Raw genomic sequence first — 141,365 nt, 5'->3', positions numbered from 1 at the left:
CTCCCTCCAGGATGTTGTCCTCCCCACCACTCTGATCATGGAGTTAAAAATGCAAACGCTTTTCATCTTTCCCTTAAGATGTGCCCTCCTGCTGCTGCCCACCTCCTCTTAACGCCTCCCTGCACATCACCATTTTCACCTCTCCCCCCGCTCTGCACTGTGCTCGGGGCTGTACCAGTGTAAATATGACAAACTGCTGTGCTGCAGCCAGCCAAGCCTACAGGGGAAGGCAGAAGCGCAGAGGCTGCAGCACCACTTAGGCCTGTACACTGGGAAATCAAGTCGGCCTAACTACGTCGCTCACAGGTGTGAAAAATCCGCACTGGGAAACCTCGGAATTTCAGAAGCCCCAGGAGGAGGTGGGGGGCGGGGCGGCGAGGGGAGGGGGGGCGTGATTGGGGAAGGAAGCAGGGGAAAGAGCCAGGGTGGCGGGGGTCGGGGGAAGGAGACGCACGCGAGCAGAGAGTAGGGAATGGGTGGGTGTGAGTTAGCTTGCGGAGGGAGGCTGACCTTTCTGTGGGGGGCAGTGAAGCGGGGAGAGGAACATGAGAGGAGAGCGGAGGCTGCACAAAGGGGGTCAGAAAGAGCTCTCCCCAGCAGAGGGGTGGCTGAGGACTGTGTGTGGAGGGATGGCGTCTTGTTTTGGCAGAAGGCTCTGGAACACCAAGGCCAGGTTTAGACTACAGACCTATATCCATATAACAACATCGCTGAGCAACTAGTTATACCGACCTCACCCGCCGTGCAGACAGGACTCCCTGGGTCGCAGGCAGGTGTCTGCGGAGTGAGGTAGGGCAGCCTGCATGGAGGTATGTGTGTGAATGGAGTCGTGAGGGCAAGGGCCTGCCCTCGTGAGTGGGCTCTGAGGACGTGTGTGGGGCTCGGTTTGGTCTGATTGATTGGAGGTGCAGGGGGGTTAGAGGAGAACGGCAGCTGAGCCAGAGAGTGATCTTTGTGTGGGAGGCCAGAGGGTGCGTGTGAGAGAGGTCTGGGGGACGGGAGGGAGCGTAAAGTGCCTGTGGGTGAGGAAGGACGAGGTGAAGGGTTTGGTCGGGGCTGCAGGAGAACGTGAGACGGACAATCTCTCACGGGAAGGGGGGGAAAGAGGGGGGAAGGAGGGAGGGAGCACAATGTAGGAAAGAAGAGGAAGGTAGATGGGATGGAGAAGAGAAGGAAAGAGAGTGAACAATTAGGACATAACGTCGAAAAATACTACTAAGGGGATAATAGACTGAAAATACAGAGCAAAACGTCTGCAGTGAGGAGATGATGGTGTGAAGGAAATGGAAAAGGGGAAAGAACAAATGCGAAGGAGACCAAGGATACTGTGTAAAGGTTTTGTTGTTAAGAAATGTGATAAAATGTGCTGTGCAGGAGGGGACAAAAAATTTGCCTTGGGCCAGCCCTAGCTCCCAACTAGCCCCTCTCCCATCATTGTGACTTCTTTATGTTCGACAAAATTCTCCCACCTGGTCCCCATCCATTTTGTTTTCCTGTTGTTGCACCTACGAGAAGTTGTACAGATGTGTCAGTTAATCGAGGCTTTTCGTGATTCCCTCTATTTATTGTTTCAACCAATTTGTCTGTACTGAAGGAAGGTTCACTGGTCTGCATTTCCCCAGCCCAGTCCGAGAGGCTTTTTAAACCACCGTGACAATATTTGCTCCTCCAGTACAGTATTTGATCATTTCAGAGACAGCACGATTTTGTTAGCAGCTCAGCCACTTCATTCTTAAAGTCCTTGGAATCTCTTGGAGATAAGCCAGCTGGTCTTGGTGGCACTTAAATGGATCCATTTATTCCAGAACCTTTTCTTTTGTTAATTCTATCTCTGACTATGCCTTGTGATCACTACCTGAAAATATATAGCAGGGGTAGATATCTCCCCAAAGGTTCGCTGTTGTAGTGAGGACTGATACAAAGAAACCATTTAGCTTCTTGTTAATGTCCTTATCTTCCTTGATCGTTCCCTTTCTTCCCTGGTAGTTCTGGGGACCAACCAATTCTCCCAGAAATCCTGCTTCTGATATACTGAAATAATGTGTTTGTTTTCATGTCTTTGGATATAAATTCTTTACATTTCCTCTCGCCTCTCCTAATTTCCATGTTATAGTTTACCTCTTTACCTTCCTTTCTACTGGCATCACTTGGGCTGGATTCCATTGTATTTTTTACAGATACCTCTTTGGCCTGGACAACCAGGATGCTACTTAAGCAACCCTACCCTATCCTCACTTCTGACTCTAGCGCCTTTTGACTGTTCATTTTTAAAATCCCCCTTGGAAAGTGCAAGTTTTTGGTTTGATTCTTTCCCTTCAGCAGTTGAACTTATTTATATGGTGGTGACACTTAGTGTCTGAACTTCTTGAATTAAGTCCTATGTGGTATTAGGACTAAGCTGAGTGCAGACTCTCTTTTTATGTGTTGGAGAAATAATTGTTTCAAGAAGAAATTGTGTAAAAGAGTTGAGAAAAGGTTTCTTCTTATATATCCCTGAAGTTGATCGGGGGTGGAAGTGAAAGGGGCCAAGATTTTCCAAAGCGACTAGTGCTTGTGGGCGACACAATGTGTAGGTGCCCGTTTTGACAAGAGGCCTGATTTTCAGAAAGTGCTGAGTAGCCACCCTCTGAAAATCACGCCCTTTTAAGGTATCTCAAGTTGAACACCCAAAAGCTGAGCTGCCCAAAATTGCTAGTCATTTACCGAAATCTTGGCTTGAGCATTTGTGGCCAGAGAGAGAAAACTTAGCAAGGAGCTGTTGGAGACACAAGGTGCACTTAACAGTAGCAGTGGGTTTCTGTGAACATACTGAGCTCTTTAACAAGGGCTTTCCCTCTCCCCATGAGATTTTGCTTTCCCCCTCAGCACATAATGCTCCATGATGATTGTGTGGACTTATCCCCTCCTCATTACTGTAGTTCTGTCCAATAGTAAATACTACTGACTGTACTCCAGGAGGTCACATCCGAAAGACAAAAGCATCTATAAGTAGAAAAATACTGGAAACTTGTCAATGGGAGGTACAGGGTGTGAGGAAGCTCTGGCCCTCCCAAACTGCATCACTTACTTTGGACATCAGGATAGCGAAGCATGAACAGCAGTGCCCAGCACAGGGTTACAGTGGTTGTTTCAGTGGCAGCACCAAACAGGTCAAAAACAGTAAAGATCAGGTTGTCCTCACTGAAAGTGCTCTCTGGGTCCATTTTAGCCTGAAGGAAATAACAATAGGCTTGTCATACAACTTGGGTTTGTTGTTTTTTATTTAATTCACCCTACTAGCTAGGAGCACACATTTGGGTGTATAACGCATTTTCCAGACGTAGGAGTCTGAGGCCCTGTTGTCCCACACCTGGTGTGATCATTGACACCCGTGCAGAGTGGAGGAGGATGCCTGATCAGAATGATAGCATTTTACACTCCCTTTGAACTGGTGCACATGTTTATACAAGGTATAGTGCAGTCAGGAGACAGGCCCACAATCCTGAAAATCTTCTTAGTAGGGATTAGAATTCAAAATATGAATGAGTTTCAAGATTCTTCCTTGACTGAGAAGAGCTAAATAAACAAGCAATTCATGCATTGATCAAAGGTAGAGTCATTAAGGTTTCATGAAGTATGGGAATGAAATTTGAAATATTTTTGCATTACTTTCAAGGCTCATAATACTAGATTTCATAGAAGCACCAAAAAGCAATGGGAAGTCCAAAGGAAAATATAATAAGGATATTTTAATAGCTTAAAATCATTGACTTACTTCTTGTGGGCAAGAAGAAAACAGTGGATCTTTAGAAGGGATTTGGATGAAGAGAAGGCAATGGCTTAGTAGACCAGAATTTGGAGGGTGCTTCAGTGGTATGAGGTAGCATGAAAGAAGACACAGAGAAAACTGTGGGAGAATTAAATGAGTAAGGCATTGAAAGACCACAGGTTATGGGGGTGATGCATTAAGAGACTATGTCCAAGATATAATGTGGGTTGTGTAAGACTTTCAAGACAAGGACAAGAGATTTAAATCAGATGTGATAAACAAGAAGGAACCAGTGGAGCAGAGAAAGAAGCAGCAAGATTTGAAATTGGATGTGTGCAGGGGGAGGAGAGGAAGGATTCATAGAGAAACCTAATTTTATGATCCTGGATGAGCAGGAAGATGGGAGAGGGGTTTTGGAAAAAAGTAAGAATCTCATTTTTAGCTATGTTAAACTTACACTGTGGACAAATCACCTCGGAAGAAATGTCAGAGGGACTGAAGTACAGGACTCCTTAGCGAGAGATGGGTCAGGAGAGCTGAGCTTGGTTTGCTAGTTATGAGCCTCAAGATGAAAGTTGCAAATGTGTAAGCAGATACGGTTCCTCAGAGTTACAGTGTAGAGGGAGCGGGCAAGGGCAGAGGCTTTAGGACTTCCACAGACAGTGGACGAGCAGAGGAGGATCCACCACAGAGAATGCTGAAGGAACAGTTGGGGAGAAACTATTGGGGAGACGGTTCGCCAGATACAACAAGAAACTGCCAGGCATGAGCTCCAAATCAAAAAAGCAATGGAAGAACAGCAGAAACTGTATCATCCTGAAAGCCAGCTCCTCTCAACAGCAAAGATGGGGATAGAATCTATCCAGTTTGTAAAAATGTTGGTATGTTGTTTGACTCTAAGCAGTTGTCTGTGTGAAACCAAATATACCCCAGCACTGACACCTTTTATGTAAATGCTTTTACTGTGAGCTCAGGTGAAGGTAACCCCATAACTTGTGCAGAGAATGTAAAAAATCAATGGTAAAAGCTATTTAGGGCAAATTACAACTTTTAACATCACTCTAGTTAAAGGTTTCAGAGTAGCAGCCGTGTTAGTCTGTATTTGCAAACAAAAAAGGAGGACTTGTGGCACCTTAGAGACTAACAAATTTATTTGAGCATAAGCTTTCGTCTTTGTCAAAGAGGAAGATTATTTACCAGATAAATGTGTGAATATTGTAATCCTCTATGAGTTTACTGTAAGTTTGCCTTTAGCCAGAATCCACTGTGAATAGAATGGTAATAAACATGAAGTTATAGCTGGTGTAAGGAAGTTATTGCCTAAGGATCTTTTGATTGGGGTTTATATTAAAGCTTTGTTCAGTCAAGTTAACCAGTCACAGGAAAGAAATAATCCTGACTTTGTGTCTATTAGAGACAATGATTTGCCTATGGAGGGTTTCTCCAAATGTTTGTCTGGGGAAGATAGCTGTTTGTCTGTGCAGAAAAGCAGGGTATATGTGGAAGAAATTTCTGAGTATTTGTCTAGTATCTCAGAAGTGAATCTAAAATTAGCTAAAGCACAGAGAGAACTCATTGGTCAGGAAAAACTTTCTCTGGAGCAGATTAAACTTGGTGGTCAGGTTAAAGTCCTAATTGAGGAAGAAAAAGGTAGATTTTTTAGGGGTGATGGATTGTTGGCAAGGAAAGCTTGTGAAAGTAAGCCTGAAAAAGGGAGAAGTGATTTGCTTAAAGTATCTCAGTATAATGTGGAGAACAGCAGTTTATCTGTTGGGAGTGGCAACCTGCCTGTTAAGGAAGGTGTCCCACTTTTCAGGTGTGTATCTGAAATCAGCCATGGGTGCTGGGACAAAGGAAAGGGTATTTCCAATGGTTTGTCAGTTTTAAATAGCAGCAGCATGCCTGCTGAGGGAAAGTTTCTTTCCTGTTCTTTGTCTGTGGAGCAGACAGAAAATGCTTCTCAGTTTATGCTACTTGAGAATTTGTCAGTTGTCCCAGAGTTGGTTCTGGATACAACTAAAGCCCAGGACGGAAATGTTGCTAAGTTTGTGTCTGCTGGGGAGAATGGCATTGTAAGTAGTTTGCATCAGGTGATTCTGGTGCTTCTATTTTGCCTGTTGCTAGTGTGTTGCTGGGTAAAGGTGTGACAACTCGGTTTAACCAGGTTGATATCATAGCCAGGGCACAAGGAAAGCATGAAGGTGATTTGATTGTGTTACCCACTAGCAGTGTGGAAACTTATAACAAGAAGAAAATGATTCCTAAGCTTGTGTGTGGCAAAAGGAAGGGGAGTGCCTCTAACCTTTTATCTAGTAAGTCTATCAAATTGCCTAAAAGGGGGTTATGTGAAAATCCTCCTAATGTGCCAGAGATGATTCTGGGTGTAAGTGAAACTCGGAAGGAGTTTGTTGTGGCTCCACAGAGCAATGCTTTTGTAGAGCAAGAAAAAAATGGATTGTTGCTTAGAAAGATTCCTGAAGAGAAAAATCTTCCTGGTAGTCTTTGCAAGCAGTTTGCTGCAAATGAGGGGTGTGGTGAAAGTGATTGGGCAACAAAATCGCAAATGAAATTTAATGTGGATAAATGTAAAGTAATGCACGTTGGAAAAAATAACCCCAACTATATATACAATATGATGGGGGCTAATTTAGCTACAACTAATCAGGAGAAAGATCTTAGAGTCATCATGGATAGTTCTCTGAAGACGTCCAGGCAGTGTGCAGCGGCAGTCAAAAAAGCAAACGGGATGTTAGGAATCATTAAAAAAGGGATAGAGACTAAGACGTAGAATATCTTATTGCCTTGTATAAATCCATGGTACTCCCACATCTTGAATACTGCGTACAGATGTGTTCCCCTCATCTCAAAAAAGATATACTGGCATTAGAAAAAGTTCAGAAAAGGGCAACTAAAATGATTAGGGGTTTGGAACGGGTCCCATATGAGGAGAGATTAAAGAGGCTAGGACTTTTTAGCCTGGAAAAGAGAAGACTAAGGGGGGATATGACAGAGGGATATAAAATCATGAGTGGTGTGGAGAAAGTGAATAAGGAAAAGTTATTTACTTTTTCCCATAATATAAGAACTAGGGGCCACCAAATGAAATTAATGGGTAGCAGGTTTAAAACAAATAAAAGGAAGTTCTTCTTCACTCAGCGCACAGTCAACCTGTGGAACTCCTTGCCTGAGGAGGTTGTGAAGGCTAGGACTATAACAGGGTTTAAAAGAGAACTGGATAAATTCATGGAGGTTAAGTCCATTAATGGCTATTAGCCAGGATGGGCAAGGAATGGAGTCCCTAGCCTCTGTTTGTCAGAGAGTGGAGATGGATGGCACTTGATCATTACCTGTTAGGTTCACTCTCTCTGAGGCACCTGGCATTGGCCACTGTCGGTAGACAGGATACTGGGCTGGATGGACCTTTGGTCTGACCCAGTATGGCCTTTCTTATGTTCTTATTTAATTGAGGTAGTTTCAGTTCCTAACTGCCAGAGTCTTTCAGATGTGTATGGATCCACTGCCCCACTTCAGAAAGACCCAGTGTGGATAGCTTTGAGAAGGTTTTAGATAAAATAAAAATTGTTTGGAAGTTTGAACAGCCCTATAAGCTTAACCAGCTTGTTGGGGAGCCAATGTTGCGACAGGGAGGGCTCCATGTTGATTCTTTAAGTAAGTATTTCAGGTTCAGAGAAAAAACTGGGTAGCTGATTCTGTAGAGCAGGACAGCTGTGCAGCTGCTCTCTCGAGAATACAGGGGATGGCAGGCAAACTTTGATCTCTAGACACTTTGAATATGTCTTGTTGTCTGTTAGTGGATTTGACCTCTGATTCCATGTTGAAGCAGAGGTTGGTAATGAAAAGACAAAAGGACCTTGAGTCTAACATGCTAGTGAAAATGGATGGTATTTCTTTAAGACAGAGTCCAGCCTTGGAATTGGTAATGGTTAGTCATAAATATAAAGGGAAGGGTAACCACCTTTCTGTATACAGTGCTATAAAATCCCTCTTGGCCAGAGGCAACATCCTGTTACCTGTAAAGGGTTAAGAAGCTCAGCTAACCTGGCTGGCACCTGACCCAAAGGACCAATAAGGGAACAAGATACTTTCAAATCTTGCGGGGGACGGCTTTTGTTTGTGCTCTTTATTTACGTGTTTGTTCTCTCTTGGGACTGAGAGAGGCCAGACAGAAATCCATCTTCTCCAACCCATCCTAATCCAAGTCTCCAATATTGCAACCAGTATAGGTAAGCCAGGCAAGGCGGATTAGTTTATCTTTTGTTTTATGTGAATTTTCCCTGTGTTAAGAGGGAGGTTTATTCCTGTTTTCTGTAACTTTAAGGTTTTGCCCAGAGGGGGATCCTCTGTGTTTTGAATCTGAATACCCTGTAAAGTATTTTCCATCCTGATGTTACAGAGGTGATTCTTTTACCTTTTCTTTAATTAAAATTCTTCTTTTAAGAACCTGATTGATTTTTCATTGTTCTTAAGATCCAAGGGTTTGGGTCTGTGTTCACCTGTACAAATTGGTGAGGATTATTATCAAGCCTTTCCCAGGAAAGGGGGTGTAGGGCTTGAGGAGATATTTTGAGGGAAGACGTCTCCAAGTGGTCTCTTTCCTTGTTCTTTGTTTAAAACGCTTGGTGGTGGCAGCATACTGTTCAAGGACAAGGCAAAGTTTGTACCTTGGGGAAGTTTTTAACCTAAGCTGGTAAGAATAAGCTTAGGGGGTCTTTCCATGTGGGTCCCCACATCTGTACCCTAGAGTTCAGAGTGGGGAAGGAACCCTGACAGTTAAGAATCTAAAAACTAGTAAACAAGCTAGTGTCTGTGTTGATGCAAATTACTTAACTGAATGGAGGGAGAAAGACTTGCCCATAGCTGTCAGCAGGGAAGACACACCTAGCCAGCCAATGAATTCTGTTAAGCAAGAGAGCTCAGGATTTAACCCTACCGGAAAGGGATGAAGGGGAAAAGTTTGTCATGCTAATGGAAGCCACAGGTTAACCCTAAAATGCCAAAACCCCAATGATATTGAGCCAAGGTCGTGGCATAACAAAAATGATTGTAAATGTACACTTGTAATGAATTTAATGTTAATATTAATGCTAATGTTAACTGTTGTGACTAATGTGTTGCCAATACCAACAACTGTAAAAATGTACAATGTGCCTAATCTTTTGGAAAAACCCTTGAACATGTTAAGAGTGAGACATAAGAACACACTTTATGTGAAAAGGCCTTGTGATACTGATATTTCAAAGCTAGTGCCTGTAACCAGTCTTGGAACTTTTCTCAGGAGAAGACATTACAGATCTAATGTACTGTATAAAAAGAGAAACTGCGGGACACTACCATATTGCTTTCGTGGCTAAATGCCAAGATTCCTACACTTTGGAGAACATTAATATCTACATTGACTTGATGTTATTTGGATTCCAAACATTTTCCAGAGCTTGTATGAATAAATTAGCTATTTTCTTTAGCTTATGGCAAAATCACATGAAACATACAAAAATTATGCTGCAAAAGCAGATCCAATCCACTATTGGTCTAACCAAGTTTTACCTTGATTGGGTTTGTAAAGGGATTCAACAATATTGTGAAACATGATTTTGATAAACCATTTCTGTTATACACTGATACTTCTAATATTGAATTAGAAGCTGTAGTAATACAGAACCAAAAATGGGAAATCCCTGTGATACATCCAGTAATGTCTGGGAAATCACTTCCTGCATCAGTTTTGCATTGGGATTGTGACATTATCTGATTAAAATATGACCATATAGAACAACCACTGTTATATATTTGCAACTAATCTTATACAAAGGTTATCAAGTGAGGTGTCTATGAAAAGGTTATGATTTGCTGGTTATGATTATGCTATCTGTATGCATATATTATTTTTGTATTTGAAGTTATAAGTGTTGGCTCTATACCTGGATTTGAAATATTTGCTCTTGGGGTATCGCCCACAAGGTAGCTAGCCAGCACATCTTGGAGGGACTATTCAAATGGAGTGGCCCATCGAAAGAACATTTAACTGACAATGGACCATGAGAGACGTCCATCTACACTTAATGGAATTTCCTGCTGTGACTAGACGAAATGCATGGACATGTGTCTTGCCCATGTGACTCCAAACGCCATCTTGCTGCTGTAATTCTCCACAGTAAGAACTATGGAATTCCCTCCACATGGCAGAAGAGATAAAAGGGCTTGGAAACTTCTCCATTTTGCCTCTATCCTGCTCCAGCCTCTTTCCTAGCCAAACCTCTGGAATATGGACTATACTAATGGGAGAATTCTAACCAATGAACTGAGGACCTTCCAATAATTTGGAAGCAGCCAAAGACTTGACTTAAGATAGCAGTTTATTCCATCACTGCTACAAGCCTGAAGAAGAACTTTGCAATTATTGTATGTATTTGATTCCTTTAACCAATTTTAACTCTCACCTTTCTTTCTTTCTTTTTATAAATAAACCTTTAGATTTTACATACTAAAGGATTTGCATCAGCATGATTTCTGGGTGAAATCTGAGTTATATATTAACCTGGGTGTGTGACTGGTCATTTGGGCTTAGAAGAAACTTTTATTTAATAAGACTGGTTGTAAAGAACCACTCACCTTTAAATCCAGTGTTTTGGTGGTGACATAAGAACTGGAATGCCCAAGGGAACTGCTTTTATGACTTCTTGTTAGCTAGGGTGGTGAAACAGGAGTTTACTTTTGTTGCTGGTTTCGTATATCTCACGGAAGAACAACCACCAGTTTTGGGTTGTGTTTGCCCTATTTCTCAGCAGTTTGGCATTCTCAATTGTGGCCCACTGAGGCACAGTTACAGACAGAAATGTGCATTCAGTGGTACTGAAAGCAGCGGAGAAGTCAAAGAAAATAAGAATTAGTTTATAAGCCATGAGACCTGGCCAAGAGAAGGCTACTGGCAACTCTTCTATATCAGTACATGTCCTATAATTAGTGATGTGGGATTTTTGTCTCTTTCCATAGTGTCATTGATGTTTACTTGGCAACAGAGCCACCTTTGGACTTGGTCATATCACTGGGCATCACAGCTTCACTCTCACCTTCCCGCCACATCTCTCTCTGCAGTTGGGTAAGGAATGCATGCTGACAGGAAAAACCCCCAAGGATGGATGAGATTTTAAAATTTCACTAGTATTGGTAGGGCTGCTTTGCCACACATGTGTAAGTGGGGGAATAGTACATTGGCTGACTGAAGTCCATTAGGTAGGTTTACCCCAGATGTAGGCTCTACAAGAGCTCGATATCTATTGGTATTTTCTGATACACAGCAGTGTTCGTCAAGGATCTTCCCTCTCTAAGGAGGAATAACAATCTTCTGTTTTCTGCCCACTTTAACATTTCCAATCTGCCCCGCAGGGCCCAATGTATGATTTTGTCTCTGTGCTCGAGCCAGTACTCTACTCAACACAGCATTCTTCTTAGAGTGTCCATGATGGTTCATCCTCCTAGTTCCTTCTACTGGCAATGGTAGCTCCTTCAGCTCACTAATGATGTTCATCCTTAGAATCCCTGGGACTCCTTCTCCCACATGGCTCCCTTCAGAGTCTTTGTCTTTCAGGATGAAGATGCATTTCCCTGGCAGTGTCTGGCCCATGTAGTCTATGTCTGCTTCCAGGCATCCCACCACTGGGATTGCCAGTCCATTCACTGCTGTTAGACATACAAACTGTGTGCTGTGCATGGTCAGCTCCTTGTCTTTCAAATATTTTTGAAAATGCGACTCAGTAATGGTGGTGACTTCTGAGCCAGTATCTAACAAACATCTGGTCTTCACCCCTGCTATACATACTTCAGCAGCTTGACAGTCTCCAAATGCTCACTTACAGAAGTCACTAGATATGCTGGCGTTGCCCACATTCCTTTCAACACTGTATGCAGAGTGATTTTCCACCAAGGAGAGGCCTAGGAATCCTTCTGCCACTGCTTGGCCTTCTACTGTAGATGGACCACTCGCTCCTGGTGCCCCATTGGTTTTCAGTGCCTGGGACTCTGTTCTCTTTCTTAGTGGACATTCCTGGCTAGTATGCCCTGGCCTTTCACAAGTGTAACAGATGTACCTTCCCAGCTCATCCTTTAGTGGGGCTCTTCGGGATCCCGGTGCCCTTGGATACTTTGACATACTAATGGGATTTTTTTCTTTCATTAACTCAGTCATCACTTTTATCATCTCCTCCTGTTGGACCGACAGTTTTTGGACAGCCTCACTTAAACTTTCCAGTGTTAACTGTGTTTGGGGCAGGGCCTTTTCCCCAGCAGCTGCATTCACTAGGCCCCCACTTTGTGTACGGGGATTAGGCTTGGCTGTCTCTGTCACAGGAACTTCCTCTTCTTCTGACCACATAATGGCAGCCTGCATGAGTTCATGGGACTTCTCACTGGGCTCTTTCTTAAACCTCCTTTTCATTTTGCAGCAGAGGGAATCATCCTGGAGCCCCAGCACTAACTGCTCTTTCAGAACCATATCTGGGTCTGGAACTCGTTGAGGGTCTCGCTGCTCCACTTTGCTCATACTCTCCTGGAGGTCATATGCATATGCCTGGATAGTTTCACCGGGCTCCTGCTTTCACTCAAAGAACTCCTTTAGTCGGGTTCCAATAGGTATCTTGTCTCCATACACTTCTAGGAGAAGTTCAAATACCTTTTCCACATCTTTTTTGTCTGACACTGCCATGAACTTTACTGTGGCCTTGGCCTGGCCCTTGAGGTACTCCTCTACGAAGTCTACTTGATCTTCATCAGGTACTCTTAGCACACGCTGAGCTGCCTTCACAGACTTGACCCAATCCTCTACCGTAATGTCTCCTGATCTTGTCGGGAAGCCACCAAACTCTGTGACCTTCTGCTTCCGTGGGACATAAATAGTAGGGGGTTTCTTAGCTTCTGCTGCCTGTTGGTCTATTACCGCCTAAGCCAGTGATAAGCCTTCTCTCTGCTCTGTTCTAGCTTGTTGTAATGCCTCAGCTTGGTCTGACAATCTGCGCTGAAGTTCAGCAAACTGGGCCCGTAGTTCTTCAATTCCAGACATGATAGGGTTCTTGACCAGGCCTGGACAGTGCTACCAGAACTCAATCAGTAAACCAGTGGGGTGGACCCTGTGGATAGAATCCTGTTCATGACGCCAATTTTCTAAGCGGGGGAATAGTCCCGCTATTGTGGGGAACTTTCCTGGCTTCTGCACTACCCCGGTGAAGTGGGCTAGCGAAAGGATCTGAGTCCTCACTCCCACTTCCTTTACCCAGTATCCTCCCTGCCCTTGAGGACTCCCCTTCCACTCTCCTGTCTGGCAGAGTCCTCATAACCCCAGCAAGGCTTGGCCCAGGATTCCCAGGGGGCTCAACCCCCATCGCTGCTGTGGTCACCTAGGACAGGAGCTAGGGTGTCTCCACTCCGGGGTACTCTCTCTGCACTGGGCACTTCTCTGACCCACTGATCATTACATACAATTGGAAGCAAATGCAAGTTATTTAATCAACAATTAATTTTAAAAAGAATAAGGGAAAATGGGAAAGGTTAAAGGAAACACATCACCCCGCTCTGTGGCAGGGAACATCACAAACAGTGTCTCTGGAATGTCCGGGCAGTTCACAGTCTGTCCTTGTAAGTCCCAGGCCTCCTTTTCAGGCCCTGGCTGTGCTGCAGGGATGCTGTGGGTTGGACACTCGCTCTGGTGGTGGCCACATGCTCTCAGGCTCTAGGTGGCAGGGCCCTTCTTCCCAGCGTTGCCCCCGCCCTGTCAGGGTTACCAATCCCCCTCCAAGTCTGGCCTGCAGAGCCTCCTAGCTGAGGCGTCTCCCTGTGCTGGGCCCACTGCCCAGGGTCCCCCCTCGCTCTCCCTAGCTGCTCATGACACCCGGTTCCGGACTGCTCCAGCCCCAGCTCCAGCTCCACTCTGTCTTAGCTCCAGCTCCACTCTTCCTCCAGCTCCCTGGGCTTCTTCTCTGGCCCCTCTGGCTCTGGTTGCTACAGCTCTTCTCCCAGGACAGGTCTGCTCTTCAGGCTGCTTCTGTGACTGGGCTCCCAGCACTGACCTGCTTCGTGGGCTGCTTTTCTGGCCCCTCTGGCTCTGGTTGCTGCAGCTCTCCTCCCAGGGCAAGTCTGCTCTCTCTGGGCTGTGCTTCTGGCTTTGGGGCTGCAGCTCTGCTCCCAGGACAGGGTCTGCTCTCTCTGGCCTGCTTTTCTGGTCCCTCTGGATCTGGCACAGCTCTGCTCCACAGCTCAGCTTGGGCCCCTGCTTTCTCCTTAGCTCGGCCCCACTCTGTCTGACCAAGGCAATTCCAGCTCACACGGAGGACAGGGCCCACCCTGGCCTCCTGACTCCCTGATTAGCCTGCCCACTCTGTCATTCAGGCTGACCTGGAGCATTGGCCTCTCCCCATTGCTCCTAGGTACTGGCAGTTTCAGGGTCCTGATTCCTCATCAACCCTTCCCCCTTTTAGTACTGGGAGCCAGCAACTAAAACGCCCCCACTGAATGTTAGTAAGGGGGCAACAGTCCCCTTACACATGGGCCAGTAAATAATGTGAAAGGGATCGCACAGAATAGAGCAAATTATACTCTTAACGTCTGCGGGGCCAGGACTGTGTCTACTAGTGTATCCATACAGCACTCAGCACAGTGGGGCCTTGATCCTGCCTTGGAGCTTAGGGGGCTACCTCACTGTGAATAATGACCTCGAACTGCATTTTGATTGGCATTTTCTCACACATGCCATATACCACTCCACTGGGAGTGAAGTGCTATTGGAACCGAGATAAATCAGAGGCAGGGAAGATAAGGTGAATTGTTAAATAACTAAGCACCGCATTTGTGAGCTGAGGTTACACTTAAACCAAGGCCTCCTTAGACATCCTGAACTTTTCTTTTCCATGTGCCCTTGAGTGTAAGGGGGTAGGTGTACGAGGATCTCGAGATCTAATTCCACTCACCTAGTGCTTTTGCATGTGTGTGCCTACATGTTGCCTCTACTTGCACTGGAGAGCAACAGCTTTGTGCTCTTTGCTGCATGCACTCGTGTTGGGGACACTGGGGCGTGGCCACTAGGTAACTCAAGGGAATGGAAGACCACGAGTGTCGAGGAAGCCCTCTCGCACTAGGCCCAAGTGTCCTTGGCCCCCCCGCCTGAAGGCACTCGCAGCAGTTATGCTAAAAATCTGCAACAATATGTTGCAAAGTCAAACTGCCTGAAACTAAACAAGGCCAAACAAAGCAAATATAAAGAAACAAAGCTGAATAAAGCAGCTTTATATATGGTTTAACAAATGGTACAAAAAAAAAAAACTAGCTGGTAACTGAATTGGCTGGCTATATAAATACTTAGGGCAGCTTGCTATTAAATAAATATGCTAAAAAAAAATGTATAAAAGCCTGCGTAACTTCCTGCTGTGGGTGCAGGATTTGAGATTCTATTCTCCCTGTACCTTCTTTGCAGCTGCAAATAAACTTTTCTGCTTCTCCACCCCGTTGTGATTATTGGGTGACGCACATCGGGCAACGAACCTTGCTGTTGTTCGCCTCTGGCACTGGGTGCCAGCAACAGCTTTTGGCGTCCCTGGGTGGGTGACGAGGTTGCTATTTAGCCTTGCCTGGACCCCTCCTGGAGGTCAAGAATTGCAGCAAGAACCGACGCCCAGCGCACACCGGTGTGTTCATCGGGGGCCTCGGAGGAGATGTGATTTGATCGACCCTGGAGGGCACAAAGGTGCAACGCACTCATATAGTGGAGAAGCAGCTGTGGGCGACGGTGAGGAACCCGTCCCTTGGACATAGGGGAGGAGCAGCTGCAGGTGACGGTGAGGAACCGGTCCCTTGGATAAGGTAGGAACCTTTTGAAATCCGGATTGTATGCTCTGTTGGAAGCTGGGGACGCCCAGAGTTACCCTGTAGGTATGGGACAGGGACATAGCTCGGGGGTTAGGGCACGGTGTATGCCCCTAGAATGCATTCTAGCAAACTGGAAGGTATTTGGTGCGGATCCGATGACTAAGAGTCAATTAAAACAATTCTGTACAGTTAACTGCCTCAATATCAACTAGAGGACCAGGAGTGGCGGCCACCAGGTGGGTCAATTAATTACAACACGATCCTCCAGTTACTCCTGTTCTGTCAAAAAACAAGGAAATAAAATGAACATATGTATGCGCATTTGTTTTTGGCTTTATGTACTCAACCAGATATTTTACAGCACTATAATCTGACTCCGAAAGGTTCAGTAACAGCTAATGTTAGTCCCCAGGCCCCCACCCCCACTGTAATGGCAGAGCTGGTGTTCCCTTCGGCCCCTACACTCACACCTTGTAAGTCCCCAATGGTTGGCTTATACCCCTTAATCACCAAAACTAAAGTCGCCCGGTCTGGATCGGACAGGCGTCCGGCCACGACTATGCAAGTTTATGCTCATGTGCCCTTTAGTGGATTTGGCTGCTTTCAAAGCACAGGAAGGAGAGTTTTCCACCAACCCAAGCAGGTTTATTTCAGTTTTTGAGGGATGTCTTAGCAGCCACAAGCCGGACTGGGATGATTGTAACATCCTCCTGCGACCCCTATTGTCTGAGGTAGAAAGACAACAGGTTGTGCCCAAGGCAAGGGAGGAGGCGCAGAAACGGTACGACCGGGATCTTATTAATGTCCCTGACCCGGATGCACAAGTCCCCTGAGCAGACCCCAGGTAGGATCCAAATAATCCTGGAGATATGACCCACCTTACCTCCTATAAGAAGTTGCTTTTGCATGGACTCCGTCACTCGGCTGTCTGACTTAATAATTGGGCAAAGCCATATAAAGTAATGCAGGATTTAAAAGAAAGCCCAGGGGCCTTTCTACAGCGTATTCGGGACACGATTCAACAGAACACTAATGCAGACCCCGATGATCAGGCAACTGAATCAATTATTAAGGGAATTTTTATACGCAAAGCAGCCCCTAATATTAAAAAAAAGTTACAAAAAAAAAAGAATTTAATGGGCATGACCATGGCACAAATCTTAGAAACTGCGGACCGAGCTTATAGTCTGAGAGAGACAGAGAAGGAGAGAAAGCAAGTGAGACTGATGGTAACAGTGGTACAGGCCGGCACTAAGGGAAGTGGCCGGGGAGGAAGGGGCCGTGGACGCGAACGTCCGGGCTCGCAGGAGAGACAACTGGGTTGCAACCAGTGTGCCTTGTGTTGACAAGAGGGACACTGGAAAAATGAGTGCCCAAAGAGGAAAGAAAAGGGGGGTGCCTCTATGATGGCGATGGCGGAGCAGGAATAGGGGTGTCAGGGGAGACGGACCACCCTACCCCCAGAACCCCGAGTAAAGATGCGGGTGGGAAGCTCAGAAATAGATTTTTTAGTGGACTCTAGAGCGGCATGAACTGCCGTAAATCGACCCCTTCAGTTGCCAGTAGCAGATTCCCTTACCGTGGTGGGAGCCACAGGCAGAGACACCAAGTGCCCAGTGTATGCCCCAGTGGAATGCGCTTTGGGAAACAGGACTATATCTCACAAGTTGGTATACCTCCCTAAGTGACCAACACCTCTGCTGGGACAGGATCTGCTTTGTCGCCTCGGTGCCACCCTGCATTTTACTGAGAATAAAATAACCCTTACCTTACCCCCGATAATGCATGGATCATGACCCTTGCAGTTGAGCCCTCAGCTATGCAAGCCCCAGAATAGAGCCCGTGGGAAGACCAGGTGTACCCCCTCGTGTGGGCATCAGGGATCCCAGAAAAGGCCACCCACCAGACCCCCATTACTATTCAGCTCATACCAGGGAAAGGCCCAGTGCAAGTAAAACAGTATCCAATCAAGAGGGAAGCCAAAGAAGGTTTACAAAAAACTATAAATCAATTCCTAATGTATGGTATTCTCTGGGAATGTCAGTCAGCCTAGAACACTCCCATTCTACCCATACGGAAGCCTGATGGCACGTATCGGCTGGTACAGGACCTAAGCGCAGTCAATGAACGGGTTAAGACTCTGCACCCTCTTGTCCCTAACCCGTATACCTTATTGGCTTCTATAGGGGGACAGTATACCCATTTTTCAGTCCTCGATCTGAAAGATGCTTTCTTTACCATCCCAGTTGCCACCCCATCACAGGAGATCTTCTCCTTCGAGTGGGAGGACCAAAATAGGGTTAAAAAGCAACTTTGCTGGACAGCGTTAGCCCAGGAATTTAAAAACTCCTCCACCCTCTTTGGTCATGCTCTGGCCAGGGACCTAGAGGAGTGGGATAATAAAAAGGCCCTCCTTCTGCAGTATGTAAATGATTTGTTAATTGCCACTGTGGGCCAAACCCCCTGCCTTAAAGCCACCGTGAGCCTCCTGAATTTTATTGGACTCCGGGGATATCGGGTAGCACGAAGTAAGGCTCAAATCGCCCTCCCAGAGGTACGGTACCTCGGGTTCCACATACGGCAAGGGGAGCGTCAGCTTTCAAACGAAAGGAAGGAAGCTATCTGTCAAGTTCCTACCCCAAGTAATCGTAAGCGGCTCATGGCATTTCTGGGTATGGCAGCCTTTTGCAGAATATGGATCCCAGAGTTTGGACTATGGGCTAAACCCCTGTACGACTGTGTAAAAGGAGCAAATCATGACCCCTTCTATTGGACCTCAGAGGCTGACAGGGCATTTAAAATCTTAAAAAAAAAGTTAATGGAAGCCCCGGCTCTGGGCCTGCCGGATCTCTCTAAGCCGTTTCAGTTGTATGTACATAAACAAAAGGGGGTGGCCTGAGAAGTGCTCACACAGCTGTTAGGAGCATGGAGACGTCCCGTGGCTTATTCTTCTAAGCAACTGGATCAGGTTGCAAAGGGTTGGCCGGCATGTTTACGGGCGGTCGCAGCTACTGCCCTAGTGCTTGAGGAAGCCGAAAAGCTAACATTGGGAGGGGTTATGCAAATCTATACTCTCCATATGGTCCGAGCCTTATTGAATGCAAAGGGTGGGCTCTGGCTCACCCAGGCTCGGATTGCTCGGTACCAGGCTAAGCTGTTAGAGAACTCTGAAGTCACCTTACAGCCTTGCCCCTCCCTTAACCCAACCACCCTCTTGCCAGAAACAGAGGAACAAAAACATGACTGTTTAGAAATCATAGATGTCCAGTACTCCAGCCGTCCGGATTTAAAGGATGTACGCCTCCCAAATGCAGATTATGAGTGGTACACTGATAGTAGCAGTACTATAATAGATGGGCAAAGGAGGGCGGGTTATGCTGTTGTGATCCTCCATGACACTGTGGAAGCTGAAGGTTTGCCTGCTGGGACCTCTGCCCAGCTGGCCGAACTAATAGCCCTGACCCATGAACTTAAACTGTCAAAAAGAAAGCGGGTCAACATTTTTACTAATTCAAAGTATGCTTTTGGGGTGCTACATGCTCATGCTGGCCTATGGAAGCAAAGGGGAATGCTGACAGCCCAAGGCTCCCCAGTCAAGTACGGGCCCCAAATCCTCCGGCTCCTAGAAGCTATACAACTTCCCTCGGAAGTGGCGGTGATACACTGTAAAGCCCATCAAAGGGAAGATCAAGATGTGGCCAGAGGTAACGCGCGGGCAGATAGAGAGGCTAAGCACACTGCAACCCTGCCATCCCCTCAGACTGAGAACGCCCATATGCATGCCCTTATCCCATCAGTAGGGGAGCTTCCAACCCCTCAGTACTCTGGGGAGGAGAGACAGCTAACTGACAAACTCGGTCTCCGGGAAAAGGAGGGATGGCTCCATTCCCCGGAAGGGAAGGTCCTCCTACCAAAGGGCCTGATTCGGCCGGTGCTGCAAAAACTACATCAAACCATTCATGCTGGCAGGAAAGCACTTATCCAACTAACGGGAAAATACTTTATCACTTCCGGACTCCGACCCCTGGCTGCCCAGGTACAAGCAGACTGCTTAGTCTGCCAAAAGAATAGCCCCCGACCAGGACATCCTGTGCCACCAGCTGCCCTGGAACCCACTCTGGGCCCCCGACAAATGTGGCAAATAGACTTTACTGAGTTTCCCCGGACCCAAGCGTTCAAATATCTCCTTGTCATAGTGGATCGGTTCAGCGGATGGCCAGAAGCCTTCCCATGCCGTAACTGCACTGCCAGAACAGTGGCCCTCAAGTTTGTTAAGGAAATCATTCCTCGCTTTGGACTCCCCTGGTGGATGGAATCTGACAACGGGACACACTTCACGTCAAAAATCATCCAAAGCATCTCAAATGCCTTACAGATCCCCTGGAAACTCTGTACGCCCTGGAGACCGCAAGCCAGTGGTGTAGTGGAGCGTACCAATCAGACCCTTAAACGACATCTCTCAAAAGTGTGCCAAAAAGCCTCACTGTGATGGCCTGATGCTTTGCCCCTCGTCCTACTCCATATCCGCGTTCTCCCAAAGGGTAGATTAGGGCTTAGTCCCTTTGAAATTATGTTTGGAAGGGCATGGCCTATAAATGGCACCCCGGTTCTGTCAGGGGAATGGGAGTTGGGTGATGGTTTTTTGTCTCAGTATATGTGTTCCCTGTCTGCTGTTCTCTTGTCTCTTCACAGGTATACCAAAAATTCCCAGCCTCTCCCCTTGGACTCTCCCGTCCACTCCTTACAGCCAAGTGACTCCGTGCTTGTTCGTACCTGGAAAGACGAGCCTCTCCAGAAAAAGTGGAAAGGACCCTATACCGTCCTGCTGATCTCCCATACAGCGGCAAAGGTCGAGGGACACAAGAACTGGATCCATCACTCTCGTCTGAAGGCAGTACCCGCCCCCTCGTCAGCAGAACAGTGGACCGTCCAACCTGCTGACTCCTCATCTAGTGACAATCTCGGGCTAAAGCTACTGTTTAAAAGACACAAATAGCGGGCACCTTAACGCTAAAGTGGGCCCACCCAGGTACTGAAGACCCTGTGTTAAAAAAACTCTGGTAATAATTAATTGGGTAATATTGTTATTCTCTGTATTGTTATTTCCAAACTGTGCATATCGGGAGCATAACTCCTTTGTTTCGCTTGCGCACCATGTTGCTACTTTAACAAACCAGACTGACTACTGGGTATGTGCTCCAACTCCACTGTCCCCCCAAATGGGAATGCCCCTTGACATGCTGCCCCTGACCCTAGCAGAATTAGCCGCCACCAAAGAGCAGGAAAGAACGGACTCGCCGTTCTGAAACAAGACCTCTTTACAGCAAGCCACCTATCAGGACCAGGAGTATTCAGTTGCAGTACTCACTGAGGGCGTGTTATGTTTTACCCGAAACCAATTTAATCACTATGGGCGTCCTGTGGGAAAGAGCTCCTGTGTTATTACACAATGGGCTAATAAGTATTAAATAAAGACCAAAAAAAAAAGGTCAGCAGTGTGGGTGTAATGGTTCCTCCCCTTTTAAAAAAACTCTTACAAATAATCTTACCACAAAAAAAGGGTTTAGAAATATAACTTGCCGTCCAGTTAATATCTCCAATGTAGCAAGCCAATGGTGGGTTTGTAGTAGTCCCTATGGCAAGTGTAATTTAAACGGCACAATTAGAAACACCCCCACTTGTACCCAATCAAAAAAATGGGATGCCCCCTTAGGGGCATATAAACTGTTTAAAAAAGCAGACAAAGCAGCCTTAAATATCCCAGGAATCCCCTTAAAAAACAGTCCTTACTGGGCCCTATAGGGTCACTGTTTTGTATGTGGCCAAAAGGCTTACAAGGTGCTGCCAGCCAACGGAACAGATAGCAGTTATAGAGCTCATGAAGTTCCTCATCTGTCAATAACTGCCACACTGCCCAAAGGCAAGATTAGAAATGCCCAAAATACCTCTGTTAAGTCACAAAAAAAGACCCTGCAGCGACTGACTACAGCATTAAAGGGCAATATAAAAAATCCCCTCACAACCCAGAAGCTTGTAGGGTGCTCTGTACTGGGAATAGCGCCACTGTTTACCGGGCATGCATAGGCCGCTATACTGTAAGGCTGCAAATGGTACTTAAAAAAATTGCCTTAAAGTTAAAAAACTTGGTTAGTAATTTAGAGTCAGCAATAAAAACATTAAATAAAAAGGTACAGCAGCTCAGGACCTTTTCCCTCCAAAACAGGCTGGCTTTGGACTATCTCTTGGCATCCCAAGAAGGGGTTTGTGCCCTCGTCAGGCCCCAATGTTATGTATATATAAATAATAGCAATTATAAAATCTATAAAAAGGTGGTACAGCCTAAGGCCCATGCCCGAACCAGAGCACAGGTTGCCTATACTGCCCCGAGAGCAATTGGTTGCAAACCTTGTTTTCAGGCTGGGGTTTGTCGTCTTGGCTTGGTGGTTTATTTAGCCTGTTATTAAAATTTCTTTTTCCTGTATTGCTTGTATTACTGGTATTATGCTGTGCAGTCTCATGTGTCACGGCCCTTTTGCAAAAATTAATAAGTCATTCTCTTCAGGGCTATCACAAAGTGCTTATGCAAAATCCTATTGTAAAAAAATAAGTAGCCCAAGTGAAAAAACTCAGAGCCAAGGCTGTTGAGTGTTCTCAAAGGAGGGAGTTGTTGGGGACACTGGGGCATGGCCACTAGGTAACTCGAGAGAATGGAAGACCACGAGTGTCGATGAAGCCCCCTCGCACTAGGCCCAAGTGTCCTTGCCACCCCGCCTGGAGGCACTCGCAGCAGTTATGGGTACTAGGCCCAAGTGTCCTTGGCCCCCCCGCCTGAAGGCACTCGCAGCAGTTATGCTAAAAATCTGCAACAATATGTTGCAAAGTCAAACTGCCTGAAACTAAACAAGGCCAAACAAAGCAAATATAAAAAAACAATGCTGAATAAAGCAGCTTTATATATGGTTTAACAAATAATACAAAAAACAAAAAAACTAGCTGGTAACTAAATTGGCTGGCTATATAAATACTTAGGGCAGCTTGCTATTAAATAAATATGCTAAAAATATATATATATAAAAGCTTGTGTAACTTCCTGCTCTGGGTGCAGGATTTGAGATTCTATTCTCCCGGTACCTTCTTTGCAGCTGCAAATAAACTTTTCTGCTTCTCCACCCCGTTGTGATTATTGGGTGATGCACACCGGGCAACGAACCTTGCTATTGTTCGCCTCTGGCACTGGGTGCCGGCAACACTCGGGTGAAAGGACCTGCAGGGTCCAGGTCTCAGCATAACTGACGGGTTGTTCCATCACAACCACACATATCCAAACAGCAAAATATGGATCCATGTCTGTCTCCTCCTACCTTTTCTATCTCCTCCAGAAAAGCATCAATGAAGTCTCTGGTAAAGCCTGGTTCCCGGGTCTCCTTGTGCTTCTTCACAATCTCTCTTAGGATGTCAAAGCTATCAGCATAGGGTTGGAAGATGTTATGATGAGGCCCAGGAATATACAACAACCAAGGCATCATGTTCAGAATCTAGGACGGAAGAGACAGGAGAGGAAAAGCATTAGATAAGGAAGGCAGTTCTCAGATACTTGGTGGGGGAAGAAATGGAACTGGGATGGAATGTTCCCAACAGGCCAGCTCCCCGACTTCACACTGGGTAAATGTTTTGGAGCTCCCTACCTTGCTCCCTCCACCATGCAATACAATACCAACATTGTCTGCATGTAAGTTAACCATCTGACTAACTGCCCCTGGGACTAAACACCCTCCTCAGTTCAGACTCATTCTGTTACGGGCTATTCTTAGCCTCCCATCCGCATGACAGTGGCAACAGGAGAACAGTGAAAGAATGGAGGGGCAGGGGAAAGATTACTGTTGAGACTTTTCTTATTGTTTCAAGGCTCTAGGGAGATTTTAAATGTTACAAATACTGGCCCTGATGCTGCAGTCCTTACTCAGGATAAATGTCACTGACCCTTATGGGCTGGGCTCATATACCCTTTTTTTTTCCTGATCTATCTATTGAGTGTGATGGCCAAGGGCCTGTAAGGTGGAGTTCCCTTGAAGGGCTGGTTTTCTGGAGGAGAGGAAAGTCTCTCACTTGCCATTCCCTGATCTTGGTTGTACTAATGGGATAGTTAATTCTTTTGTAAGAATGTGTGTGTGATATAGAAGATAGTAGTAAGATCCAGTCTGAAAGTCAGCTTCTTGCAAAAATCACATAGAGCAAAGTCACTTGTGTTCCCAGTTGGGAGAAGGTGGGAGGTTCTGGATGCCTTCCTTCCCTAAAGATATTCACAGAGTTCTCTTACTGTATTGAAAAGCATTGAAGTCGGGGGTTGGTTTTGTTGTTGTTGTTTTAAGTTTTAGATGTTCTGTTCAGAAAAACCCTTATAAATTAGGAAACTTCTCTAAACTATCCCAGGCCATCAGTTCATCCAAATTGGGCTGGAAATCTCCCGATAACAAGCCCTCCTTAGAATTTCCTGTACACGTTTCTTGTTGACCAAGAAATACTAAGGCTATGTCTACACTACGCAGCTTTGAGCGTCGCGCTAGAGGCGTGCAGTGTAGCTGCTGTTTGTCAGCGGGAGAGAGCTCTCCTGTCGACAGAAAACTTCCACCCCCAAAGAGTGGCATTAGTGTTGTTGGCAGGAGAGCACTCCTGCTGACAAAGCGCTGTTCACACTAGCGCTTGTCGTCGACAAAACTTTTGTCTTTTGGGGGATGTTTTGTTAACACCTCTGAATGACAAAAGTTTTGTCTTTCACGTGCCAGTGTAGACAAAGCCGAAGAGACCAACCTATCTCCAGGCATTTCAGCAGTCCCACTTCCTGCCCCGGCTGCCTCTAGAAAATGCAGAGGAACACAAGGGAAATAGCCATGTGCAAACCCTAGCCAGAAAGCATTTGACGGGTTTCAGGAGATTTCTGTTTTATCCAAACTGGTTCATAATCCCTGCATCAAAAGCACTACAGCACCTTTGTCTAAAACACCGTATGGAGTGTGAGCTCTTCATCCCCCTCGGACCCACCCAGGCAACCAAGAGGTTTCATCTTTACTGACAATCAGATTTTTGTGGGCTACCTGGGACATGATTCCAGCTCCTATATTGAAAGCCTTCTCTATCAGATGTAGCATCCTCAGGAATTTCTCATTGTTGTACTCAAAGCGGTTGCCAAAAGTGAGGGAGCACATCACGTTGCCGACGGCACTGTTTATGAGGAAGCGTGGATTGAAAGAATGGCCTGAAAAAGATACAGGAACCAACCCAGGAGATTAGGAGGCACACCAGGATTGCAGCCTGCTGCTACATGGGGATGTACTCAACAAGACCCTCCAACACCACAGGAAGTGGGAAATGCACTGCACCTTGCTATTTAGCTGAATCCCCTCCACAGTGGCTGGATCATCTCCACATGGAAACCTCTCCTCCTCCTCCTCTAGAATTGCTCTTCCCTCCAGCTCCATGTATCCTACTCTTGAGAGCACCCCCCTTCCCTGCTTTATGACTAGAGATATGAGAGTTTCCACTCTCCCAAACATACCATCTTTAGAACTGAACGCAGAGCATAGATATCCAGCTTCCTCAGTCACGCGCTGATCCAGGGATTTCTTCCCCAGCCCAAAATTCCTCAAGGTGGAGAGTGTGAATCTCCTCAGCTCCTTCCAGCCACGGCCATACCTTGCCATCATTATCCCTGCAGGGTTTCAAAGAAATACTAGTTACATAGCCACCTGTTCCCCCCGCCCCTCCCCACTGCTTTAATAAATGGAAAAGGGTTGGTTTTGTTGTATTGATTTACTCTTTTTAGTTAATTTATTTCCCCCTGTTAACTGTGCCACTGTACACATGGCTCACGAAGGTGATACCTGTGGGGAGAAGTGGGCTTGGGTCCCTTGGGAAGCTGTGTGAGCTAGAGCAATAGTTCCCAACACCGCTCCATGGGCCAGACCTCCTGGTACTTCCGGTTTTTGTGACTCTAGGGGCTGTCTGTGAAACAGGTTTTCAAATAAAGTTTATAATGCCAGATGGCTTTTGAGGCTCTTGCTGGTGGCATCCATTTTGCTGAAAAGCAATGTTGTGACACCCAGCGGCCTGGGGCAATTGGAGAGAAGCGTCAGGCTGTAAACCAGTTTCTACTCACCTGTAACAACCAGATTAGCAATCAGTCCATCCTGCAGAGGGCAGTGGTGTCTGGGTGTGTGCACACTGTGTGTGTGTATGCATATACACCCACAGTCCATCAAAATGTACAGTACCCATAATGTACCCTGAAGGCAGAGCCATGTTGTTTGTGCTCCCCAAGAACTGATGTGCATGGAGGAGATGGGAAATTTGCCCTGGACTATGAGAAGCTTTAACTGCTCGAGGGACACTTACCTTCACAGTTTTTTCTATAGCCCAAATGGTCAAATAAAGAAAAGGGTGGTCGATCAGCAAAGTCCTCTGATCTCTGGACTAATGCTTCCTTTACAGCTTCTAACCCATTCAGCACGACCACATTTTTCCATCCAACCTGAAGAGAGAAGATCTTTCCAAACTTCTCACTGGGCTGTCAAGTAAGAGGGAAAAGAGAAAAAAAGAAAAACAGGATTAAAAATTAAAAACAGCTACAAAGGCTGTAGCTTAAAATGAGAGACACTGTAGCATAGTCTGTGGCAAGCAGAGGGCACAGGGGCTTTGACTGCAGAGTGCTTAATCCCTGCAAGGCTGCAGACCCAAGAGGGAATATGCCCAATTCTGGTAGGAGGAATCTAGCTCAGCACCACGTTCTCATACCATGCCGTGCGGATTTGGGTGGAAAGGCAAACAGTGTCCCTCTCCCCAGCCACCTTAATTTCCCAGCTGCTATTTGTCCATAAAGAACATTGTTGGGTTTCAAAGTCCTGTCTCACTGCACCAACACTCAGCTTTCCATTAGCCTGGTCAAAACTCAATTTCCAGATAGCGGGAAATTTTGACATTTTGAAATTTGTTTCCAGTTAGAATCAGAATGAAAACAAATTTCCCAGACATTGAAATTTCCAAAAAAGTTCTGTTTTGGAAAGGTTTTGTTTCAAAATGTCATTTTGAAATCTGGAAGTTTGGATTCTAATGCTGTTTTGTTACATGGGGCTTTTTTATTTGTATAGGATTACATTTTATCCATAACATGTCAGTGGTAATAGTGCTCTGAATAATACTGCTACTGATGTGTTACGAAATAATATAAAAATAATTAGAAATGAAGAACTCGGAAACAAACATTTTCCAAAGTGAACACACTTTCCCTTCAAAAGGCCACCCCCGGGGAATAGTCATCAAAACCAGCATTTCTTGTCTAAAAACCGGTTCAGTTAAGACATTCCCACCAGCTCTACTATACAGCTGTGTATGGGTCCCATTGCTAAAGTGATGTAATTCTCCAATTTACACACACCCCTTGGGAGGGTGCGTCCAAGTCCTAGTTTAAGGGCCCAAATGAGGAATAAGGCACTTACATTGCTGCTTTCTCAACCATTAGAGTAGTGTGAACTAGTGTCAATGCTTTCTTTATATTAACATTTACTTTAAAAAGTATAGTGAATGATGCAAACTGGTTTACAGTTTTGATGTACATATGGTTCCATAATGTATTACTGATCAACAAGTAACCAACCACCTACAGTGAGAGGGGGATGTCACAAGTTCACGTGATGAAAATTAGTGATTTTTTTTGCCTTGCTTTTATTCTGTTTAGCTTTTCTCCTTTTACAGATTGAAATCTTCCTGCAATGCAGTAAATAATAAGTGCAGTTCAGCTGCCACACAAGAACTGGAAACCGATCTGGCATGGCTGCTATTCACCAACCCTCTCTGCCAGTCAGTGAAAGGCATCTGTCCCTCTGGCACTTACCTCTGTTAAGGCAAGGTGAGGACATTGGAAATTGATCTGCAGCAAGTTCCCAATGAAAGGGAAGGAGACAGGACCTGGGGGGTAGTTGTTCCATCTCTTTCTGCGCTTCATGTGATCGAAAAGCAGGATAAAGACAGCACAAGAGAGGCCAAGTGTTGGGAAGCTGTTCCAGAGGGATGGGAGCTGGGACCCAAGCCAGGAGAGCAGTTCCATTGTGTCTCTCCTACCTCACTCTGTCCCCCAATACACTTTTCCCTTTCCCCTCCAACACTTTCCCTATTCCTGTTTCACCTTCTCCCAGTCTGTCTTTCTGTTTCTTTCTCCTACTTTCCCTCTCTCACTCTCCCCATCCCTCTCTTCCTTTCCCTCCGTTTTTATCTATTTCGCTAGCTATTCTATTCTAGTCACGCCCTCTCTTCTAAGAATGAAGGGCCATAAGCCCACACAGGACTTTACAAATAGCAAAGTGCCGGGCTGTGTAGTTATTGTTTCTCTTCAGCTCCTCCCCAGACCTCGTAGGAGTGGTGATGAAGGTGTGCCTGTCCCCACTTTACGCAAGCCATAATTTTACACAAAATCTGTAGGAGGAGTCACAGCTGGGGGCCGATCTTATGATAGTTGGAGTCAAAAAATGTACCGGTGAGGACTCTTGATTCCCTCACTCTCTCCACTTCAGCAGTAGAATTATAGCAGGCAAATTAGCTAAAAAGAAGAGGTTTGACTGGCTTTGTTACCTCTGACAATATATATATCTGCTCATGCCTATGGTATCTAACCATCACAGTAGCACTACTTAAGAAGGATCTGAGTTTTCCATGACTGGAATTATAACAATTAGACATCAATCATTAAGAATTTAATTACAATCCAATTTCTTCAAAATCATAAGAATATAAGAACGGCCATACTGGGTCAGACCAAAGGTCCATCAAGCCCAGTATCCTGTCCTCTGACAGTGCCCAATGGCAGGTGGCCCAAAGGCAAGTGATCCATGCCCTGTCACCCAATCCCACCTTCTGGCAAACAGAGGCTAGGGACACCATTCCTGCCCATCCTAGCTAATAGCCATTGATGGACCTATCTTCCATGAATCTATCTAGCTCCCTTTTGAACCCCATTATAGTATTGGCCTTCACAACACTCTCTGGTAAGGAGTTCCAGAGGTTGACAGTGCATTGTGTGAAAAAATACTTTCTTATGTTTGTTTTAAACCTGCTACCTATTAGTTTCATTTGGTGACCCCTGTTTTTGTGTTATGAGAAGTAGTTAACAACACGTCCTTATTTACTTTCTCCACACCAGTCATGATTTTATAGACCTCAAACATATCACCCTTTAGTCGCCTCTTTTCCAAGCTGAAAAGTCCCAGTCTTATTAATCTCTCCTCAGATGGAAAGCGTTCCATAACCCTAATAATTTTTGTAGCCCTTTTCTGAACCTTCTCCAATTCCAATATATCTTTTTTGAGATGGGGCGACCACATCTGCACGCAGTATTCAAGGTGTGGCCATACCATGGATTTATATAGAGGTAATATGATATTTTCTGTCTTATTATTTATCTCTTTCTTGATGATTCCCAATATTCTGTTCACTTTTTTGACTGTCACTGCACATATGAGTATGATCTGAGGATGATTTCAGAGAACTATCCACAATGGCTCCAAGAACCCCTTCTTGAGCAGTAACAGCTTATTTAGACCCCATTATTGTATATGTATAGTTAGGATTATGTTTTCCAATGTGCATTACTTTGCATTTATCAACATTAAATTTCATCTGCCATTTTGTTGCCCAGTCACCCAGTTGCGTGAGATCCTTTTGTAGCTCTTTGCAGTCTGCCTGGGACTTAACTATCTTGAGTAGTTTTGTATCATCTGCAAATTTTGCCACCTCACTGTTTACCCCTTTTTCCAAATCGTTTATGAATATGTTAAATAGGACCAGTCCCAGAACAGACCCCTTGGGGACACCATTATTTACCTCTCTCCATTCTGAAAACTGACCATTTGTACCTACCCATTGTTTCCTATCTTTTAACCAGTTACCAATCCATGAGAGAACCTTCCCTCTTATCCCATGACTGCTTATTCTGCTTAAGAGCCTTTGGTGAGGGACCTTGTCAAAGGCTTTCTGAAAAATCTAAGTACACTATATCCACTGGATCCCCTTGGTCCACATGCTTGTTGACCCCCTCAAAGAATTCTCGTAGATTGGTGAGGCATGATTTCCCTTTAGAAAAACCATGTTGACTTTTCCCAACAAATTATGTTAATCTATGTGTCTGACAATTTTGTTCTTTACAATAGTTTCAACCAATTTGCCTGGTACTGAAGTGAGGCTTACTGGCCTGTAGTTGCCAGGGTCACCTCTGGAGCCCTTTTTAAAAATTGCTGTCACATTAGCTATCCTCCAGTCATTTGGTACCGAAGCTGATTTAAATGATAGGTTACAGATGACAGTTAGTAGTACTGCAATTTCACACTTGAGTTTCTTCAGAACTCTTGAGTGAATACCATCAGGTCCTGGAGACTTATTATGTTTAGTTTATCAATTTGTTCCAAAACCTCCTCTAATGACACCTCACTTTGGACAGTTTCTTACATCTGTCACCCAGAAAGAATGTCTCAAGTTTGGGAATCTCCCTCACAGCCTCAACAGTGAAGACTGATGTAAAGAATTCATTTAGCTTCTCCGCAATGGCCTTATCGTCTTTGAATGCTCCTTTAGCATCTTAATCGTCCAGTGGCCCCACTGGTTGTTTAGCAGGCTTTCTGCTTCTGATGTATTTAAAAAAAGTTTTGCTATTACTTTTGGAGTCTTTGGCTAGCTGTTCTTCACATTCTTTTTTGGTCTTTCTAATTATATTTTTATACTTCATTTGCCAGAGTTTATGCTCTTCTCTATTTTCCTCATTAGGATTTATCTTCCACTTTTTAAAGGATGCCTTTTTGCCTCTCACTGCTTCGTTTTATTTGTTGTTTAACCACGTGGTTCTTTTTTGGTTCTCTTACTATGTTTTTTAAATTTGGGTATACATTTAAGTTGAGCCTCTATTATGGTGTCTTTAAAAAGTTTCCACGCAGCTTGCAGGGATATTACTTTTGGTACTGTACCTTTTAATTTAAAATCATTTTTGCATGTGTTTTCTAGGAGGTTTAACTACATAGAAATGTCTGTCTTACTCTATTATCAGAATCGTTCCATCAAAGAAAAGGTGAGCCAAGTGCTGCATTTCTTAAAAGCTCACTTGTAATTGATTGTAATGCTAACTAATTAACAATTTGACTTGTAAATCCTCAGAGAAGTCAGTCAGTACGGTCAACCCTGTGGCCTGAAGCCTAGGAAAGAAGGAAGGAAACAGAGTCAGTGCTCTGCTGTTATCTGCTGGAGAGCAAGAGGCATGGACTGAGTAAGGCAGCACCACATTTACATATTAACTTCAGATAGTTTGGGGACATAGGGGTATAATTTGGCTGAGTTTTGAACTTGCAGCCCATATTACCCTGGTGGGAACCATCTGGGCAAAGCCTGAACAATGACTGAGTACAGGGTTGCCCTGAAGAAGACTGATGTTTGCCAAGGTCGGGTAAGAGTCCTTGGACAGAAGGAGCCCAAGTTCCAGAAAAAAGAGAGATTGTCCATTCTTGGTTAATTGCTGGGACTGCTTTCGCAGTGGTTAAGAACTCTTCTGGGGCTGTCAGATCACTTATTCCCCTGGTACCGTAACAAAACCTGAGCTGAAAGCTACAGTTGCCTGATATGGGCAGAGCTGAGCAGTGGTTCTTGGAATGCTAATTGGGCCTTTAAACAACAAAAAATAAAATAAACAAATAAACCTTTCCACCTTGAAGTACCTTGTGTACCTAAAGTCTGACTGCAATGCTTTTGCTGTGTGTCCAGCTCATTACATTCTCCTCAGCCTGTATTCAGTGATATTGCAAGAGAATTCGAGCAATCAAGGTCCCAAAAGGCAAACTCTTCTCCATAACCTTGAGTAGTTTTGGTTTCTGTGCTAGCTTTGGTTATGTTGTCATGCTTCCCGCAGCCTCCATTGGCCAGGAACGGCGAACTGGAGCCACTGAGAGCTGCAGGGGGCCGTGCCTGCAGATGGTCAATGTCAGCAAAATATCTCACAGCCTGCAATCAGCTTACCCTCATGGACCACATGCAGCCCACGGGCCGCAGGTTGCCCACCACTGCTTTAGAGCCTACAAGTCAAAGCATGAAGGGACATATGAATGTTTAGCATATCTGCCATTTTTGCCAGAAGCTGGGAATGGGCGACAGGGGACGGATCACTTGATGAGTACCTGTTCTGTTCATTCCCTCTGGGGCACTTGGCATTGGCCACTGTCGGATGGCTGGATACTGGGCTAGATGGACCTTTGGTCTGAGCCAGTATGGTTATTCTTAGGTTCTTATGTAAATACCTTGCAACACCTGCTAAAACAGTGCTATGCAAATACCTGTTCCCATTTTCAGGTGACATTGTAAATAAGAAGTGGGCAGCATTATCTCCCATAAATGTAAACAAACGTGATTGTCTGAGCGATTGGCTGAACAAGAAGTAGGATTGAGTGGACTTGTATGAGGTGAATTGAAAAATACTACTTCTTTTGTTTATCTTTTTTACAGTGCAAATATTTGTAATAAAAATAAAGTGAGCTCTGTACACTTTGTATTCTATGTTGTAACTGAAATCAATATATTTGAAAATATAGAAAAGCATCCAAAACATCTATAATAAATTTAAATTGGTGTTCTATTGCTATTTAACAGTCAATTAAAACAGAGATTAATTGCAACTATTTTTTTTAATCTAGTCAATTTGTTTTGCGATAAACTCATGCATTAACTGTGATTAATTGACAGCCCTAGAGTGGCAGGGTGGACTAGGTCTGGAGGTCCCCTGCTGGAGGCCTTGCAGCCTGCATCACCCTGCCCCAGAATACAGCAGTGAGAAGTCCTCCAGGCAGCCTAGAGTGGCTGCAGAGGAACAACTAATCAGAGGGATGATGAAGCAGCTAATCTGGGGCCAGAACGGCCCTATATAAGACAAGCACTAGAGCAGAGAAGTCAGTTGCTGGCTGGAGCTCGAGGAGTGAAGCTTGGGTGACTGGCTGGCTGGAAGAGCAGCAGTACCGCGGACAGCTTACTGTGCAGAGCTCACTGCAGACAGGACTGAAGCCCAGGGAAGGCTGCTGATGACCAGGTGCCTGGCTGGTGGGAAGAGCAGCAGGACCAGCGGAAGGTTAGTTTGGGCAGCCTGAAGCCCAGGGGGACTGAGCACAGAACCTGGCCAGGCCAGCAAGGGTACCAAGATGGGCCCCGCTGGTCTGGTTGAAGACTGAGCCCCTGGGCTGCTGAAACACCAGCAGCTGCGGGTACTGAGATGGGCCCTGGCTGGGTGGCTGAAGAAGGCAGTGCATCTGGGAGAAACCTTAGAGCTACGGCCCCATACCAGGGCTGAGCTAAGAACTTGGACTTTAAACCCCAGAAGGGGAGACAGTGTATGTAGCTCGGCCGGAGGGCTAAGTCGCTGAAGACCCACTTAGAGAACCATCGGCTGGGGATGGGGGGCGCTCACGAGAGGCAGGTGCCACCCCGAAAAAAACCTGGGATCGCAGGCATATCAGCCAGAGAAAAGGGGATACTCATGAGAGGTGGGTGCTGACCCCGTTACACCTAGTTAGGAATGTGACTGTATGCTGGTAAACGTTACTGCATTAGAGGCACTGTGTTCCATTCGTTGGGCAGGAAGTCCTCTGCATTAGTCAGTAGCACCCTAAGGAAGGACTAGTCTTAATGGAGTTCAAAGGGAATCCTGTCTCATCCATGACAGGCAAATGTCAGCTGCAACGGGGGAATACCCAAAAGAGTAAGGATGGACAGAGGGATCCTTAAGACTCCCAGATGGAAACACACAATTTAAAGGGGTGAGGGAAACCACTCCTCCTGGCCAAAAAAGTTGGGGGTTTTTACATTGTCTTTATTTTTTTTGCAGGGTAAAACCTAAATTCTCTTTCCAGCTGAAAGCACCAACCATCCTTGGTAAGTTTTTGTGCAGCCACAAAAAACAATCGTTTTCTTTGCATCTAAGTTTTACTTTAAATGTGGTAATTATTCCTGTGGTTTATTGTTTGTATTAGGATAGTACCTGGAGGTCTCTTTGTGCTAGGCATTGTACAGATACACAGTAAGAGACAGTCCCAGCCCTGACTGCCCCCCGGGACCCTCTACCCAACCCCACCATCACCACACGCGCCGCCGCCCCCTTTACATGCCGCTCAGAGCAGCAGGAGCTCGCAGCCCCACTGCCCACATGGCAGCGTCAATGCGTGGCTGAGGGAGTAGTGGGGGAGAGGCCGGGGGCGAGCATCCTGGGCCAGGAGCTCAGGGACCAGGCAGGACAGTCCTGCGGGCCAGATGTAGCCTGCGGGCCGTAGTTTGCCCACCTCTGGTTTAGATATTTATTGTTAGAGGTTGACAATGTAACCGAAGGACTCCTGTCTATTGCTGTATTCTGTTAAGTCAGAGATCAAAAGGAGATGTTAACATTTAGATGAACTGTCAATGTAGTAATAGCACTGTCTTCATTTCTCTTTGAAGTATGCAGTAAACTTCCTGTAAATGGCAGGAAATGGGCAGTTGCCTTACATTAATCCATGCAGCTAATTAGCAATGGTGCTTAGGAAATAGGAGGTTACTTCAAGACCACTACTGGTCACCCAAGGACTGCATGCTGTCAAGAGGCTGCTGGACAACTATAAAAAGAACTTTAGGGCCCTGAGCCTCTTATCTCAGAGCTGCTTAAGCTTCATCAGGGGAAGTTTGAGTCACAAGACTGAGGTCTCCAGCTCCATTCTGGATCACCCTGATCTTGGATATTGGACTTTGGACTATAAACTGATGAACTGACTCTGGAAAGGACTCCGCAATTCTAGAGCTCACCCACTCTACTATGAAACTGACCTAAGAACTTTGTTCATATCTGTATGTATAATGATCTTTTAACCAATACTCTCTCTCTTTTTTCTTTTTTAATAAATCTTAGTTTTGTTAATAAGAATGGGCTGTAAGTGTGTATTTGGGTAAGATCTGAGATATTCATTAACCTGACGGGCAATGTGTCCGATCCTTTGGGATTGGTAAACTTTTTATATGATGAACAAGATATTCAGTAATCCTCATCATATCTGACTTGGGTGTCTGGGTGGGAGCTCAAGGATGGGTTGCTGTATTTTGGCTTCTGAGTAACCAGTAAGGTATTGTATTATAGAAGCTGTTTTGTTGCTGGCTTGGTGAATCTAAGTATTACAATAACCACTACTTTTGGGGATTGTCTGCCCCATTTTTGCAGTTTGCCCTAATTGAGCAATGTCAGCATGCCCTCGCTCCCTGGTACCCCGGTCACACCTTGTTATGGGCTGACTCAAAACCTCATTCAAACTGATGTGTGAACATGCCTGTCACTTAAGATAGTTGTAAGAAATACTTAAGGGGCAATACCTAATACAAGGCCGAATAGAATCCACCCAGAAACTAGCATCAGGTGGGTATGGAGTTCCACTTGGTATTATAACCAGGTTGTCACGGGGGCGGGGGGAATGGAAGGGGGTTGTGAGTCTGTGAGAGAACATACAGAAACTGAGAACAGAAAAAAACAGAGACAGGCAGTGACAAAAGCAAGAAGGACAAGTAGTAGTAGCCTGTGAGCACAGTGAGACCCTAGAAAAAAGCTTTTGGGTCTGTTGGCAAAAGAGGCTTTGGGCCATAAGCTAAGAAACTGCTCCTTTTGTTACTGGTTCCACCTGAGTTCAGAGGAGCAGGACTTTGTATGTTCCTTATAAATAAAGAAGACTGCATCAAAGAAAGTACCAGACTCCATCAATTTCTACTTCCAACTGGAATGTCCCCAGAGCCCTGAAATTTGACGAACATAAGAACGGCCATAGTGGGTGAGACCAAAGGTTCATCTAGCCCAGTATCCTGTCTTCCAACAGTGGCCAATGCCAGGTGCCCCAGAGGGAATGAACAGAACAGGTAATCATCAAGTGATCCATTCCCTGGCACCCATCCCCAGCTTCTGGCAAACAGAGGCTAGGGATACCATCCCTGCCCATCCTGGCTAATAGCCATTGATAGACCTATTCTCCATGAATTTATCTGGTTCTTTTTTGAATCCTGTTATGGTCTTGGACATCACAACATCCTCTGCCTATTAATTTCATTTGGTGACCCCTGTTCTTGTGTTATGAGAAGTAGTTAACACTTCCTTATTTACTTTCTCCACACCAGTCATGATTTTATAGACCTCAAACATATCACCCCTTAGTCGCCTCTTTTCCAAGCTGAAAAGTCCTAGTCTTATTAATCTCTCCTCAGTTGGAAGCCGTTCCATAACCCTAATAATTTTTGTAGCCCTTTTCTGAACCTTCTCCAATTCCAATATATCTTTTTTGAGATGGGGCGACCATATCTGCACCCAGTACTCAAGATGAGGCATTCTGTCGACTTATATAGAGGCAATATGATATTTTCTGTCTTTTTATCTATCCCTTTCTTAATGATTCCCAACATTCCGTTCACCTTTTTGACTGCCGCTGCACATTGAGTGGATGTTTTCAGAGAACTATCCACAATGGCTCCAAGATCTTTCCTGAGTAGTAACAGCTAATTCAGACACCATCATTTTTTATGTATAGTTGGGATCATGTTTTCCAATGTGCATTAGTTTGCATTTATCAACATTGAATTTCATCTGCCATTTTGTTGCCCAGTCACCCAGTTCTGAGAGATCCTTTTGTAGATCTTCGCAGTCTGCCTGGGACTTAACTATCTTGAGTAGTTTTGTATCATCTGTAAATTTTGCCACAGCACTGTTTACTCCTTTTTCCAGATAATTTTGAATATGTTGAATAGGATTGGTCCCAGAACAGACCTCTGGGGGACACCACTATTTACCTCTCTCCATTCTGAAAACTGACCATTTATTCCTACCCTTTGTTTCCTATCTTTTAACCAGTTACTAATCCATGAGAGAACCTTCCCTCTTATTCCATGACAGCCTTTGGTGAGGGACCTTGTCCACGTGCTTGTTGACCCTCTCAAAGACTTCTAGTAGCTTGGTGAGGCATGACTTCCCTTTACAAAAACCATGTTGACTCTTCCCCAACAAATTATGTCCATTTATGTGTCTGACAATTTTATTCTTTATTGTAGTTTCAACTAGCCATTCAGGTTGGAAAGGGGCAACACTATTATCTAGTGTGGCTGTTGAGCAAATAGGAAAGATAGAGGTGTTGTGCTTTGTGCTGCTAAGGTACAAATACTGAGCTAGCTAACAAAAGTCCATTCTTGAATTATGTGAGGCTTTAGACCAGCAGGTCCCAATTTTTTTGCTGGCATGTCCCCATTTTAATGAAATATTTCCTGCCGGAACCCCAGACTACATGGAGGAGCCAAATGGTGTCCTCTGCACAGCACGATCTCAGACACACCATAAGTGTGAGCTCACCCCTTGTGGAGAATGCCATTTTGCTCTACAAAATGGTGTCCCCCACCCAGTGTGACCTCCTACATATGGTGCATGCGAGGTCATGCTGTACAGAGCAAAATGGCATCCTCTGCACACAAAGGATTGCCACGATCCCATGTGCTGATGGCGCGGCCCCATTTGGGGTTGTGAGCTACGCTTTGGGAACTGCTCTCCGGAGAGAGTGAAAGGCAGGCACTGACAAAGGGTGCAGGGGAGACGCTGATTGCACTGCAGTTTGGCACAAATGGAAGGTGGCTGCTCAATTACCTGTTTACAGACTAAAATAAAATCATAAAATGAAAAACAAAAGTGGCTTTTAACCAAGGATACGTCCACACTTTGGAAGGTGTAATCTCCAGCTCAAGAAGACGTGCCTCCATTAACTCTGAGCTAGCTAGTGTGCTAAAAAGAGAAGTGTAGCCATGGGGGTGCAAGCAGTGGGAGGGGCTAGCCACCTGAGTAAGTACCTACCATCTTGGACGGGATCATCCTCATGGCGGCCAGCCCCTCCCATTGCTCACGCTGCAGTGGCTACACTCCTACATGCTATCACTGAGTTAGCGTAGGTATGTATCCCCAACCTGGAACATACACCCCCAGACTGAAGTGTAGATGTACCAGCTGAGCCAATACCTAGCTCAGCTTAGTACCCAGACACACAGAGAACCCCCCCAGTACTGCAGAGTATCCTGGGAATGCATTAGAAGCTGCCTAAGTTTGTGATACTTTTTTTTCTTTGATGGGACCTCAACCCCTCTCTGCCACTGAAACAGTTGGCTGCATTGAAACAAACCTAGAAAGCACCAACCACCCTGCCAAATGTTCATGGATTTTTGGAGGTGATCTGCTCACTGGGAAAGGTTCTGTGGAAAAGCTATAATACTGCTCATTGCATAGACCCTCCTGTCTAAGCCCTCATGGTTCACACTGCTGGAACTCCTAAGCTGCACTCGTACAAGCCTGGCAGAGGCAGTGCCCCACCAGTTCAGGCATCCCACTGCTGTTGATGTGGTGACCAGAGGGGTTAGGACAGACCCTACAGCCCCTCCACCAGCCACAGCTGGCGTCCTTTGGTGTATCAGAGAATCAGTATTTCCCTCTTCCCATCTCTCTGGTGAGTTGGGAAGCATATGGGAGACTGGAAACATCCCTCTCTCCTTTATCCCCTACTAATCCATGTACCCCATTGCAGTGGTCCCAGAGCCTCCAGTAACAAACGCCTTCCTTTGATCAGGGTGCCTTGCAACAGATGAAGAAGCATGTGGCACACAGCAATTTTGATCATGGTTTAACAGAAAGCCTTAACTCTGACCTCATCCTTTTCCCATATTGTTTCTGAACAGATTCCTGGGCTTGTAGTTAAGGTTTTCCATCATAGTGCAGAAGATTAATGTATTGCATTCAGTATGTTCCTGTGTCTATTGGAGTATGAAGTAATTTCTCTGGGGAGATGCAGCATGCTCATGAAGAACAGAGCCTAATGTGACGAATGGGCGTATAGGGATAAGCGAGGGAGGTCCTCCTCAACGTGGCAGTTCTGTGTTCCTCAGGGATTAGGTAGGTGGGTTTGTTACATAAGCAACCGGAATTGATTTGTAACAAGTTTATTTTCTATTTAAATAATGACAATGGTAGAAGATAAGCAATGCATTATTTAAGGTGAGGGTTTACTCCTGGAGAAATTCTGCACCAAAAAATTAAATTCTGCACACAATATTTTCTGCAAAATTCTGCATATTTTATTTGTCAAAATAACAGAATATAATCATGCAAGTTTCACTTATTTTGGTAATTTATTTCAAAATATCTGTCAGCAAGTATGTCTGTAACAATACAGACAAAAAAAGATTCTGGTAATTTTTTTTGACAGATTCCTTTCTAGGCATATTAATGCAGAACTTTAAGTACTTCATTTAAATTACAATCCAGAATTATATTTCCTGAAGTAGAAGTAGTGCAAAGGCTTGGGGAGTCAGGGATAATGGAGAAGCTGAAAGAGAGGGAAGGAGCCTAGGGAGTGAACCTGGAGGGTGTTGGGTGTGGGTGGGAGAAGGGTTTCTTTCGGGGTGATGGGGGATTGTTAGGGAGTTGGGAAGCCTCCCACATGCAGACCCTGGCTGACCCCAAGCCTCTCCCATTCAGTCAGGAACATCTGCCCCTGTCCCCACACTCCCCGTCCCCATGGGTCTCTGCAGCACTCCTCCCCCACCCCCAGATTCAATGTTGTCACCCCACTAGCTCCTGAGCCCATGTCCCAGTCTGTACCCCCACTATCCATGCTGAACCCCAATTTGTGGCCCCCCCAGCAGCCCTATGTGCCCCACTCCGTCCAAACCTGGCTCCACAGGCAGGGTGCTGTGATGAACTTCTACTCCTGGGGGAATGCTGCAGCTGACTGTTCTTGTGCCACAGCGGCCTCCGGTGGGCAAACTGTGGAACTGCAGCACTTCTTGGGGAAAATGTATTTTATGCAGGAAAATACCAAATTATGCAGGAGAGAAGAATTCTGCACAACCACAGATGTGCAGAATTTCCCAGGAGTAAGGGTTGCCCAGTTTACTGCAGAATATGGAGTACAGGACTGCTTCCCATTGGGCTGAGTAGTTTACATAGGCCCCTACTGCAAGCAGCTCAGGCTCTCAAGCCCTAAGTAAAGCATTACAAGGCCAGAATTTCTTCACTGGAGAAATAGAGAGAGGGAGTTATTTTGCAGAGATTGCATATAGTGGTACCATGAGGACACTGTAGAACAGACCCAGCTCAGCACAGACTGCACTGATCTTCCCCTTGAAGCTGCTCGCATGATGGGAGGGACACCTTCCTTTAGAGGAGACTCACCTTCCCATAACAGTAGTGGGTCATTTCTCATGCACTGTGCCTCATTTCTACAGGGATGGCCTCTCCCAGCTGCTCCTCCCCTTGGATTTACCTGCAGAGAAAGGCAGGAAGGCCTCTCGCTTCACAAACTGCCCATCGGCATCCTGTAGTTGAACGCTGGTTCCGAACAAGACCAGCAAATGCTCACTATCTTTCTGCAGGAAACTCAGCTGACTGGCTAGAAGCATATGGTGCAACACTGAAAGACTCAACAGTTGAAAAAATGAAGAACTCTCTCACCACATTCAAAAAAATTGCATACATGGCTGATGAATGCACCGATGCAAATGGACATCAAGTTATTGTGTACGTTATCTTGATGTCAGGGGTAGGCCAGTAGATGCATTTCTAGATGTTCAAGTTATAGAAGACACATCGGCTGCATCTGTGACAACCCACATCTTAGAAGAGTTAAATGCTTGTCAATTGGACCCCAAACAGATGGCTGTTTTTGCATTTGATGGAGCTGCAAACTTCTCTGGAAGACATGGTGGAGCACAAGCTTTACTCAGAGAAAAGTGTAACCCTAATCTCTCCTATACACACTGCAGAGGCCATCTACTCCAACTAGCACTAGTATGAGCAGCAGAATCTTCAAAAGACATAAAAAAAGCTATAAATTTAATGTCTTCATTATATTCTTTTTTTCAGCAAGAATCCAAAAAGACTGAATATCTTGGAAAATATAGAATACACACTGGGACTGAAGTTCAAATTTGTCCAACCTGGGAAAACCCTCTGGCTTTCTCATGAGCGATCCTTGGCTGTTGTCTTAAAACTACTCCAGCCATTATTACTGGCTTTAGAATGTATCTACCAAGATGGGATGGATCTAAGTAGTGAGGCTGGTGGATTACTTTTGCTACTACGTTCAGAGAAGACTATTGCCCTTCTCTCTCTTGTAAGTCTACTGTTGAAACCACTTGGGTCATTAAACAATGCCATCCAGGCATCTGCTACAACAGTAGTAGATCTTTGTCCAGCAATAGAAGCTACATTTGGATCAATCAGAGAGCCATCCATTGAAAAAGTACTGGAAGAAGCAAAGACTTCAGTCCAGAAGTTGACTAATGAAGGCATTTATATTGAATCCTTAAGTGAAGAGGACAAGAAGTGTTTGTTAAGACAACTGAAAAAGTACACAGACTTGATTCTTAAAAAATCTACAACAGCGACTTCTAGATTCTACTAAACCTCTACGTAGCTTTTACAGATGCCTGTCCTATAAAACACCGACAATTGAGTGGAGTGAGGCACTACCAGCAATGGGGCTGCCATGGGATCAGGACAGAATAGAACACAGAGTGGAATATCATACGACGAATGAATGAAGATTTGACTTCAACTTCTTTTTTTTCCATCATTCTTTGTGTTCTGTTTCCTGGGATGAAAGAAGTAGGAATTCATCTCTTGCTATTCCCAGTCACAACAGCTACAGTTGAGCATTGTTTTTCCATCACTGAATAGAATTTTGTGTTTTGAAAGAAGTCGCCTTCTGCCTGATCATGCGAATGAACTAATGAGCATATCAATTGAAGGAATGGAAGTACCGGACACACGAGAAGCCACCAAAGATGAACGCATTGCATTCAAGAAGTTCATTAACAGAGTCGTGCAAAGTTATAACAAGAAACCAAGAAGGATGTAGACGTAGTGCTTCATAGAAGGCTTGAGTAGCCAACTTTAATTTGTGTGATGATTTTAAAACATGAGTTAAATCTAATAAAATGGTCATGAAACATTTTTCAGTTTTTACTATGGTGCCATACAGCCCACATTCACCTTCACAGTCTCACCCCTCAACGGCCCTGACATACACCTCTGTAAAGTTGAACACCCCCCTAATTTCAATTCCTAGGGAAACCAGAGCCCAAATCCAGCTGGAGGCCGGGCACCTCCCCTAGGGCCTGCTGCTAGGGCCGGCGCAATGGTCAGGCCTGGCGGGGGCGGGCAGAGCAAGAGGCCTGGCCGGCTCCTCGGGACCCCACAGCCCTTCACCCCCGGCCCCAGCCACGGAAGCGGGAAACAAACCTGCTCTAGCCCCTCTTCAGGGCCTGCCTGCAGCTAGGGTAACCCGGGCAACGGGCAGCCCGAGGACGATTATCAGCCACTTACGCCCAATCAGGGATCAGGACCTCGGCCTTCACCCAATTGTTTGCCGGCGTGGGTGGGCGCTGCCGGGGGGCGGAGAACGATAGCTTTACAAACCAATCAGATGCCAGAGTCGATAAGACCCCGCCCCGTGCCCGGAGCAAGGGGCGTGGTCGCCGCTCCGACGGCAAGATGGCGGCGGCCGGGGCGGGGAAGGTGGCGAAGGCGGCGGGCTCGGCGGTGAAGCCGATCTTCAGCCGGGACCTGGGCGAGGCGAAGCGGCGGGTGCGGGAGCTGTACCGCGCCTGGTACCGGGAGGTGCCCAATGCCGGTGAGGGCGGCGCCCTGCGCAAGGTCGGAGCCGGCGGTGGCTTCGTTGCGGCACCGTGCGGGCTCCTGGGCTTCCGCCGGGGCGCTGGGCGGCGGGGCCCTGCGGGGGAGGCCCCGGCCCCCTTCCCGGTGACAGTGCCTCGGGGGCGCTGCGGGCTTCTCCGCTCTCCTGCCAGGCGGCGGGGCGGGGCTGACCTTGGGGCTCCAGTGCGGGGAGGGGGACTCTGCCCATCTCTCCCCTCCCGCTCTTGGAGACCCCGCGCTGGGCAGGACTCCCCGCGGCTCTGCCCTGGTATCTGCTTGCCACTGAGCCTTGCGGTGTCTTGGGTGCTGGGCTGGGGCTCACTCAGGCCACCAGGGCTCTGTTGCTAGTGCTGCCAGTGGCCTGCTGTGTGACCTTGGCCATGTCACTCTGCCTCCCTTTCCCCATTTGTAAAACTGGGACAGCGATAGTCCCTTTTCTTTATGAAGCACTTCAACATTCAAATGGGCATGGGGGTAGGGGTGGTTCTAAAGAGATTATTTATTCTTCAGGCTTTCTCTTCCACTGAATCCTGATGGCTGTCGACACTAAATACTTTAGTTGTGTGGGCTGCCTTCCCCGTTCAGCAGCAGGGAGAGTATCCAATAAGGTGCATGTAACATTGGCACAGGTTACAAAGTATACTGTTTTTTTTAAATCAGGTACTTCTGTCCAATCATGCATCAGGACCCTGGATGACTTTGACTTAATGTGAATGGCTTGTAGACTTTAAAGTCAGGAGGGACCATCGTGATCAGACTCTAATCTGATCTCCAGCATGTTGCAGGCCACAGAACCTCACCCATCCACTCCTGTAACAGACTGATCCTTAATCTCTGGCTGAGTCACTGAAGTTCTCAAATCATGATTTAAAGACTTCAAGTTACAGAGAATCCACCATTTCCACTGGTTTAAACACGCAAGTGATATGTGTCCCAGGCTGCAGAGAAAGGCAGAAAACTCCAGGGTCTCTGACATCTGACCTGAGGGAGAATTCCTGCCCAAACCCAAATATGACAATCTGGTAGATCCAGACCATGTGGGCAAGACCCACCAGCTAGACAGCTGGGAAAGAATTTTCTGTACTAATTCTGAAACCTCCCCATCTAGTGTCCCATCACTGGCTGTTGGAGATATTTGCTGCTAGGTGTCACAGATAAACTACATGCTATTGTAGGCAGTCTCATCATACCACCCCCTCCATAAACTTATTGAGCTCGGTCTTGAAACTAGTTAGGTTTTTTTGCCCCCACTTCTCCACTTGGAAGCCTGTTACAAAACTTCACTGCTCTGATGGCTAAAAACCTTTGCCTAATTTAAAGCCTAAATTTGTTGATGGCCAGTATATATCAATTTGTTCTTGTGTCCACTTTGGCACTTAACTTCAATACCAAAGAGGGAGAAGAGTTATTTATCCCTCTGATCTATTGATAGAGAGCAGTCATATCTCCCCTCAGCTTTCTTTTAGTTCGGCTAAACAAGCCAAGCTCTTTGAGTCTCCTCTCATAAGGTAGGTTTTCCATTCCTCTGATCATCCTAGTAGCCCTTGTCTGCACTTGTTCCGGTTTGAATTAATCTTTCTTAAACATGGGAGATTAGAACTGCACACAGTATTCCAGATGAGGTTTCACCCCGTGCTTTGTATAATGGTACTAACACTTCCCTGTCTCTACTGGAAATACTCTGCCTGATGCATCCTAGGACTGCATGGACTCTTTTCATGATAGCATTACATTGGTGGCTCATAGTCACCTTGTGAGCGAACAGTACACCCAGGTCGTTCTCCTCCTCTGTCATTTCCAACTGTTAAAGCCCCAGTTTATAGCAAAACTTGTTTTTAGTACCTAAATGCATGACTTTGCACTATTAAATTTCATCCCATTTCTATATTAGTCTAATTTTAAAGGTCATCCAGATCTTCTATGGTGCTCCTCCATATTGGCTGTACCTCACAACTTTGTATCATCTACAAACTTTATTAGCATACTCCCCCTTTTTGTGACAAGGTCATTAATAAAAATGTTAAATAAGATTGGTCCCAAGACCAGTCCCTGAGGAACTCCACTAGTAGCCTCCCTCTAGCCTGACAGGTCACCTTTCAGTATGACCTGTTGTAGTCTTCCCCTTAACCAGTTTCTTACCCACTTTTCAGTTCTCATATTAATCCCCATCTTCTCCAATTTAATAATTTCTCTACTGTATAAATCGGTAGGGACATCTTGTCTGGTATCCTGTCTCCTTCAGTGAACAATACTGGATATTCAATAGAAAATCATAAGCCTTATTGTCTGTACCCCTACCATCTCTGGTATGATATGATGTATCCCATCAGCTGGGAACAAGAATTATTGAGACGATATGTAACTGGATCTTCTGCCACTTATTTTGTGATGCTGCAAGTCATCTTGATATATGTATTTTTTCAGTACTTTTTAGCACAGTTTTCAGGGTGCATCCCGTCCCAATGGCTGGAAGGGGCCTAGAGAGGAGGAAAAAAAGACTGCATCAAGACTCATATGTCTTCTCTTCTAACTTTGATCTCTTAGCCAAGTAGTGGGTTCGGCAAAGTAAGGATGTGTATTATAACTGCCTAAGTCTGCAAAACTGGGCTGATCAATTTCTGATTACAATTTTTAATAACTTCTAGCTGAAGAATAATTTCTAGTTGAGAAATAAAAGAACAAATTTTTCTTTGCAGTGTTCCATACATACAAAATTGAGACACTCTATGGTGGAAAACTTTAGCACATAGGTGATGATTTCTGTGAATATTCTCTGCTCTTTGTCTAGTACAACTATACCAGTTGGACATCTCGGTGAAACAGGGGCGTGATAAGGTGCGGGAGATGTTCGTGAGGAATGCCCATGTCACAGACCCCAGAGTGATTGACATACTGGTTATAAAGGTAAAACAAACAACAAACGTACTTACTTTCTCAAATCCACGAAGTGGTGTGATTAGCATGTATAAATAGTAGTGGGAGAGGGTGGCTCTTTGCTTGTCAAAGTTCTGTAGAACAAGCTGAGATATTGGAGCCCATTAAGATCAGAGTAATATAGTTAGGATATGTATTTCAGTCACAGATCCTAGAGAAGAAGAGACCTCCTTGCCCTTATAAAGCAGGTTGGTCTTTATAATAGACTCATAACTAGGGCTGTCAATTAATCACAGTTAACTCACGCGATTAACTCAAAAAAATTAATCTCGGTTAAAAAAATTAATTGGAATTAATCACACTGTTAAACAATAGAATACCAATTGGTATTATTAGATATTTGTGGATGGCTTTTCTTCATTTTCAAATATATCTATTTCAATTACAACACAGAATACAAAGTGTACAGTGCTCACTTTATATTTTTTATTACAAATATTTGCACTGTAAAAATGATAAAATAGTATTTTTCAATTCACCTCATACAAGTACTGTAGTGTAATTGCTTTATCGTGAAAGTGCAACTTACAAACGAAGGGTTTTTTGTTACATAACTGCACTCAAACAAAACAATGTAAAACTTTAGAGTCTACAAGTCCTCAGTCCTACTTCTTGTTTAGCCAATCGCCAAGAGAAACAAGGTTGGTTTGTTTTTACAATCACAGGAGATAATGTTGCCCACTTCTTAATTACAGTGTCACCTGAAACTGAGAACAGGCGGTCACATGGTACTGTTGTAGCTGGCATCACAAGATATTTACGTGCCAGATGTGCTAAAGATTCATATGCCTCTTCATGCTTTGGCCATTGTTCCAGAGGACATGCTTCCATGCTGATGATGCTTGTTGTTGGTTTTTTTTTGTTTTGTTTTGTTTTTTAAAAAAAGTGTTAATTAAATTAGTGTCTGAACTCCTTGGGGGAGAATTGTATGTCTCCTGCTCTGTTTTACCCGCTTTCTGCCATATATTTCATGTTATAGCAGTATCAGATGATGACCCAGCACATGTTGTTCATTTTAAGAACACTTTCCCTGCAGATTTGACAAAATGCAAAAAAGGTACCAATGTGAGATTTCTAAAGATAGCTACAGCACTCGACCCAAAATTTAAGAATCTGAAGTCCCTTCCAGAATCTGAGAGGGATGAGGCGTGGAGCATGCTTTCAGAAGTCTTACAAGAGTAACACTCTGATGCTGAAACTACAGAACCCATACTACCAAAAAAGAAAATCAACCTTCTGCTGGTGGCTTCTGATTCAGATGATGAAAATGAACATGCGTCGGTCCGCACGGCTTTGGATTGTTATTGAGCAGAACCTGTCATCAGCATGGACGCATGTCCTCTGGAATAGTGGTTGAAGCATGAAGGGACATATGAATCTTTAGTGCATCTGGCATGTAAATACTTGCAGCGCTGGCTATAACAGTGCCATGCAAATGCCTGTTCTCACTTTCAGGTGACATTGTAAACAAGAAGCAGGCAGCATTATCTTCTGCAAATGTAAACAAACTTGTTTGTCTGAGCGATTGGCAGAACAAGGACTTGCAGGCTCTAAAGTTTTACATTGTTTTATTTTTCAATGCAGGTTTTTATTGTACATAATTCTACATTTGTAAGTTGCAGTTTCATGATAGAGATTGCACTACAGTACTTGTAGTAGGTGAATTGAAAAATACTATTTCTTTTGTTTTTTATGGTGCAAATATTTGTAATAAAAATAAAGTGAGCACTGTACACTTTGTATTCTGTGTTGTAATTGAAATCAATATATTTGAAAATGTAGAAAACATCCAAAAATATTTAAATGATATTCTAGTATTGTTTAACAGTGCGATTAATTTTTTTGACGACCCCCTACTCATAACACCAGAGAGGAGGAGTTTAGTTAATAAAACTTCTCTTGTTCTGCATTTGTAAACAGGAATTGTCCAGCAGATGAAACAGTTGTGTTTAAGGATTCCTGTGTCTGTGCTTATAAAAGGTGATGGAAAGATTACTGTTGATGGAGAATTTGTGACCCCATTTGCCAGACTTTCATCTTACTGTGTTTTTTTCAGTCACAGTTGGAGGCAGTAGACATTACAGAAATACTTCTGCTGTAAATGATGGCTTTGGATTTTTAAGTGGGTGGCATAGCTGCATCAAGATTTTCTAGATAAACTTGCCAGATATGTAATTTGGGCTCCAGACCTGTCTGTCAAAGGGGGAATAAAATTACCAAAACACACAAACACCCCCCCTTAACATTTCAGAACAAGTGGCCAAAGCAAGACTAACTGAACTCTGCAGTAGCATTGCTTTACCAAGAGATTCCTTCAAACTGTGAACTGCATGCTCACCTCTAGTGCTATATAAGTACCAAGACAGACAAACAGTGTTTGTCAAGAGTGTGTATCAGTAACTTTAAGGGCAAAAAAATTATTATCCCCAAACCAACCATGATAAACCCAGAAATCCAGAATTAAAGTTGCACTTAAAAGAGCACCAATCGTGTTAAGGTAGGGAAATGCACAGTTTGGACACCCAAACAACCTTACCTCTGCCCTGTAGCAACACCATGTAATAACACATTTAAAGGAGGTCAGATGAATGATCATAACAGTCCTTCTGGCTTTGGAATTCATGATTGACATTTTAGACCCAGATTTGTTTCATACATTTATACAAATGTTTTATTTTCATGGTGTCCATAGAGAATTTTCACCCAAAGCTAAGTAATCTCACTGGTGAATCTGGGTATTGAACAGGGATTCTAAAATAAAGGTGCCTGCAGCCTTGTTACATGTCTGGAAGGGGTGCTAGGCCAGGGATGGGTTTCTGGCAGAGGAAATGGGGCAAGTCATGATACCTCTATGGAGAAGAGTCTTGGCTTTTCTCTCCTGTGCAGCTTGACACCTGCTGCCAGGCTGTAGAGGCATGGATGTTTGAAAAGCAGGTGGGTAACTAGGAATGCAGGTCATGAAAGGAGAGAACCAGTGATCTGGGTCACTTGCTCTGTGTGTTTGGGGGTGGGGCAGAGGAAATTAGTGATGTGAAGCTGGGGAGGTAGTGTTGAGTATACTTGTTAGGGGGACAGATTTAAAAGACTGTAAGGGTGAGGTTAGTAGACTTTTTAAAAGGACTGAATAATTGAACTAACCAGTGGAGTTTTGTTAAAAAAACCAAACTTCTGAATGCAGAGGTAGAAATAAACCATCTATGCATTCTGTTCTCATCTGCTCAAGCTACTTAAGATCTCCTAACTGGGAATTGATTTATGAACCCTGGCTTGCTTTTTGTATAAATGCAGGGGAAAATGGAACTACAGGAAACTGCTCGTGTATGGAAGCAGCGGACACACATCATGCGGTTTTTCCATGAGACAGAAACCCCGCGACCCAAGGACTTTCTGTCCAAGTTCTATGTGGGCCATGACCCTTGAGACAAACTGACTGAAAAACTAATTCTGTGTTTCACTGTCTTACTGCAAATAAAGCTCTGTATATTGGAGAGCAGTTCTTGAAATTCTTCATAAGGAAAGTATCCATCTCAACACTCTGTATGCTATTTTACTGATACAATGGGTTGTGTGCAGCAAGGATCCTATCTTCTGTTCCTGTCCACTTCTTAAAGTATTGTGCTTGCTCTGGAATATCTTGTAGCATGAGAAAGCAACCAAGTATACAATGAACTAAAGTAGGTTGGGGAACTTCAATTAGATTAAGCCTTTAGTGAAGTAAGCCTGTCCTTGATGGTGGGCATAGGATATTAAGTACAAACCACCTCAGAAGGAGTTGAAAAACTTTATGGAATTAGCAAGTACTGAAATTCTATAGTGGGGCTGAGGGTTGCTGTATTGGAGGCAGCTGTTGACCAGTTGGTATGTCCAAGCATAACTAAAAATGTGCTAACTTTACCTAGCTGGTAATTCTGGATGTGCTACTTGAGTGAAGTCTAACTTAAAAAAACAAACCCAAGCTCTCAGCCTTGGTCTGCTTGCTTTTTTCCCCAGCAACAGTCACTGTACACTTGCCTATGCAATTGACTACAACCTATTAAAGCTGGTGTATCAAACTCTTTGAGAGCTCTGTCAGTAGCTACCATAACTATCTATTACTCTTGAGGGAATTTCTCAAATGCATTCTTTGGTGCCTGAGCTAGTCCACTTGCAGCCATGAGTGAATGTTGTGGTGGCATAGAATTAATATTTATTCAGCACTCTGAAGCCAAATCTAATGGTAGCAAAACAGCTCCTTTTCTAAGATCTTCATTTATGAATATTCTCCCAAGCATTGATTATGTAGGCTAACCCTTCTCACATGTTTTGTCTGTAGTCCTGTCTACATTCCAACTAAGATCAGGGCAAGAGAAACCCTTTTTGAATACTGGTCTGAGACTTTAAAGACCATTGAAGATTCTAGCATGGTACAGATACACTTTGCCACAGACAGCGCTCAGTCATGAGGTAACTAGCTCTATGGTACAGCCAGTCTGTTTTGTTGGGGGAAAAGTGAAATAAAGCCCCATTGTTGGCTGTGCATCGAGGAAAGATTTTTCAGTAGCATGTAAATTGTTTAAAAAACACCCCAAACAAACTTACCTTCAGCTAAAATTTGAAATTGGCCCTTTCAGTGCTCTTTGTAATACTAGAATTAAAATAGCTTCACAATTACTGTTTTCAGTATGTTCTTGATATTAAAGATAGTGGCACCTTCTTATGGGATAGAAGGGGTCTTCTGCCACCAGTAATTCCTTTTCCCCTGCCCTTGCAGAGTTGTGGCTCCCCATTTCATGCAGAAGTCTGTCTGCTTGGGGTGGAGGTTGTCTGTCTGTCTTGTGGTCCTACAAGGCTGGCAGAACACAGTGGGAGGGTGCAGAGAAACTTGGGTGTGGAAGCTTCTGCACAGCTTACAGCTCTAGATATGTGAATTGGGGTCACTACACAAAAGCTGGATAACCATCAGGAAAGCACTCACACCTTACCTGGTCACACAAGCACTCTTGCACTTTTTTGAAGCAGAAAAGAATCTGGGTTATGCAACTTTCTCTACCCCCACTTTCCTCACATCACTTATCCCTTCTCTGAATTAATAGCTGCCTTCTCCCTTTGACATTCTCTGCTCAGCCTCACAGGCAGAGGGACAGGTGCTGCTGGGGAAATTAAATATTAAAATTATAAACATTTAACATACACATCTGCCCTCCTTTAAAAAGAGAATCTTAAAAATAGCCAATGCTGCTGCTACTTTCCCACCACAATAGGCAAGTGCCTGAAGAGAGATGGGTGGTCAGCACTGTTACTAAAAGGTCAAACTCAAGCTGTGGTGGAGCACCTAGGGAAGTGCCTGGCAGAGCCCAAGTCTCTCCCTGTAAACACAATCTACTACCAGCAACTTTCTGTTTAAATCAGGAATTACTAGCTGAACTGTCTTAGCTAACTTTGGTAGATCAAAGGAAGAGAAAGTGGTCTCTTGAGTAGTAAAAACCCTTTATAGGTCATATTGCAAAGGCATTGGTTCCACCAAGTAGAAAATAGTAATCCATTGTAGCTGTTGGAGTGGTATGTTTGTACCTGCTAGGACCTAAGTAGTTGCACTTTGAATCACCTGTAGACTTCCAGGAGTCTTTTGAGTACAGCACAAAATCAAGCATGCTGAAATACTCTGATCTAGAAGTCAGAAAGCAATAGATGATTAGCTCCAGCTCTGTAAAACAAGGTAACAAACAAGTAACATGATGGGGCCTGCAGGCTTATTAAAATGTTACTGTTCACGGTATCACACTGTTGACAGACCTGAGAGAATGAATATGGGTACTTGTCCACTGCCAGAAGGCAAGTGAAATTAATGTTGTCTTTGTGCCTATTTCAGGATTAAAAGGGAGCAAGGAAATTTAAGATTTCCAGATAAGTGAGGTCTTAGCAGAAGCTTTTCAGGAATTAAGAAAAACAGAGGATGTGATACAAGGGGAGATTTCTAGCATCCAGGGATGGCTTCTTGAGAAAGAGGATAAAACTCATTAAACAGAAGAGATGCTTTCCTGCACCCACATAAATTGTGACACCCAACACATTCTGGGATATTTGAAATATAAATAAGCTATTGTCTTGTTAGCCCAACCTGGCAGAAAATACTCCAACCACACACAAGCAGCGAAGGTAAAACCTTCAGTCTCTACATGAGCCAATTTAACTGAAACAGTAAGTACCTTTAAAAAACAAAAAGTCCAGAAAACTAAATTTATAGCATTATGGTTTGCACATAGTCAGAACATGAAACACATTAGGTTTCTGATAGGACTGTTCAGTGCAGATATGGAGTAATTTCTGGTAAAGTGTCTAGCTGACTATTTCATTGTTTATGAAATGCCACAAAATATACATGGTATAGTTGACATTTGGTATTTAAGAGTTTTATTCTCTGCATTAGCTGACTTATTAATTTTAACTCTGCAATCTTAAAGTTGCATTTTAAGGTGAGGTGAAGTTAATAGTACTTAATGCTCCCATGCAACCTGCTATAGCATTTAGTAACCCTAGGTCCAGTGATTTGCAGTGACTGCCTTTCAAAGCAGGTGAGTCCACCTGCAGTGGCCTTGCATATTCCAACATGAATTATTTTTCTATAGTCAACTGACAGGTTTTAAAGCAATGCAATAGATTTCAGCCTAGTGGGGTCCTTTTATATACTTTCAATAGAGCAAAAGAAGTGACAGAACCTTAGCCAAAAAGAAATAAGAACATAAAGTCTGAAGCATTGATGCTAATTAACAGGAACTTAGCTGACAAGCATGAAAAAAAGATAACAAACCCTTATATGGTTCAGTCTGCCATTCTTTATTCATAATTTAATCATTTATACTGCCCATGCTCATTATTACAGAAACCCAAATGTTCTCAGGAGGTGAAAGGTACAGCAGGCAAGGGTTGCTGGACCTATTGTATATACATCCCTTCCCAACTGCCACACAGACATGAAGAAAACATTCATTGGTACAGAGGGAGGTCCAACTGCGCCTCCTTTCCTCTTTAAAATGAGGGAGGGGCATGAGGAGACAGTGATGTCAGAACCAGTTCTTTGTTTATGGCTTTCTCCTTTCTGTTCTTCCATTACAATGCTGCAAAGAGGTAAAAAAAAAAAAAAAAAAAAGTTAGCCAGCACTATGGAACAGCCCCATGCTATTCTTCAGCTAGACAATACTGGTTCCACTCCATAATTAACAAGAGCAAAGCCCAAAAGCAGAGTCATGTGAAACAAGCTTCCTGTGCTGATAACTATACACAATTTAAGTTGATTGTGTGGCTGAAAACGGAATGCACCAATTTGACAGTAACTGCGAACTTCTCAGAGGAAAACATGGCCAGGGGACCATGGAAAAGAGGGTTAACAAAGGATATGTATTAACTAAACTGATATGGAAAAATTATAGAATGTTTGTGCTGCTGAACCTCTAAAGGAAACACATGCACGCCACATAAAATATATTACCCCATTTCATCTTATGCCACTTGCCTTGTCCTCATTAAGCAATATTCGATGTAGAGTAGATAGAGAGTTGAAATAATACAAGACTGGGAGCAACCAAAGTTTAATCTTCATTATTATAAACCATCATCATTTAAATAAATCTTCAGCCTGCAAGATCTGAGTACTCTTAAGACTGCATACAAAGGATCAATCACAACGTGAGAATGCAAGCTTTAGTATGGAATACAAGTCATCCTATGAATTAACGGGATATTTTAAGTAGGCAGAATGTAATAAAATTGGAATTAGCTTAGGACACCTAAACTACCCCTACTATACTTGCAATGTGCTATGGCAATGGTCCCCAAACTGTGGGGCATGCCCCCCTAGGGGGGCATGGAGGAACATGGGGGGGGGGGGATGCAGCAGGAACATGGGGAGGGAACACTACCCAGCTGCAGCTCTGGCCCTGCTCCCAACCAGAGGAGCGCGGACACATTCCATTAGAGGTAAGGGGGGGCATGAGAGGAAAAGTTTGGGCACCACTGTGCTATGGTAATACAAATAATAATATGAACAATCAAATTCTGTAGTCACTACACATAGCCAGTTTGTTTTATATCTGACCCAAATGACAAGACTTTGGGCACATTATCAGTTTAGTACTAGCTCAAAAGCAAGTGTCACCTATAGCATTTATGTATTCTTTAGACTAGGTCTCATTCAAATACTGATAAGGTCTGATCCGGAGCCAGCATATATATAAGAACACAGACAGAGGTAGTACAGCTGCAGGTTTTTATGGGATCAAGCACCCGTACTGAATGTGCAGCAGTTTTCCAAAGCAGTAGCAGTCTGCATCACCCAGTTACATAATCCCCTCCCTCTCCCATGCCAAACAGGTAATACAAGTAATTGAACTGTTAGTGGCACTGATGTCATACCTTTAATCATCATCATCATCATCCTCTGGGACAAAGATATCATGTTCCTCGAGCAAGGCTGCAAAATTCTTACTGATTTGAGTCCCAACGTAGAGGAAAGGGATCACAACGGTAAATACTCGTAGGAGGCCAAAGGGCATCTATACATGTTCAGTCAAAACAAATTAATCTCTATCAGCAAGTTCCATTTTGGATCAACTGATGTGCATTAATCTAATAGACAGAGCAAGGAGGGAACTTTAAACTTCTGAGACCACACCTAGAATACTGTGTTCTGTTTTGAGCATTCAGAAAGATATTAATTACCTAGAGGGAATTCAGAGAAAAGAAACAAAACTGATTAAAGATTAGAATGAAAAAAAAAATTAAGTGTGTAAGGAACCAGAAGAATTCTTCTGGGTGATAAGGAGTAACAGGACTAAAACATCTACATTTCCTCTACAATGTAATTATCTTCTATATTAAGATACCCAGCTAGAGCAATTCTGTTCCCAAACACTGACAGCACAGTCTTGTAGCATATGTGACATCATTCTGTATTTTACCCATATTCCCAAATTGTGCTATTGGACTTCGCAAAGTTGTAGTACCCTTTGGAAACATGTATATAACATGCCTCCAACCCCATTTCCACTGGAAGACTAAACCATATTGTAACAAGGTCCTCCAACAAGACATATTTTATTGAACAGAAGGGACTTTACTAGGCAGAACAGTCTCCCTAAGGAAATGGTGGTATAAACCCAATCAATAGTCATTTAAAAGTTAGGCAGAACATTGAATACTATTAAACAGAATTGTGAAATCCTCTATGTTCATCAACTGAGCTCTTTGTTACAAAGCAATTTTATTAATTATTCTATAGCACCATTCATCCTGCAGCATCCTAAAGTGTTTTATGGATTAAATACACAGGGAACACTCGGCCACCACCGTAATACACCTGGAAAAAGGCAGTTCTGTTTGTATCAAGGAAGGAAAGTGAAGAAGAACTTCCGCACTATAAACTCTACGGGAAGTTTTAGGAAGGCTGATTAACTACTTGACCCAGAATTTGACTAGTGGGTTTAAGAATCTTACTCTTGCAAAAAGTGTCATGGGATTTCTTAATAACCAGGAATGACCAGGGTTTTTATTTTCTGGCCTACCTGAAAAACTGCACCTCAGGTAATACCATGTCCCCAGTACCATGCTGGACAGCTGGTTCTGTAATAACTCAGAGGAAAGATGGCCACCTCAGTGATCGCCAATACCATTTCCAGTATTACCACAGTATGACTTGTCCCACGCAAGTACTGATCCCAGGCCCCACCCATCCTGTTCAGCTTACGAGACCTGACAAGACCACAGCCTGAGCCCACAGGACTTAACTCGAATCTGTTATAACGGGATTGTCACGGGGCAGTCGGACACTCTGGTTTCTCCCGTCCCACGCAGCCCTCTTGAAAAGGTCGCTGTGTGGCACACACTGGACTCAACAACCCAGCCTGTTCACTAACCCTCAGCCCCGCCCCACACCCGGCTGCCGCAGAGCTTCCGTCGTGCCGCATCTTCCAGGCTCCTCTGTGCCTCAGCAAAGTGTTCCGCCCAGGAGGCCTGACGCCCAGAGCACTGTGACCCCACACGGGGCACCGGTCGCCGGCCCGCGGGAAGGGACTTCGACCCCCAGCGTCCTGCTGCCGAACCAGCGCCCTCGCTTCCGGGCCGGGTGCCGTGGCGGTTCCCTTCCCTCCTCCCCGTCCCACCACAGCGGCAGCTGCCTGGGGAGCCGGCGGCGGGGGGGGGGGGTGTCCGGCTGCCCTGCGGCCGAGCCCTCACCCGGGACACCCCCAGGCGTGGGGGGGGGGGGGGAATTCCCATCCTGCCAGCGGGCAGCGCCGGGCCTGTGGTTCGCCCGCCCGCCAGCCAGCCAGCCAGGTGACATGGCGCCCCCCTCGCAGCGGTGCCGCCACCTGGGGGCGCTTCCGCATTCCAAGAGCCCCCGCAGAGCCATTCCCACTGGGCCGGACCCTCACTTTTAATCCCGCCCCTCAATGAAATGGTTTGTACTCTGATTGGCCAACGCTCTGTCACTAACCCCAGCCGGCCGCTGACCGCGATCTGCGATTGGTTGCTCCCCCAGCCGGACTACGCCCCTCACCCCTCACTCACTTTGGCCGGCTTGGGTAAAATGGCTCCGCTGCGAGTGATGGTCTCGCTCCGCGCAGGCACGACGGTCACCGCAGATCCGTTCCGCGGCCCGCCGGGCCCCGCCCGCCCCCGGGAACCGGCCGCTGCCGCCAACAAGCGTCCCGCCAGAGCCGCCATCTTCCTGCCGTCGGCCGCCCTGCCCCGGCCCGCGCTGCTATAGCGACGCGCCCGAGTTGTCCCCGGGGCGCCGCCGCCTCCTCAAATCTCGCGATGACCGGGGAGGGGTGGGGGCTTTGGGGTAAAGCGGCTGGCTCCAGTGCGCATGCGGAGGAGAGCGAGGGCAGAGCAGGGGCTGACAGTTTGTGCTACGTTAGCCCAGCTCTGGGCGTGGCGGGGCTCAGGGTGCCCAGGCCTGTGAGTCACCTTCTCTTCCCCCCGCCCCTGCGGGTGTCCGCTCTCTGCCCTCCCCAGCCCGTTAGTCACGCGCTGTCCCCGGGCTATGCCAGGCGTGACTGCGCCCTGCCGCGTGACAGGCGGTGCTCCCCTCCCCAGTCCCTTTCGCACAGCCCTGCAGGGTCCTGCTGAGGGCGGCCAGATGTCCCGTTTTTATAGGGACAGTACCCTGTGTTGGGACTTTTGCTTATCTAGGTGCCTTTTTTCCCCCCAACCCCTCTCCCCTTTTTTCACAGTTGCTGTCTGGTCACCGGACCTGCTCCTTGACCACTGAACATGCTCAGAAATACCAACTCTGCTGTGCCCAGGGGAACCGTGGACACATCAGCCTGTGTGATTTAACTCCAGGGCAGCACCTTGCGGAATATCACATTACTCAGATGTAAGGAGAGTAAAAACAGGAATAAGATTATCAAACATTCAAAAGTCAAGTGATAGTTACATATAAACTATATAGCAGAACAGATGTAACATGCTTTCTAGAGACTAAACTTAACTGACAGGTTACTTAAGGGTATGTCTATGCTACGAAATTAGGTCGAATTTATAGAAGTCGGTTTTGTAGAAAGCGTTTTTATACAGATGATTGTGTGTGTCCCCACACAAATGCTCTAAGTGCATGTAGTTGGCGGAGTGTGTCCACAGTACCGAGGCCACCGTCAACTTCCGGAGTGTTGCACTGTGGGTGGCTATCCCACAGTTCCCGCAGTCTCCGCCGCCCATTTGAATTCTGGGTAGAAATCCCTGCGCCTGATGGGGCTAAAACACTGTCGCGGGTGGTTCTGGGTACATACTGTCAGGCCCCCGTTCCCTCCCTCCCTCCGTGAAAGCAAGGGCAGACAATCGTTTTGTGCCTTTTTTCTTGAGTTACCTGTGCAGACGCCATACCATGGCAAGCATGGAGCCCGCTCAGCTAACCGTCACCGTATGTCTCCTGGGTGCTGGCAGACGTGGTACTGCATTGCTACACAGCAGCAGTTTATTGCCTTTTGGCAGCAGACAGTGCAGTATGACTGTTAGCCGTCATCAACGTAGTCCTGGGTGCTCTTTTAACCAGGCACCTGGGCAAACATGGGAGTGACTCAACCAGGTCATTTCCCTTGTTTCGTCTCGTGGCGACTGAGTCCTACCAGCAGTGCGCTGTCTTTTAACCTCCAGCTAGCAGAAGATAATGGCTAGTCGTCATACTGCACCGTCTTCTACCAAGCACCCAGGAGGAGATGATGGCTAGTGGTTGTACTGACCAGTCTGCTGCCAGCAAGATGTATAAAGGTAGATGAAGTGGCTCAAAACAAGAAATAGACCAGATTTGTTTTGTATTCATTTTCTCCTCCCTCCCTCTGTGAAATCAACGGCCTGCTAAACCCAGTTTTGAGTTCTATCCTTGAGGGGCCATTCAGTTTCTCTCAAAGCCACCCCCTTTGTTGATTTTAATTCCCTGTAAGCCAACCCTGTAAGCTATGTTGTCAGTCGCCCCTCCCTCCGTCAGGGCAACGGCAGACAATCGTTCTGCACCTTTTTTCTGTGCAGACGCCATACCATGGCAAGCATGGAGCCCGCTCAGATCACTTTGGCAATTAGGAGCACATTAAACACCACGCGCATTATCCAGCAGTATATGCAGCACCAGAACCTGGCAAAGCGATACCGGTCGAGTAGGCGACGTCAGCGCGGTGACGTGAGTGATGAGGACATGGACACCTACTTCTCTCAAAGCATGGGCCCTGGCAATGTGGGCATCATGGTGCTAATGGAGCAGGTTCATGCGGTGGAACGCCGATTCTGGGCTCGGGAAACAAGCACAGACTGGTGGGACCGCATAGTGTTGCAGGTCTGGGACAATTCACAGTGGTTGCGAAACTTTTGCATGTGTAAGGGCACTTTCATGGAACTTTGTGACTTGCTTTCCCCTGCCCTGAGAGGCAAGAATACCAAGATGAGAGCAGCCCTCACAGTTGAGAAGCGAGTGGCGATAGCCCTGTGGAAGCTTGCAACGCCAGACAGCTACCGGTCAGTCGGGAATCAATTTGGAGTGGGCAAATCTACTGTGGGGGCTGCTGTGATGCAAGTAGCCAATGCAATCAAAGATCTGCTGCTATCAAGGGTAGTGACCCTGTGAAATATGCAGGTCATAGTGGATGGCTTTGCTGCAATGGGATTCCCTAACTGTGGTGGGGCCATAGACGGAACCCATATACCTATCTTGGCACCGGAGCACCAAGCCGGCGAGTACATAAACTATAAGGGGTACTTTTCAATAGTGCTGCAAGCACTGGTGTATCACAAGGGACGTTTCACCAACATCAACGTGGGATGGCCGGGAAAGGTACATAACGCTCGCATCTTCAGGAACTCTGGTCTGTTTCAAAAGCTGCAGGAAGGGACTTTATTCCCAGACCAGAAAATAACCGTTGGGGATGTTGAAATGCCTATAGTTATCTTTGGGGATCCAGCCTACCCCTTAATGCCCTGGCTCATGAAGCCATACACAGGCAGCCTGGACAGTAGTCAGGAGCTGTTCAACTACAGGCTGAGCAAGTGCAGAATGGTGGTAGAATGTGCATTTGGACATTTAAAAGCGCGCTGGCGCAGTTTACTGACTCGGTTAGACCTCAGTGAAACCAATATTCCCACTGTTATTACTGCTTGCTGTGCGCTCCACAATATCTGTGAGAGTAAGGGGGAGACGTTTATGGCGGGGTGGGAAGTTGAAGCAAATCTCCTGGCTGCTTGTTTCGCACAGCCAGACACCAGGGCGGTTAGAAGAGCACAGGAGGGCGCGGTGCGCATCAGAGAAGCTTTGAAAACCAGATTCCTGACTGGCCAGGCTACGGTGTGAAAGTTCTGTTTGTTTCTCCTTGATGAAACCCCCCACCCCTTGGTTCACTCTACTTCCCTGTAAGCTAACCACCCTCCCCTCCTCCCTTCGATCACCGCTTGCAGAGGCAATAAAGTCATTGTTGCTTCACATTCATGCATTCTTTATTCATTCATCACACAAATAGGGGGATAACTACCAAGGTAGCCCAGGAGGGGTGGTGGAGGAGAGAAGCACCAGGAGGGGTGGTGGAGGAGGGAAGGACAAGGCCACACAGCACTTTAAAAGTTTAAAACTTTAAAACTTATTGAATGCCAGCCTTCTGTTGCTTGGGCAATCCTCCGGGGTGGAGTGGCCGGGTGGCCAGAGGCCCCCCCACCACGTTCTTAGGCGTCTGGGTGAGGAGGCTATCGAACTTGGGGAGGAGGGCTGTTGGTTACACAGGGGCTGTAGCGGCGGTCTGTGCTCCTGCTGCCTTTCCTGCAGCTCAACCATACGCTGGAGCATATTGGTTTGATCCTCCAGCAGCCTCAGCATTGAATCCTGCCTTCTCTCATCACACTGCCGCCACCTTTCAGCTTCAGCCCTGTCTTCAGCCCGCCACTTACTCTCTTCAGCCCGCCACCTCTCCTCCCGGTCATTTTGTGCTTTCCTGCACTCTGACATTGTCTGCCTCCACGCATTTGTCTGTGCTCTGTCAGTGTGGGAGGACAGCATGAGCTCAGAGAACATTTCATCACGAGTGCGTTTTTTTCGCCTTCTAATCTTCTCTAGCCTCTGGGAAGGAAAAGATCCTGTGATCCTTGAAACACATGCAGCTGGTGGAGAAAAAAAAAAAAGAGACAGTGGTATTTAAAAAGACACATTTTCTAGAACAATGGCTACACTCTTTCACGGTAAACCTTGCTGTTAACATTACATACACAGCACATGTGCTTTCGTTCCAAGGTTGCATTTTGCCTCCCCCCACCATGTGGCTAGCCCCTCACCTCTCCCCGTGGCTAACAGCGGGGAACATTTCTGTTCAGCCGTAGGCAAACAGCCCAGCAGGGACGGGCACCTCTGAATGTCCCCTTAAGAAAAGCACCCTATTTCAACCAGGTGACCATGAATGATATCACTCTCCTGAGGATAACACAGAGAGATAAAGAACGGCTGTTGTTTGAACGCCAGCAAACATATACTGCAATGCTTTGTTCTACAATGATTCCCGAGTACGTGCTACTGGCCTGGAGTGGTAAAGTATCCTACCATGATGGACACAATAAGGCTGCCCTCCCCAGAAACCTTTTGCAAAGGCTTTGGGAGTACATCCAGGAGAGCCGCAAATGCCAGGGCAAATTAATCCTTTCACATGCTTGCTTTTAAACCATGTATAGTATTTTAAAAGGTACACTCACCAGAGGTCCCTTCTCCACCTGGCAGGTCTGGGAGGCAGCTTTGGGTGGGTTCGGGGGGTACTGGCTCTAGGTCCAGGGTGAGAAACAGTTCCTGGCTGTCGGGAAAACCGGTTTCTCCGCTTGCTTTCTGTGAGCTATCTACAACTTCATCATCATCATCTTCCTCGTCCCAAAAACCTGCTTCTGTGTTGCCTCCATCTCCATTGAAGGAGTCAAACAACACAGCTGGGGTAGTGGTGGCTGAACCCCCTAAAATGGCATGCAGCTCATCATAGGAGCGGCATGTTTGGGGCTCTGACCCGGAGCGGCCGTTTGCCTCTCTGGTTTTCTGATAGGCTTGCCTCAGCTCCTTAAGTTTCATGCGGCATTGCTTCAGGTCCCTCTTATGGCCTCTGTCCTTCATGCCCTGGGAGATTTTGACAAATGTTTTGGCATTTCGAAAACTGGAACGGAGTTCTGATAGCACAGATTCCTCTCCCCATACAGCGATCAGATCCCGTACCTCCCGTTCGGTCCATGCTGGAACTCTTTTGCGATTCTGGGACTCCATCATGGTCACCTCTGCTGATGAGCTCTGCATGGTCACCTCTGGTGATGAGCTCTGGCCAGCATGGCAAGCTGCAGGTGACCATGCAAAGTGGAAATTGAAATTCAAAAGTTTGCGGGCCTTTTCCTGTCTACCTGGCCAGTGCATCTGAGTTGAGAGTGCTGTCCAGAGCGGTCACAATAGAGCACTCTGGGATAGCTCCCGGAGGCCAATACCATCTAATTGCATCCACAGTACCCCAAATTCGACCTGGCAAGGCCGATTTAAGCGCTAATCCACTTGTCAGGGTGGAGTAAGGAAATCGATTTTAAGAGCCCTTTAAGTTGATAAAAAGGGCTTCATCGTGTGGACGGGTGCAGGTTTACATCAATTTAACGCTGCTAAATTCGACCTAAACTCCTAGTGTAGACCAGGCTCAAGAAGTTTCTCTCACCCCTCAAAGTCTTTTGCAGCATTTGAGCCAAGGTTGGCTGAGGTCCCATTTTTATGAATGTTAAATGCACTGTCTATTTATCTCCTAGGTGCAGGATAAAGGGTGTGTCGTCTTTGCCTTCTACTTATATCCCCAAAGTGCACACTCTACTCAGATGGGATAACCACTCATGGCTTAATTTTCCTGGTTACTGCTGCTGACTTCACATTTATCTGTTGATTTCATATGTGAATGGAACAGGAGTACTTGTGGCACCTTAGAGACTAACAAATTTTTGTGGATACAGACTAACACGGCTGCTATTCTGAAATATATGTAAATGGGCATCCATTGTGTTTGCTTACAATGCTTAACTAACATCCAGACTGAGAGACAGGTGAATAATCATCTCTCATCTGACAGAAAGCCTGTTTCTCCACCTCTGCTGTGATATAGAATCTACAAACATATTTTGAATACCTGAACATATATTTGCAATGCTAGTAATGACCAGTGTGATCCCAGCTTTAATTTAAAACCTTCACACAACATTCTTTGGTGAACCAGAATGCACATACCAGTGTCTGGATATTCCTGTAACCAAGTTGGCATTAAGGGGTTCTTGAGTCACAGCGGGCTCTGCAAGGACCCCACCCTCCCAGTAGAATCACTGTCACCTCCCCTTAGCCACACTCCTGAAGAGGCAGCCTCTGACACAGTAGAATGGACTTTCAGTGTTTCTCAAATGTGGCCACCAGGGGCTTTTCTTGCGGCTACAGCCTCTTGGGTGGCTTGGGGTGGGGGGAAGCAGTGGCCCCTCTCTAGGGACACACAAGCTGGTGAGTTTCCCACCTTCCCAGGGTTGCGGTGGGGTTGGGCTTCAGCCCTGGGGTTGCAGATAGCAGGCTCCAGCCAGAGGGCTTTGGGCTTCATTCCTTGAGCTCACCACCCCTCCCATCACCTCTGGCCCCTGCTGCCTCCCCTAGTGCCCCATTGCCCCTGGCTCCCACTGCCTCCTTACCCACCTCCCCATCCAGGGCTCAATTTGTCCCCGGGACTGCCAGGGCTGAGTAAATCTGCTGTGAAAAGTGATATTTGTGTGTTTGCTAATATCACCTTTTCACAGCAGACTTAGTAGCTAGCAAGTCTAAAAAAAAAAAAAAAAAGGAACCAAAAAAACAAAAGAAACAATAAGAAAAAAGACAAGAACACGCAAAGCACCTTATTTGTATTTCTATTCCGTTTAGGTCCAGTAAAGAATAAAGACAACTGTATATTATATTTATTATTGAGTCTACAAAAAAAATCCTACATAAATAAATTACAATGATTTGGACATGTATACGTGCATATTCATTTGTGTTTCCTAAAGTATTTTAGGAAACACTGTCAGGGCGGCCACCAGCAAGAGTTAGTGGCCGCACTCTGAGGCGATCAAAAATTTTGTTGTGAGAACCCTTTAATGAACAGAAAAAGTCTAACCAGACAGACTGTTCCTCATTGGCTGTGGCACTCTCGTCAGATTACATAGGCTAAATGGGGTCAGAGTTTGGATGGAAGAACTTTAAATGAAAACCTGTGTACAGCAGGAAGAGCTGAAGCACCACAGGACACACTTTTCCGAGTCAGTATTGTGTTAGTGCTCCAATACCGTGCTGCCGTCTTTGAGATAAAACCAAGGCCCTTATTGCTTGGCTGTTATATCGAGAAAGCATTTTTGTTAGCGTAGAGAGTATTGAGGATCTGTCTAGGACATTAGGGCTAACAAGAATAATTGGTTTCAGAGTAGCTGCCGTGTTAGTCTGTATCCGCAAAAAGATAAAGGAGTACTTATAACACCTTAAAGACTAACAAATTTATTTGAGGATAAGCTTTCGTGAGCTACAGCTCACTTCATCGGATGCAATTCTAATAATTGCATTCTTTTGACCTAAAATTCCCATGTAGTTTCTTTTATGTCAGATTTTTTATTGATGTCTTGATCTGTTTGGATCTGTACACTGCAGTGTAGTGTTAAATAGCTGCTACATTCCACATCAGTGGCAGATGAAGTAATGCTGGCATATAGTATACGGAGCCCACGCTTCCAAGACACTGGAGTGTCCTCAGTAGGGCTCTGTAATTCCATCCCTCAGCTCATTTAAGTTATTTCCCCCCACAGCCTGGTTACTATACAAAGCAAAACACAGCTTTACACAACTCAAGTCAAAAGGTGCACCAATGTTTGGAATGGAGCATGTAATTAAGAAAAGGAAAACAGAAGCTGAATATCTGCAAAAAAGTTATGAGTGGCTAGAGCTGTTAGGCTGTGGTAGCCCTGATGTTGGGGGTCATTTAAAACTGTCTCTCTGATTCAATCGATCTCAATACACAGTCCGAATTCAAAACCTGTTTATTTAGTATTACTAGCTTAAAATACAAAATACAAATGTTAACAATTAAATGCACAATAATATACTGTTTTTATATAAAATAAAGGCCATGCAAAACTGCCTTCTTTAAAAAAATACAATATCTACTTAAAGTACTTAAACACTTCACGGTAACTAGGGAGAAACATACTGCAAGTTGTTTTTAGTGTTCTTTGTTAAATTGTACAGACTTTACCAGTGAATTTGGTGCTGGCGAAAGATGCTAGATTAGCAGAACTGGAGACTCATCTCCACTTAATCCACAGACCAAATACACCATAGGTGCAAGCTTCCGACCATCACCTCCTGTTACTCGTCTGGAGATGCCACCTGTATGGGTGAGCAGGCAGGTCAATCTCCATGGCTATTTGAACCTTTGGCCTCTCTACTAAAACATCACAAAAAACACTTCAATTGGCTGGGAACAAGTATGCCACTGGGAAATAGTCTGCAACCCTAAATTCACATGGGTCCACCAGATGACGTATTTTGGTTACTATCAGCCCTGTCTCAATTTGAACCAAGTGGTAAACATCATAGTGGTTGGATTTTTTTAACAACAAAGTGTAGGTAAATAAAGCTATAAAGCAAACGGGTCTGGAGATGAAAACCCTTCCTCAGAAGAGTACAATGACTTCAATTATTACTTTGGCAGGATCAGACCCAATCTTTGGCAGAGCTCGTGAAAAACATACCAGAACCACCAGCCTCCCTCTATTACTGAAATTTTATCAAGCATTTTCCTCCCATATATGACAGAAAGAGCTTTTCATATTGTACCAAAGATTTATTTGAAAAGACAGCATCTTGAATAACTTCAGAGGGACAGCTATCAAACTTTAAAATATTCAGTCCTCTTTTGCTAGAAATTCTGTTCTGTTCAGAGATTTTCACTGTTTAAGAATAATGAAAGGGGCGGGGGGGGGGTGTAAAAGAATAAGCAACCCCAACCTAAATGATTGGGAGAAAAAAGTTTGGCTAAAAGCTATGTCTCAAATTTTTGCAGGGGAGACTGTGCTGGCAGGCAATGACATGTCTCCCTTGCCCTGTAATGATCTGTGCCTGAAGATGCAAAGGCAGAATGGTCCATTAACCAACTCAACTGCAATATCAGGGAACAGAAGTCCTCACCTTCTGCCTAGGGAGCAGTTCAAGGGCACAGCCAGCAGGACTGATAAGCAGGTTTGATATTCTATCCAATAGAAGGCAGTGGTGCACACACACACTAGTTAACTGATCCCCCGCCTAAAGGAGCACTTGCCTTTGCTCAGCCAGCAAAGAAAACTAACTACACATGAGCAGATCTTTGCACAGACCCAAATATGATTTTTTTTTAAAGACACCAGGTGCCAATACCTAATATGAAACTGAGGTGGGAAAGGGATGATGAAAACCCTAAATCAGTGCATCTAAAGTCATGCTGCACCCCATAACCAAATGAAGTCTCAAAAACATTTGTAGGGGAAGCACAAATATCACTCAATGTTTTAGTTTCTGATCATTAATAAACAAAATTATCCCAAACACAGACACTGGTATCCTGCCCCTGGTTCACAGGACTTAGGGATATAAAGACCAAAAAAATCATTAGAAAAACACTGGATGCTTGAAGAGAACACTGTGGGTCACACTTCAAAAATAACTATTTAGCACACACACTAGCTATGAAGCCAGATAGCGTGAAAACTATGTAATGGGATAGGCAAAATAAAAATATTAAAATAAAGCTTTTAGGAGTATTAGTAACACTACTTAGTCTTATTAAAATGAGAAGAATCTTAAAAATAAAACTGACTTAAATCAATTATACTATTCCAATTTCAGCTCCAACAGCAAAACAGGCTGGATTACTTATTTTCTCTTTCAGTCATTTTCACTTCATGGTTCTCAGGCACCAGCAAATTGCTGGTGTCTTTGGGTTTCCAACAGTGACAGGGAAGGTTTAAGCTTCCAAATACAGCTGGTTTTTATAGACTTTAAAAAGTCTCAAAAATATTTCTCTCCACATTAACTTTTATAAACACTTTCTGCATCCCCAACCAAAAAACCCCAGGACAAAACAGAACTTGGAGCCTGCACTAGTTGGCAGTGTCCCCTTTAACTCATGAATGTAGTAGATATGATACAGGTAAAGGGGTGGGGATTTCAGCCAAAGAACACTATAAAGAAACCGAAATGCAGCAGTGAATAAGAGATACACAGATTATGTTGTTCACAGATCAAAGTCGCGCCATTTGAGATTTACAACAGGGCGCTAGGCACCCAAAGCATTGGAAGTTGGAGGCGTGACTCCCTTTGTGCTTTTGGAAGCTTCTCCTGCACATTGTGAAGAACAAGACTGAATGCTTCAACCAGCCAAGAAGTGCCCCAGTAGCCTATTAGTGCACAAGCCAGAGACGCTCATTGCTCTCACGGTATGGTTCATTAATGGTACATGTAATTAAAAACATTGTTAAAAACATTCTTTGGCTGGTAGCAGGGGTCTGCACAACGTGTTCTGCTCTGAAACAAAGTTCCTACTAAGAGGATAAAAGGAAAGAGTAGGAAAATTATAAATACTCTCTCTACATAATATTTTCCACCAGCTTTTTACACAGTCCCTGGACTATTTGTCCATGTATCTTTATCCCCGCCGAAGCCCAACTACCTTTTTAACAGCAATTTGTGGCCTAGCAGCCTCTCTCTCAACTCATTTTCATTTATAGACGCTATGGACTTGATTCACAACAGCGTCAGTGACACACTGGTGAGTCTCTCTTAACCCCAAATGCCTCTCTTCATGCCCTTCCCCCTCTGCCCCATCCCTACAGAGTGCACGATTATCTTTGTCCCTCCTCCACTGATTTTCTCCTCCCCTTCTGCGTTGTATGTGTGTGTTCCAGTGATGAGGCCCCACTTTTGGGAGTAGGGGCTCAGCTACAGTATCATCAGAAAGACCCAGCCAAAATTTGGGTCTGGACAATTAGTGTCCTCAGCCATACCCTAAGAACCGTGACCATGTACCACATACAACACTTTGCACAATCAACACGCTGTACTGAGGTTAACAACAGAAGCCTTTGGGAGGTAAAGAAGTATTATTATCCCCATTTTACAGAAGGAGAGTCTGAGGTTAATTGACTTGGCCAGGGCGCCACAGCACATCAGTGCTAGAGCAAGATTAGAATTTGGGAGTTCTGTTCTCCTGACCTTTGGTTCAGTCCAGAATTTGCTGCCTCTCTGGGAGTCTTGCTTCCAAGCTCACATTCAGAGAGGGGAAAATATGAGTTTGTGGCGGTCTCTGCAAGTCTGTCTGATAGGTTTAGCAGGGTTTGGGTTGGGTTGGGTTTTTTTGTGAAAGGTGGTGCGCACCCAAGTATCACCATGCCCCTACCTCACACTGCCTCCTTTTACCCACCATAAATACTACAGCACCTAAAATACACTTATAGATATGCTAATTCTATAATATGCAACGAGATGGGCAGTGACAGATCCCTGCACTCCTCACCTCTGTCAAGAATTTACTGCGGGAGGAACGGTTGGTACCACAGACTTGTGTAAATAATTATTGGTTATTGAGTCACACCTGCCCTCATGCTTGATACAACCATATGATCCAGAATCCTTTGGTGGCCTTTTATGTTTCTTCTCTTTAGCCAACCCATACTATAATTCATTACTGGATATATTGTATAAGAATCTGATCCTAGTTTTGAAGGCTGGGAGTCCTATATCCATAAATCTGAGCCCATTCAAATCAGATAGACTGAGACTAGGGTAAAGCACCATCAGGGATTGATTAAGGTGAAATATGGCCCATGGACCAGCCCAAACAATGCAGCCCCAAATCTGCTTGAGTCCAGGCCAGTGAGAGGTGTGAGAGCTACACACCTTCAGGTGCTCTTCAGAGCAAAGGGCCCAGTTCAGCCACTCTGTTCAATCCAGTCTTAATTCACCATTGATTACTCTGGGGCTCAGAAGGAATGTGAGCGTGACATAAGAAGCCATTTTCTAAGAGTTAACAGGCAATAGATGCTCCTTACCTCTAACCTAAGCAAACATTCAGTTGCTGACGATAAATCAGAACAGATTACTCAAAGAAGGCATAACAATAAAACACACCACTCCATCCAGTCCAGATTGGTAGGGAATAAAAACAGCCACCTGAACGGAAGCAGAGTGATGCCCATTTTGTGTATGCAAGTCTGGTCACACACACCCCACTCCACAATCTCCATCCCAGATTCAAAATCTACAGTTCCTGACACTTTACAGCCCTGCTGCAATATTCCACAGGGGAACATACACTGTCTGAGGGCTCAAAGGTGAAAACGAGGTCTTGGGAAGATTGGTGTCTCTCCTAGATCCCAACCTCACTCACCCACCCAACATGCAATGATTCCAGAAAGGAAGGAGAGAAAACATTGTCACTTATCTGGCTATTCTCCTGGATGGGAGAGAGGTCACCAAGTACAGCAACAATAATGTCGAAATGGGCTTGGTGTCACTCCATGCCTTGCCTTCCCCAGTTCACAGTTCCCCACTCCTCTGGCTCTCCAGCCACTCCCTCCTTATCTCCGCAATCTCCTGACCGTACCAGTTGTGTAGCTTGGAGAAACAGGCTGTCTCCGGAGACATGGGGCTTTCCTGCCCAGTCAAAGAGAGGCCGGTGATGAGTGCTCCGCATCCACTGCCAGCTGCCAAGCGCCGGCGAGGAGGCAGAGGCGGGGGTTTGGAACACCCCCCATCGTGGTCAGCACAGGAGGCCCCTGCAGGGATGTAACCACTGCCCCATGTGGAGTAACCGTTCTCCAAGATGGGAGGCTGCTCCTGGACGAGCGCCATCGCAGGATTGGACAAATGCCTTTTTCTGCCAGATGATGACTTTCTTGGAGATTTGTGGCAGGCAGCCAAGCTCTTACGGGCATCCTCCAGTTGCTTTTCCAGCTCTCTCACCACCAAACGCATGTAATCAAAGCTGGCTCGTGAAAGCGCCTTCACCCATCCCTCCATGGCGGCCTGGCAGTCGGCCACCAGCACGTAGGCCTTGGCACCAGCATCATCGAAGCGGATGGCAAAGGCAAACTCCTCGGCAGCCTCGCACAGTTCCACGGTGCAGCCCTCCAGCACAACAAGCCCCAGGGGGTCCCGGCTCTCACGATCTTCAAAATAGAACAGCAGGTTGCCCTTGAGGATGAACCAGCGACGGTGGTAGGAAGTGGCGTGGTGGTGGTGGTGGTGCCGCTCGACACGCTTGTGGAGGAAGCCAGCATGATCTGCCGGAGAGTCACATGTGGCATAATGCGCCACGCTTCGCTCGTTCAGCTTCATTGTCCTGGCAGGACAAAAACAGAGGAAGGGAGTCAGTTCAGTGCAAGGAACAACTGTTTCGAATTATACCCGATAGGTCACGCGCACTTCGAGTCTAGGCTGAGGCACACGAACAAAGTCCACAACTGCAGAGTTCCCAAAGATATTAAGTTTATTACACTCGAGCGTGGTGCCCCACTGCTAGTCAGAAGGGGACCCCGAATGCAGGTTATACAAAGATTATATACCTTTTAACAAAGCATGTTGCCCTTGTGCAGCGGTAACCTTAGTCAATAAACAAACCCTTTCCTTATCTACCACCTATCCCAGCTAAGTACATTCCCCTTGCTAAACTATTACTGCCCTAAAGCAATGCATCATTAACTTTTCTTACCAGGATGGGAGGCCCACATCAAAAGGCCAGGGGGCAGGGAGTTAGGAACAGACAAAGAACAGAAACCGGGATTTAAGACAGGCTGGAGACAAGGGAGGGTTTTCACAGGAATGCAGTATCTAAGGAACACTCCTCCTGGTACATGATGTGCTTGCTTTTAGACAATGGTGGGCCCCAGACCAAAATGGAGTCACATATGCTAACTTTTCCTTAACAGTCCCCCCTTTTCTTTTGTACATCAGTAAGCTATATCGGGGCTGAGTAACCGCGATGCAGGGTTAGCAGTTGCCGACAGCACATACTACAACACTGTAGGCATACAAAAAATAACACAAAAGCAATAACAGCCAAAAGGATTAAAAACAAAATAAGCCGTCCCCAAGTCCGCACATCCGGTAGCCATGAGGTGAGCCAGTTCCAGACCTTCTGGAATCTAGCGCTGGTATTGTCGAGGCTGACATGGTGGAATAGGACAGCCTGCTGCATGAGGATGTGGATGTCAGTTTCCACCCTGTGCTGCTGATTTACATATACACAACAGCGTGAGTTAACCAGCGCACAAACCCCGCCCTGGTTTGCAAGGAGATAGTCCAGGGCTAGGCGGTTTTGCAATGTAGTTTGGGATAGCTGAGTTACTTCAATTTGAAGGGCAGATAAGGCGTCTGCAGTAGCATTTGCCATGAATTCCAAAGCAGCTGAAATGTTAACTATAGCTTTTTCTAGCTCGCTTACTCCTAACCATGGCAGAAACCAATGCACAAAGGAGTGAAAGCCTGTGGGCCGTTGTGAAAGAGGGTTTAAAGGAATACTTCGTCGGTTTCTTTATACTAGATTGCGGATCTCTCCCTGGGTTAGGGTCTGGTGTACTGTCACGGTGGGTACTATAGCCCCTAAGGTACATGTACCACACCATCCTGCCGGGAGAACCTTATAGGCTGTGTGATTGCATAACCAATACCAGCCAGACCCCTCAGGGACTGACCATGGGGCACCGGAGTAGGTGGAGGGGCCTGCCGCACCAGAGCTGATCTGGGTGGTGTCCTTGCATCCCACAAAATTCCCCACAAAAACTGTATTTTCTATGCCCTTACGTCGTGACTCACATAAAGCATAATTACGCTGGGCCACCATATCAATAGACCATATTTGGATCGTAACATTCCAGTTAAATGTAGAGTTTGCCCATAGCTTAGCTTGGAGTGTTCGATTAAGAGGGATAGGTACCCCTACCAACGGGACCCCCTGACCCAGATATGTGGGGGTATGAATACAAATCCAACACTGCGTTCGATTCACACCCTGTTTTATAGCGTGGGTTAAATTCAAGAAGCTATTGCCCTCCCATCCTTGTACTGGACTTGGGAATAGGGAGAGGACTGGGGGTAGTAAGGGGTGTGGAGTTGTCGCGCAATCTCCAGGCACCAGTACAGCTCCTCTAAAATCTTTGCAGTGAAGTGTGATCCTCGATCTTAGTCAATGACTTCAGGGACTCCAAATCTGGGCACAATGTCTTTCAATAGAAATTCTACCACAGATCTGGCATCTGCTTTTCTGGTTGGTCCTGCTTCAGGCCATCCGGAAAGTTGATCCACTATTACAAGGAGGTTGCGAAACCCTGAGCTTTTAGGCATTTCTGCATAGTCCATCTGTAATCGCTGAAACGGAAAGTTAGCCCAAGGTCTCCCCCCCCCGCTTAGTGTTGGCATCAAGCCAAGACAGAGCAGAGAAGGCCAGGCAAGTAGAGCAGGAGCCAAGAGTTCGCTTCACTGTTGGATAAATATGAGGCGCTGCCCAACATTTGAGAATAGCAGCTGCAGTGGCCTGAATGCCGGCATGACCCAAAGAATGAAAATAGTGGGTGGCTGAGAGCAGATAGCGACGGGGGAGAACAGGTTTATTCCTGATTCGCCAAACCTTATCAACACCTTCAGAGCCTTCCCAACATTTCCAGTCCTGGAGCTCACCAGGTGGCACATCAGCATACAAGTGCATCCAGTCCGTCAACGGGAAGGATGTATCCAGAAGAAGAGTTGCAGACACCGGGAGGGGCTGAAGGGCAGCAGTCTTTGCGGCCGCATCAGCCAAGGCATTACCTTCAGAGACAGGATTCTCAGACTGCTGGTGAGCATAACAGTGGACAATAGCCAGTTCGAGAGGATCTTGAATGGCGTCCAAAAGTGCAGAGATTAAAGGGCCATTTGCAATCTTAGTGCCTGAGGAGGTTAGAAACCCTCGCTGTTTCCAGAGCTGGCCCGTAGCATGGCAAACCCCAAAGGCATATCTAGAGTCTGTATAAATGGTAACAGATTTCCCAACAGACAGCAAGCAAGCCCTAGTAAGAGCGTGCAATTCCGCGCCCTGAGCACTAAAGGAAGGTGGAAGGGGGGCTGCTTCTACAACGGTTGTCTGAGTAGTGACGGAATAGCCGGATACCCGCTGGCCCTCCAAATAGAAGGAGGAGCCATCGGTAAAAAGGGACAGGTCCGGGTTTTTCAGAGGGAGGTCACGTAAATCCGGGCAAGGCTTACCGCTCGCAGTGACGACGTCCATACATACATGGTGAGGTGTGCCACCCTCCGAAAGGGGTGTCAGTGTAGCGGAGTTGAGGACGTTGCAGCGGTGAAGGGTGATGTTGTCAACGGCCAGCAGAATCAGCTCGTATTTGTGTGCCTGCTGCGGAGACGGCGCTTGCGTTGTATGCTGTTTTAAAAGAACCTCAACCTCGTGGGGGACCCAGACAGTCAAAGGGTGCCCCAGAACAATAGGGCATGACCGTTCCACCATAAGGGCTGGAGTGGCAATGGACCACACACAGGAGACCGATCCCCGAATGACAGGGTCTAATTGTACAGAATAGTAAGCTATGGGGCGTGGGTGATCCCCTAGGTACTGCAATAGGACACCACTGGCCATTCCCCGCTGCTCGTGGCTGAAGAGGAAAAATGGTTTACCGTAATCCGGGAGTCCCAAGGCGGGCACAGAGATCAGAGCCTTCTTGGTGGATTCAAAAGCGGCTTCCATTTCCGGGGTCCAGGAGACAGGATCAGGGGTCGATGTTGTGGTGGCTTGGACTAACGGTTTCACCAATTCCCCGAAGGCCACTATCCAGGGTCGGCAGAACCCCGCAGCCCCCAGGAAAGCCCGCAACTGCTTTTTCGTAGTCGGGCACAGGCAATCCTGGATTGCCTGCACCCTATCAGGGGAGAGTAAACGCTCTCCAGGCCGAATCACAAAACCTAAATAAATTACCTGATCTTTGCACAGCTGCAATTTGGATGGAGATGCACGATGACCCTTATTGGCTAGGGCAGTAAGCAAAACAACAGAGTCAATTAAACATGCATTATAATCAGAGGCAGCAACTAACAAATCATCCACATTGAACTAGGACAGACGAACTAGGCAAGACAAAATCTTTTAAATCCTCGGTGAGAATCCGGGAAAAAATAGTGGGGGAGCCTGAGAACCCTTGGGGAAGACGTGTCCACGTTAGCTGCTGGCCCTTCCAGGTGAACGCGAACAAATATTGAGAATCGGGGTGCAAAGGGATACTGAAAAATGCCGCACACAAATCTACGACAGTAAAACAAGTGGCCGACTGAGGAATCAGTGTTAGAATGGTGCTCGGATCAGGGACAACTGGATGGGGGGCTATAACATAACCATTTATAGCCCGTAGATCCTGAACAAACCGATAGACTGGACGCCCGTCCAGGCCCGGTTTAGTCTTCCTTACAGGAAGAATGGGAGTATTACAGGGCGAACTGCAGGGAACTAGAACCCCCTGAGTCAAATAGCTGTCAATAAGAAGTGAAATGCCCTCTTCCGCCTCCCTCGGCAAGGGGTATTGTTTTACGGAGGGAGGCGGTCTGTCCCTTGTTTCCAGACTAACTGGAACGGCTGATTTAAGAAGGCCTACATCGGTAGAATTCGTGCTCCACAAACTGTGTGGAACACTGGACAATTCAGAGGGGACGTCAGGAACAGGGGTAGCCAATGACATAAGAGAAGCAACAGCCGAGTCCGGGACGGACATGCGGAGCCCCTCGGGGGCCCAATATATGTGTGCCCCCAGTTTGCTCAGCACATCCCGCCCGAGAAGGTTCGCGGGGCCCTCTGGCATTACAACAAATCTATGTGACAACTTTAAAGAACCAAGCTCAACAGGGACAGGGTAGGATAGGGGAGCCGGGCACGGATTGCCCTCTATACCCTGCATCCAAACTTTGGTATCGGAAAGAGAGCCAGGAACAAAAGTTAAAGTGGAGAGGGTGGCACCGGTATCTACTAAAAAAGGCACAAGCTGTTCCCCAACTTTTAGATAAATTTGCGACTGTAACCCCAAATCCCATTCCAACTCTCCCAAGGTTCCCAAAATCTCCGCCTCTAGTCCCTGGGGATTAGCGAAGTCCTGGGGAGCGTTAGGGGAAGAACAGGTCTCCGGCTGATCCTGCCAAGGAGCCCCTCATGGAAGCAGGGGGCATTCCCTCTTCCAGGGCCCCGGTTGCTTACAATAATTACAGTTCCCGTTCCTTGTCCCGCCCCAGCCTCCTCCTCGTCCTGTACTGCGTCCCCTTCCCCTTGTATTCCCATGTCCCTGCCAGTGCTGATTCCCCAAGGGAACCTGCAATGCAGCTGCCAACATACTTACTTCCTCCTTCTTTTGCTTACGTTTTTCCTTAGCTTTTTCCTCGTCCCTACCATTAAACACAAAAGTGGCCAGGCGAACTACTTCGCTTAGGGGTTTTCCTGGCCAGTCGGGAACATGTTTAGTGAAATACTTCGTTATGTCCAGCACCGCTTGATCGACAAAGTAAGAGACCATCATCGTGCGGCTAACCTCGGCTTCTGGCTCCACCCCTCCCCCGTACATCCTAACTTGCTTAAACAAGCGGGCCAAAAAGGCAGATGGATGCTCGTTTAAGTCTTGCTGGCACTCTCTAATTTTGGACCAATTCACAGTCTTACTACCTGCCCTGCGGATGCTTTCCACAAGCCCCTCCTGAGCTGCTGAGAGGGTGGCCTTACCCCCCTCCACGCTGACATCCCACCCAGGATCTGTGTCTGGCCAGCCAGGCCCTCCCCCGGGCCCCCCGGCCGAACGGCGGTTGGCGTCTAAGATGGAATATCTTTCGTCCAGGGTAAATAGAGTCTGCAAAATAGCCTCAACGTCCGCCCAGTTAGTGTTAAAGGCCGTAAAGACGGATCGGATAGTCTGCAGAACCCGTTCCAGATTGTCGCACAACCTCAGCATCTGCGACTGCCAGGTGATTAGATCCCTAGGGCCGAAAGGGTGATGAACCGTGACCATTGCCACTTACTCCCCGCCGTCCGGCCCATGTGTTATAATGAGCGGCTGTATCAGGGGCGCCTGAAGTGCCACAGAAGGCAGGGTTAAAGAGGGATACAGAGGGGCAGCGGGGAGAGGAGCGGGGCCAGGGTGAGGAGTAGAAGGGAGAGACGGAGGCAGGAAGGCAGCATAGGGTGGAGCGGAACCCGCAAGCGGCATACAAACCTTAGATCTGGTACCAGAGCCCAAAGTCGAGGGGCACCCCTTACCTCGGGCATATGCCCAATTATCCCATACATACCAATAATCCATTTGAGCTGGATATTTGTCCTCCAGCTTTTGTCTAAGGCAGGTTAATTCATCCTGTCCAAAAGTTCTGTCGGGTGGCCATCCAAAGGGCGTCTGAATAGTCAGCGCTGGCCACTCGACTTTACACAAAATTACAGCTCTCCTTTTACCTAACCCATGGGTGCCAGAAATATTTTTCCATTTCTCGAGAATCTCAGCCAAAGGGGTTCCCCTGCTCACACTTTGCCCAGAGCCCATCCTAGGGCTACCAAAAGAACGCCTAATGTGCCACCTTATCGCCTAAGCGACGGCCCACACTCCCGCTCCTCGGAGTTCTCAAAAGTAAACTCACCCTGTGCCGGCTGGAGCTGTCCGAGAGGAGGAGTGCGGTCTCGCTCGTTGGGGCGAGCCTAGAGTCCCTTCGTGGTCGCCAAGAACTGTTGCGAATTATACCTGATAGGTCACGTGCAGTTCGAGTCTAGGCTGAGGCACACGAACAAAGTCCACAACTGTAGAGTTCCCAAAGATATTAAGTTTATTACGCCAGTGCTGCTAGTCAGAAGGGGACCCCGAATGCACGTTATACAAAGATTATATACCTTTTAGCAAAGCACGTTGCCCTCGTGCATCGGAAACCTTAGCCAATAGACAAACCCTTTCCTTATTTACCACCTATCCCTGCTAGGTATATTCCCCGTGCTAAACTATTACTTCAACTACACAACATGGTCCTAAAGCAATGCATCAGTAACCTTTCTTATCAGGATGGGAGGCCCACATCACAAGGCCAGGAGGCAGGGAGTTAGGAACAGACAAAGAACAGAAACCGGGAGTCGAGACAGGCTGGAAACAAGGGGGAGGGTTTTCACAGGAATGCAGTATCTAAGGAACACTCCTCCTGGTGCATGATGTGCTTGCTTTTAGACAATGGTGGGCCCCAGACCAAAATGGAGTCTGTGACAAAGCTCTGTCCTTGCCTCCGTGGGTCCAGCATTTCCTGGCGGATTTCGCTAGCCTCAGAGGTTCACTGTGACCTTCCACGTAACCCTTCTTTCTCTAGAGACAAGGGTCATAGTCTACTGAGCCATTTTCATCATAAGCCAGCAAGGGAGGTGAGGAGAAGTTATCCTTCCTTGCACAGTCTCTGTTGTCTCCCACTCTCAGTGATTAATCAGGGGGCAAAGGGGGGGGCAGGGAGCCCGGACCCACCCTCTACTCCAGGCTCCAGCCCAGGGACCCTAATAGTATCAGCTATGGTAGCTGACCTTTTAGAAACATGACATGTACAATTCCCTGGGCTACTTCCCCCACAGCAGCCCTCACTTCCTCAAGCTCCACTTCACCCTTACCTCAGGGTCTCCTTCCTTGTGCCTGATATGGTGTGTACTACTCAGCCTCTCCAACAGCGCAACTTCCTCCCACAGCTCCTGACATGCACACCCACCTGACTGACTGGGAGGTTTTTAACTAGTTTCAGCCAGCCCCTGATTGGCTTCAGGTGTCCCAATCAACCTAGCATTCTCCCTGCCTTCTGGAAAGTTCTTAATTGGCCCCAGGTGACTTAATTAACCTGGAGCAGCTTCCATTTCACTTAACCTGGTACCAGGGATTTGTTTAGCCTGGAGCTAATATATCTATCTCCCACTACTTTTCTATAGCCATCTGGCCTTGCCCCGTCACATATTCCCCCCCCCCCCCCCCCCAACACCATAGAGTTGGGCAACTTGGGACGCCAGGCAGTATGCTCGTGACAGACCATCAGCGTTGCCATGGTGGCATCCAGCCCTGTGCCGTACGCGGAACTGGAATGGTTGGAGGGATAAGAACCACCTGGTGACCCCTGCATTCTTTTCCTTATTCCGCTGCATTCACTGGAGGGGTGCATTGTCCATCACAAGAGTAAATTGCCAGCCTAAGAGGTAATAACGCAGTGTCTCCATAGCCCATTTGACAGCAAGGCATTCTCTCTCAACTACTGTGTATTCCTATTCTCTTGGGAGAAGCTTTCTGCTTAGGTAGAGGATCGGGTGTTCCTCTTCTCCCACTATTTGCGATAGAACTGCTCCCAACCCCACCTCGGAAGCGTCTGTTTGTAAAACAAATTCCCTATTAAAGTCCGGGGCTATGAGTACGGGGTCATTACAGAGGGCCGTCCGAAGGTCTGTAAATGCCCCCTCTGCTGCGTCGGTCCACTTTACGATGTCTGGACCTCGGGCCTTCACCAGGTCCGTTAGGGGACTTGCCCTAGTGGTGAAGTGGGGAATAAACTGTCAGTAGTAGCCTACCACGCTTAGGAACGCACGGACCTGCTTCTTTTGGGTCAGCCGGGGCCAGTTTTGAATTGCCTCTAGCTTATTTGTTTGGGGCTTCACTATGCCCCTTCCCACAATATATCCCAGGTACCTAGCCTCTGCTAGCCCTATGGGGCATTTAGAGGGATTAGCAGTGAGGCCAGCCTGCCTTAAGGTGCGCAGTACTGCCTCAACTTTCTCCAAGTGGGTTCCCCAGTCTGGCGTATGGATGACGACATCATCTAGGTATACAGCTGCATAACTAGTATGGGGGTGCAGCAGCTTATCCATGAGGCACTGGAATATGGCTGGGGACCCATGTAGCCCAAAAGGGAGGAAGGTGTACTGGAATAGCCCATCCGGGGTGGAGAATGCTGTCTTTTCTTTAGCTTCTTTGGTCAGAGGAATCTGCCAGTACCCTTTTATCAGATCCAGTGTAGTCAAGAATCAGGCACTACCCAGTCAGTCAACCAGTTCGTCGATGCGTGGTATGGGATATGCATCAAACTGCGATATTTCATTCAGTCGGCGAAAGCCATTACAGAATCTCATGGTACCGTCAGGTTTAGGGACTAGAACAATTGGACTGGACCACTGACTGTAAGATTCTTCAATAACCCCTAATTCTAACATTTTCTTTACTTCGGCCTTGATTTCTTCTCTTTTGGCTGCTGGGATTTGGTAGGGTCTCAATGTTACCTTAGCTCCGGGGATCGTGCGGATATGGTGATAGGTCTCAGTCGTCCGCCCTGGTTTTGTAGAGAACATATCTCTGTTGCGATTAATCATGTCGGCTGCCTCGATCTTTTGGATCGGTGTCAAGTCGGATGATATCCTCACTTGCTCGTGTAAGTTATCCTCCTGGGGAAGGGTCTCCTGCATGACTAAGCATGCCTCTCGATCATGCCAAGGTTTTAGAAGATTGATGTGATAAATTTTCTCCGATTTCCGGCAGACGGCTGCCGCACCTTACAGTTCACCTCTCCCATGGCTTCGATTATTTCGTAGGGTCCCTGCCACTGGGCCAACAGTTTACTTTCTGCTGTGGGCACCAGTACCATCACCCAATCCCCTGGTGGAACCGTCGAAGCTTTGCTTGGTGGTTATAATGGGTTTGTTGGGTCTCCTGTGCTCTCTCCAAGTGTTCCCGTACAATGGGCGTAACTCGGGCTATCCAATCTCTCATCTGCAGTACATGCTCAACTATGTTCCTTCCGGGATTTGGCTCCTCTTCCTAGGCTACTCTTGCTATATGCGATATGCCCCGAGGGTGGTGCCCATATAGTAGTTCGAATGGAGAGAAACCCGTGGAGGCTTGCGGAACCTCCCAGATGGCGAACATGAGGTAAGGCAATAGGGTATCCCAATCTTTCCCATCCCGGCTCACCACTTTCCTGATCATGGCCTTGAGGGTCCTATTGAACCTTTCCACAAGGCCATCTGTTTGCGGGTGGTATACAGAGGTCCATAGGGCTTGTACATGGAGCAATGAACAGAGATCTTTCATCAACTTGGACATGAAAGGTGTCCCTTGATCAGTCAATATCTCCTTGGGTAGCCCAACCCGGGCAAAGATCTGTACTAGCTCCTTAGCTATTGTCTTGGAAGCTGTGTTGCGCAGGGGAACAGCTCCGGGTACCGGGTTGCATAGTCCAGTACAACAAGCACATATTGGTGGCCCCGAGCTGTCTTCTCTAGGGGCCCTACCAGATCCATGGCTATCTGTTCGAAAGGAACCTCTATTATTGGAAGAGGTATCAAAGGAGCCCGCAAGTGTGGGCGAGGGCTATGTAACTGACACTCCAGACAAGAGGTGCAGTATCGCCGGACATCTTCATGTACTCCTGGCCAGAAGAACCTCCACAGGATCTGTGCCTGGGTTTTCTCTACCCCTAGGTGTGCTCCAAACAGGTGACTGTGGGTGAGACTCAATATGGCTTTTTGATGCTTTTGTGGCACCAGAAGTTGTTGTATCTCTTGCTCCTGCATTTGCACCATGTGGTACAGGAGATTTTTCTTCACTATAAAGTAAGGTCTGGGACCCCGGACCTTCCCATCCACGGGTATCCCATCGATCTCGGCCACCTCTTTCCTGGCGTTATCATGTCTGGGGTCCTCCGCCTGGTCCCACCCAAAAGTCTCTCTCCCGGGACTAACCTGCCCAAGCTCCCAGGGGCCGGCTTCTGCTTCTTCCAATGGCTCACCGCCGTCATGGCTGGGGGCAGCTTCTGGCTCACCTTCTGTGGTGGAAGTTTCTCTGTTGGCTGCTCACGTCCATCTGCCTACCAGGGAGGTCTTCTGGCCCTGGGTCAGGATCCGGGTTCCCAAGGCCTTCGCGGCCTTCCTCTCTTTTTTTGTCTTCCGGGTCTTTCGGGGGAGGGAGAACAGATCCTGAGAAATCTCAGCGAACATCGGGGGTTGACATTCCCCCAGTGACGAGTCGCTGTCCTCAGGGTCCCCACCTCCCTCCAGCTTCTCCGGGGGAGTAAATTATCAAACCATGGATAGTCCTTCCCAATGACTACAGGATATGGGAGTTTAGGAACTACGCCCACGGTCACCTCAATGGGGTTTCCCTTAACCTCTATCTCCACTGGGATGGTGGGGTAATGGCTCACGGCCCCATGCATGCATGTCACTGCTACGCGTTTGGCTTGTAGCAGCTGACTATTTTTTACCAGCTTACCCGATATGAGGGTGATAGCACTCCCAGAGTCCACAAGCGCTGTAGTCTCTGCTCCATTTATCCTCACTGACCTGGTGTAATTATGCGGGGCTAATGCGACCCCTGTGAGGTGGATAAGGGAGCATGGGACCTCCCAATCCCCCAAGTTACATTGCATAGGCTCCTCGGTGCTGGGACACTGTGCTGCTATGTGTCCCCACTCCCCACATGCATAACATCTATAATTGCTTTTAATCACTCCCCTATCCCGGGGGTTAGGGGGTTTAGTCCTGGGGTACCCCCCACTCAGGCCAATCCCTTCCTTCTGGGGTCCCTGCTGGTTTTCACCCCCCCCTTCTTCCACCTAGGACTTCCCAGGGGTTTGGCTGCCCAACCTTCCAGGGTTGGGGTCGGGTGCTTGCTTCGAAAGGGGCCTTCCTTGGGTAGTCGGGTCAGTTCCCTAGCTGTCATCCGTCTTTCTACCAGTGTGATCATCTCATCATACGTGGACGGATCGTTCTGGCCTACCCATTTGCGGAGATCTGGCGGCAGTCCCCGCATGTAATGGTCTATGACCAGGGTCTCCAAAATCTCCTCCAGGCTGCACACCTCGGACTGTAACCACTTCCGTGCGAGGTGTATGAGGTTGAATAGCTGGGACCTCGGAGGTTTGTTCTCCTGGTATTTCCACTCATGGAACCTCTGGGCCCTTACCTCTGCCGTTACCCCTGATTGTGCTAGAGTCTCTGCCTTCAGATGGGCATAGTCAGTGGCATCCGTGGCAGGCAAGTCAAAGTTTGCCTTCTGGGCCTCTCCACACAAAAAAGGGGCGAGAATGCTGGCCCACTGCTCCTGGGGCCATGCCTCACGCTGAGCAGTCCTTTCGAATGAGAGGAGATATGCCTCTACGTCATCTCCTCACGTCATCTTTGGCAGACAACCAGTGGCCCTCAGGGTTCGCGTCCTGTCGGACCCCCGGGCTGGGGTGGTGAGGATCTTCAGCTGGTCCACCACGTCTCTCAAGAGGGCACGCTCTTGGGTCACCTGGCTCATCAATAATTGATTGGTTTCCTGCTGTAGCCACATAGACTCCTGTTGTGCCATTGCCTGAACCCGGGTGGCCTCGTGCTGGGCTGCTGTGGCTTGTACCAGAGCTCTTACCACCTCCTCCATTGTGGTACAAAGCAAACAAACAAACAAAAAAAATCCAAAACCCCAGTGCACTTTTTTTTTTTTTTAAACTTCTGTCTTCCGCCACACTGTGAACAAAGTCCCACTCCTGACACCAGTTGTGACAAAGCTCTGTCCTTGCCTCCATGGGTCCAGCGTTTCCTGGCAGATTTTGCTAGCCTCAGAGGCTCACTGTGACCCTCCACGTAACCCTTCTTTCTCTAGAGATAAGGGTCACAGTCTGCTGAGCCATTTTCATCATAAGCCAGCGAGGGAGGTGAGGAGAAGTTATCTTTCCTTGCACAGCCTCTGTTGTCTCCCAGTCTCAGTGATTAATCAGGGGGCAAAGGGGGGGGCAGGGAGCCCGGACCCACCCTCTACTCCGGGCTCCAGCCTAGGGACCCTAATAGTATCAGCTATGGTAGCTGACCTTTTAGAAACATGACATGTACAATTCACAGCAGCCCTCACTTCCTCAAGCTCCACTTCACCCTTACCTCAGGGCCTCCTTCCTTGTGCCTGATATGGTGTGTACTACCCAGCTTCTCCAACAGCGCAACTTCCTCCCACAGCTCCTGACATGCACACCCACCTGACTGACTGGGAGGTTTTTAACTAGTTTCAGCCAGCCCCTGATTGGCTTCAGGTGTCCCAATCAACCTAGCATTCTCCCTGCCTTCTGGAAAGTTCTTAATTGGTCCCAGGTGTCTTCATTGACCTGGAGCAGCTTCCATTTCACTTAACCTGGTACCAGGGATTTGTTTAGCCTCAAGCTAATATATCTATCTCCCACTACTTTTCTATAGCCATCTGGCCTTGCCCCGTCACAAGTCACATATGCTAACCTTTCCTTAACACAACTCCTGCTTTGGAACAGACTATTAAGCCAGTTAGTGCAGTGTCCAATCTTCTCAGGTAGCAGCCACTAATTAATATTGAAGAGGAAGGTGTAAACCCCCAACACTGCACCTTACAAAGCAGTACTAGACCATGGGGAGAAACTTCATCCTGATTCCAGCAAATGATCATCTTGAGGTCTATTGTACAATGTTTAATCTAAGTGTCATTGCAGATGTTGGGCCAGATCATCAACTAACATAAAAAAAGCACAACTCCTCTGAAGTCAGTGGAGCTATGCCAATTTACACCAGCTGAAGATTTGTGGCTTCTTATTCTGTTTTATTCAAATAAATTATTACTTCTTTAATTTTTTGTGAATTTCACTATTTACTTCAATATCCTGCAGCAGTGAATTCCACAGATTAATTGTGTGTCACTTAAGAGGTGTTTTCCCTTTATTCCTTTTACATCGGTTGTCTCTTAATGCCGCCAAGTGCTCTCTTACTCTAGTATTATGGGACAGGATAAACAGAAGGCATCTTTCAAACTGAGCAATGTCTGTTACCTCCCCTCTGCAGCAAATGCTTCCCCTGCCCTCCCATTTCTCACCTACAAGACCAGCAGCAGCCCTCAGTCCAGTCCCCTTCCTTCTATGCAGAAGCCTAGCTTGCCCAGAACGTGGACAGGATCGGGGATGGGGGCAAGGAGATACCATACCTTACCAGCTATGATGGTCAGACTGCAGTTCACTGGCCCCTTCCCTGAACAGGCTGCTTCTTTGACAAGGGTCCACAGTGCTCCATCCTTCTGTTCCCCACGTCCAGTCAGAGGGAAGGTACTGAAGACAGAGACCAGGGCACCTTGGAACTGAAACACAAGGTCACATCACTCAAATATATATTCCCCATCATAAAGTCAACAGAATGAACCTGAGCAGAGTTCACACTAATGACAGGGCTGAGCACACGGTCAACAAGATTACCTGAACCACACTGTCAGCGCCTGCCGAGCTCAGACATTCAGCCATTGGGTGGAAAGGGCGTTCCAGTCTAGATAGAAACTCTGAACTGGAGCCCAATCCAGCCTTGTGTGGCCCAACACTGCCAGTAGCTGACAGAAGAATGGATTTTAAACTGTTTTCCTTTGAAATATATACATGCAACTCAATTCTCGAGGCTGGAAATAGATTCTGGATCCTGAACAGCTTTTTTTGTTTACAGAAGCATTTCCGTTTACCATCTGCACCCTGTACTGTGCAATCCAACACACAGTATACAGTGGATCATACATAACAATGTTATGAGAGCGGTCCTTTTACTTTTCCAGCCTGCTGGCATGTGTTCTCCAGCTAAAATTTAGGACAAAGAAATGCACAAAACAAGAGGGATGAACTGGATTATAAACCATGATCTTCACCTCCACCCAATCAGCATTCAGGATTCCCCTCCTCCTACATTCCTGCCCTGTCAATTAGGCTATAAAATCCCCCTCCCCCACCCCACAATATTCCAAAGTGGTCCTCCCTAGGCTGTGCTCTTCCAGCAGGGACACAGGGCCCATTTCTCCTCTCACTTCAGTTGGAAGTGATTCCATTGACCAGTGTAAGTGAGCTGGGAATCAGGCCCTGGTTTAAGGTGTATGGAGAGCACATAAATCGTGGGTGCCACTGGAATACATTAATACACAAAAAGTCTCCACTATCCTCCCACAATGTCCTGAAGCCCTCCATGTCACCTACTGTATACCTGAGAACACTGGAAATAAACGCTGGTGATACCCCTTCACCGAATTCAGCATTTACTCCTGCTTTTGGATTTTGTACAAGGGACCTCCTTAGAGAATATCCCCACTCTTGCTCATAATACAGGCACTAGAATCTCTCTGCATTTTCTTCAACCCCTGACCATTCACAAATCAACACCCTTAACTCTTCAAGGGTCCCCATTCCCTACAGCAGAGAGGCATTTATACAGGAGGCTGAGCCATAGAGGAAAAATCCCATATTGTGCAGGGACTTTGTTTTTATTTGTCTGCAAATGGCCTGGCACCTTTTTTGCTGTTACAGACACAAAAAGAACAATCATCTTGTTCGCATAAAGGATGTGGTTACCTCTAGGTGGCTGGCAGGATCAGCCAGTTTTCTAAGCCCATGATTCCAAATGCAACTGTGAAGACACCCAGAAAGGGAAGTTTTGTGGTTTCAATACTCTCTTCCCAGAGAAGTGAAAATCTAAAAGGAAGGGAGGAGAGGGAGAATTTCCATGCACAAAAGGGAAGATAAATGTACAATAAATGAACAGCAAAGTAAATACATTAGGCCAGATTCTCAGCTGGTATAAACGATCATAACTCCATTAAAGTCAATGGAGCTATGCCAGTTTATACCAGCTGAGGATCTGGCCTATTAGTTTTGTGCCTGTCTACTAATGTTAGTTGAGGTACACTGGTTTGATGCCAGTGAACAACAAAGAATCAGGTCCTCTGCTCTTACAACAAGATTAACGATGAAAATAATCAACGATGGTGCACATCACTTTGACTTCAAGGGCCTCAGAACTAGGCTCTCTGGCTACAGGCTGGCGACCACCCACACAAAGCCCACAACTTTTAAAGATTCTATAAAGAAAAATCAGAGCTTTGTTTGAAGGAGGCTGCAGACACATGTGCTCAGAGCTCCAACGTAGAGCAAAGATACTGACAAGCTTTAAAAGGGACAATGTTTCAGAGGATACTAAAGATGCCATGACTGGACTGCGATCTCTAAAAATTGGTCCAAATTCATCCACCATATAGCAAAAGAATTCATGTATCAGACCTAATGTCTAAAAACCACACATTAAAAGATTGCGAAGTGCTCCCGTACTACAGTAATGGGGGCCACATAAGAACCCAAGATAGAAGTACAGAACCTACAGCCTTAATGACAACCAATCAGCACATGCAACCCAGCTACCAGCTCTTGCAGCACAGCCCACAAAATGACCCAACGGCAAACTAGTGCTCACTTCTGAGGACTCTACAATAACCAGGCTAGCGCACGCAGCCCCGCTGCTCATAAACAGCCCCACGAACGAGTGCCTTCAACTTATTAAAGAGACAAGGTGGGTGAGGTAATGTCTTTTATTGGACACCCTTCTGTTGGTGAGAGACACAAGCTTTTGAGCTTGCACAGAGAAGCTTGTCTCTCTCACCAACAGAAGGGTGTCCAATAAAAGACATTACCTCACCCACCTTGCTTCTCTAACACCCTGGACCGACACAACTACCATTACACAGCCTTCGGCCTAGTTGTTCCAAATGATCCTACGGTAACAAATTGTGACGCTGGCAGGCTAGGTGCCAGCTCTTGCCAAGGCTGCAGCCATTAGCTAAGAACTGACAAACTCACGGCTGGAGACCAGACCAGTTCATTTCGGTCTGTTAGTTCTGGTCCACACTACAAACTTCGGTCTGTATAACTATGTTGCTCAGGAGTGTGGAAAATTCACACCCCTGAGTGACATAGTTATACCGACCTAATCCCCAGCGTCGACAGCACTGTGTTGATGGGAGGGCTTCTTCCATTGCCATAGCTACCACCTCTCCGAGTACCTACGCCAACAGGAGAAGCCGTCAGCATAGATAGTGTCTTCACCAAGTGTTACAGGGGCACAGCTGCACCAGTGCAGCGCTGTAACCGTAGACAAGTCCTTAGTGTTGCTCAAATTAGGTATCAGTCCACGAAGAATGTATTTAGTGTTTAGACGGTATAGAATGTATGTAAATTGCTGCACGCATTAATCTTATCTGTAATGTCTCTATTCCAGGCTGTAAGGAAATGTGTACATTTTGCTTTGTAACTTTGAAAATGTTTGCTCTAAACTTGTGAACTGAGAACCATCAACATCAGGTGGGCCATCAAGGAACATTGCAATAGAAAGGACTGGTGAATGGCCCTATTGCGCCTTGGAAATGCTTCCAGCAAGAAAGCTTGTCTTTTACGGTCTTGGAGGCCGAATGAAGGAAATAAAATAAAGTCACGGGAAAATGTTCCATCTCTTTTCTTTTTGAACTCTCACAAGGCCAGAGACACTAAACTGAAGCCAGAGATCCTAGGGTCTACCCCTGGGTGGATCTGCCCTGAAAGACATTTTGAATTGACAGATCTCTACAACTCTGTCACTCTTAGGATTTAGATTGCAACCAATTTATGTGCACGTTTGCTTGCTTTAACTTATAAATAACTCTCTCATTTCTTTTTCCTAGTTTATAAACCTTTAGATAGACAATGCCTGTAGCCAATCCTGTACTAAACTTTGTCTAGTGTACCAGGTGATCTGGGGTAGGTGACTCGTCTCTTGGGAATGGGAGCAACCTGAACATTTTGTGATTTTTGGTGTAACTCAGCAGTTCTCAACCAGGGGTCCGAGGCCCCCTGGAAGGCCCCGAGCATGTTTCTGGGGGTCTGCCAAGCAGGGCCGGCATTAGACTCTCTGGGGTCCAGGAAGAAAGCCAAAGCTACACTGCCCCAAGCCCTGCCACCCGGGCCGAAGGTGAAGCCTGGGCAGCTTCGGTGTGGGGCTATGGGCAATTTCCCTGCTTGCTATGCCCTAATGTAGGCCCTCACTTTTATATGCAGAAAAACAGTTTTTGTGGCACAGGTGGGCCGTGCTGGGGGGGAGGAGGGGAGGGTTCAGAAAGAAAAGGGTTGAGAACCCCTGGTGTAAGTGATCATTTATCACTAAGTCCAGCTTCCCTGGATGGCAAGATAAACCGGAGAATCTAAGGGAACTGTCATCTGTGACTCCATGGTCAGACTGTTACAGTGATCCAGGGGTTCACATTTGTCACTGGCTTGGTGAAAGCTAATTATAGAACCTACCCCCAGTTTGGGCTATCTGTCCTGTTTTTGATAGTCTGCCCTGCCACTCCAGATGGCGTGACACAAACCACCGCCTACTACCCAAGCCCTCATGCCGCTGAAACAACAGATCATGGCATGCAGCTGCCATGCTCACAAACATTCCTACAATAACACAGAACCACAAGGAATTCCTATACTCACTCAGAGCCCTCGGTGTGCAAAGCCCCAGCACTCATGAGCATTTGTTCACTAACAAACCTGCATAGAGTGTCCAATGCCCCACAGCCACCCTACAACAAACCAGTGTGTTTGGCCCCGCACTTCCAAACACACAAACCATCGCATGCACTGCCAGTGCCCCGAATGCCCACTTCCCTCAAGCACCCACACTGCACTCGGAGGTCACTGTGCATTCCTCTCTGATGTATACATTTCCCACTTTTCCTGCCTCTTTTCTAGGAGCCTTTCAAGGAGAGATTTTCACAAACTGACTTGCGGCCAGAGACCATCCTTTCTCCTAAAAGCAGTTCATTTCTAAATTTCCCCTGCTGCTGTTGAAGATTTAGAGCCAGAATGAGACCTTTTCCTGCTACCACTCTGCATCACAGCATAGATCCAGAGTTTGTGCCACTATGCAATCTGTAGCTATGACGACAAATGTAATGTCACAAATCTGTTATTCAGACACCACTGCGGGGTTAGGCACCTTAACAAGGAGAAAACCGTCAGGTGTAAACACAGTTCTAGCTAATTAGAATTTTTAAGTTAATTTAGTGCTGGCGAAAAGCACTGGATTTCCAGTGCAGGGGTTCATAGATTCTAAGGCCACAAGCGACAATTGTGATCTGACTCCTGTATAACACAGGCCAAAGAACTTCCCAAAATAATTCCTAGAGCAGATCTTTTAGAAAAAAACATCCAACTGTGACTTTAAAATGGTCACCGATGGAGATTCCACCTTGGTAAATTATTCCAATGATTAATTACTCTCACTATTAAAAATTTACACCTTATTTCCAGTCTGAATGTGTCTATCTTCAACTTCCAGCCATGGCATCATGTTATACTTTTTTCTGCTAGATTGAAGAGCTCCTTATTAATTATTTGTTCCCCATGTAGATACTTTTACACTGTAATCAAGTCCATGATTCAAAAAGAATATGAAGAGCAACTAGCAAAAGACACGAAAACTAACACCAATTTTTTGTTAAGTACATCAGAATCAGGAAGCCTGCCAAACAATCAGTGGGGTCACTGGACAATCACCATGCTAAAGGAGAAGCTAAATGAATTCTTTGCATCAGTCTTCATTATAGAAAATGAGAGAGAGATTCCCACACCTGAGCCATTCTTTTTACGTGACAAATCTGAGGAACTGTCCCAGATTGAGGTGTCAGTAGAAGAGGTTTTGGAACAAACTGATTAACTGTAATAAGTCACCTGGACCAGATTGTATTCACCCAAGAGTTCTGAAGGAACTCAAATAGGAAATTGCAGAACTACTAACTGTAGTCTGTAACCTATCACTTAAATCAGCTTCTGTACCAGATAGCTCATGTAACAATGAATTTTTTAAAAGGCTCCAGTGGCAATCCTGGCAATTACAGGCTGGTAAGACTAACTTCAGTACCAGGCAAATCAGTTGAAACTCTAGTAAAGAACAGAATTATCAGACATATAGAAGAACATGATATGTTGGGGAAGAGTCAACACGGCTTTTGAAAAGGGAAATCATGCATGTTACAATTCTTTGGGGGGGGGGGGGGTCAACAAACATGTGGAAAAGGTGATCCAGTCGAGACAGTGTACTTGGACTTTCAGAAAGCCTGTGACAAGGTCTACATCAAAGGCTCTTGAGCAAAATAAGCAGTCATGGAATAAGAGGGAAGGTCCTCTCATAGATCAGTAACTGGTTAAAATACAGGAAACAAAGGGTAGGAAAAATGGTCAGTTTTCACAATGGAGAGAGGTAAATAGCAGAATCCCTCAAGGATCAGCAGTGGGACCAGTACTATTCAACTTATTCACAAATAAATTGGAAAATGGTGGGGTGGCCAAGTTTTCAGATGATACAAAATTACTGAAGATGGTTAAGTCCAAAGCAGACCACAAAAAGTTACACAGGGATCTCACAAAACTGGGTGACCAAGCAACAAAATGGCCGATAAAATTAAATGTTGATAAATGCAAAGAAATGCACATCGGAAAACATAATTCCAGCTATACACGCAAAATGATGGGATCTAAATTAGCTGTTACCACACAAGAAAGAGATCTTGGGAGTTATCATGGACAGTTCTCTGCCAACATCCACTCAGTGTGCAGTGGGAGTCAAAAAAGCAAACAGAATGTTGGGAACCATTAGGAAAGGGTTGGATAATAAGACAGAATATATCATATGCCACTATAGAAATCCATGGTACTCCCACATCCTAAATAATTCAGGAAGTTCTGGTTACCTTATCTCAAAAAAGATATATTAGAATTGGAAAAAGTACAGAGAAAGGCAACAAGAATGATTAGGGATATGGAACAGCTTCCCATATGAGGAAAGATTTAAAAGATTGGGACTGTTCATCTTAGAAAAGAGGGGCAATATGATTGAGGTCTATAAAATCATGCATAGTGTGGAGAAAAGCTATAAGGGAGTGTTATTTACCCCTTCATGTAACACAAGAACCAGGGATCACCTGATGAAATTAATAGGCAGCAGATTTAAAAGAAACAAAAGGCAGTACTTCTTCACATAATGCACAGTCAACCTGTGGAACTCATTGCCAGAGGATGTTGTGAAGGCCAAAAGTATAACTGGGTTCAAAAAAGAATTAGATAAGTTCATGGAGGATAGGTCTATCAATCGCTATTAGTTAAAATGGTTAGGGTCAAAACCTCATGCTCTGGATGTCCCTAACTTGATAATTACTTCTGTTCTGTTCATTCTCTCTGACGCATCTGGCGCCAGTCGCTGTCGGATGTGGGGCTAGATGGACTATTGATCTTACCCAGTATGGCCATTCTTTTGTTCTTAAGTCTCCCCTTAATCTTCTCCTTTTTAAACTAAATAGATTGAGCTCTTTGAGTCTGTCACTATAAGGCCTGTTTTCTAATCCTTTGCTCATTCTTGTGGTTCTTCTCTGACCCCTCTCCAATTTACCAATACCCTTCTTGAATTGTGGACACCAGAACTGAGCACAGTATTCCAGCAGAATACGAAGGCAAATACAAAGGCAAAATAACCTCTCTGCTCCTCCTCGAGATTTGCTTCTCTATGTATCCCAGGCTCACGTTAACTCTTTTGGCCACAGTGTCACACTGGGAACTCATGTTCAGCTGATTATCCATCGCCACCCTCAAATCTTTTTCAGAGTCACTGTTTCCTCTAAGTATGGTCTATACTCTTTGTTCCTACTTGTATATGTACATTTAGCTGTAATCAAATTCATATTGTTTGCTTGCATCCAGTTTACCAAGTGATCTAGTTCTCTTCATTATTTGCTTCTACCCTGTCCTCTTCGTTATTTGCTACTTCCCCAATTTTTGTGTCATCTGCAAACTTTATCAGTGATGAGTTTATGTTTTCTTCCAGGTTATTGATAAAGATGTTAAATAGCATAGGGCAGCAGTTCTCAACCAAGGGCCCAGTGTACCCCAGAGGGCCACAAGCAGGTTTCAGGGGGTCAGCCAAGAAGGGCTGGCATTAGACTCTATGGGGCCCAGGGCAGAAAGCCCAACCCTGAGCCCGAGTCCCACCATCCAGGGCTGAAGCTGAAGCCCAAGCAACTTAGCGTAGGGCCCCAAGAATTGCCCTGCTGGCTACCCCCTAATGCTGTCCTGGGCTTTTATATGCAGAAAAGCAGTTGTGGTGGCACAGGTGGGCCGTGGAGTTTTTATAGTTTGTTCGGGGGGGGCCTCAGAAAGAAAAAGGTTGAGATCTCCTGGTGTAGAGCCCAGAACTGATCCCTGGGGGACCCCACTAGAAACACATCCACTTGATGACGATTTCCCATCTACACTTGCATTTGGAGACCTATCAGTGAGCCACTTAGTGTGGGCCACCTTAAATCCCATCACTCTCGTTTTTTAATCAAAATGTCAGGCAGCAACAGGTCCGACGCCGTCCAGCAGAGGAAGTAGATTCTGAAACCCTCCTGGCACCACTGCAGTCAGCAGGAGTTTTGTCACTGACTTCAGTGGATTTCATCCTGGGAGCCTCCTGTACTAGGGCCTCCTGTTTGGGAGATTCCAGGACACTCAGACCTCGAGCTCTTTGCTGAGACTGCCAGCATTGGGGGGGGGGGGTATACGCCCCCCAACTAGGGCCAATTGTGACGCCAATCCCCCCAGCCAGTGGCTACGCCTGATCGAAGCAGGAGGGGCTGTAATAGCCCAAGCTGTTGCGGGGGAGGGGAGGTTTCCCTCTGCTCCTAACGGGGGCGGGGGGGCGCTGTGCTCCTCCCCACCGGCCTTTCCTGGAACCCCTGCCCTTTGGGGACTGCACGGAGGCATTTCACACAGGCCACTAGCCCCAGGCTGGCGCGCTCCCGCCCCGGGGCGGCTGGCTGCTGGAGCGCCCCTGCGCTCGCCCCGCTGGCTTGGGAGGAGGAATCGCAGCAGCACGGCCGGTCTGGCCGGCTCGCTGTCCCTCTCCCCTCGCGCCAGTGGCCCCGGGCCTGCGGGCCGCCCCGGTGTGTTACTCACCGCCGCCGGCAAAGCCCGTCCCCCTGCCCGCTCGGCTCGGCTCGGCTCGCTCCAAGTTACAAGTTGGGGCAGCCGCTCGGTGCTGCCACGGTACAAAACCCGGCGGGCCGCGCAGCCGGTGGAACAGCTGGGACTCGGCGGGATCTCACAGTCCCGAGCGGAGCCGGGCGCCAGGATTCCGAGCGGATCCGGGTTTTCCACCAGGCTTGAGTTTACACAGAGGGGCGGTTGGTCTCAGTCCCCCCGGTCCTGGGAGCCACGTAAGAGCTGAACCCAAGCGCTGCACCGCTTCTGGTGTGACGGTCCTTCAAGCCTCCCCGTCCCCGCTAACTCCAGAGTCGGCTGCGGTTTTACACCGGGCTCCTGCTGTGCGTGTTGTTTGGTCCTGCAGCCATGAGCCAAACTTGCACCCAGTTCAGCTGGAGAGAGGGAAAAAGTGACTAGCCGGGACTCCACAGGCACTTGCATGTGTCCCTAGGTCGGTGGGACAGTCCCTAGAGTGGATCCACCCAATGGGGTGGTGTCACAAAGCAACTGTCCTTTCCCCACCTTCCACTCCGGTGTATTTCAATGGCGTTAAAAAGGCATTTTCTCGCCTTACTTTCGAATGCGCACAGCTGTGCCCCAGCTGCATAAAACCACACCCCCTGCTGGTTAACTGCGGAGCTGCCTGATGCTGCTGTCTAAGAATACTAGACAAGGCCAATTCTCCACTGCATGGTGGCTCTTTTATGATGCTCCACTGCCATAAAGGGGCCACGTAGAGGGTGGAGCCGGCTCTGAAGGATACCCCTGGCATAGAGGGGGCTCCCCATTTGGCACAGAGCTATATGAAGGGCCAGCGTAGTGGGTGTGCCAAGGAGGGAAAGTTAGAAAGAGGATGGTTCTACACCAAGAGTTCCCAAGGAGGCAAAGCCCAGCACTCCAACTATGTTTGGCTGCTAGAGAAGTGCCAGAAATCTCCAGAGGGGGTCTGACCTTGTGAGAGTTCCAGTCTAATTAAGCATCTGAACTTTTAGAAACTTATTCATAGATTCCAAGGCCAGAAGGGACCATTGTGATCATCTACTAGTCTGATGATTCTATATAACACAGGCCATACATCTTCCCTAAAATAATTCCTAAAGCATATTTTTTAGAAAAGCATCCAAACTTGATTTTAAAATTGCTAGTAATGGAGAATCCACCACAACCCTTGGTTAATTGTTCCACTGGTCAATTACCCTCATTGTTAAAAAAACTTGTACCTCATTTCCAGTTTGAATGTGTCTAGCTTCAACTTCCAGACATTGGATCATGTTATACCTGTCTCTGCTAGACTGAGCCCATTACCAAATATTTGTTCCCAATGTAGGTACTTTTAGACTGTAATCACGTCACTCCTTAACCATCTTCTCTGGACAATTTGTGGTTCACGCTTGTTAATAATTGTGAGGCCACGGAGAGAGAAAGTTCCCTAACCATGTTTAATTGTTAGAAGATGGAGACTCACAGGATGTGAGACAGACCCCTGATAATCAGACCCTGTGAATTTCAAGACAGGCGGTCTCCCCAGTTACCACACTGTTCATGTAGCTGGTCTCTGTCATGTAACCCAAGAACCCTAACTATACAAGTCTAGAGACTGGGGTTCTCGGTTCCCTGCAGGGGACTTGAGTCCCCTCTCCCACGTCAACAAAACAATCAGAATCCAGTCACAGCAGATATACCACAAGCACGGCACAGTATTATGTGAGACTCAGTGTCTGTTTCTGCCCTTTCTGAATTAATGCATGCATCCGATGAAGTGAGCTGTAGCTCACGAAAGCTTATGCTCAAATAAATTGGTTAGTCTCTAAGGTGCCACAAGTCCTCCTTTTCTTTTTGCGAATACAGACTAACACGGCTGCTACTCTGAAACCTGTATGTAATGTGTACATATGTAATGTGTACATCATATTATTGTCTCAGGTGCTGCTGTGGCTTCCATCATCTCTGCAGTATCTTAATAAATAATAAGACTTTGCACTTCTCTAGAGCCTTCCATATTAGGATCTCAAAGGTGTTTACAAACATCAGGGAATTAATCCTCACGCCCCTCTTGTGAGTTGGGAAAGTAAGTATGGTTGTTTCCATTTTACAGGGGGAAACTGAGGCACAGAGAGAAAACTATTTTTTTTTAAACTGCACAGGGGCACAGGGACATTAATTAAAAATATCTAGGGAGGGTCTCAGGTTTTTTTTCAAAATAATTCTAGAGCTGATTAAATGTGCTTGCCTGACAGAGCTGGAGACTGCAGTCCTCTGTTTATCTGCAGAACAGGGATGATAAAGACACTGGCTGTGCGTGCATCTCACAGACATCCCCTGCCAGTCTGTCCATTTGTCATAAGAAGGAGGCGACAGCTTTAGGTGGGGGTTAAGTCTTTATAGCTCTTGAACCTTAGCTTCTCTGCTGAGACTGCCAACAAACAAACTTTGCCTGGGTAGCCAGTCATCCCATTTATCTACCCTGGGAGGCGCCACATCGTTGTATTTCTTCTGTGGAACACCATAATTACATGGAAGCATTTGTTTCTTCACCTTGCTAACTTTTTTACATGCAAATTTTAATTGTTGTTTGGCTCTTCGGTATGGTTGTGATAAGTGCCATAAAATATCACAGACTGACATCATTGTATTGTGCCAGTGGATGATGAGGCAAAGCCTGAAATAAATGTGGATTTCTTTAATATTCGTTGGCACACAGGACAGAGCTGTGAAATGGGGATTGTACAACATATTTCATATCCCTGCACTTAGCAGCACACATCCCCTAACAAGCACCTGTAACAATAGGTAGACAGCTGGCTCCTGTGACCACTGTCTTTCATGAGGACCAATGTAGTCCCATCATTTCCTTCTGCTCCCCTTTGTTTTATCCACTTATTGATCTTATACACTTTGATTGTAAGATCTTTGGGGCTGTGGCTGTCACTATTATATCTATTCATCTATTAGGCTGCCATTATTGTGATATCTGAGCATCTCACAGTCTTTAACATATCTGTGCTGCTGGCAGACCAGGTGCCAGCTCTTGCCAAGGCTTTAGGCCTCAGCCGAGTTCTGACAAATTCATTGGTGGAAACCAGTCTTGTTCACCTGTGTGTTAGTATGCTTAAAATGGATATTGGACCTATAACAATGTGTTTGGTGTTTAGACTTTATGAAATGCTTGTAAGTTGCTGCATGCATTCATCTCACCTATAATATCTTTATCACATACTATAAGGTAATATATAAGTTTTTGCTTTGTAACTGTAAAAAAAATGTTTGCTTTGAAACTATGAACCCAGTCAGGAGGGATCATCTCCTGCCCATCAAGAAAGCCTATCAAAACTAAATGGGCCATCGTGTGACATCACAATACAAAGACTTTGTTAATTGCCCCCTTGCAGCTAGGAAGAGGCTAGATGCAAAAGGACTTGTCCCATCAGGTTGAAACTTGGAAGAAGGAAATAAAAATAGCTGACAAGAAAACGTCTCACCTCTTATGCTGTTTGGACTCTCACAGGGCCAAAGTTATGAAACAGAAGCAGAGATCCCCAGCGTCAACCTGGGTTAGCCCTAAAAGACATTCAAAGCTGACGGACTACAACAACTCTCACCTTTGGAACCATAGACTATAACTTATTTGTGTATATATGTCTGCCTGCTTTAACCTTGTAATAACTCTCATTTATTTTCTTCGTTAATAAATCCTTAGTTTATTATAGGATTGGCTGCAAGCATCTTTGGTGTGCGATCTAAGGTACAGATTGAGCCAGGGTTAACTGACTGGTCTCTTGGGACTGGGAAAAACCTGAATATTTTGTGATCTTTGGTGGATAGCAACCCACTATCACTAAGTCCAAATTGCCTGATTGGCAAGATAGTCCTCTTGGGCATATACCACCAGTTTGGGGTCTCTGCCCTGCTTCTTAGCAGTCTGCTCTGAGGTTGGCACATGTGGTCACAAGCCACTCCAGACAATGGGACAGTATCTATCTTCACAACATTCCCGGGAGGTAGGGAAGAGCCATTTTACAGGTGGCAAACAGAGGCACACATTGGTGCTAGAACTAGGGGTGCTGCCGCACCCCCTGGCTTAAAGTGGTTTCCATTATATACAGGTTTACACTTTGGTTCAATGGCTTTGCACCCCCAGTATAAATATTGTTCCAGCACCCCTGGAAGCACAGAGAGACTTAGGGCATGTCTACACAGCCGCAACAATGCTTTAATGTGGCTGTGTAGTCGCAGCTCCAGTGCTGGGAGAGAGCTCTCCCGGCGCTGTAAAAAAAAAACCCGCCACGAGGGGAATAGCTCCCAGCGCTGTAGCGCTATCTACACTGCCACTTTACAGCGCTAAAACTTGTATTTTCACACCCCTGAGCGAAGAAAGTTTCAGTGCTGTAAGTGGCAGTGTAGACAAGGCCTAAGGCCCAGATCTTCAAAGGTATTTAGGTACCTATCTGCCATTGTTTTTACCAAAATATCTTTGAGGATCTGGGCCTTGTCCAAGAGCATACAGAAAGTCTAGCAGAGGAGAGAATTGAACCTGGGGTCTCCCAGGTCCTAAGCTAGTACTGTAACCACTGGAGGATCGTGTGTGTAGACACAGGGTGAGTACAGGGCCTAATGCAGTGGAACCCTGGTCTCTAAGTTCTACCATATTACAACTATAATAATAGCGCCTTTAGGAACCACAATAATCTCTAAAGAGCTAAATACTGTCTCTATGGCGGCTCAGTCCTGGGTCTTTCTGCTGAGACTTTTAACAAAACACTAATTTATTTCAGTTGTGGGGTTTTTTGTCAGTTCTACTGGGAACTGAACCAAGCCTATTAAAATGTTTCCACATTCATTAAAATAGAGCAGAGAAATGCATCAGACTGAATCCAAAATCTAAGGGAAAATGTAGGCTGAATCCCTTTTACATCGTCATCTTTAGGGGTGACAAAACACCTTTCTTCCCTGGCACTGATCACAGGCTCAGCAACCCCGCCCGCCATGGCTGCTCTCTCAAGGTTATGACGATCGTGCAGCCTGAGGCCCGACAATGCAGAATCGGGAAGGGGAGGGTTATGGGGAGGGCGTTGTTCTTCTGTCCTCGTACTCGGTTCCGGGAAGCGGGCGTCTTTGCCCCCCCCACCGGGAGCGGCCGCGGCGGGAGCCCAGAGCGCGGGAACCCAGCAGGGCTCCGCCCCGCTGGCGACCCGAACACCCAACCTCCCTAAGTCACCGCACTGGCTGGTCAGGTGATCAGCGGCGGGTGGTCACGTGATTGCCCGCCCTCCCCTGGCTAGGCTGGAAAGATCAGTTGAGTTGCAGCAGCCGCAGCGGCTCCCCGCGCCCGGACCACCCGCCTCCGCCCAGGTAAGTGAGCCGGCGGGCCCGGGCAGGCTCCGCGCTGGGGCTCATGGCTGGCGCTCTGCAGGCGACAGGTGCCTCCAAGGAGTGGAGGAGGCTAAAGAACCGGACAGGTCCTGCCAGCCGGAGGGGAAGGGCTGATCCTTGCTGCTTGTTCCTTCGCTCCCAAGGTGGCTGCTTGGGGCTCTAGCCCTGCCGTCTTAAAAGTAGGGTGCCCAGGCAGCAAATGTGCAAAATCGGGACAGGGGGTGGGGGGTAATAGGAGCCTACATAAGAAAAAGACCCAAAAATCGGGACTGTCCCTATAAAATCGGGACATCTGGTCACCCTGCTTAAAAGTGCCTTGGGATCCTGAAGGATGAGGCGCTGCAAACTTCGGGTTGCTAGTTCTGCAGCTTCCCATCTCCCTGAACCCAGAGCTCAGCCATGTGCATGTGCTTCTTTCCAGGCGCTTAGTTTCCCGTGGTTGATGGGTTTGAACTGGGTTCCTAGGTGCAGACTACGCCATTAGCATGCACCGTGCAGTGTTCCACCCCGTCTGAGACTGGAGTTGTTTTATGGTCAATTCCTATCCAGCGACTGCTCTTTTTCAGTTGATAAGGTGCAATAATACTGTCCTGCCATTCAGATTTTCTTTTGTTTCCCTGGCGAAGAGTGCCAGTTGACTAGCACAGGAGACCACAGTGCTCTGCTTAGCTGCAGAGTAGGTACAGTGCAGCAGTAGTGTGGAGGCTCCACATATGCACTTGAACCAGCTTCCTGCATTAATGTACTTCAAGGCAGGGCCAGCCCTAAAGATGAAAAAACAACCTAGTTTCTGTGATCTAGCACTGAGTGATTGGAGGGAAAATGATTCACAAACAGCCCTGAATTGCTTTTTCCTCTCAGCCTGTCCCCTGCCTGGCTCTTTGTTTGTTAATATTTTTGGAATGGGTTTTTGTTTGCACAAAGTTGAGGAACAGCTGCTCCTAATGTGAACCCCCGAATTCAGATGTAGACAAGGGGGATCATAGCTGGTGTCAGGAGTGTTCACCCTCTTTATATGGCCCCTGTCATCGAAGTATCTGAGTCTCTCACCATCTTTAATGTACCTGAGGTAGGGAAGTGCTAGCATCCCCATTGTATGGATAGGGAATGGATGCACAGAGACCAAGTGACTTGCCCAAGGTCACACAGGAAGTCTGTGGTGGAGCAGGAATTTTGTTATTAAAGTTTTGGTCTTTAAGTTGGGGAGCATAAACAGTCCTGTGCGACTTGGGGAACCAGTAACATACCCTGAATTATGAATAACTGAAATGAATAATTCACAATTACCCTATAGGCTAGCATATGTTCATTGGACAATTATGAATTACAAAGATGAGTCAAAATCGTGGATAATTTCTGAAAACCAGGATCAAATTCATTAGCTATGTTGTTCATAATGAATAGATCACTTGACTCTAGACCTGGTTAATTCTTGACCTCTGTGGAGACTGCAAGTTGTGTAGGTGATTATTTGCAATGTGAGCAATCTGTCCTGGTAGGAACTAGACTTAGACCCTCCAACGCTCCACGCAAAGCCATCAGATGGGAGCAACTTTCAGTCGCTACTGACCTGGGGGTGGTTTCGGACAAATAAACTGAAAGTTAAAGACTCCATGTCCCCATTCCCCAGGTCTCTGAGCTGCTTATTCCTTCATTGTAAGTATGTTTAGATTATTACTGTTTCCCCAAGGTGGGGGGCCTCAACCTTCTCTGATCTCCGAGGATCTTTTCCAATTTTATCTTAGGGGAAAGTGCAAAATCCAGTGCCCACTAAAGTCAAGGAAAAGGCTCCTGTTGATTTCCCTGGTGTTGGACTGGGGCCCCTAGGAAGGAGCAGTTTGTTATGAACTTTCAGCTGTATTAAAGAATTTAGGGGGCACATTCAGCATCTCCATGATCATATTGTGATATCCTTTGGAGTTCTGTGCACAGATCAAAGCTAGAAGATGATCCTGAGCATTTAGAACAGGCCACGTCCCAGTGATTTCTTTAACTCGTCCCCTTTATCGATTAAAAAATAACACTTGGCACTTCTGTAGTGCCTTTCCTTTGAAGGTCTCAAAGCACTAGAGAAACGTTAACGCAGTAAGCATCACAACCCCCTGTGAGAGGTTATTGTCCCAATTTAGAGATGGGGAAAGTGAAGCCAGAGGAACTGGGCCAGACAGACTTGCCCAAGATCACACAGCATGTCAGTGGCAGAAGTTAGAGACACGTTTCCAGCCGGTCCTGTGCTCCAGCCACAGGCCGCAGAAGAGTTCTGCTTCTCTTCTTTTTATTGTCTGGACAAATGCAGCTGCCTACACACCACTTTTCTTTAGCATTCAGCGTAAGCCCAGCATCTCGGTATGGTATAAATCATTTTCTCCTTCACGTTTTGGGAGGAGTTTGTGATCTTGAGAGCCTGAACGTACTTGCCCAGTGGTGGGTAAGCTGCGGGTGGGTGCTCTGATTGTGGCAGGTCAAAAGGTAGGTATTTCTCTGCTGGGACCAGCCCAGTCAGTTTGGTGAAATGGTTACAATCTGGCCCCGTATAAAAGGGCCCGATTTTTTTTGCAAAGGAAACACATTGCTTTATACGCCCTGGATTCAGATTAGCTACCGTTCACCTTTCATTAATGCCAATTTACTCCGCACAGATTGCAGCTGCACCTGACTCCTGACCTGCGTTGCACTGCCGCTGCTTGTTGTTTTTGTCCTAGATTTCTCGACACGACTCTGGCAGTACAACTTGGTCCTGTCAAGGAGCATCCCTTCCCCTGCTATTTTAGTCCACGTGGGCCCTCCTGTGCAGAAACAGTAATGGAATCCTAGAAATGGAGGGCTGGAGAGGTCATCTAGTCCAGCCCCCTGCACTGAGGCAGGACCAAGTACACCTAGATCAGGGGTTCTCAAACTGGGGGTTGGGACCCCTCAAGGGGTCGTGAGGGTATTACATTGGGGGGGTCATGAGCTGTCAAGCTCCACCCCAAACCCCGCTTTGCATCCCAAAAGAAACTACACCGTTTGCTCAAGAAACTCCCTGAAAAAGCACAAGAACAAATCCGCACAGACACACCCCTGCAACCCCGACCAGGGGTATTGTATCTGCTACCCAAGATCCATAAACCTGGAAATCCTGGACGCCCCATCATCTCAGGCATTGGCACCCTGACAGCAGGATTGTCTGGCTATGTAGACTCCCTCCTCAGGCCCTACGCTACCAGCACTCCCAGCTACCTTCGAGATACCACTGACTTCCTGAGGAAACTACAGTCCATCGGTGATCTTCCTGAAAACACCATCCTAGCCACTATGGATGTAGAAGCCCTCTACACCAACATTCGACACAAGGATGGACTACAAGCCGTCAGGAACAGTATCCCCGATAATATCATGCAAACCTGGTGGCTGAACTTTGTGACTTTGTCGTCACCCATAACTATTTCACATTTGGGGACAATGTATACCTGCAAATCAGCGGCACTGCTATGGGTACCCGCATGGCCCCACAGTATGCCAACATTTTTGTGGCTGACTTAGAACAACACTTTCTCAGCTCTCGTCCCCTAATGCCCCTTCTCTACATGCACTGCATTGATGACATCTTCATCATCTGGACCCATGGAAAAGAAGCCCTTGAGGAATTCCACCTTGATTTCAACAATTTCCATCCCACCATCAACCTCAGCCTGGACCAGTCCACACGAGATCCATTTCCTGGACACTACGGTGCTAATAAGCGATGGTCACATAAACACCACCCTATACCGGAAACCTACTGACCGCTATTCCTACCTACATGCCTCCAGCTTTCACCCTGACCACACCACACGATCCATTGTCGACAGCCAAGCTCTACAATACAACCCGCATTTGCTCGAACCCCTCAGACAGAGACAAACACCTACAAGATCTCTATCAAGCATTTTTACAACTACAATACCCACCTGCTGAAGTGAAGAAACAGATTGACAGAGCCAGAAGAGTACCCAGAAGTCACCTACTACAGAACAGGCCCAACAAAGAAAATAACAGAACGCCACTATCCATCACCTTCAGCCTCCAACTAAAACCTCTCCAACACATCATCAAGGATCTACAACCTATCCTGAAGGATGACCCATCACTCTAACAGATCTTGGGAGACAGGCCAGTCCTTGCTTACAGACAGCCCCCCAACCTGAAGTAAATACTCACCAGCAACCACACACCACACAACAGAACCACTAACCCAGGAACCTATCCTTGCAACAAAGCCCGTTGCCAACTGTGCCCACATATCTATTCAGGGAACACCATCATAGGGCCTAATCACATCAGCCACACTATCAGAGGGTCGTTCACCTGCACATCTACCAATGTGATATGACATCATGTGCCAGCAATGCCCCTCTGCCATGTGCATTGGTCAAACTGGACAGTCTCTACGTAAAAGAATAAATGGACACAAATCAGACCTCAAGAATTATAACATTCAAAAACCAGTCGGAGAACACTTCAATCTCTCTGGTCACTCGATTGCAGACCTAAAAGTGGCAGTTCTTCAACAAAAAAATTTCAAAAACCAGACTCCAATGAGAGACTGCTGAATTGGAATTAATTTGCAAACTGGATACAATTAACTTAGGCTTGAATAGAGACTGGGAGTGGATGGGTCATTACACAAAGTAAAACTATTTCCCCATGTTTATCCCCCTCCCACCCCCCACTGTTCCTCAGACGTTCTTGTCAACTGCTGGAAATGGCCCACTTTGATTATCACTACAAAAGGTTTTTTCTCCCCCCACTCTCCTACTGGTAATAGCTCACCTTACCTGATCACTCTTGTTACAGTGTGTATGGTAACACCCATTGTTTCATGTTCTCTGTGTATATAAAATCTCCCCACTGTATTTTCCACTGAATGCATCCTGTGAAGTGAGCTGTAGCTCACGAAAGCTTATGCTCAAATAAATTTGTTAGTCTCTAAGGTACCACAAGTACTCCTTTTCTTTTAGTGTTTATAATGGTGTTAAAAGTGTTTTTAATTTATAAATGCGGGGGTCGCACTCGGGGGCTTGCTGTGTGAAAGGGGTCACCAGTACAAAAGTTTGAGAACCACTGACCTAGACCATCCCTGATGACTGGTATCTGTCCAACCTGTTCTTAAACACCTCCAATGATGGGGATTCCACAACCTCCCTGGGAAGCTTATTGCAGAGTTTAACTGTCCTTTCAGTTAAAAAGTTTTTCCTAATCTAAATCTCTCTTGCTGCAGATTAATCCTGTTACTTCTTGTCCTCCCTTCAGTGAATGGGGAGAACATTTGATCACCATCCTCTTTCTAACAGCCCTTAATATTTGAAGACTGTTATCAGGTGCCTGCTCAGTCGTCTTTTCTCAAGATTAAACGTGCCCAGTTTTTATAACTTTCCCTCATAGGTCAGGTTTTCTAAACCCTTTATCATTTTTGTTGCTCTCCTCTGGATGCTCTTCAGTTTGTTCACAGCTTTCCTAAAGTGTGGCACCCAGAGATGGACACGGTACTCCAGCTGAGGCCTCCCCAGTGATGACTAGAGCTGAAGTGAATGAGGTTTTCATAATATGGACCCATCTTCTCAGGGAGTAATGAGACCTGCCATGCTTGATTCTGTCTTATTTATCGAGATCTCTATAATGTGTCTGTTGCCCTGGTGTCTGCAGCTAAAGTTACAAAAAAGCAAACAGACAGTCTGAACAGCTAAATTCAGTACAGCTGTAATCTCCCTGCTGTCTGTGTGTGTCTGTGACTTTGTGACCACTTCAAGATTTGATTCCTAATCTCCAGACTAATTTTACATCTTGTTAAACAGAAAGGGGAAGCCTAGAGGCAGCTGCCCAGACCTCGGCCACAGCTTCTCCTTTCTGTACTATTTAGACTAAATTTGTTAGTCTCTACGGTGCCACAAGTACTCCTTTTCTTTTGTTTAGACCTAGTTCCTCTTTCTAGTTGGGCAAGCAAAGCAAGGCCCTACACTCAACTCGACAGCATTTCTCTGTCACTTTTGAGAACTGCACCAGACCAATTCCAAAATTTCAGGGAATATTCTAAGTATCGATGGGTAGAACCCTAGTGAGCTGGGTGAAAACCAGGAAAGCCTCATTTCCACTGAAATCAGGCCCACAGAACTCCCGTTTAGTACTGCAGGCAGAGGAAGCTCTGGTGCCCTCTGGTAAGCTGCTGCCTGCATGTAGAACAGACCAGGTCAGTCACACACCTCGTTCCTTATGTAGGCTGAGTTGTACACTCAGCCGGGCCCCTTCATCACTCCAGCCCTTCCCTCCCCTAGTGAGGCCGCTCAGTCCCCCACTCCAGCTGGGCCCCTTGCCCTCCACTTCACTTCAGTCAGCCCCTCCCCAGCTGGGCCTTCCTTAGCACTTGGATTACACACACAGCTTGCCTACATGAGCAGGGAAGTGTGCGACCCTCTAGTATGACTGCCTGGCCATTCTGTTTTTCCAGCACCTTACCGAGCTGCCCCTGATGGGATGGATGTTCCCCTAGTTGTATTCATGGCAGTGCTCCTGAATTGCAAACACAGGCCCCGAGTCATTCCTGGAGAATCCAGTGCAAGGGGGGGCAGCTGGACCCTGCCCTATTCTGGAGCTGCTGGGGGCTGGTTCAGCCCCTCATGTAAGTTAAGCAGCCCTTCGGACTGTCTTACCTTGTGCCCTGGATCTCACGGTGCTTGTGGGCCTTGTGGTAACTGGTGAATATCTGGGGTGTAGGAAAGCCGCTGCAGAGGTGCAGAGCCAGCTCTGGGTTGGCCAGAGAGGCCCTCTAGGCTAGAGGTATTCCGCAGCAGTGCCAGGCTGCTGCTTTGCTTTACATTGTATCCCCACTCCTGACTCCTGGCAAATAGCACCTGAAATTTGTCTTTGTCACTAACTTAAATGGCCGGGTAGAAGATCCACAGGGAGCAGATGATGAAGACCATACCATTTTTACACAATCATGTATGTTCACAATCAATCCCAAGTATTCAAAATCATGAGGTAGGCCCCCAAAATCATGTGATTGGCTTAAATCAGGAAATTTTTTAAAAAGTAATACCTTTGGGGTTCTTTCTGTCTTTGGGGGATATAGCATTTAGGGGTCACATTCTCAAGCTTTTCTCCACAACCATGAAGGTTAGAAACAGTAGGGGTTGGTTGTTTGTTTGTTTGTTTTTGTTTTTAAATAAAAGCTGAGCATCTCACATCATCACATGACTCCAGGAGCTGGGGTTTTAAGGAAAGCACCAGATATTCCAAGAGTCACAGTAAAATTGCGCAAGCTGACAACATTGCACTTTTTCTAACCATAACCACATTTATACGCCTGACGCAAGCCCTTTAGAACTTCTTCTCGTGAGTGAAGCACTGTGTTGTGTAGATGTGCTCAGAACGGGGTTAGAAGGCTGGCAGCCTGTCTGTACTAGTGTTCCCATCAGCACTACTGCCATTGTAGCTCCACCAGTGAGAGCAGCCCTGGAAATATTTAGGAAAAGGCCTAGTTTTGACAGGGCCACCCAGAGAGGAGCAGTTTGCCCCAAGAGCCTGTTTGAGAGGGCCCCCCAAACTGAGTGGCATTGAGACCTGACCAGGGGGCTGCAGTGCCACTCATGGAATTTGGCCTGGTGGTCCCTCCAACATGAGGGCCAAACCTGAGTGGTGCGGTGATCCCATGTGCCAGGTCACAATGCCCAGAGCGGGGAGCTGGGCCTAACCCCATGGGACAGGAGCTGAACCACTGCTGTGGGGTGAGTGCGGGGTGGGCTCCCCTCCAACCCGCCCCGACCCCCTGCACTGCCCTTCAGTGGTCATTTTTTTTTTCCAAAGGGAGGGCCTCAGTTTCAGATTTTACCCCAGGCCTCCCAAAACCCTCTGTTCAGCCCTGAGTACCAGCACCCCCAAAGGGAACAGTCAGGAGGGAAGAATGGCTGGAGTGTAGCGTGCAGGGCAGGTTGCGTAGGAACAAGAAATGAGCAAAAGTGGAGTCAGAGGCTCTGGAGAGATTGGGAAGCAAGGAGACATTTGAGCTGTAAGTGGAAAGTGAGGGGAAATCAGTGCAGATTCAAGAAGAGGGGAGGGACTTGGGGCCAGCAGAAGGAAAGGAAGACTATCCTGGCAGCGAAGTGTTGAATGGGCCAGAGGGAGGAAGCAGGGGATAGCTAAAGAGGAGGAAGGTGCTGTGGCCAAGATAGGGATTACTAGAGCAGGAGTAAAAGAAAAGGAGTACTTGTGGCACCTTAGAGACTCACAAATTTATTTGAGCATAAGCTTTCGTGAGCTACAGCTCACTTCATCGGACTAATACCTTGGCAGTGGGAATGGAGAGGGAAGGATACAGTTGGAAGATACTGTGTAAATAAGCAGCAGGATCTGACTATAAACACAGTGCAAGCCAAAGCAAATACATTTCTTCCATTCCACCTATTATAGAAGGTCTCCTAAGGCAGAAGGGAGGAACAAAGACTAGAAAAATCAAGCCAAACCAGGAAGAACTGAGGCTGCCAAGTAAATGGATGTAGTTAAAGGCACTTCACCCATCCAGATTCCCAGTGTGATCTATTGGGAAGTGTTTCCCCTCTCTGCTCCTGTCTGGAGTATCTCCCAGGACAGAGCTCATCGGAATGAGCACAAAGTGGGCTTCTTTACTGGGGCTGCTGGACACAGACTGGCTCTGTAGTTGTCTCTGGTTCTGTAACAACCTGAGTAGCCAACCACAGCGTGTGCTGCCTGAAATCCCCACACAGCCCCCCCCCCCAACCCTCAGTTACATGGGCACTGCATTGTAAACCCAGGTCTGTGGGACCTGGGCGTGTGGACTCTGTTTTGAATGCTGTGCTTGAGAGCCCATGCCAATGGTCCAGCTCAGACAGCATATTGGGAGGGTGTGTCGCTGAACTACAGGGCTGGTGGCGAGTGTATGTTCGGGACATCGGAGTGCTCTGGGCCATTGCTAGTGGATGATGGCACTGGAGTATACTGGATAGGATTCAGTGGTGCTTTGGGGTGCAGCTGTCACCACGGAGATGCTTGGGGGGACAGGCAGGGTGTTGGACTGAGCCATTTTGCTGTGGCAGACTGGAATGTGTGGGGCGTAATGGAGTGAATGCAGGAGGATTTCTGTGCAAACCGGAATGAGTCACTGAGAGGAGGACCTGACACCGTGGTGCTTTGAAGGATGTGTGGGGCAGGATGCAAGTATCTTACTCTGGTTCTTTGGGGGTGCAGGGCCCTGCACAGTATGTGGTGGCGTAGTGGGGTACACGTAAAATATTATGAGGCCATAGAGGTGGGATGCTGGGGTGCAGGTGGTGTAGTAACATGCAGAATTACAGTCAGTGCTCTGGGTTACTCACAGATTGCTGTACGGAAGATGGGGTTTGTGGAGGAATGCAGTGAAAACTGTGAAAACACTCTCAGGCAGCTGGACTGGAGGGAAGAGGAAGTGGGGCTAGGGAAGGAACCCTAACACCATAATGAGTGGATGGTACAACCTCCCCTCTGAGGTAAACAAAGGCAGAGAGGGATGACTAACAACTAGAGCCCCGGTAGAACCCTACACAGATAGGTCAGCTGGGGTGGCCTGAAGCTGATAACAAAGGGCCATGATTTGCATAGAGCTGGGTTGGGGGAGTGGGCTGGACATGCCATATCACATCATATTCCTCCTCACTGTCAGTCTGTGTGTGGTGGATGGGTGGGCGGAGCCCTGTGACCCTCTGGATGACTCACTGCAGTGGGCGAATCCCCCGAGTGGATCCCGTTGATTTCTGAGGCAGGAGAGGGCTCTTTCCACTGAAGGGTTTTTGTCTCTCTCTTATCAGCATTTATCCCTCGCTCCAGAGCAATGAAGTTGGCAGCCTTTGTCTCTGGCCTAGCCCTAGTGGCCTGTGCCTTGGCTCTGGAGAATGGGCTCATGCGGGTGCCCCCGATGGGCTGGCTGGCGTGGGAGAGGTTTCGCTGCAACACTGACTGCAAGACGGACCCTGACAACTGCATCAGGTGAGTGAGGCAACGCCAGGGGCTGCGTCCGGAAGTGCTGTGTGCAGATGACGAGGGGTGAGGAGACAAAGGAAGGTGAAAGGGCAAACTACCCCTACTTTTGGCTCGCCCTGCAGCTGAGGGCACCATGAGGAGTTCCCATGCTTCCCCTCTGTGTGTCAAGGGCTAAAGCATTACCTTTTTATAGTGCTCTGTTTGAACAGTATTTGGTTTCAGTGCTTTGGAGAGCAAAGGCAGAGGGGAAACTCTGAACCTTGGGCTGAGTCAGTGTCCCTTCTCACCTCACTCAGGGACACCCCAAGCAGCGCCAGCATCCCCCTCCACTTCATCTCCTCCCCCCCATTCAGAGACACCTCGGTCAGAGTCCGTCCCTTCCATGCCCTATCTCCTCCCCACCCCTCACTCACCAGTCATGAGTCCCCCACCCTTGCTCCCACCAGCTCTTTGCCAGCTGGGGGAAATAAAAGGCGTGGGTGGTAGGTACGGGGTTGGAGCAGAGACATTTGGGGGAGTGGCGGAGGAGGCTGCAGAGAAGCAGGAGCTAGGTTGTGCCATTGCATCCTGCTCAGGAGGATCTGAGGTGAGAGAACCAGACTCATTTCACTCGTGACTCAAGTCAGAAGTGAGGCAAAGATCACTAACCCCTGCACCATTACATCTCCGTGCCAGGAAGAGTAATTTTAAAACATTGTGAAAGCCATTGAAATTGCCGCACTTGGTCGGTACACTGGTCCATCTCATCTGTCTCCCACTGTTAGCAGCACCAACATCTCCTGCTTCAGAGGAAGACTTAAATTGTCATCACATGCTTAATTGTGCAATATGGCATCCTGGAGGGACACTTCTTCCTGGCCCCAGCTGGGGGGAGTGTTACCTGCACACATTAGGGTACCTCACCTTTTCCCAGTCCATAGGGCTCCAGGCAAAAAGCACCTACCCTTACCCAATTTGTAGGGCTCAAAGCCACCCATACCCACTTTGTAGGGCTCAGGGTGTAACTAACCTGGTCAATTTAAGTACCTACACCCTTTCCCAATACGTAGGGCTCTGGGTGTATACTACTTCTGCAGGACCTTTTACCAGTGAAAGAGCCTTACACGGTAATATACTACATAACCTCTATTTATTAACAGTCACCAAAAACAGAATGCACACGTTACACATACAGTGCCCACCAGTCTCAATAAGACTGATGAACTTTTCTTGATGGCCAGTCAGGATCAGGTCCATCTGGGGGACTCCAGTTTCTGCACAGTGTCATTGGCAGAGTGTTGAGGTCCGGCAGCTCTGATCTTTGGGGCTGTGTCCTGGAGTAGTTCCCAAAGAACTTCCTTTTGGACCCCAGGTTATATAGTGAAATTTGAGTTCTTTTTAGCTATACCTTAACCAATCATTATACTAAACTTTTACTAACCAATTCTAACATAGTTTAACAAAATTCTTTGACCAATTCTACCCCACCACCTTAATGTACAACTAGCAAAATTAATTATGTAACAGACAGAAACAATTGAAGAACCACATAGAGACCATACAGATAAACAATAGGGAAGTGGGGACCATAATGACAAAACCATTAAAAAAAAAAGTTTAAAAAATGAGGATTTCACAACGATTGATAAGTGATTTCTTGACAGATAGGATGCTATCAAACTAAGTTTGTTTTTTTTAACCATCTTAAGATCTGTTTCTTTATCTGGTGATAGTGGGTGCCATTAGGACAGGATCGCCTTCTTAACAGCCCGATATTACATTGTTTTAATGTAATTTAGATGGAATGTGAGGATGTGACTTCCTGCTTTTCAGCTAATTGCTGCTGCTTGGCTGCTCTTTTAATCTGGCTGCAGACGAAGGCCTTCGGCTTTAGGCCTTACAATATGGCTGCAGACATAGGCCTTATACTTACAGGAGGGATGGGGTGCTCCACGTGTGACCTGAAGCCACAGGGTTGACATCCCTCTTAATTGTACTCCAGCTGGTGTCTCTGCATTTGCTGTTCTTATTCATGGAAATGTCAGATCTAATTTGGGAATCTCCTGTCCGGTGTATGGAATCCCAGCAGATCTTTCAACACCTCCCATAGAAACAAGACACTTTTTTTGAAGGGGAGGGACAATGTTTCTTCTCTCTCCCGGAGCAGAAACATCCTGGGGCCCCCACGCTGTGGGGAATCAGGATGCTGCTCGTTTCTGTGATGAGGCCACCAAGAAGTACTGTGCTTAAAGCAGAATGCCCTTTGGTCTTTGTAGCACCAGCCTGAGGTCTGAAACATTGTCAGCCCGTCCCTTGTCTTGACCCTGTAAAATGATCAAGCAGCCATTTCCCTGGCTCCCCTCCTCGCTCTTTGATCCTGCTGACAGTCGGGAAAGGTGGAGGAGGAGGATCTTGCGGTGTGGCCTGGTTGCAAAAGGACTCAGGCTCTGGAGCAGAGTATGCAGAGACCTCACAGCACGGGTGCCAAGCAGGGATTGCTGATTTACACAGAATATGAATGAGCACGCTCTATGTATTTTTTTTTTCCACTTAGCTAGTCTATATAATCATATGTTCCTGTCACTGTGACTCTTGCACAACCTCCCTCCCGCCCTGTGGTCGTTCTGTGACACCCCTTACAGCAGCTCATCTCAGATGCCAAGCTCTTCTGCATGGTCACCACCTTCCAGCACTCTGCGGTGCTGGTCCTGCTTGGGGTCTCTGGATGCTACTGTAATACATATCATAACTGTAGCCACTGCCCCTGAGGGGTGGACAAAGCCTCCCCTGCCCTTTCTTCTCCCACCAGTATTTGGAGCTTGTCCATTCTCTTTGCGTCGCCTGGCTTTTTACTTCCTGATGTCTCCACTCGAGTGACTCCTTGCTGTGCCAGGTACACGGGCGGGCCAGCCCCTGAGAAATCAGTGACCATACTACTAGCTGGCAAGGGGTGGAAAGCCTAGTACACAGGAGACAATAGAGTAAATAAAACAAATCCCAGCAAAGGAATGGCACATCAAAAATAATTGCATAACAAAGGTTTCAGAGTAGCAGCCGTGTTAGTCTGTATCCGTAAAAAGAAAAGGAGGACTTGTGGCACCTTAGAGACTAACCAATTTATTTGAGCATAAGAGTGACCAGGAAAGGTGAGCTATTACCAGCAGGAGAGCGGGGGGTGGGGAGGGGGGGATCTTTTGTAGTGATGATCAAGGTGGGCCATTTCCAGCACTTTTCAAGAACAGTAGGAGGGGAAATACACAAGGGGAAATAGTTTTACTTTGTGTAATGACCCATCCACTCCCAGTCTTTATTCAAGCCTAAATTAATTGTATCCAGTTTACAAATTAATTCCAATTCAGCAGTCTATCCTTGGAGTCTGTTTTTGAAGTTTTTTTGTTGAAGAATTGCCACTTTTAGTGCTGGAAATGGCCCACCTTGATTATCACTACAAAAGACTCCACCCCCCCCCCCCACCCCCCCGCTCTCCTGCTGGTAATAGCTCACCTTTCCTGGTCACTCTTGTTACAGTGTGTATGGTAACACCCATTGTTTCATGTTCTCTGTGTATATAAAATCTCCCCACAATATTTTCCACTGTATGCATCCGATGAAGTGAGCTGTAGCTCACAAAAGCTTATGCTCTAATAAATTTGTTAGTCTCTAAGGTGCCACAAGTACTCTTCTTTTTGCATAATAAAGGGGGGATTTATTAGGAACAGGAAGCTAGGATTTGGAGAAGGAAAGGGTTAAAGTTAACTATTTGATAAACATGGATAAATAAGCCATGTCCCCACCTCCAAACACTCTCAAACTCCTCCAACCCTGTCTTCCCAAGGAAGATACTAGGCTGAGGTTGTGTGTACTGAGATGGAGTGTTGCAGCGCTGTGGCATTGGCTGACTTCAATAAAAGTCACCTTCATGGTTTTTTTTTTTTTTCTTCACCCCTGGGCGGGACAGGGTGCTCTCCAGACTCTGTCCAGGCCTGCTCTTCCCTGGCCTGGAATCCTCCTGGTCTTGACTGCCTCTTGGCAGCATGTGCAGGGTTGGATTGATCTCTCCCTGGACGCCGGTCCCTGCAGTGCTGGAGCTGCCCAATCCATGTAACTAGAGTTTCAGAGAAGTGGGAGTTCAATGACGACTCCCTGATCCGCACTCGCTGTCTCTCTCCTGTCTGTCCAGGCCCAGATCACCTCATGCAGAAGCCTCCCAAGTCCCTGTTGTCCCTGGTAGGGGTTTCTAACTCCTTCTGCCCCCTCTCCTAGCTCCAAGCGGGCCGGGAATGGGGTGAGGGGACTTTGGCAGCAATATGAGTCGTAGCCGTTTTGGTAGGGCCCCCCGAGGCTCAGTCTGGAGCCCAGGAGCTGACAAACTCCAGGTGGGGGTCACATGGCCGACGAGGGAGGGGGCTAGACCATCTCCGTACAGGCCTCGTGAGGTCCCCACCAACAATTCCATGTTCTGTTCTGGGACCTCGGTAACGGAGCGAGATTGAGAAACTGGAGAGAATTTAAAGAACAAAACTGCTGCTGGGGTTGGAGGGGGTGACTTGAAAGGAGAGAGCGAATGGACAAAATGCATTGGTTTGCACAGGCCACATGGGGACTGAGGGGCGGGATCTAGCTACTGTTGACAAATGCCTGGAGGGTGTGAACAGCAAGGCGAGGAAAGAGGGAGGATGGTTCAGTGGTTACAGCACTAGCCTGGGACCTGGGAGCCCCAGGTTCATTTCGCTGCTCCCCATAGACTCCATTGCCCCATCTTCAAAAGGGGGATAACAGCACTTTCCTATCTCAGAGGGGTGTGGTGAGGATAAATGCATTCCACGTGGTGAGGGGCTCAGATACTACAGTCACGGGGGGCAGATAAATGCCTTACAATTGTTCAGACTCCGAGTGCTACAAGGAGGAATAACGGGAAACATTTCCTATTGATGAGATCTGGTAGAGAAGGGAATAGACTCCCAGAGGAAGTGGACATTGCTGGAGTCCTTTAAAACGGGACTGGACAAAGACTTTGAGACTCTGCTGTGGAGACAAGACCCCTGCACTGGCAGTGACAGGGGAAGATGGAACCTAAAAGGTCTTTTCCGTCTTGATTAAAGGTTCAATGACTCAATGGTTTTTGTAGGATAAAAACTTTGTTTTTTATCTTTGGGGCTAAAGAGGAGCAGGTGCTAAGTGTTGTTGTTAATAATGGGTTTATTTGTTTTGTTACCTCTGCCTGCTCTGAGCCTGTTCTCTCTCTCTCTCCCTCTCCCCATCCACGAGGCAGCGAGAAGCTTTTTGTTGACATGATAGATTGTCTAGCGGATGATGGCTGGAAGGAGCTGGGCTATGTGTATGTGAACATAGATGATTGCTGGATGGCGAAGAAGCGGGACGCAAAGGGGCAACTGATCCCGGATCCCGAGCGGTTTCCCAGTGGGATCAAAGCCTTGGCGGATTACGTGAGCTGATTCTTTTCGTGTAAAGACAGGATCCAGAGAGGGAAGGGGATGGGGAGCAGGGTGGTATTTCTTGGTATTTCAGTCACATCACATCTCGTGGCCTTGAGGCATGAGGTCTGTGACCTGAGAGATGAGAGGTGATATTGTAGAGCAGTGAGAGATGCTAAAGCACTGTCCACTCTGACACGTTCCCCCCCCCCCACAAACACACACCTGCCCCGAGTGGCAGCCAGGGATTTTCAGGCTCTCTCTCACAGCCCTGTCCTTTGCACAGGCGCACTCCCGGGGGCTGAAGTTGGGCATCTATGGAGACATGGGCACTTACACATGCGGTGGCTACCCAGGCACCACGCTGGACCGGGTCGAACAGGATGCCCTGACCTTCGCGGAGTGGGGCGTGGACATGCTGAAGCTGGATGGCTGCTACTCATCAGAAGAAGAGCAGGCCCAGGGTAAAGACTGTCTCCTGGGCTGTGTGAACTTGGAGCCACGCCACTGTTACTGTCCTTGGTGTCAGAGAAACTGAGAAGACATTTTTTCTTTATGCTAAAGCAGAGGCTCTCGCAGCCTGTGGGCCACCCCAGATGGGGGCTCCTGCACGTATCAGGGGAATGGGGCTGCCATCTCGATTCCTATTCACCATCTCTATAACTCATTGATTGATGCTCACGGTGCTTCCCATGAAGCACCAGGGGAACTGGGGCAGTCTCTGAGGACACTGGTGGCGTGTTTCAAGAGGGGTGTGCAGAAGTGGCTGAACGTGGGACTGTGGCTTGGGAAAAGGCTGAGAATCCCTCTGCTAATGGGCAGAAACCCACATCGTGTTAGGTTCATTTCCTTGTGCCTCCCATTCTGGATCTTCACCTCCGAGCTTGGTCCCTAGCTGGGATTTTAGAAGGTAGCCAAGATACCTGCTTTACAGTGGGGCTACAGAACCTTCAGAGATGAGCTTACATGTGCATAGGATGTTGTGGTTGGCGGGGGGCGGGGGGGGCTTGTCCTTACTGGCCATAAGGCAGAGCTTTTTTTCGGCAGAAATCCCATTGGTGGCCAGAGAGTGGCTTGTCTGATGGGTCTGTGTTTTGGTGCGGGACCTGGTGGTTTGGCAGTGCTGATAGTGTGTGGGGGGATAGGTTTCAGCCTCAGGATTTGAGTATGGGTGAAGAAGCCCTCAAATATTTGATTTCTTAAGGAAGGCAGCTTCTGTTATTGGCCTCTCCCCTCCGCCTCCCCCCCCCCCTCCCCAATCCCTGAGCCCCTTTCTTTCCACTTGTGTGTCTCTTAAAATAGCCCATTCAAAATCCATGTAACTAGGTTCATCTGAGTGATCGTTCCAGAAAGGGCTGCTGTTTTCCCCCTGGTCAATGCCAGCCATTTCCTTGACCAATTGGATTTCTTGTCTTTCACAGGCTACCCTAAAATGGCAATGGCCTTGAATGCAACAGGCCGCCCCATTGCCTATTCCTGCAGTTGGCCAGCCTATCGGGGAGGGCTTCCACCCAAGGTAAGGCTCACCCTGGCAGATCCTGGGGTTCCTTTGATTTTCCTCTAAACATCCTGCACTGGCTGTCCTGGGGGGAGCGTTGTATGAATTCCTAATGCCTTCCTTTCCTACCCCTCCTCCACCCCAGTTGCTATGATTGGCTTGTGGGCACTGATCTCCCAAAGGGACCGTGAGCCGTCAGACAGGCTGTGGATCCATGTGGAAGGATGCCAGGTCGGGGTGCAGGAGGAAGGGCAGTGGTACCAATCTTCGGGCCGTGTTGTTAATGTAAAAGGACACTCCTGAAAAGTGGTGATGTCTACAGGAGAATCACTGAAGTTAAATGTGGAAAAGAGGCCTGTAGGACACCTCTTGTCCATCCCTATCCCAACCAACCCAGGATCATTCCCTACCCATCTATTCTTCAGAGTGTTGTCCAGTTTTGAATGTCTCCAGTGATTGGCCTTCCACCATCTCCCCTGGGAGACTCCTCCATAGTGGAGCATGAGTTTTCCCTTGGCGCACTCTCATTCCACCCTCGCCAGCACTCTAGGCCTTTGGATCACCCTGATCAATTCCTCTCTGCCCCCTCCTTATTGCTTACACCCTTCAAGTGTACTCGTGGATGGTCATTGTGTCTTCCCCCACCCCCAGTTACCTCTAGCTGGTTAGCCAGGCTGTACGACTTTTCCCACAAATGAGGCACCTTGCCCCTTAGTTGCTTGGTGTTGCACTTCTCTGAATTCCCTCACATCTATCAACACCTTTTGGGCCCTGAGGCTCTCAGAACTGAGCCCAGCGTTCCTAGTGAGTCTCACCGGTGGCTTCTGAACTAGCAATGATACGTACAGTGGGGCTGGGGGGAGGGGTGGTATTTTTCCCCCCTCCCCATAACAAAGGTGCATCCCATAGTGCTGTGGGCACATCCCCCCTCTCCCATTCACCTGAGCTCCTCTCCCTCCCCCGCCGTACACCTTGTTCTCTTCTAGGTGAACTACACCCTCCTGGCGAACATCTGTAACCTCTGGCGTAACTATGGTGACATTCAGGACTCCTGGAACAGCGTCCTCTCTATTGTGGACTGGTTTTCAGCAAATCAGGATGTGCTGCAGCCGGTGGCCGGCCCTGGCCACTGGAATGACCCAGACATGGTAACTTTGTGCTGTGGAGGGGAGGGTCTCCAGGGATTTCCTGTCTAGAAGCAGGGTGGAGAATTGGCAGGAATTCGTTAGCCCGTGGCACACCATACAGGTCTGTAGGCTGCCAGAGCTACCTAACCCGTACGCCACATCCCTCATCCACCCTGAAAGGCCCTGTCTAGATTAGGGGCAAAGTGGGGGTTTAAAAGTGTTAGTATTTTAATTAATGTATATTTAACATCCCTGAGCACAGATGGGGATGGGCACCTTTATGACTGTGTTAGCTGGGCATGCTCCACCCGTGGGGGAGGGAAAGGGCTTGCCAGGATGCCAGTGGGCTGGGTCCTGCCACTGAGAGCAGCAGTTGTCTTACTAATGTGTACCCCGCCCTCCCTTCTGCTCTTCCACTGTCTCCCTCTCCGCCCTCCCTGTCTGTGCCACAGCTGATCATTGGAAACTTTGGCCTCAGCTATGAACAGTCCCGATCCCAGATGGCCTTATGGACGGTGCTGGCTGCCCCGCTCTTCATGTCCACGGACCTCCGCACCCTCTCCCGCAGCTCCAGGGAGATCCTGCAGAACCGACTGATGATCAAAATCAACCAGGACCCCTTGGGAATCCAGGGACGCAGAGTCCTTAGGGTACAGAAAGGAGCATGTGGGAACCTGACAGCATGAGGGCCCAGGAGAGGGGAGTAGATGGGGGAATAGCTGTTGAGAGGGCCTAGCTGGGTGTCAGGGGAGAAGGTGACCCGAGCCTGGGAATGGCTGTGGTTAGCTGGGGATTTACAGGGTTAGTATAATATTGGGGAGGCCTCCACAGGCGGCGGGGAGGTGCCCCCGGGAACGCTTGAACTAAGACGCGCTTGTTAAACAGCTCTCCATTTGCTCTCCTCCATTTGCACCCCACTGGACTCGGCTGCTCGGTTTGTTCTCCAATGCCCGCCCTTGTCTGTTGGTTTGGAAAGAGTTAATCTCGGTGCTCTGGGCCCACCGGTGGGTAGGGCGGCCACTAAACTACCCGAGTTCACTCCCTCCTGCTGATGCCTGGTGTATCAGTGTCTGGCTGGTCCCCTCGAGCCCAACAGAGAGACTTGATCTGTGCTGCTTCTAGGCCCCTGCCAGGGCAGGTTCAGGAGCCATCCCAAGAGCCGAGGAGCGTTTGGGGGAGCGGGTGGCAGCTGCAGAGAGAGGTGCAGAGAAGCTGGAGATGCACCTAGACTCCCTCTTTCTGCTCCCCCTGTGCTTCCCTAGGAGAAGTCTCAGATCGAGGTGTTCCTGCGCCCGCTTTCCCACTCAGCCAGTGCCCTGGTCTTCCTCAGCCGGCGGACAGACATGCCATACCGCTACACCACCTCCCTCAGCAAGCTCAACTTCTCCGCCAGTGCCGTGTACGAGGTGAGCAGGGAAAACACAGCAGGTCCCACGCCAATGCCCCTGCCGTGCAGGCCGCTTATCTCTGCAGAGCGGGGAGCCCAGCCCCCACGTTCACACACGATGCTTTGGGGTTTGGAGTCCCCCTCCTACTCTCTGCCCTGAACGTAGTGTTTGTCCTGTCTCCCCACCCTCAGCCTCACACAACATGTAGTACTGTTGGAGACCACAAGCCAAGTCCACACACCCAGTTACCTACACATGCTGGTGCTGGGATTTATCCCTCCCCTGGCATAGTCACGCCAGAGATTAGGCTGCACTCTGAATGCTGCAGTCCTGAATGCGGGCAACTGGGCCCTACACATTGTGGGGGTGGGGAAACACCTACAAAGCTCCTGCCCCTGTTCTTACTCCAAGATGAGGAAGGAGGGGATGGGGTGGCGAGTGACTGTACCAAAACACTGACTAGCCTGGCTCTGGGACTTCGATGATGTGCTTGCAGTTAGGCTGTGGTCCTCGTGGCTCTCACGGACTAAAGTGGGTTAGATGAGAGTGTGGATGAGAGATTTCTAGGAGGTGATGGGGGAGGGTTATCCTGTGCCTTTGGTTTCTTAGGCACATTCTGACTCTGGGTATTTTCAGTGGAGCCGTTCCCACTCCTGCAGCCTCTGATCAAAATCCCTTGGGGTTGGATCCAGTAGTTTGCCCTTGTTGTGTAGCCTTACTGTGCCCTGCTTATTCGGCCTGCCAGAGCGGGCTACACTTACTGGGATCTCTCATCTGCCTTGGAAGTAAATGGGGTTTTTACATACTTTTGGGATGAGAGGCATCATGGAAATGCTGGTAACACCCATGTCTCTTCCAGGCACAGGATGTGTACAGTGGCGGGATCATCAGCGGCCTGAAGGCTGGAGAGAACTTCACTGTCATCGTCAACCCCTCGGGAGTAGTCATGTGGTACCTCTATCCCACAATGTACGTGGATCAACCCTTGGACTTTGTCAGACAGCACCCGCAGGGGAAGGGCTTCCACCCATTTGCACTGTGAAGCCAATCGGAGGAAGAGGATGGGGGGCCAGCTGTGGGTACATGTTGCTCTCTGGCCAGGAGCGACTCCTCCTGATCTACATTTACCCGCTTTGTGCCTTAGTTTTCCTCTCTGTCAACCAGGGAGAACTGTTAACTCTCACCTCACGCCTGGGAGGTAGGTAATTCATTACTGATTGTAAAGTGCTTTGAGACCCTTCCCTTGATGGTGCCAGACAAGTGCAGAACACAGTCACTGTGAGCGCTGGCTAACTCTCGCTACTGGAACACTTGCTAGAGGAGCTGCATGTAATATCGCAGCTCAGTGAAGAGGTCATTTCCCCTAGATTTGCAGTAAGGCCTTCGATCTGACCCCTGCTGTACCTGTCATGAGGAGTGAGTCTCCCTGGAGGTGCTATACTGGCAATCACATGTTCCTTGCGGGGGAACTTTTCTACCCAAGATCGTCCCTAGACATATGCAGAATACGCAGCTGCATAGGGCACCATGAAATGTGGGGCACCAAATTGCTCCAAATTTTATGCTGCCCTAGGCAGTTGCGTGCATACGCGGCAGCACCAGCTCCGGCAGCCAGCCCTATTCCCCAGCCGGCCCACTCATGAGCTGCGCCCACTGCAAGGGGCAGGGCCATCCCTGGGGGGTGTGGGGCCTGGAACAACTCCCTCCACCCCATCTCTTTCCCCCTGCTCCACCCTTGGCCCACCCCCATTCCACCCCTTCCCCCCTGCGCTGGAAGCAGGGGTCGGGCCTGACCCCGGACTCTCCGGCAACGGCAGGAAGCGGACCAACCCGGCCCCAGCCTGCTCCACTCCGCCAGCTTCCAGCTGTCACTCCAATTCCTACTGCCAGTGAGTGGGGGGGGGGGCAGTCCTTTCCCCTCCCACAAGCGACATGGCTGGGAGCCGGGGCGGGGAGAGCGGAACGGGTTGGAGCTGGGTCGCTCCACTTCCCACTACTGGTGAGTGCAGCCGGGGGGCGGTCTTTTCTCCAACCCCTCCTCCCCCCCAAGCGACACGACTGAGGCTGGGTCGTCCTGCTTCCTGCTGTGGGTGCCAGGCCCCCCACTAATCCCCTGGGCTCCATGTGGGGCCCCCCACAGCTCCTGCCTCTGTCATTCTGCAGCCCTTGAGTGTGGGCATCCCCCTCCCTGTGGAGGGCCGGACCCCCCGGGGGAGCAGGTGCTCTGGCTGCATAGGGCACCATAATTTATAGGGACGGGGCTGTTTCTACCATTTCCTTCGCTTAGAATGACAACTTCAGTCAGTTGAACTCACCCCCTGCCAGTTGTGAAAGCATTAGCGCCTGCAGGAGGCAGCACTGTCCGGTAGCCAGAGCAGGGCCTTGGGAGTTAGAAACTCCTGAATTTCAATGCTGCCTCTGCACGTACCCCAGCAGTTGCTAAAGGTGATGTCTGCACTACCCCTGCTACAGTGGCACACTTATGGGGCTGCTGCACCCTTGTGTAGACACTTCCTGCACTGATGGGTGGGGCTTTTCCATTAGTGTTGTTAATCCCACCTCTCCAAGAAGCGGGTGGCTAGGTCAATGTCAACAGCAGGGGCTAGACCAACCTAACTGCTGTGCTCAGGGTGTATAATTTGTCACAGCCCTGACCCATGGAGCTAGGTTGATGTAATTTTTTAAGTGTAGACCAGTGGTTCTCAACCCAAGACCCAATTAACACACAGCTGCGGCCTATGTGACATCCTCACAGCCACACAGGTAGTATATATGTTGTGTGGATGTGGCCATTGTAACACACAGAGAGCTGCATATGTGGCCCACAATGGTAGATCAGTTGGGGACCACGGGTGTAGACCAAGCTTTAGTTTCCCCATCTGTAAATTGGGGACAGTACCACTCAGTACCACATGAAGATTATTAGTCATTTTTAGCACTTAACATCTTCCCAGTGCCCTACAAATAGGAGCAGGGTCATCCCAGAATCTGAGCTTGGGTGAGCCTTAGTATTGCCCAATACTGAGGCACAGGGAGGCTATACAATAAATCAGTGGCAGAGCAGAAATTAAACAGGACTGCCTGGCTGCTGCTCACCCAGCCTGCCTCTTCAGTTAATTCACAGGGTGGAGATTTACAGTGTTCTCCATTGATTTATGCCTTATCACCCTTAGACAAACACTACTGCTCAATGTACAGAGCAGAGAAAGCAGCAGTGTAGTGTCTGGGTCACTGCCTGACTGGGGCTCGGAATCACTTGTGCACCCACCATCTTGTCCAGGGGAGAATTGCCTCATGTTAGCACTAGCCTGTCCAGCAGCTGAGCTGGTTGTTCCTGCTGGATGAGGATGGGCTCCCTTCCTTCTCGAGCTGTCCAACATTCCAGGATTTCTCAGGGAAAGGCAGCTGTGTACATATTTATAAGTTTCCATGACCAATAGCCTTTTAGCCATTAATACACTGCCAGGGGACTGCGTTAGGTGCCTGTCACTTGCATTATGGGCTTCAGACCACAGCTGGTTGCACTCCATTGTCTGAAAGGGAACCCTGTTGCTATGTATTAGACTACGTTGTGCTAGAGAATTAATGTTTGAATAACACATGTGTATGGGCAGAAGAGGAACGTTGATAGGCTATTTTCCTTCCAGTTACAACATTCCACTATCTTCTTCATCCCTGCTGGGCCCAAACTGACAGGTCAAGGGCTGGGGGAAGGGCTAGTCTGGGAGAATTCTGCACCAAACAATTAAAAATTCTGTGCCCAATATTAAAATTTTTCAAAATTCAGCATATTTTATTTGTCAAAATAATGTAATCATACTGGCTTCAATTATTTAGGTCACTTATTTAAAGTGCACTACAATGGCTGGAGAAGGGGAGTAAGTAGCATTGGAGGAAATCTCCAAACCCCCTTGCCTTATAGTAATGTTGCTAGGTTTGACCCTTTATTTCCAGTTATTAGTCAACCAATATATGCAGCCATGTGCTCAGTGTTACATCATAGGCACCTGATGAGCAAGTGAGGGCTGGGAATATGGGCTACTGACCACCCCAGGAAGGTCCATAGCAAACAGTTCATGGAGCACATTTTTTCAGGCCAAAAATTTAGACCAGTTCTAATCACTGAAGCACATGAGCATTTATAAGGCCATACTGTCCTTTACAGCACTCTGGCACTGTAAAGGAGCCTTAAAACTTTTACACCTGTTTTATACTCCAGGGGGAATTCACTAAGTAGGCAGGCTGCTACGTTCTGCTCCTCAGAAACACCCTGAAGGCCCACCCCTCCATGCCCAGCGTACTGCAATAGCAAGCGAGAGAGACAGAGTGTGTCTCTCTCTCTCTCACACTCACACACACCTGCCCAACTCCCCTCCCCTCCTGGCAGTAATTTATGTCTCTACCAGCTGCTCTGGGTGCCTGAACCAACCTGCCTGTGTTGCCAGAGAGGGGTGTGACCACTCTTGCGGTTTCCCTTTACTTCCCCATCAGAAGTCATTTTTCTACAGAGAAGCAAATCTGCAGGGGAGATGAATTCTGCACATGTGCAGTGATGCAGAATTCCCCCAGGAGTAGTAGGGGCTTAGCTCCTCACTCAGCAAGAAGAATGTTTCAGAACACTAGGCGCCCTCTAGGCTGGATAAATGGGACAGACTGCAGCATAAGGTTTGGAGGAATGTGTGGCATAGCAGATGTTAACTGGTGGATGAGGGGACTTTGCAACAGGGCTCTAAGCCCGGCTTTTGCATGCACCAAGTGACACCAGCAAATGGCTGCCCACTGCTCTCCCCCTCTCCCATATAGCAACTTACATAGGACTCTGATAAGTAACACCTGTCACACTGCAGTAGGCTGTACTGTTGATACAATAGGAGATACCCATGCTTAAAAAAAGCTGGATACTGACTGACTGCTAGCAGAGCTGGCCTTGGCCATTTTGGACAGAACCACAAGAGTCTTTTTATTAGTGCACTTCAAGCTGCAGGACTGGCCTGAGGAGCTCAGGAGAATCTCTACGAGGTCCCCACCAGGGCAGAAGTAGAAGCCAGCTGCTTGTTCCTTTCCACTTCAGCAAGCTGATAACCTTGTTTATGTTTTCAAGACTTCCTCTGCAAGGAAAAGGGCTAGACACCTGCTGTAGGACAGACATGCTGCAGTCCCTGCACAGTTCCCCCCCCCCCCCCGCACTGACAGTAGGGAGTGGTACAGGCTTTGCAGAATCAGCCAGGTGCTGGTGAAGAGAACTCTAAACATTGCTTTCCAATGAAAATAAATGAAGGACTGATTGCACTTGAGCACTGTAGGCAGGGAAGTAGGTTCTAGCTCTGTTTTATTTTAGCTAGAGATGTGTCACAGATCTGTGTTTTACTGGAACTCCTGGCTGACTAAGCAGCATAAAATATGTTACCAGCTAGCAAGGGGGTTATCACCTATGCTAGGAACTGGAGCTGTATACATTACAGAGGGTGAGCTGATGCAGAGCAGGGCCTCCTTTGAAAGTGATTATGGGGCCAGGTTAATTCTTAATGAGGACTCAGGCTTCACTGCTTCAATCAATCAATCAGTGTGTTGTAATGAAAAGTCCTCTCTCAAACCTGTAACTTTGTCTACAATAAAAACAACAAACTTAAGATTTTCTCTTCCTGTGTAAGAGTTACTGTTCAATCTTCCTTTTATCCTTGCCCCACAAAGAAAATCTGGCAAGTCAAGTTATGATGTATGGACTTACTTTCTGTCCTCACTCAGTCTGTGTAGGGCCTATATAAACAGTGCAATTCTTTTGTTGACTGTTACTGGCCAGAAAACATTCCCAGAGCAATAGTTGTCTCTCTCCACCCCCCCACACAGATGTCACTCACCAGAGTTTTAAGGAGGCTGGTGCCAACTTTGGACTCCTTTCACTCTTCACTAGATGTATACTGGGAGTTGGAGCAGCCCACCAGAGGACAGTGGAGAGAGTGGCCCTGTCCATCCTAACAGCTCCTGCTGCAAGCTCAAAGAAAGGCTTAAAATTTTCTCCTTCCCATTAGACAGAGGACTCAGTATATGCTGCTGAGCCAACCAACCTGGATGCAGGCAACAGCTGGCTGCTGTCACACTTTTGCCAAGAGCCTCTTACTTTTCCTCCTCTCCTCACACGGCATTGCAAACCAAGGTAACAGGGTCAAGCCCACCACTGAAAACATGTCACAGGGGCCTGGGTAAGACACTGTGCTAGTCTGATGGCAGGTAGGACCTGAGGCACATTTAGTACCTGAACTAAAGCCTCAATCCAGCCAAAGCTTTCAATCAAGTTACAGAAGACAGATGTGGGTTCTACATGTCCTACAACTGGAGTGTTGTAACAGGGCTCCCTGACAGCCATAGCATAGAGGTAGCAATTCTCAGCCTTGAGTTTGTGATTGTCCCAAGCCTGCCTTCACTCCTATCTTCAGCAGAAGCGGCCATAAGCAGCTTTGTCTGACTGCTTTTTCTCCAGCTACCTACCCCACTTGAAGCTATCCCACATTTGGTGCTGCTTTTTCAGCAAAGCAAGTCTGGGATGCACAAGACCAGCTGTACGAGTGGAGGTGAATGTGGAAGAAAGGTATTTTGTCCCCAGGGATTTAACCTACACCCAGAAGATGGAATAGCTGATCACCATCACAACTGGGCAGCAGGGAGAGAACTGGGGACCTTCCACTTTTGCTCCTTAACTAATAGAGAATCAGTGCTGGCTGTGGGACCAGGCCAAACAAGCCCTTGGAAACAGCTGCTTACAGAAGAGTCACAGGAATACTGCATTAGCAGAGAGCTCCCATGGCCCCTGTTAGTGGTGCTTGACATGCCCCAAGAAAGGGGTAGTGTGCCAGTTTGAGTTAACTAGGACATTAGTTACAGCAGTAAAGGCAGTGATGGTAAAAGGCAGCCTCCCTCCCCCCACGACCTAAGGGATAGGCTATAACCACAGCCTGAGGTGCAAGTGAAGTGGGATTTTTAACTAAAGGCCATTTTCCCACTCTAGTTCTACAGGACAGCTAAGCAATGCTCAGTGGGGAAGCAGGAGGGAGGAACCATGCATTGGTCACAAAGCCACAAAAACAATCCCACAACCAATTATGGGGTTTTTGCAATTCTTATCCTATCCGTTCCATTTTTCTTGCCCATCGCACAGCAAGCTGTTGGTTACTACATCAGAACACGCACACCACTGAACTGACGCACAGGCCTGAAGATTCCAATGCTTCTGTATTAAAGTGCAATGCAAAAAGATATTACAAACATTGATGGTGGAACATTTCTAATTCCAGAAAGTTAGAGAATCTTTGACTCAGATTAAAAAGGCTTCTTAGAAAAGGAAGTTCCTCCCTTGCAGATGGCTGCTATGCGGAGGAAGGTCAGGCAGCTACAGGAATACACACAGGTTGTGTGAGCCTTGCTTGTACAATAGCCTAGCACGTGGGGAGCAAAGGGGGAAAAACAGTCCCTACCCCTGAGTGAGAACCGGGTGGGGAGGGGCTGAGCAGGCCCTACACTGGGAGTCAGAGGTTCTCCACTAGACAAGTGTGATTCTCTTTGGAGAGCGAGTTTGCAGGGCATCAGTTCCTAAGGGAGAATAGAAGGTCCCAGCTGAGTTGCTCTATTCTCAGTAACAGCTGAGGGTTAGCAGTAACATCTACATTACAAAAAATACTGGTTATTGATGGTGAACGGGCACCGCCTCACCACAAGGGGATGCCACACAAGCAGTAAAGAGCCATCCAGTTACCCCACCTCCACTGAAGAAACAAACCCACCCCACCCACCGAGATTCTCTTCCTCACCCCCACTACTGTTCAGATGCCAGCACATTCACACCAGCATGGCTTTAGTTGCATGTGGAGGGAAGACAGACCGCTCTCCCATCTCCACCCACCCCCCAGTGCTTTCTAGGAAAGCTAGCCTGGGGTATGAGGCTCCTCAGCAGGCAGAGCAATAGTTTCTGATCCCATCCCTATGGTGAGGCTGTTGCCAAGGGTTATGCTCTCCTTGGTGAAACGTGCTGTCAGAGTAGAATACCCTAATACTTCTCACTCACCCGCACCTGCAGCGTGGCTGCTGCTGCACAGAGGGGCCAGTTTCTAGGAGAATGAAAGGAAGACTTGGATTAATTCCCACTCCCATTTGCTCAGAGCTCTGTAGCCCAGATTCCACTCCCCTCCACCCAGTCCCAATTTGCTTTTCTACTGCCCATCTACACGGAGATGCTGCTTTTAGAAAGCCACTGCCTATTTCCAGGTTAGATGCACGAGTTCCTCCCAAGTCTTTCATCGGCCGCCTGAATCAGGTGGCCACAAAGTCTGGCTTTCACTGCACTGAAGAGACCTGCTAACACATCCCCCTCTCCTCAAAAGTACATTTACAATACAGAAGAGAAGCTTCTCGCAATAGAGTGGAGGAGGAAGAACCAGGCATCCTTAGATGTCTGCACACCCCAGCAAGTGGGGCATCTCGCCTCTTCCAGCCATCACCCGTTTTGAGAGAGGCAGGTTTCCTGGGAAAGGAGACAGGTGCATACGGGGAGCTTTGCTGTGTCCAAGGCACGTGTAAAACTGCAGCTGTGTTAGCTCTTCTTGCCTGCAGGGCCAGTGATTTAGCCAAAGCCAGTTCATACTTCCCTTGCTGCTGCTGAGTTAGCATTGTACTTGGCCTCTCCATACTGAAGCCCACACTGCAAAATGCTTAACTAGGCTGAGTGTGTCTCAGGAGTCTTTTCCCAGGTTACAGTGTGGCACAGTACAATGAAGCTTACGTGACAAGCCTCCAGCACTTCACTCGATTCCTTAAAAAGGGAACAGCACCAATGAAAAACGTAACGTGCTCCTCCTTATACCAACATGGGGAAACCCAGCAGCCCATTGCCTCTTTCCTTCTCACTTACTGTTGCCTCAGAGGAAGTTTAAAACCACTCTCTCAAACCATTTTACTTCATTCAAAAAATCAAGAAGCTGTAATGTTGTATTCCTACATTACTGATGTGCTTTCTCTGCTGGCCTAAGACTTCAGCCCCCACCCCCAAACTCATGGCAAAAGCCTCGGAGGGACAGCGCTCTGGCCCTGGGATGTAAAGTAATCAGGCAGGAAAACACTGCTGCTTCTGCTGTTCTACTTGTATGGTCATGCTCAATGTTTAAAGAGGGCGGGTGTTACGTCACCCAATGCTATGTCTATTGTATACACGCATGGAAGCCTAGAGATACACTGAATGAGGGGGTGGTGGTGAGGACAGAAGTGTCTTTGGGGAGAAGGAACGTGAGCAGTTGGTGAGTGGGTTCCTTCCGTTAGTTGTTCTTTTTCTCAGCAGGAGGTGCATAAGGAGGCGGCTGGTCCTGCAAAGTGAGAAAGGATCAGTCACCATGTCTGTTTTATCTATAATCAGCAGCGTTGTGTGTAGCCGTTCAGCTTTCCGAGCATTCCCAGGCTTAGCTTAATGCACCCAACCTTTGCCTTCGGCTACAGTTTGAGAGATACTGAGCAGACAGTGACAGGTGTGAGGCCTGTATGTTAGGCTACAGCTACCCATAGCCATGTCTTCCCAGTTTCAGTTACATCCCAGAACCTCTGCCACTTCCCATAATGCTTCAAATGAGGCACCACACACAAAAAAAGATGAACACAAAAAGAGTCCCTTTAAAAGCCCATCAGAACGTGTGTATTTCAGAAACAGCAGCACTGTGACTAGACGTTGTTTTAATCCTCATCTTCCTCTCACCCTCCCCAGTGACTCTGTGGATCCTGTAGCAGTTTGTTAGGACAGATCTTATCTGTCTCCCCCAGCCTAGAACAGTCTAAACCTGCATTACCCCTTCCCTTTAAGTTCCTAAATCTGGCTACCCCCATTCTTGCAGCAGCTGAGAACTATATATTGTTTCTGTACAGGAACAACTTTCATGAAGGTCTTAGAGTTCCCTCCCTTCTTGATCAGAAAAATACTAACACTGATTCCAGGAACAGTGATTGAGTATTTTGAGGAGCCTTCTTTGTAGGAAAGAGTGGCTAGACCATTTCTAAATAGCATGGTAAAACAAAGTGATTGTAAACCTCCTGCTTTGGGGAGCCAATTGCCTGTGGGGGGTCAGGAAGAAAAGAGACCTAGACCCATCTTAGTTCAACTGATCTGGTGCATGTGGGTGGGTCCACTCTCCTCTTGAGGATCAAGCACTGCCCGCAGCTAGACTAGATGGGCAAACAGCCTGCTTGGATGCACCCAGAAGCAGGATACTAGACTTGGTGTGATGTGGCACGGCATGGGCACGCACTGTGACTTCAGCATCTGCTGCAGTAAGATGACAAGCTGCCCAGGATTCAGCTGTAGCAGCTGAACAGCAAATGCGTTAGCTCCTCTTACCCCTTTGCCCTCCAGCCCAACAGACAACTCAACCAGTTGCTTACCATAGGCATATAGACATTGTGGGGATTGGCTGGGTTGTAATAGGCACTCGAAGCTGCTTCTGCTGCTTTACTGCCACCTACAGGGTAAGGCCAAAAAACAAAAAAAGTCTTCCTAAGTGCTTTACAAATAGTGAATTCAGCTTCCCAGCCCCCCACCTAACAGAGAGAGCATACCTATTTTTCAGATGGGGAAAACAGAGTCCTAGACAAGTTAACTGGCTTTTCTAAGGTCACAAAATAAGTCTGTAGCAGAGCAGAGAATGGAACCCACATCTCCCAGCTGTGCTTTAACCACCAGACAATGCTTCCCTGTTAACAGATATCCTGGGCTTTACAGCTCTCTGGGAGTAAGACAAGTCTCCCCTCACATCAGCTAGGTCACACTTGATTTTAGCCTTAAGATAACCCCGGCATAGTTGTGGAACAACTGTGTGGAACTGTGGCTATTAGCCAGGCATAATGCTACACTATAAAATGAACTGATAGTATCTGGTAGCAGTTTGACTTATACCTGTGGTCATCAATGCAGACCACCTGTTCCAAAAGGATCCCCAGGTAACACTTTCAGTAGAGTCTCCTTCCTGCTCTAGCAGGTGGCTTCTGTGCCATACCTTTTAACACAGCTTTCTTAAGCAGACTCTAGAGACAAGAGGTGCCAAGAGGACCAGCTTGCAACATCAGAGCCAGCTCTTAGTTTTACTTTGGGCCTGCTCATGAGAGCAAGGGACTTCCTCATGCTGGACAGAACCAGTACAGTGCTGGGAACTGCCATGTCATCTTCCCCCACCCACCGCAAACTGCCTAGAAATGGGCAACTCAAAGAGCCTATAACGAGAGAAATTCCATCATTCACATCTGCACCATGAACAATCCCTTTTGGAACTGCAGCGAGAGTCCCTCCCGCTCCCTTACCTGGCATTCCGGGCTCCACCCAGGCTGTAGGGGCTGTGGGGGCTGAAGGTCCTGCGGTAGGAGGGCCAGGGTAGGGGGGAGGAGGAGGAGCCATATACAGGGGGTTCATGTCAGGAGGAGGTGGGTACATGCCTGTAGAAAGGAGAGAGATTCAAACGGTGCTTTAAGTAATTTCTGTGGGACATACCGCAGGCCTAGTTTACAGGCCTGTTGCTTCTGTCCAGAGCGGATACACACAGGTCAAGGCAAGCCATCCAAGCTTAAACAGCAGCAGCTCCACAGCAGATTTTATATGGCTGTAGCACCTTTGATCCCAGAGGGCTTTGCAGGCAACAATCACTCCCCGAATTTGCCAGCCATTCTCTGCCAGAAGGTGTTACCCAGCTTAGGATGTTGTATCCTTTATTTCCTGTCCCACTGGATCTCTAGGGAGACGCAACAATACTCAAGCTGGATTTTACCAGGACACCCCAGCCCTTGCAAGGAAGTACTTCAGTGACCCAGGGGAGTCAGGGCCATTATAAGACTAACAATGCTGCTCAGAGAGAATGGACTGCTGCAATACAAGTCATCCCCCAGCTATGTTGGAGTCCTGAGCTCTTTACTCTGACATGGTCCTTTACAGCTCCCAGTACAGACAGCACGCGCACTCTGCCTCTCACACAACACTGGTATGTTACAAGATGTTGAAGCCTGTCGGAAGGCTTTACCTGGAGGTGGTGCGTAAGGGTATCCCATGGGTTGCGGAGCTGGTCCATATCCATTCATTGGTGGGGGCACATAAGGGTATGGTCCATTAGCTGGCTGGGGGGCAGGTGAATAACCTCCTGGAGTAGGGGTGTACCCCGCAAAGGCAGGCATATAGCCATAGCCAGTATTCTGGGCAGGAGCCCCTCTGGAAGCTAAAAAAAATTAAGTTTAGCAAGTTTGACTCAGCACACTGCCATGCAATTAAAATGGAGCAGCAAAGAAAAGGAAGGAACGGTCATATGAATTTAGTTTGATCTGTCACTGCAACAGAGCTATGAGCCACTGAGACCTGGAGTGACTGCTTTGCCTGAAACCCATCTAGCAATAATCTCTTCTTCTCCCACGTTCACACACTGCTGTGGTAATTAGCTTTGCTAGTTTGGACGCTGGGGAGCAGGGTTGGACCCTGAGCTCGGAAGAGTTTATGGAGAGGATTCTGATTAACCCTGTTCCGCAAAAATCTATACAGATACTAGCCACTAAAGCTCCCCAAAACATCTCCACTGAAGAATGTGGTTTCATTAAAAAAAAAAAGGTGGAATAACCCCACACATTTAAGAAGTTTTTCTTATCAGGAAAATCTCTTCAAAAAAGTTTTTCCAATTAAAATGAATTTTTTTGTTTAGATTTATCATCTATTTTTGGCTTCCAAAAATAGGAAGTTTTTTTCCCTCCACTCCATTTTTAATACACTCTCCCCCCACTGGAGAGGGTTGGGTAAACAGTGTGAGAGTATAGTTCCCCCATACACCACTGCAGTCTCATTTTTTCCTACTTTTTCCAGTTGGAAGACAGAGGGGAAAAGATTTAAAAAAAAAGGAATAGGGGGATCATTCCAAGAATTGGGAATATTAAGTTTTTCAGTTTCCAAAAACCAAAGCATTAAGACCAACAATAGGGTGTAGAATGAAGACAAAAGTTCTCATGGAAAAGTCAATCTTTTTTGATTGAGAAGTTTAGAAGGGTTATTTGCCCTGCTCACCCCAAGAAGTTTACTGCAGCAAAAGTTAGCCAACTCTTCTAGCTAAAGAATAGTCAAGCCTCTGAAGGTTACTTACCATTAGTGGCAACTCTGAACATCAACTGTCCAAACTCAATGGCTCCTCCACTGTTGAAGGTCATTTTAAAGGAAGCCTGCCCTTCCCAACCCCCTAAAAGAAAAAGTGGGAATTACAAATGAAACCATTAAAATACTCTAAAAGATTAACACCAAGAAACTAGTTTGCATTTGAATACAGATTATTAGTTGATTTGTTTCCTAGACGCTCCCAACTTAAACAAGAGACCAAACAGGGTTTGGACAACTACTGCAGACCTGCCAGCAGGAAGGCACCACCAGCTTTCTTCGCACTGGTCACTCAGCCCACTTGTATACAAGATAAATCTCAGGGAAACGAGGAGAAGGTTTGTCTGGGAATTTCCTTATTTTTTAAAAGGAGAGTCTAAAACATGGACATGTAAAGGTTGCTGTAGATCTAGATTTTCTGCTAGTAGGCTAAGAGAGAATCCAATTACAAATACAACATAGAAAGGACACATTTTATTCAGCGGGAGCCTGCCCACTGAATGGGAGTCCTTCCACCAAACTAAATGGACTTTGAATCAGGGCCTGAAACTCAAGCCAGGATTGGAATCAAATATTCCATCCGCAGACTCTTTACCCTCTTTGAAGCAGAGGAGCTTAGATAAAGATTAAAAGTTTTAGGCCTAACAGGAGTTTCTAGAAATTCATTAGCAAATGCTAAGACTCCAAGATAAATCACCCAAACTGTACAAAAAGGCAGGTTTCCTTATTGGAGGACAAGTGGATAAACAAAATTGGGAGTTTTTAAAGCAAGTTGTCAGATGGGAGATTAAAGTTTGAGTTTTAAAATGAAAAGCCCAGGTTCCAAAATCCCTTGTCTGATTAACTTCTTCCAAGAAAAGTTGTCAGGAGAGACTATGAGAAGTTTGGGGGTTTTCTGCACATTGTTAGAGGAGGAAAAAAAAACCCATCAGGCATATAAATTGAAAGGAAGCGGCTGGTTCCACAACACACTTAGAAACACTGCATTGCTCAAATTTTATTCTTTCCTGTTGTCTTATCAGTAATAGTTTGGTAGTTAAGCTTGGGCAAGTTACCCAACGAATCAGCAACCCACCTCTATACTTCCCATCATGAAGCAACACCCCTAGCCAACAAGAAAGGCTGGGGTAGAGAGAAAGGATTTAAAGAAGCGACACAAACGAACTGGCATAGTAAAAAAGGCATCCAAGATCACTGCAGTGTACGTGCAGAATAGATTATGCAGAAAGCTCTAGCTATTCAAGAGCCAGAGTGACCCAGATATGAGTCACCACTACTATAACAGAATCTCCACAAAGAGTGATTTTATTGCCAGGGAAAGGTGCTGGATTCACAGCTTTGGAGACCTAATCCTCACTAGAGCAAATACATCTCTGCTGGCTGCTTCTGTAAGATTTCCCGACACACCGCCCTCTCCTACTCAGGTGCCTCGACCCAGAAGGAACTAGTACTATGACTCAGGGAAGTTGTCTCAATGGCCCTTTTTTGTCCCGATTTTTTGTTCTGTAACCACCAACAATTAGTGCCAATTATGACTGTTGTTTCTGAGATGGACATCTGACTACTAGGAACAGGGCATCACAAGTGTCAGATGGTAACAATTTTCAGTCACTACTAGCTTGGGGTCAAGTCTGAACCACCGATATACAGATGCACATGCATGCATTTCAGTGAAGCAAGGTCTGCTTATCTCCAGAGACACGTGCTCACTTTGTACAGTCATGAATAGCAGCCAAGAAGATCAGCATCTGAAGTTGGTGAACCCATCACCCGCCTACCCTCTCCACCTCCCTCTCAAGCTGAGCCTACGAAGCAACTAACACACGCAGAAATTTAAAGATCAAGCAATTTTCTTATAACATTTGGATCATAGTTACAAGTTTATACTGGACAAAAATATCCACTATGAGGCTTTTTTTTTGGCTTTCCACTAAACTTAGGACATGCCTATGTGAGGAAACTGACTGGCATATTTCACTATTACTATGCCGGTCAATTTCTCATGTGGACAAGCCCCAGGTTACAAATTCAGCAGAAGGGAAAAAGTACTTGGGAAACTCAGTTAAGTCTGCTTGGAGCTGCAACACATTAACACATACCTCCTGCCTCAGCCTGGATCACGCCTTTGATGTAATTGGCAGAGAAGACAGGCTGCTCGATGGAGCACCCTTTCACCAAGTAGAATGGCATCATGAAGGACATCAGGGGGTCCTTGCCTTTAGACACAAAGATCATCTGCAAGATAGAGGGACATTTTAAAGCTATTAATTTACAGTCAGTCTTTATACCTAGAGTGAAAGAGGCTGTTTCAGAAGTGTTCAAACCACAGACTGCTTTAACAAGCTGGTAAAGAGAAACTAAAGCTCTGGAACAATTATACATGCAAGTTCCTATTCTACAGCTACATAGCAGTTTTCATCCTGAGAAATCCAAAATAACGTTATCATATATGTATGGCTCACACACCTGAAACGTGTGCAACTTCCATGGTAGCGTTCAGTTGACGCCATGTAAATTAAGAAATATTTTCTCCCTTTAAAACCTCAAATTACTGCACTATTTTTGTGACACAGTATGCAGCACTGTGGCTTGAAGCTCCATTGCACTGAAGTGGACCAGAAGTTCTGGACTGCTTAGACGTGTGGTCTTTCTGCCCAAATCTAACAGCCTGTTTGAATAGTAACTTAGCAGTTACTATGATCATTCTTAAATAAGGAAAACCAGAAGCAGGGGATAGAAGAGCAGTGCCCTGGCCTAACATTCCCCCTCTCATTAAAAAGGTCTAATGTCACAAGCTACGTATAACTCACTGCTGCGTACAGACAAGCTGCTACATTGAATCTTACACAGCTATTACACCCTTCCAGGATCTAACACATTTGTGCGTCCAGGGCTTTGGCAGATTCAGTGCAGCATCTCTCGTTAAAGCTAAAGTCAAAACAGGACACTCAAACCAGATGAGCAGTGGCTGTCTACAGACGTACAAACCAAAAGCTGTGAATTCAGACCAGCATAGTTCGTTTGGTGACGGTCTCTAGAGCAGCACCGGCTAAGTGAAGAATTCTAGAGTACTGCTGGCACCTGAAGACTGGATACAGTCCAAAGAGATGAGGAATACTTGTGGGCATGCAAAATTTTGCATGGGCCACCTCATAAGCCACAGGACTGAACAGAGGAAAGATTTACGGTCCGTCCTTCAAGCCAGTACAGAACTGACCCTTTTAGGAGGTTCTCCAGGGCTTTCCTAGTCCAGGTTTTTGGACTACACTGAACAGTTTCCCCTAGTCCTTTGTACGTTCACTCATCAAGACACTTGCAGAAGCATCACAGCCCCCCTTCAGTAATCCCTGGAACAGCAGGAGAGGGTTTTTTGCCCCCAGCTTTTAGCTTTCAAATGTTTACTAAGAAGAGGTTTGTTTCAATCAGGTTGGCCACTGTGCCTGTATGGTAAGCCTTAACAGGGCAAAGCCTATGCCCATACAATGTACTCTAGGTCCACGTAAAAATCAACTCCTGTTCCAGTTTAAAAGGCTACATACAGCAGCAGAAGCAGCGAGAATTGAGAAGCCAAGTTAAACAGGGGTTGGTGTTCAGGACAGACAGAGGCTTTGGTTATGCATATGGGGGGTTTCTTGTTTAAACACACACACACACTCACTCTCCTCCCTGCCCCCCAGCAAGGATTCTGAAGGAGACTTTCAAAGGAAATAGTGGAAACCCCAGTGACTGACACTGAAAACAGGACAATGTAAAAGACACATGAAAACATGCTGTGCAGAGAACAATCTGGAACGGGCCCTAGCTGGGAAAGGGTGCTGTGGAGAAAAGGACAAGCATGACCTGTTTCCACCACTCTCTCCCATCTTGAATTTGTAGCCTCCTCATAAGTAGGAGATTTATCCAGTCATTTACAAGTCTCTGGGACTAGAAGCCTGCGGGAGAACGCTGTTGGCTCAAGACTTACCCTGTAGGGGGTGAGGTATACCATTCCCTTCTTGGTGCCTTTGAAGATTTCAGCCTTGTCAGACACATCACTGAAGGAAAGCTCCACATCTTTACAATGCTTAAGAATACTGAGAAGGAGGAAGAGAGAGAGAGACATCAGGGATGCATAGTATCAAACACAGTCCTAAAGCACATGCAATCAACATACGTTAGTTGGCATGCCAAGGAACAGGTCATTTGCCCGAAGGCTCTGTTCAGATATGGATCCCACCTTCTCTCTCTGCGTATGCACGCACCGTTTATGCTACTCCCTCAATAAGTACAACACCAAACCCCACTCTGCCAAGGGAAGCCTCTAGCCTCAGGACAGTTTGCTTCTCCTTGCATTTCCAAAGCCACTTGAGACAGTTGTTGGGGAAACCATTCATTTCTCATTGAAAGAGACCGAGTACAAAAGGTCACAGCACAGAATAAGCACAGCGGACCTCAATACTTCTTTCTGGAATAAGCGTGTTGCCTCAGAGTAAATCCCTGTCTGACTAGTCCAGTATCCATATGTTGATGCTACACAGGAAAACATAACCCCAATAATGCAACCCCAGTTGTGTCAACTGTACTAAAGATGATGCTTCTTCATAGCTAAGCTAACTACAGATGCTGTCACTATTTCCTGTAAGTGACCGAGGACTATCAGCAAAGATTAGCGATAAAGAACAATGCATCCAGGGATAGGCGAATTGGGGAAACACTGTTCCTGGTGGTGGGGTTTAAACTTATTCAATGATCTAGAACAGGGAGCCAACATGATAGTTAAGTTTGCTACAAACACTACCCTGTGGACACTAATGACAGGAAATAATATAGAGGGATTTAGGGATAACAAATGTGAGTAGAAAAGTCAGTTTGGGAAAATGTGGGGAAGTGATCCAAAACAGATAGACAATCAAAGAGAAGCAGAAATACTGACAGACTTAGGGAGTTACAAGTTTACATGTATTATGCCTGAAAAAAAAAAGTGCACTGCAATTCTGAGCAGCATACAGAGGCATCATAGATGAGGTGGTTACATATGTATGGCCTCGATGAGACCATATTTCAAATGCTCCATTCAGTTTTAGGGACCCTGTTACAGAAATGTGGGTGAATTAGAAAACAGCAAAATTATTGAAAGGGAAGAATTAAAGGGACATGCTTCTGAAGAAAACTACTGAAAGCTAGATAACATTTAGTGGAACTATTTAAGGGAGACACAGGATGACAATCCACAAGTACCTGAAAGGCGGAGTTGTCAAGGACGGAGGGAAATTTAGGGTATTACTGAAAATGTAATACTCTAGTCACAGTCCTGCAAGGCTGGGAGGGACAGACTGAATGACCTAATAGGTTCTCTCCAATTCTCAGATGCTATGGGGAGACAGTTCTTCGTAACTAGGGCAATTGCTCATGTCTAATCCAGTTCTGAATCCCACCAAACTCTTTGCCTCAGCAATATTCTATGGCAGCAAATTTTATAAGTCACTTTTACATTGTGTAAGAATAACTGTCATGTATCCAATTAAAAATGTGTCTTTATTAAAGAGCTTGTTTTAATCATACTTTATACATATGTAGGTAAACCCAGCACTTAATACTTTTAGTATACCAGTGCAGTGGTAATTACATTAAACCTACCGAACAATTTTACCTAGAAGTATAGCACTGTCACAGGAAGGGCTGGCCCTGTAGGGCAAATTGGCTTCACCCCACCTCTGACTAAGCTTTATCCCAGGTAATGGGTTTGAGGTCAGAGATCAAGTGATATCTGGCAGGTCACCTGGCTCTTAGTTAAGAAGCCGACAAGTAGCAGGTACAGGGAAAGATCTGGAAAGGGGCCAGGGCCTGGTTTATTTAATTTATGTTGGAGTTTTTGTTTTGAGACATAACCCCATCCCTGAAGAAGAGAACTGAAATTCTGCTGCTGTTAGGAATTTATATACTGTTCAACAAGATCGCCCAACAGCTAACAAGGAAAACTACAGCTGGTCATACAACATTTGCCAAATATTACTTGACAAGTTTTACAGTTTTGAGCTTAATAATATTACTTATTAATTTATTTTTCTGTTATTCACCCATCCTAAGGATAATTTAGTAATCTAGAAGGCAGTTCTCTTTCCCACACTTCTCCATTCAATGTCTTGTGTGTGTCCAGGATCTCAGAGCTACCTTCACACAATTTAAGCAGATTGCTTCCTGACTTGCAGATCAGGTCCAGCACTAGTGGCAGTACCATCCCGAGACACCTGGTTTGGATTTCACAAGTAAAGTTTCTTCCTGCTACAAGGAGGTGAGGAGTTTGCTCTGCTCAGACCCAGCCGCTCCCCCGCCCCATCTTCAGAGACAGCATTTTGCTAGTTCCACCCCCTGCACTAATTAGTTACTGTTTTGTCACCTACATTGCAAGGGACTGAACTTGTACCCTAATCAGTACCGCCACCAAAGTCAATTACATCTCCCCAACAGGGACAGGCCAACATACAATTATATTTGAAAGCAGACTGCTCACATACCACAATTTTGCACAGAGGCTGGTGACTTTTCACCAATGATACTGTTTGAAATACTAGAAGTAAACACCAAGCTTGAATAGTGAAACTAGACTAACCAGTGTCATGATTTTTAGCCATGTTTGTTTCCTTTTTCATGCACTAACCCAGTGCAGTTGTTTCAGGTCAGCCAGGGAACCAAACAAACCCCATGAGTCCATTGTTTTTAAATGGCACAAAATCACTGTATTTGTTTCAAGTTTGGGAAAACTCCCTCTTTTAAAAAAAAAAAAAGGGGGGGGGGGCGCTGAATTAGAATGACTATGTGCCTTTAGATTATACCAGAAGACCAGACATTGACCATCAGTCAGGGTGTTCTTAGTGCCAAGCCACAGCTTCAAGCTCCGAGAACATTTCAGATAGCACAGGAAGTACCACCATGGCCACTCTGGCCTACTGGCTCATTCCCAAACTCTGAAACCCTTGAAGGGTTTCAGATTATCCCGGAGGGAAATGGGTTGCAATGGTTGTTCTAGGTCTGAAAGGACCTACTGCCAATGACTTCTCTACGAGATAAGCAGAAAGAGGGAGAGAAAAAACGTTCTGTAGGTTGGGAAAGCCCAAGCACAATCAACAGGTGGAATAAACAATCTAATAAAAGGACCATGGGTGTAGCTTAATGTAAAAGATCAGTGTCTGTAAAGGTGCTGCTTTATTTTCATGGTTCACCAATTGCAAATAATTGTGCCAAACCTTAATACAGAATCAGACCAGGAAAACACAGGGCTTGTCCAAATCACTCCTCTCCAGCTCCCTATAAATGAGAAGCGGTCTAGATGTATCTTTCAGGCTACCAGAAGAGCAGTATTTCTGTATTCTGCTTATGAGGCACCCTAATGAAGCGAGGAGGCCTAGAGTTTGATCTGATTTTGGTGGTGGGTTGTTTTGGGCATAGTCCCATAAGAATACTATAGAATCTTTAATGGACATGAGCCGTCAGAGACTCAGAATTACATCTCATTTGGAAAAAGCAAAATAGGAGCTAGGAAGTCAGTACCTTCTCTACATAACTCAGTTTTTTAAAGCCAGGGCAGATTTGTGGACAGAGAATTAGTCAGGTCGCAAACTAGAAGTACATTTAATATTTAAAAGTATGTTTATCAGAGTAATTTACTGCAGTCTATTCAGAAAGTGACTACTTCCCTATCTGCAACCTGAGCATATTTAATTCAGACCTCAGCACACACCAAAACCCATGCAGATACTGCTAATGACCTAGTATTGCACAGTGTTAATGAAAGTGCACGTAACGCCTTGTGATGTAGCTCAGTCACTAATCTGCTGACAAGCCGCAGCTCATGTGACTTCGGATTCACCCGTATGCATTTCCTCTGGGGTTGTCACGCCCATTACTAGCGAGCAACAGCTTTCAGAACAAACAAACAAACTCTCCTGCTGCCAACTTGGGAGCTGGTCAGAGAGCACAGGGACGCAGAAGTCAAGGAAACACTATGGAGAGAAGAGTCCCTTAAAGAGAGTGGGCTAAAGGAAGCTGGGTTGATCTGGGCAATGATCTAATCAGGGCTCGTCTCCCAGGGGTCTCGGGGCAGTTCCCCCAAAGAGCCGGACAGCGCCATAGACCCACACACACCCCCGCCCCCCGCCTCAGCCTCCTCTCCCCTCACTGCCGGACACACCTACTTTCCCCACCAACGCGTTAGTTACTCTGAAGCCGGTGACCTCGGGCAGCTGGTTTTAAGAAATGAAACTAGACGCGGATTAACCCGCGACAGCCAGTGTCGCGGGCCGGGCTGCCTCAGCCGGCCCAAAGCGGGAGACCCGGGGCCGGAGCCGCCGCAGCGCCAGCAACGTAAACAAACGAAGGGCCTCAAGGCCTGCGCCGGGGGCGGGCCGGGACAAGGCCCGGCCCGGGACATCGGATCCCCCCGCCACGGGCCGGGGCCCGGGCCCGTTCCCGGACCGGGCGGGCCTTGGCTCGGGGCCGGGCGAAGCGCTCTGCGGGCAGGGCAGGGGCTCGGAGGGGGCGGGCCAGGCCGGGGATCTGGTTCGGCTCGGGCCGGGCCCGCCTCAGCCTCGGAGGGGTTTCCCGTCCCCTCGCGCCCCGGTACCTCTCCCCAGGGGGGGCGATGACCCCGCCGCCCTGCGAGTGGTTCCTGTTCAGCGCCATCTTCCCGGCCAATGGCAGCGAGCGCCCCCCACCCCCCCGCCTTATTCCACGGCCCCGCCCCGTGACCTCATCGCGCAAGGCCCCGCCCCGTGACCTCATCGCGCGCGGCCCCGGCCGCGGGGACTCGGGGTAGAGGCGGGGCCGGAGGTAGTCGAAAGACCGGGTAGCGAGAGCGACCGACAGAAGGGTGGATGGACAGATGGGGCGGATGATGGACGGGCAGAGGGGGGTTGACAGACAGAAGGACGGAGAGATCAATGGGTGGATGGGCAGACAGAAGGACAGAGGGATGGGTGGATGGACAGACAGGTAGGGGCAGAGGGGCGGGTGGGTGGACAGAGAGGAGCAGAGGGGCGGAGGGATGGATGGACAGACAGAAGGATGAGAGGGATGGGCGATGGACAGACAGGGGGACGGACGGATGGGTCTTTTCCAGTTTTATAGCGCTGTGACAAAGCTGTATCTGAATGGCTCATTTATGCATCTGTATTCTGTAAGCTAAAATGGTTTTGAAATATGCCTTCTGTCTCTTACTTGTAAGCTTTTTAATCAAAGAGCTGTCTGCTCTTGAGGTTAGTGAAATCCACATTTTTGTTTGCTTGTTTCTCATTGGTCTAGAAGGGCCGGTTTGATAACCTGTTAATAAAAGGTCAACTCAAAGAGGTAGGAGAATATTAACCTGATGGGAAAGGACAAATGAGAAGAAAAATAGCGTAATGCAGGTTGAGGGTAAGCAGAAGGACGAGGCCACTGAACCAGATTCCAAATGGTTTCACCTTGCTAATATGGTTTTTTAAGGCAATGTAATGTGCAGACCACCAGCTTAATTCAGAATCGCAGCAGGTGCCCTTTGGGAGAACCAAAGTGAGGTATTCCTTACAAAGGGGTAGAGGAGCTCTAGTTCCCCATAGACCTTCCTTGGGATATTTGGCAGACTGAAAAACAGAGGCAACTTTGCTGTTGCTTACACCAAAAGCTCTTCTACCGTGTACAGTTTTTCATGTATCTAACCCAATATTCTGTAACCTAAGGTTTGGGCCAGCTTTCTCATAGTAGCTATGCAGGTGAGTGCAGATTTTACTTATCCTTTGATGATTTCTTATCTTGGGTTCAATAATTTGCTAATAAAATCTATTTTTAGTTGTAAGTAGCGTAAGTGGGTCTTGAATACTATTCCGTGGGGATAATCACCTCCGAGAGACTCTGACTTCTGACTAACAGGGAGGTAGGGACACAAACCCTAAAAGCCGGAGTTCAAGGTCTCAGGCACAGTGGCTATTGGGTTCCCCAACTGCCTGAGCAGCTGGCATGGTCCCACATGGTACAGGGAGAACCAAATCAGCCAAAGGATGGTAAATCTAGTTATAATAGCAAGTTAGATGTAGTCCCCACACTCTAGCAAGATATTACTGTGACCCTTGACGTTGAAAGCTTGGATGCCCTGACCAATCTGTAAGGTGTCTGAAGTGACTCTACTTCTGAATGACATCAGCCACCCGAAGGCTTAGTGCGCATTAGCGAACACACTTTCACTTCACACCTTTAGTTAATTTATAGACTTATGGATTTTAAAGCCAGAAGGGATCATTGTGATTATCTAGGCTGACCTCCTGCACATCGCAGGCCACAGAACCTCACCCACCCACTCCTGTGATACACCCCTAACCTCTGGCTGAGTTACTGAAGTCCTCAAATCATGATTTAAAGATTTCAAGTTATATAGAGACTCCACCATTTACTCCAGTTTAAACCTGCAAGTGACCATGCCCCATGCTGCAGAGGAAGGCAGAAAAAACCCAGGGTCCATAGGCGTCAACTCCGTGGGTGCTCCGGAGTTTGAGCAAGCATGGGGGGAAAATGGTGGGTGCTGAGCACCCACCAGCAGCCCCCCTATCAGCTCCTGCCCAGCGCCTCCCGCCCACTGGCAGCCCCGCGGATCAGCGCCTCCCGCCCACCACGAACAGCTGTTTTGCCGCGTGCAGGGAGGCTGGGAGGGAGGGGGAAGGACCAGGGATGCGGTGCGCTCTGGGGAGGGAGTGGAACTGGGCAGGAACTTAAGAGGTGGGGCGGGAAGAGGCAAGGCAGGGTGGGGTGGGGGCAGGCAGGGGTGGGGCCTTAGGGGAAGGGGTGGAGTGGGGGCAGAGCCAGGGGTTGAGCAGCCCCAGGCAGTTTGAAAAGTCGGTGCCTGTGCCAGGGTCTCTGCCAATCTGACCCGGGGGGAAATTCCTTCCTGACTCCAAATATCGTGATCAGACACTGAGAACGTGGGTGAGACCAGCCAGCCAGACATATGGAAAAGAATTCTCTGTAGTAACTCAGAGGCGTCCCCGTCTAGTGGCCCATCTCTGGCTGTAGAGGACATTTGCCATTGTAGACCATCACATCATACCATCCCCTCCATAAAAAGCTGTTCCATACAGCCCTCCTGCTAGTTAGGGGCTCTGCAGAGACCTCAGGTCACTCCTTCCAGGTCAATGACACAAGAACTGCTTATAATGACGTGGGAAAAGGATTCTCCGACTGTCCTAAAATTCAGAAGGCAGTCCTCAATCTACTGGCTCTGCCCCACGTCCTGTGCGCCTAGCTTTCATGACAGTTCCAGATTTCCAATTGTATGTAGGCAGAGGTTAAATTCAATCCCCCTCTGTCACCCAGAATTCCAGTTCTGTGAGCAGATCCAATTCATCTCCACCAGCTCCCTGCCTGGGAGGACCCTGGCTTGTGCAGGTTTAGGCCAGACCTTGAATTGAGAAGAAGCTTGGAGGGGATCTTCTAGAAGGGCTAATTCCGTCTAGCCTTCCTACGTCAAGCTCTGGTCTTCATGACATCACCAGATTTCAGAAAAGCGTCCAAACACTGATGGGAGTTGAGAGAAGAGCAACCCCAATCATTAAAGAGGCTGGCATGTTGACTTGTGAAGAAAGAGAAAGAGAAATATTTAGTGTTGCTAAATGACAACTGAGAGACTGTTTGAAGCATGTAAACACCAAGCAGTGAGAAGAATAGTTCAGGATGTTTTAGGGGAGTATACGTAGGAATAATAGGGGTTACCACTTTAATATATGACACAGCCTCTAGTTGGAAACTCTCCTGCATGAGCAGATTATCTAATAGGTCTTCTCTGTCTCTGAG

The 141,365-nt window shown here is 47.1% G+C and overlaps 6 protein-coding genes across 19 annotated transcripts in view; 2 read left to right on the top strand and 4 right to left on the bottom strand.

Annotated features, from left to right (window-relative positions):
- Positions 1-42,157, bottom strand: part of LOC102929592 (cytochrome P450 2D15) — a 50,012-nt gene extending 7,855 nt beyond the window's left edge. Inside the window, exons 1-7 of one of the 2 annotated variants that reach the window (XM_043544353.1) lie at positions 42,033-42,157; positions 39,879-39,969; positions 26,006-26,177; positions 25,170-25,322; positions 24,709-24,869; positions 22,978-23,151; positions 3,068-3,209 (exon numbers count right to left, since the gene is read on the bottom strand). In XM_043544353.1, the coding sequence (XP_043400288.1) occupies positions 3,068-3,209; positions 22,978-23,151; positions 24,709-24,869; positions 25,170-25,322; positions 26,006-26,177; positions 39,879-39,902 (826 nt within the window). In that variant the 5' untranslated portion in view covers positions 39,903-39,969; positions 42,033-42,157. Of the gene's footprint in view, positions 1-3,067; positions 3,210-22,977; positions 23,152-24,708; positions 24,870-25,169; positions 25,323-26,005; positions 26,178-27,500; positions 28,139-39,878; positions 39,970-42,032 lie in introns of those variants that run through there. The other variant, XM_043544352.1, reaches the window with a different exon arrangement.
- Positions 42,143-48,784, top strand: NDUFA6 (NADH:ubiquinone oxidoreductase subunit A6). The gene is made up of 3 exons (XM_037882953.2): positions 42,143-42,339; positions 45,151-45,266; positions 48,585-48,784. Exons 1-3 carry the CDS (start codon positions 42,201-42,203, stop codon positions 48,714-48,716), a joined length of 387 nt encoding a protein of 128 aa, XP_037738881.1. The 5' UTR covers positions 42,143-42,200; the 3' UTR covers positions 48,717-48,784.
- Positions 48,785-52,088: 3,304 nt separating this feature from the next.
- Positions 52,089-56,174, bottom strand: SMDT1 (single-pass membrane protein with aspartate rich tail 1). 2 transcript variants are annotated; one of them, XM_007053330.4, is made up of 3 exons: positions 55,836-56,167; positions 53,685-53,824; positions 52,089-52,390 (listed from the first exon to the last, which is right to left on the bottom strand). In XM_007053330.4, exons 1-2 carry the CDS (start codon positions 55,989-55,991, stop codon positions 53,687-53,689), a joined length of 294 nt encoding a protein of 97 aa, XP_007053392.3. In that variant the 5' UTR covers positions 55,992-56,167; the 3' UTR covers positions 52,089-52,390; positions 53,685-53,686. The 2 variants fall into 2 exon arrangements, with proteins under 2 accessions (XP_007053392.3, XP_037738891.1); XM_037882963.2 differs by lacking the exon at positions 52,089-52,390 and adding an exon at positions 54,833-54,890 and having other exon boundaries at positions 53,690-53,824; positions 55,836-56,174.
- A 3,670-nt stretch (positions 56,175-59,844) lies between these two features.
- Positions 59,845-92,251, bottom strand: PHETA2 (PH domain containing endocytic trafficking adaptor 2). Of its 11 annotated transcripts, none has more exons than XR_006290096.1 (5): positions 91,627-92,251; positions 84,196-84,315; positions 82,808-82,952; positions 75,472-75,628; positions 59,845-59,903 (listed from the first exon to the last, which is right to left on the bottom strand). XR_006290096.1 is itself a non-coding variant. In XM_043544355.1 (5 exons), the coding sequence occupies exon 5, from the start codon at positions 69,166-69,168 to the stop codon at positions 68,368-68,370; it is 801 nt and encodes a 266-aa protein (XP_043400290.1). In that variant the 5' UTR covers positions 69,169-69,172; positions 75,472-75,628; positions 82,803-82,952; positions 84,196-84,315; positions 91,627-92,231; the 3' UTR covers positions 63,819-68,367. The 11 variants fall into 11 exon arrangements, 9 of the variants coding, with proteins under 9 accessions (XP_043400290.1, XP_043400294.1, XP_037738839.1 ...); XM_043544355.1 differs by lacking the exon at positions 59,845-59,903 and adding an exon at positions 63,819-69,172 and having other exon boundaries at positions 82,803-82,952; positions 91,627-92,231; XM_043544359.1 differs by lacking the exons at positions 59,845-59,903; positions 75,472-75,628 and adding exons at positions 63,819-69,221; positions 82,106-82,170 and having other exon boundaries at positions 91,627-92,231.
- A 4,492-nt stretch (positions 92,252-96,743) lies between these two features.
- On the top strand, positions 96,744-122,067 carry NAGA (alpha-N-acetylgalactosaminidase). Of its 2 annotated transcripts, none has more exons than XM_037882858.2 (9): positions 96,744-97,002; positions 106,839-107,016; positions 112,262-112,436; positions 112,711-112,888; positions 113,846-113,940; positions 114,909-115,070; positions 115,502-115,699; positions 116,312-116,455; positions 117,297-122,067. In XM_037882858.2, exons 2-9 carry the CDS (start codon positions 106,862-106,864, stop codon positions 117,477-117,479), a joined length of 1,290 nt encoding a protein of 429 aa, XP_037738786.1. In that variant the 5' UTR covers positions 96,744-97,002; positions 106,839-106,861; the 3' UTR covers positions 117,480-122,067. The 2 variants fall into 2 exon arrangements, with proteins under 2 accessions (XP_037738786.1, XP_043400281.1); XM_043544346.1 differs by lacking the exon at positions 96,744-97,002 and adding an exon at positions 106,378-106,520.
- A 1,578-nt stretch (positions 122,068-123,645) lies between these two features.
- On the bottom strand, positions 123,646-138,304 carry WBP2NL (WBP2 N-terminal like). The gene is made up of 8 exons (XM_037882869.2): positions 138,175-138,304; positions 133,540-133,648; positions 131,675-131,810; positions 129,568-129,660; positions 128,470-128,661; positions 127,760-127,891; positions 126,848-126,924; positions 123,646-125,784 (listed from the first exon to the last, which is right to left on the bottom strand). The coding sequence occupies exons 1-8, from the start codon at positions 138,231-138,233 to the stop codon at positions 125,737-125,739; spliced, it is 846 nt and encodes a 281-aa protein (XP_037738797.1). The 5' UTR covers positions 138,234-138,304; the 3' UTR covers positions 123,646-125,736.
- Between the last annotated feature and the right edge of the window lie 3,061 nt (positions 138,305-141,365).

This window comes from Chelonia mydas, chromosome 1 (genome assembly GCF_015237465.2).
Source record: "Chelonia mydas isolate rCheMyd1 chromosome 1, rCheMyd1.pri.v2, whole genome shotgun sequence".
NCBI classification, from domain to species: Eukaryota; Metazoa; Chordata; order Testudines; family Cheloniidae; genus Chelonia; species Chelonia mydas.
Note: the sequence above shows the minus strand (reverse complement) of the source record. Positions and strands in the feature narration are given on the sequence as shown.

What these genes read in the sequence shown, in the direction of transcription:
- PHETA2 (XM_037882883.2), bottom strand. Translation starts at nt 71,523, where the DNA reads ATGCTGATGTGCCACCTGGTGAGCTCCAGGACTGGAAATGTTGGGAAG. An exon ending in GCTCTGAAGGTGTTGATAAG is followed by an intron (nt 69,173 to 71,455) that starts GTTTGGCGAATC and finishes TTGTCCTGCCAG; the next exon opens with GACAATGAAGCTGAACGAGC.
- NDUFA6 (XM_037882953.2), top strand. Translation starts at nt 42,201, where the DNA reads ATGGCGGCGGCCGGGGCGGGGAAGGTGGCGAAGGCGGCGGGCTCGGCG. An exon ending in CCGGGAGGTGCCCAATGCCG is followed by an intron (nt 42,340 to 45,150) that starts GTGAGGGCGGCG and finishes CTCTTTGTCTAG; the next exon opens with TACAACTATACCAGTTGGAC. An exon ending in TTGACATACTGGTTATAAAG is followed by an intron (nt 45,267 to 48,584) that starts GTAAAACAAACA and finishes GTATAAATGCAG; the next exon opens with GGGAAAATGGAACTACAGGA.
- NAGA (XM_037882858.2), top strand. Translation starts at nt 106,862, where the DNA reads ATGAAGTTGGCAGCCTTTGTCTCTGGCCTAGCCCTAGTGGCCTGTGCC. An exon ending in ACTGGAATGACCCAGACATG is followed by an intron (nt 115,071 to 115,501) that starts GTAACTTTGTGC and finishes TCTGTGCCACAG; the next exon opens with CTGATCATTGGAAACTTTGG. An exon ending in CCGCCAGTGCCGTGTACGAG is followed by an intron (nt 116,456 to 117,296) that starts GTGAGCAGGGAA and finishes TGTCTCTTCCAG; the next exon opens with GCACAGGATGTGTACAGTGG.
- WBP2NL (XM_037882869.2), bottom strand. Translation starts at nt 138,233, where the DNA reads ATGGCGCTGAACAGGAACCACTCGCAGGGCGGCGGGGTCATCGCCCCC. An exon ending in TATACCTCACCCCCTACAGG is followed by an intron (nt 131,811 to 133,539) that starts GTAAGTCTTGAG and finishes TCTATCTTGCAG; the next exon opens with ATGATCTTTGTGTCTAAAGG. An exon ending in ACAATGTCTATATGCCTATG is followed by an intron (nt 125,785 to 126,847) that starts GTAAGCAACTGG and finishes CTCACTTTGCAG; the next exon opens with GACCAGCCGCCTCCTTATGC.
- SMDT1 (XM_007053330.4), bottom strand. Translation starts at nt 55,991, where the DNA reads ATGGCGGCTCTGGCGGGACGCTTGTTGGCGGCAGCGGCCGGTTCCCGG. An exon ending in TTTTACCCAAGCCGGCCAAA is followed by an intron (nt 53,825 to 55,835) that starts GTGAGTGAGGGG and finishes GAACATGTATAG; the next exon opens with ATGCCCTTTGGCCTCCTACG.